Consider the following 129,701-nt stretch of genomic DNA (forward strand, 5'->3'; position numbering starts at 1 on the left):
GTCAGATCATTCTGAGGAATGGGGTCTCGTCTGAGAGCCCAATCACCTTCGAGTGGTAACAAAATGAGCCAATGGTACGCTAAGTACATTGGTCTGCGGAATTTGCATCGCAATCTCCGCCCCGCTCTGTGTGTATATAAGGAGCAGCGCAAGCATACTAGCATTCAAGTCTTCGCTGAGGAGCCGAGCCATGTGACCCGGCCATTCAGTGGTACAGCGATCCATCCCCTCCTTCAGGGAACGAGGGTTACATAGGCCCTTTCAGTCAGTCACGTTCGATGTTACATCAGATCATTCTGCAAAATACCACAATGGCTGTCTTCCAGCGTTCTGTGCAAGCAATAGCACCCTGTCGTGAGGCTTAGTATGAGTGAAGGGCTAGACTTAGCACAGAGGCACTGGGTAGCATATTCCAGTTGGAAGTATGCCAACAGGCTTCCTGCTCGTAGGAGGTCTTACACACAAGTGTTCTGAACTGTGGAACTCACCTGATGAGAATAGCGCACGCATCCAGTCTGTGGAGTTAAATGGCGCAGCAAGCGAACTGACACCGAGCAGGTCCTGCCTACTGGTCTGAAGGGGCGAGTACACGGGAGGACATGAACTCTACACGGAGATTATAGAATCTCGCAATTGTGTTCCAAGTTCCCTTCCAGAACCAACACATGCAGGTTCCACAGATCGGGATGCTGGTGCCAGAGGGTGCCCCCTCTCTGAGAAAGAAGGTCCTTCCTCCAAAGAATTGGCCAGGGAGGTGCTGTTGCAAGGAGTACAAGTTCGGAGAACCAGGTCCGGCTGGGCCAATAAAGCACAACCATAAGGACCTGCTCCTCGTCCTCCCTGATCTTGCACAATGTCTGTGAGAGAAGGCTTACTGGGGGAAACACATACTTGCGTAGGTCCTGCGGTCAGTTGTGTGCCAGAGCGTCCGTGCCAATGGGTGCCCTCGGTCAGGGAGTAAAACAACTGGCAGTGGGAAGTGTCTGGAGAGGCGAACAGGTCTACCTGAGTGTCTCCGAAGCATTCCCAAATCAGCTGGACCGTCTGGGGATGGAGTCTCCATTCACCGGGGTGAGACTGCTGTCGTGAGAGCTAGTCGGCTGCACGACTGATCTTGCCCGGGATGTGAACAGCACGAAGCGACATCAGATGCTTCTGACTCCATAAGTGGAGATGGCGAGCGAGTTGCAACATGCAACGGGAGCGTAGACCACCTTGACGGTTGATGTACGGTACAGTCGCAGTGTTGTCCATGCGGACTAGACCGTGCTTGTCCTTCAGCAGGGCCTTGAAGTAGTGCAGAGCAAGCCGTACTGCTAGCAACTCGAGGCAATTGACATGCCACTGGAGTCAGGGTCCTAACTAGGAGCATGACGGAGCATGCCCGTTGCACATGACCAAGTGGTATGACAGCCACTGCGGATGCCATATGTCCCAGGAGCCTCTGAAATAGTTTCAGTGGGACCGTTCTCTTGCCCTCAAATTGACTCAGTCGATTCAGCAGTGACTGAGCCTGTGCTCGCACAACTGTTCTCGAGAGTGAGAATCAGCCAGTCGTCAAGGTAGTTACGGACACTTTGTTCCCTGAGAGGAGCCAGAGCTCAGGCGAGACCCCATTCGTCAGAATTATCGGACGTAATGTCGAACATGACCGTCTGAAAGGGAAGGGTGGTTACTAACAAGTGGCTAAATGGGACTACAGAGATTGTCAGTGACATTTAACATCACAGCAAACAAGAAAACTCATCTATTCATTAGTTTGCTTTTACAACCTCATTGTTAATAATCACACTCTTGCAAACTATTCAAACTTTCATGGAAAATGTTTTTAAATAAAGAATATAAGAGTTGTCGAAAGCTTAGTGGTGGTGATGTTGAAGTCATGCGACTGTGGTGGTTCGTTTTATCCTTCCGATTGTATTTAGGCTTCAAAATTTATAAAAGTTGTTCATTTGTGAAGATTATCATGATGAAAAAAACATGTATGAATCATAAACTTGTTGGTCACAGAGTTTATTTTCTGCAGTACTTCGTAAGCCAGTAGAAAAATCCTATTGGGTTTTTGTCGAGGGAACCAGGGTGATGCTAACTTTCGGGTTGGCCTACAAAAATACTTAATCATTGCAGCACTCTACAGCATTTATAGCCCTTGTCTGTCTATACAATTTAACTGAATCTATTTTAGAATTAGATTTTTATATTGATGAACTCATCTAAGATTTAAGTGAAGTAACATGTAGCCAAGTATGGTGTCCAGTACTCGGAATTTGTGCTCTGCATTTCACCCATCCAAGTGCACACACACAGCATTGAGTATTGAAAACGCACAGCCATTTTTGCTGCGGCGCCCGGGGAGTGATTGGGGGTTAGGTGCCTTGCTCAAATTCCAGTTGTGGGTAATGAGAGTGGAAGAGAGCGCTGTTCATTCACATCCCCATCTACATTTCCTGCTGGTACTGAGACTCAAATGCCCGCGACCTTTGGGTTACAAGTCCAACTCTCCAACCATTAGGTCACAACTGCTCCACAATTCACAGTTCCTGTTAGTTGTTCCTTTGTTCTTGGCTAATGTCCATTTATTTCTAGTTTATATATGTTTGTTTTTCATTCCCTCCCTTTCTATTGCACCTTGCATGCTTGCCATTCCCTCCTGTAGGTCAGGGATTTTCACTGGGGCCTCGGGTGACAGCTGGGTCCTCTCTGTTTCCTGCCTGTGAGGCCCCCTGTCCTCCGTCCTACACCAGCACCTGAAACGTGACACCACTAAACCTGCATTGGTATAATCCATCATCATACTATGGCAGCTGCCTTTTTTCCTATTTAATTTAATCAGTCTATTGGGCTATATCCAAAATCTCCCCTATACCTACTTTCAGTATTCCCTACTCCACTAATCTAGTCCACTGAATGAGTGAATAAAAGTCAGTGAGCAAATTTGTGTGCAGTGGACACCATCTTCTTGCTGAATGAATTATTCAGCGCAATGCTCACCCAGAGTCTACCCAAGCTAACGGGGAACATTCTCAGAACATTCTGGCAAGGTTCTCTCAACATTATGGACAAACTTTATTCCATAATGTTATTAGAACATGCATTCAAAGTTGTCTGGTCTTTAACTCTTTCCCCGCCATTGACTTAATTTATGACACTACGCCTCCCTGCTATTGACGATTTTTTCCAAAAACAAGCAAAGAATAGGATCTGTGTAAACCAGAATGAAGTGGACAGAAGTTATTTACGCACAAGTAAGCTAATGTGATCGTCAAACATTCAACAGCATATAAATCAAAACTGCCTAACAAGAAAAATGTCAAACCTACAAAGAGGTATATGACTGTACAAGCTTTGGAGGGGTTGACAGGCTTAGTCTATACTCGATCTATGTTTTGATCATCATTCTGAATCCAGTCTGGACAAAGTCTTGATGATGACACAACTCCACTCATTCCAGCCAGATGATCCAGTGGTAGCTGCTCGCATCTCAGCCTGCCTGACAGACATTTCTGTTTGGATGAAGGACCACCTTCAACTCAACCTTGCAAAGACAGAGCTGCTTGTGGTCTCAGCCAACCCAACACTTCATCACAACTTCTCCATTCAGCAAGGTTCGTCAACCATAACTCCTTCCAAGTCAGCCAGGAACCTTGCAGTTGTGATTGATGATTTAAACTTCACAGACCACATTACTAGAACTGCAGATTTGCCTCATACAACATTAGAAAAGATCTGGCCCTTCCTGTTGGAGCATGCTACACAATTCCTTGTCCAAGCTCTTGTTCTATCCAGATTGGACTGTTGTAATGCTCTCTTGGCAGGCCTTCCAGCATGTACTGTCAAACCTCTGCAAATGATCCAGAATTTAGCTAAACTCACTACTTCAGACCTATGTGCCCTCCAGAAGCTTGCGTTCTACAAGTGTACGGCATCTTGTGGAGCCATCCCAAAGAGGCACAAAATCACTTTCACAGACCTAGGAAGTTATAACTTCCTATAACACCAGATGTACTCGTTACATCAGAAGAAGAATGGCATCTACGCTAATATTAGTCTCTCTGTTTATCCCGAAGTTTACCGTAGTTAGCCGGATCCGGGCCGTATCCAGGTGAGATCGAGGACCTGCGCCTTGACACGACCACAACGCAGCCCTGAAGTGTCAGCAGAGATTAAGTCAACTAGATCATCCACTGTGAAGGCCTCATCGACACGACAGCCAATGGCACAGTTCCTCAACAAACCGTCCATACCAGCGTGATGAATACGATCCTCAACTGGATGGAACTGGAATAAATACTTTGAATGTTGCGATCCCATCTGACTTATGATAGCTGCCTGAATTATAATAAAGCACTGTTCGCTGTTGGCCAGAGGAGAACTGGCCCCCCGACTAAGCCTGGTTTCTCCCAAGGTTTTTTTTCTCCATTTTAACATTTTAACTTTGGCTTGCTTAGTTGGGGACGCTTGGCATTTGATATTCAACAGTGTTTTGATCTGCCTGCATTGACACCACTGTATGCGAACTGAACTGAGCTGGATAATGACATCACTGTTTACTCCAGTGCTGATATATAAAGTAACTAAATTAATAACTATTGATTCTTACATCGGAATGAATCAATACTGAATCTACTTAAGATGACTTAATGACACCATTTTCTTTAAGAGCTGCTGTGCAGCCAAAATGATATACCAGTTATCACTGTAAAGCTGCTTTGACACAATCTGCATTGTAAAAAGCGCTATATAAATAAAGGTGACTTGACTTGACCTTTACCTTGACTGTTCCCTGCTGGTAGAATGACCTGCCTAACTCAACTCGAGCAGGTGAGACACCTCTTTTTCGTCAACACTTGACCCATTAATACTAGCACTATTCTATTTCTAGTCTATCTGTTTATTTATTTAAAAAAAAACTTGCTACATGACCTGTGCTAGACTAACTGGGACTTGTCACAGTAAGTCGCATTGGATAAACCATTTGCTAAATGATTACAAATGTTTGCAAAAAGGTCTCAAATTGATTCATTTTGATTCATATGGACAGTTCACTCATGTGCTGAATCATCTCCAGCAATTTCTCACATGGAAATAGTAACAGGACACTTTATAAGACAGAAAACAAAAAGAGGTGAATATTTACTTACAATCCATTATAGCAAATGTCTTCTACCATTTGTCAGTGATGAAGCAGTTCATTGCGCATGCAGCTTGACTGGTAAACACACAGCTTAGGATATCAACAGAAGACATTTTAAATTCCAGACTATAGGATTATCAGAAAGTTTCCACTCTGCCGCAATGGAAAGTCTGGGGGAGCTATAGCTAAATAAGACCCCATTTGAGCCCCCACAAATGCAATGGGGTCTCACCTCACACCCTGTTCCACATGGCCTCCTCTTCAAAGTCTCATGCTGGCACGTTCCCAACAAAGTTCGAAATCAGATTGTGTTATGCAATGCATATGTAAGATATTGCCTAGCTCATCTGCAGGCAAATTACTGTAATGAGATTAGTGGGTAAAGATATGGCTCTATAATATGGTTACTGAACGACAACCATCTTCAAAAATCTCTGTGCCAAGCTCGGGGTTCCTGCCAACCTTTAAAAACACAAACACACACACATAATTAAAAAATTCCAGTCCAAATCCACAGCACAAGACTTTTACAGGCTCCATGGTCTGTTCTCCAGGCAGCACAAAGGGTTTCTTTTCTGAAAAACTGTCGACAGCTCCCCTTTTATCTTTCTATGTCACCTTCTGTCTTCTCAGTGATCAATACACTGTCAATCATTGTCAGGCCAAACGCCCACATATACAGTCTGTGAGCAGCAAGAACCAGAGACTCAGCACAGAAATGCTGATCTAACTGCGGCTGGCTGTGATCTAGCACAAAGCTTAGTCAGCTACAACTCATCAAATATACAGCAATGAGAGCAGTACAACATTCTCTGAAGGCATGGCTACATAAAAGTTTTAAAGACATCAACCTTCATATGACATGAACTAAAAAATGAACCAAAACAAGAGCAAGAAACACTGTGTTTGTGCAGAGTGACAGGGTTTTTCAGTGATCCTTTCAGCAGGTTACAATTTTACAGCAGTAGGTTCATCTTTATGAGTAAATCAATTAGCTTCGTTTGGAACCATTTTCTTTGGCGGAGCAAAGATAGCAACTGTAATAGTAACTGGCATTATTGTGTCTAAAATGTAAAGGGCGGGATACAGTACAAGACTTTTGTCCCAGTTTACAGTCTTGACGAGTCCATACTAAAAGTCAGAGCAAAGTTGACAAATTTCACAGAAAATCCAACAAAATCTCATGGCAATGCATAATTTTTTTACGTTTTGGCAAACTGTTTGCTAATTCGCACGAATTTGTACAATCTCATGCATACATTTTTGTACAATCTTCTTATGCCCCAGTGACGGGTATGTTTATGGGTACATTTTTGTATGATTCACATCATACAAATTCATACAAAACCACCTCCTCGTAACAGTTACGTTTCCTGTGAGATCAGGTTGGAAAATCATGTAGTGTGTGATAAGCACATAGATTTTTTAGCTTCAGAATATGAATCCATCCAGTCAAACATTTGATATTCTGATTTTAGAACACATTGTTTTTATTTGTCACATGACTCCTAGCAACGAGGCACAATTTCCTGTGGGTTGTTTGGACCAACTTGAAAGACTGGTACTGTGTGATCCTCAGTTGTTTATGATGCCTAGTGTTACAAAATCTGTTGAGGGTTTTAAAAGTCATGCAGTGTATACCAGAATGGGACACTTTTTGCCATTGAGATGACTGGGAAAAGTGGCCCAATTAACCTGAATTCACCCAATATCTGTTCTAAAATCAGCTAAAAATATCAAACATATACTTGATGTCCTCTAGCTAGATGGAATCATAATTTGAAGTTAAGAAATCAAAGTCTGTGCTCATACTCTATGCGATTTTCTGTGAAATCTATCAACTCCAAGTCATTTCACTCGGCGGCCATCTTTGAAACGCCTCTCGGGCATTCAAGTGCAGCTCCTGTCTCTTTGAATGGGGAAACATCAAATTCTCCAAAACTGTTTGCCAAGCTTTCGATTCAATTTCATATTTGAAATCACCAATGAAATCTAACAACAACTGTCTCATATTTTTTGTTTCTAAACGCTCTAATCATGACAAAAAAAACTGTATTTTTCAGGATGGATCAAGCTAATGCGCATGCGCAATCCTAAATGCGTGTCTCTTGTGTCTCATTTCAGAGGCGAGCGTCTGACTGTTTCTATAGGAACTGAGCTTCTAAGGGCTGCTGCAGTGACACCATGACTTTACCAATCGGCGATTGGCTCTTATTTAGAAGGCGGGACTTATTCCGCCATATTGCGCGTTGCACTTTCTCCCATTCAAAACAATACGAGTGACGTGTCTTGTGTTATTCTATAGTCTTTGCTATAGTGTTGACTTGTCCATACTGAAAATGGCAAATGTCTGGGGAAATCTCATGTAGTGTATTACAAACAGCAAGTTGCAATTTGATGAAAGAATATGAAGTGTGTTTTTGATTCCATGTTCACATTTGTATTGACAATGAGCAATGGTCATTTTTCCTCTCAAAATTCATATTTAAAAGAAGAAAATGAATGGGTTCAATATAAAGGTCAGTGATACTGTGAAAGTTAGCTTTTCAAGCTTTATTTTAACATCATTACAGGACAGTATCAAACATGTTTTAATATTGAGAACATCTTTCAAATTACACTAGGACAAAACATTCAGTCTCTTTTGTATATTTGTTGTGCAATATTTGATAACATCTTTCCTCAGTTTGTACAAATACAGTATGAGGATAACAGTCAGTTACAAGCTAAATGCACTTTAACTTCAAAAACGCCTCCACGTTGTAGGCCATCAATGTATTGAAATGTGGCAATCTTGCTCTTTTTAACAAGAGTATACAATGAACATGCAGAATAACACATTCAAGACACTTATTTCCATATTATATCCATAATATTTTACATGAAATCTAAAGATAAGTCAGGAATATCACCCCAGAAATGTAAGCAAAGAGGTTCCTGTAGCAAATGCATCAAATAGCTTATGGAAAACTGGCTTACAGTTGATCAAAAAAAGTAATGTAACTCAAAGGTACTTAAGCAAAGTTTCACTGAATATAACAGTAAGTAAGTGCTGTATGCTACATCTCAGGTCCTGTAATCACAAAGGCTAAAGCAAACCGTATATGCTGAGGTATATTCAGACTGGACTTTGGCACTGGGTATAAATCAATTTAAAGTCGTTGGGACGACATAAACAGTCCAGCCTTAATCCAACAGTCTTTAGCCTGAATAGCAGCAAAATGCTACCCCTGCAATAGCAGACAGTACAAAATGTTCAATAACAGCTGTAGAGCCTTCACATACTGTATGGTTTTCCCAACATAATCTCATGGCAATTCATAACTATTTTACAATTTTGGCAAATTGGTAGCTAATTCGTATGAACTATGTACAATCCCATTTGTACATTTTCGTAGGATCCGTTTACGCTCCGTTAACGTTATGGGGGTTAGGAGTGAAGTTTCATGCTTACTTTTTAACAATGGTACGTTTTCGTACAAATCGCATCATATGAATTTCTCCAAAATCGCCACCTCATAAAATAGTAATGTTTTCTCATGAGATTGAGTATTTAAGATCTTCAGACCCATAACCCAAATAAATAAACCGTATTTGCTTTACTTCAAGACTGCAAGCTCTTGAAGCACAAGACAACAGTGTGGAACTAGGCTAAACTGTGGAATATTTGCGCCCTACTCCACACATGGAGGTGGAAAGGTTGTGGATATCTTTAAGTGGTTTCCTGAGATATGATGGAAATGTTAGACTAAGTGTGACCCAGCAAGACATACTGAGAGCTTGGAAAGGAGGGTCTTCTATCCTTAAACATCTGTAGCAAAGTATTCAATCAGTAGTATTATTGTGGTTACTTAAAGTACATCTATGTGACTTTTTTTTTTTTCTCCCTTTTCCTTATTATTTATTTATTTATTTATTTTTTACATTAAATTGTCTGTGAAAACACTTCTATGGTCAGGGTCCAAAAATAACACCTGCCATACACCAAACGGAAGTAAAATGTGATTTTGGTGAGAAAGCAAATGGATTTACTGGCCATTTGAGTCACTGCACCAATGGTTGAAACTGCAAAAAAAACCACTAAAATGAGTGTATAAATGGTTTATGAGAGGTAGTGTTTTGCATTAAGGGTGAGTAAATGGTCGCAAATGCTACAAAAACGTACCTTTTTTCAACAATAATTTAAAGTCTAGTTGATATGATTTAATATTTGATTTCGTCAGATATCATTTCGATCTCATAAGAGTGCAAGTCAGTGTTTCTTAAACAGTGTGATCTGTGATGTTCGATTCAAGAACAAATGAATAAATTCTGTAAAAATATACTGCTCAAAATTAGTTTATGTTAACTAACGCATTAACTAATGTTAACAAATGAGACCTTATTGTAAAGTTCCCACAGTGCCTTTCAAGGGCGCAAAAACACTGGGGGGTTGGGATTCGCCCCCAACAATGCCATATGGACCAGTTCTTTTTACTGAGTTCTTCAAAAGAATTTATGACACAGCCTTGAATTTGCTCAGGGACTAAGTCAGTGAATCATTGAGAGATGTTACAAGTGACTCCCTCACTGAACCGTGAATTGTTTTTTCGTGATGTTCGAACTCAATCGAACTGTGTACTGAAAGCCAAAGTAGGATGCATGCAAAGGACTGAATCCCTTCTGAACAACCATCTTTATCAAGCGATTCTGACACTAATCAATTAAAAAGTAATTTGGCTTATAGTCAAATATGTCTTTTTAAAAGGCATTTTCAGTTTTTTTTTTTTTTTTTTTGTCTTGAGCCTTAAATACCTTATTTTTTCCCCCCTTCAATTTACCCGCTATTGAGCTGTATGGCAAGTTAATTTTGGACCCAGTATGCAAAGCTGTACTGACCCTAATGTACATCAGTGTTAAGATTATTACAGTTAAATTATTACGTTTCTTCCAAGGCTAAGCACCAGTTTGGTCTAAGCCTGCATAATATTACATTTAAAGATATGAGCCACTTTAGCTTTTTCTCAGTTACATGCCTCGGTAATAATTTCTGCTGACGCGTCTACTGCAATCTCAGCCTCATGCAAAATACTATAGTAACAATGTCACATTGCATTCCACATACAGAGCACCCCGTGTGAGGGAAGGTGGTGTGGACCAGGAGAAAATGTCTTTCCTCTGAAACAGTACTACAGTACTTTGAGGTATTGAGGAGTCTTTTACCCATCTCCAAGAGACACCCAACTCGCCCGATTCTTCTTGCCAACCACACTGGCCAAATGTCGAGCCAGGGCTGAGCAGCAGGCAGCATGAACGGAGAATGACGTCTGAAGTCCTGTTAGAGTTCTTAAGAGCGCGAGCAGAACCGTGGCTTTGCCAAGCGCTCCTTTCCCGAGTGAGCTACATGGCTTCAGAGCATCATGTCAAGAAAGAGTTCAGCTAATGTGTTTGTGATAATTCCCTCAATGATTTCTACTCTTTTATCTGCTGAATCTACGGTGTTCAGTGTCGTTGTTTATACGGATCTCGCCAGCTGAAATGAGACGCTACTTTCTGGTGTCCTCATGTGAAATACTTGCAGTTTGTTGAGTCAATGAAACAGTCAGATGTGCATTTGAGATGTCCATAAGATCTGTGGACAGAAAGACAGGGACATTATTAATATTTGGACATTTTGTCAAATATTATAGTCTGCTTTTTCAAGGACCATGTAGTGGTCCTTTATACAGTATATGTATGGGTTTTTAATCAAAACAAAATTCTTTTAAAATATTACTTTAATATAACATTATGTGATTAAGTATAATATTAAGTAAAAAAATAATGTAATAATATTCAATAAATTGTCTTTAACTACTACGTACTTACCAGTATTGCGAGGCATTACAAGTAACGTGAGTTACATAATCAGATTACTTTTGCAAAGTAACAAGTAAAGTAACGCATCACTTTTTTAGATTTACAACAAAATATTGAAGTTACTTTTTCAATTTTCAACACGTTACTTTGTTTTCCCATTTATTGACTGACAGCTCTCCTGTGTTTAATCATTAAAAAAATGAAACACAAATGTGATGTTTATCTAGTTTTTATTGCTGAAGCAAGAGTGGAACTTTCTTGCATCCTATTCTTCTGCAATCCAGAATGGCAGCACAGCTGAGAGCTTTGTTTGAGCTGCGCCCTCTACTGTACACGTGTGAATTTGCATTACCTTCAGCCCGAGCCTTATTCATTTCATTTTTGGTTTGGTTTGTTATTAGAAAACAAACCACCAAGCCAACTGAAAAAAAGTAACGCAGAAGTAATGTGACGTATTTAATTTTTTTTAGGGAGTAACGTCATATTGTAACGCATTACTTTTCAAAGTAACTTTCCCCAACAGTGATACTAACTAGAGATGCACCGATGTATCGGCCAACAATCGGTATCGGCCAATAAAAGCTATTATTATCACTATTGTTTAAAAACTGCTGATGATCAGGGCCGATTATATCCTGTCAATCAAAAGGGTGCGGAAAAACGTGTCAGACTGCAACTCATACATACTGTGCGTGAAGAAAATCACTTGTGTTGAATTTTAACGCATTAACAGTTTAAAAATAGTGACGTTAAAGCAGGCTCTTTTTGACCCTATGAATCACCCGTAGTTTAAGCCAGGGTTGCCAGGTTTTTTTATTTGTAGCGTCTCCTGTCCAATAATTGCAAAAAGCTTTGTTACTTCTGATAATAATAAAAGTTTCAGTTTTCAAATTCTGTCATTTTTATCATGAAATTCAAACAATAAATGGCGTTTTGGCGCTCTTAAACGTGACGTGTCGGATCGCTGTAATGCCTCAGTTCAGGCGGCAGCTCGGAGCACAAGTCTTTTCTTCCTCTTCAATACAAATTACTTCTCGAAAAACATGCATGAACATCAAAGGTATGTTAAAAGATAAAGTGCAACTTAAACGGAATGTATCATGTCTCATGTAATCACTTTATTTGTGTTTCAACCGCGGAAAGACGTCAATAAAACAGCTTGTCATCATGTCACATTTAACTCAGGAATGTTTTCCAATGTTCACAGTTCCTTAGCTATCTATACTAATATATATATATATATATATATATTAATATATATATATATATATATATATATATATATATATAAAAAACACTAGAGAGGAGCTTATCTACTGTTAATTATATGTTTGTGTAAATTTGCCATGAAGACAACAAGTGCTTATGAAAACTACCTTATGTGATACTTTTATACAAACATTTACGTTTTTATTTGAGTGTAATTATTATATCTGAAAATAAACAGCAGCTGAATATAATACCTCTGTTGTTAATTGTAACCTCTAATATTGTAGTGTACCAAATGAGAGGGTTCCCTGTATACTTCCCTGTAACTTACATTTTAAAAATACCTACATGTAATTACACCTGAAATTAATTTCTGTAATTACATCTATAATTACACTGACAACCCTACCCATACCGCTTAACCCACTCTTAAACCTAACCACCACCTCAATAGCAGCAAAAATGTTTTTTAATACAATGATTTACAAACATCAACACAATAATTACACTGTACCAAACAATTACTTTTTTTCAATGTACTGTAAGTAGTTAAAGACACCTAATTTAAAGTGGGACCGATAAAATAAATTATTATTTTATATTTTTTGTTCGCCTAAACTCTTTGGGAGCAGAAAATATCTAATTTTAGCCTTGTTGAACTCTTTTTATATTGGCTTGAACAGTCTTACCCAGGCAAAAAGGATCTGCATGTGTGAAAGCCAAAATCTTTTCCATCACACTCCTCTGCCTCTTCATAGCGATATCCATCCCCACAATATGCAAGTTTGCACTCTGAGAAAGAGAAAAAGAAAGAAGGAGAAACATACACCGTAAAAAAAAAAAAAAAATCTGTGAAATGTACTGTAAAAAAAAAAAAAAAAAGTTCAGAATCAAAGTTCATCACAAGTAGCTTTTCCACAAGCTGAGGGAAATACTAGTATATAGAAGATGCACAGTGTCATACACACAAATACAAAACACCATCATTATACTAAAATAATGCAATAAACATTAATTTAACAACATGCAGTGTAACAGAAATCTCTAAATGTACACAAAAAAACTAAGAAACATATAAATGAAAAACACTGTAAATTGTAAGATTGTTTTTTACTTCCAAAACTGTATATTTAGCAGTATTTTACTGTAAAACTACATGAAAAATTCCATTAGATCTATTACAGTTTTTCACCATTAAGTTTTTTTTAAGTAATTTGTCTTTTAACTAAGTTAAAGACAAATTATGATAATTTTTTTCCAGTGAGAGATAATGTACAATCCACCGGTCATAAACGCAAAAACATACCAACTATACATTATCCAGTTTTTTACAAGGCACACAAAACAAATAAAATGAATGAAGTTAGATTGTTATTAAATGAGAACAGAGAGACCACAGAGCGATACAAGAGATGCAAAGCTAGCACAGCTGTGTATGAAATCGAATGTCTGGGACAACAGCCAGTTGTACAGTTTAGTGGTCAATGTACAAAAATATTTGACCGCAGAATGCAGTGATCGACCAATCAGAATGAAGTATTCCAGAGTGCTGTGTAATGAATTAGGAGAGCATATGTTTGGGTGACTCCTGAATGAAGGTGTTATTCTTGGCTTCACTTGCTATACCAGACCCGATTATTCTTGCATTCCCACTTTAGAACTCACTCTCACATTAAACCACATTACAGCATGTTGTTGGGAATAAGCTGTCAGCTGGAACGCTGCCGTTTCAACCTGATACTTACTGACACAGCCATCTGTGACCACCTTATTTCCGTCATCACACTCCTCTCCGTTCTCAGCTTGCACAATGCTGTCTCCGCAGAAACCCTCCTGGTCAGGATCACGCTCCATCGACTGGAAGGGTGTTAACTGGAATAAAAGAGTCTTTTACAGACCTTGGAGACTAAAATCACTATGTGTGTAAAACTATTAAAGTGCCTCTGTTATTCTATTCTAGGTCTCCTACAATAGGTATACATGTATCCAAGGTCAAAAAACACTTTAATTTTCTCATAACATACATTACAGCATCACCTGAAATGGTTTGATAAAGGATTTGGTCTCTCTAAACTCTTCCATTCCGAGAGCCTACTATGCTCTGATTGGTCAGATGGCCCAGTCTGTTGTGATTGGCCGACTGTTTACAGTGTGTGCCAGAAACGAAACGCCCATTACCATATCTAAATTTTAGCTCCGGAGGCTTCCTCTTAAATACGCAAAGATATGAACAGTAACAATGGTGCCAGTTTTACCGTATCAATTCCAGCTCGAGTCCTCATGCTTTTAAAATGCGTGCAACGTGGATTTGCAGCGCTGAAAACAGCGTCTACTCAACATATCGACAACACAAACCTCTCTTTTCCAGGCCTCAGCTATATCTACAGTGCTTGAGGGCGGGTCAAAGTAGACGATCTTCGCTGGCAGCAAGAGTCCTGAACACACGAGACACACGAGTCCTGAAAAGTGAAGCCAAAGTGTCTGGATCTCCCCCAGGTGGCCGGAAGCAGTATAGGTCATAAACCCCGCCATCTCCGTTCTAGGAGATAACGTTTTCTCTTTAAAAACGTTTAGTTTTAGTTATTTGATGCTATAAAAATGGGGGTGTGACATCATGATTGACAGCTGAGATTGACAGCTTCTCTGAGTGCAACAGTCAGTGAGGCACCAACAGACTTTTTTCTGGATCTTCGCAAGGAGATTGGGGCTTTAATTTCTACATTTCCAGAACTGTTTATTTCAAACTGACATAACAAGTTGTTCTGAGTGTGGGTGGGACCTTGATATCATGGCTCCACTTCGCGCTCACTACTGCGCAGACTTGGGCTCCAAGTTCACTATGCGCAGACTCGAGACTCAAGATGTCAGCGCCATATTGACACACTGGCTCAAGAGAGTGAAGCTGTATCGTCCATCTTTTTTTACAGTCTATGGCTGGCAGCCAATGAAGACCATAAACTGCCATTACGCAAATTTGATACATTAATACGTTGGTATGTAATAGGAAGTGAGAGTGGGTTTGCTGATGACTTGTTTCGACAGTTCAGAATCGATTCTTTCTTTTAGGAGACAACAACTTTATTTGTCGTGCACTTTGATCTTCAAAACTTTGCAGACCTTTTACATTCACAAACAGCTATATTACATACTGCATCAAAGGTAATATATACGAAAAAGAATAATAGGGGCACTTTAAGAAAAAAAGATGCGTTTCAAAAACAATTCAGACTGTAAGTTGATAGTTGACATTAAATTCTTTTGGGAAGCTGACATGCTACAATCCATGTTTTAACTGGATTTTGCTAATGGATATATAATTACTATGCATACAGTTTTACAACCCAAATTCCAGAAAAGTTGGGATGTTTTTTAAATTTGAATAAAATGACTAAACGACTTTCGTTGAACTAAAAGACTTTCAAATCACATGAGCCAATATTTTATTCACAATAGAACATAGATAACAAATGTTTAAATGGAGAATTTTTACACTTTTATCCACTAAATGAGCACATTTCAAATTTGATGCCTGCTACGGGTCTCAAAAAAGTTGGCACGGGGGCAACAAATGGCTGAAAAAGCAAGACATTTTGAAAAGATTCAGCTGGGAGCAGCAACAAATTAAGTTAATTGATATCAGGACTGTAACATGATTAGCTATAAAAGGGATGTCTTAGAGAGGCGGAGTCTCTCAGAAGTAAAGATGGGCAGAGGCTCTCCAATCTGTGAAAGAGTACGTAAAAAGATTGTGGAAAACAATGTTCCTCAACGTCAAATTGCAAAGGCTTTGCAAATCTCATCATCTACAGTGCATAACATCATCAAAAGATTCAGAGAAACTGGAGAAATCTCTGTGCGTAAGGGATAAGGTCGAAGAACTTTATTGGATGCCTGTGGTCTTCGGGCCCTCTGATGACACTGCATCACTCATCGGCATGATTGTGTCAATGACATTACTAAATGGGCCCAGGAATACTTTCAGAAACCACTGTCGGTAAACACAATCCGCCGTGCCATCTGCAGATGCCAACTAAAGCTCTATCATGCAAAAAGGAAGCGATATGTGAACATGGTCCAGAAGCGCTGTCGTGTCCTGTGGGCCAAGGCTCATTTAAAATGGACTGTTTCAAAGTGGAAAAGTGTTCTATGGTCAGACGAGTCCAAATTTGACAGTCTTGTTGGAAATCACAGACGCAGTGTCCTCCAGGCTAAAGAGGAGCCAGCATCTCTGATGGTATGGGGGTGCATAAGTGCATACGGTATGGGCAGCTTGCATGTTTTGGAAGGCACTATGAATGCTGAAAGGTATATAAAGGTTTTAGAGCAACATATGCTCCCCTCCAGACGACGTCTATTTCAGGGAAGGCCTTGTGTATTTCAGCAGGACAATGCAAAACCACATACGCAGCTATTACAACAGCATGGCTTCGTCATAGAAGAGTCCAGGTGCTGAATTGGCCTGCCTACAGTCCAGATCTTTCACCTATAGAGAACATTTGGCGCATCATTAAACGAAAAATAGGTCAAAGATGACCACAAACTCTTCAGCAGCTGGAAACCTATATCAGGCAAGAATGGAACCAAATTACAACACCAAAACTCTAGAAACTCATAACCTCGATGCCCAGACGTCTTCAAACTTTTTTTAAAAGAAGAAGAGATGCTACACCATGGTAAACATGCCCCCGTCCCAACTAGTTTGAGACCTGTAGCAGGCATCAAATTTGAAATGAGCTCATTTTGTGCATAAAATGCTAAATTTTCTCAGTTTAAACATTTGTTATGTTATCTATGTTCTATTTTGAATAAAATATTGGCTCCGTGATTTGAAAGTCTTTTAGTTTTCATTTTATTCAAATTAAAAAAACCTCCCAACTTTTCCAGAATTCGGGTTCAATTGAGAGACTACTTGGAATATTTGTAATTTTAAAAATTCATTTGTCACATCACAGGGCTACTTAAAATATTAAATTAAAATATATTAAATCGATCATATAAATCAAATTAAAAAGTAATTAAAAAAATATATTAAATAAATAATTTAAAGTGAATTAAATATAAAAAATATATATATATATATATATATATATATATATATATATATATATATATAACCAGTGAAACAAAATAGGTAAAAAAAAATTAAAATAACAAGTGACCTTTTTAGAGCACCTAAAACATGCGTTCTAGACACAATAGGCCAACTAACTATTTATGACTTGGATTTTGTTTATTGATGTGTACCTGTATTGGCATCCAGCCATTAATGTCTTTGAAGTAAAGCGCCCTCTGATCTTTACGGAACGCCAAAGCGTTATCGGTCTGAAGGCGGTTCAACTCCTGTTCATTATTCACCACAAATATCTGCAACAGACATTAAATATCATCAGATGGCTAAATGTTGGACTGGGAAAATAATTATGGTCCTAAAATTGAATATAATGCAAAAACAATTGAGCCATTGAGGTGCACAGATATCCGGTAATATTCAGGCTTAGTCTGTAAACCGTGCTGCCATTGGTGGCTTACCGCTGGCACTCTGGGATAGATGCCCCGGTGCAAGTGCTGGTCAAAGGAGGGGTTGACACTCGAGGGGGCATTGCACCCGCAGCGGCCTGGGATGCCAGGCTGTCCCTTGTCTCCTTTCTGTCCTACCATGTACAGTCCTGGAGGAGAGGTAAACAACATTAATGTCCCTCCATGTGATGCAAGAGTAATGGAGTGATTTTAAGAGCTACTAAACCTGGCCCTCATCTATCATGAAGTGTAAGCAATTGAGTTAATAAGCACAGAAACCAAAACAAGACAGCAGCTGTCCTGTGAATAAAGTGATGACATAATGTTTGTGATTGTGCGAGAAGCTTGGCCGCTCCGGCCATCAGTTGAGGACATGATGTCATGGCTTCAGTCACCTTTGGGGCTTCTGTTTCAGCCGGAGATCAGGTTGCTTCTGAAGCTAAATAGACCAGTGGTGGGATTTCCTGCGGTGATTTAAGATCCATGTGCTTCACCGTCTGCACATGGCAATAGCTAATGCTGCAATATCATCATGTGATCCTTATACTAACAAATCCAACTCAGAAGAAGTATCAAAGTACCCTTAATCATACAATACACCACAACAAAAACATTTGGAGTCAGTAAGTTGTTGTTTTTTATTTTTTTTTATTTTTTTTTAAGAAATTAATACTTTTATTCAGCAAGGATATATTTAATTTATCAAAATTGACAGTAAAGACAGTAAATATATAAAATTGCTGTTGTTTTGAACTTTCTATTTATCAAAGAATCCTGAAAAAAAAAAAAAAAAATGTATCACGGTTTCCATAAAAACATTATTCAGAACAACTATTTTAAAAATGTAGCTTTTACAGGAATAAATAACAATATGATGAAATATAATATAATATAATATATATACAGTATCTCACAGAAGTGAGTATACCCCTCACATTTTTGTAAATATTTTATTATATCTTTTCATGTGACAACACTGAAGAAATGACACTTTGCTACAATGTAAAGTAGTGAGTGTACAGCTTGTATAACGTACACTCAAAAGTGAGTACACCCCCAAGTAAAAATGTCCAAATTGGACCCAATTAGCCATTTTCTCTCCCCGGTGTCATGTGACTCGTTAGTGTTACAAGGTCTCAGGTGTGAATGGGAAGCAGGTGTGTTAAATTTGGTGTTATCGCTCTCACTCTCTCATACTGGTCACTGGAAGTTCAACATGGCACCTCATGGCAAAGAACTCTCTGAGGATCTGAAAAAAAGAATTGTTGCTCTACATAAAGATAGCGTAAGCTATAAAAAGATCGCCAAGACCCTGAAACTGAGCTGCAGCACGGTGGCCAAGACCATACAGCGGTTTAACAGGACAGGTTCCACTCAGAACAGGCCTCGCCATGGTCGACCAAAGAAGTTGATTGCACGTGCTCAGCGTCATATCCAGAGGTTGTGTTTGGGAAATAGATGTATGAGTGCTGCCAGCATTGCTGCAGAGGTTGAAGGGGTGGGGGGTCAGCCCGTCAGTGCTCAGACCATGCTGCCGGCACTGGGGAGCTACAGTTCATTAAGGGAACCATGAATGCCAACATGTACTGTAACATACTGAAGCAGAGCATGATCCCCTCCCTTCGGAGACTGGGCCGCAGGGCAGTATTCCAACATGATAACGACCCCAAACACACCTCCAAGACGACCACTGCCTTGCTAAAGAATGTCTCCAGACCTAAACCCTATTGAGCATCTGTGGGGCATCCTCAAAGGAAAGGTGGAGGAGCGCAAGGTTTCTAACATCCACCAGCTCCGTGATGTCGTCATGGAGGAGTGGAAGAGGACTCCAGTGGCAACCTGTGAAGCTCTGGTGAACTCCATGCCCAAGAGGGTTAAGGCAGTGCTGGAAAATAATGGTGGCCACAAAAAACATTGACAGTTTGGGCCCAATTTGGACATTTTCACTTAGGGGTGTACTCACTTTTGTGGCCAGCGGTTTAGACATTAATGGCTGTGTGTTGAGTTATTTTGAGGGGACAGCAAATTTACACTGTTATACAAGCTGTACACTCACTACTTTACATTGTAGCAAAGTGTCATTTCTTCAGTGTTGTCACATGAAAAGAAATAATAAAATATTTACAAAAATGTGAGGGGCGTACATGTGTGTATATGTATGTATATATATATATATATATTTATATTTATATTGATCAAATAAATGCAGCCTTCAAAAAAAAAAAAAAAAAAAAAAAAGCCTTCTCAACCCCAAACTTTTGAACAGTACTGTAACTGTTTTCCCTAGGAAACTATGCTTCCTCAGAGACCAGAAGAGATTTGAAATCTGATACTTGTAAGTAAATATAATACCTGAGGCGGGCAAACCAGGAGGACCAGGGTGACCAGGGGCCCCCTGAGGGCCTGCAGGTCCTATGGGTCCAATTGCACCACTGTCACCTTTTGAGCCCTGCATCGGAAATCAATCGTAACGGTCATTTATTTTCAATGCTTCTTCATTATCATCATGTTGCTATTATGCGTTTAAGGATGGATCACCTGCTTTCCTCTTTTTCCTGGGCGGCCAGTGGGTCCCCTGTTCCCTGAGCTTCCAGGTTCTCCTTTTGGGCCCATTTCACCCTGAGAAAGAATTTTAAAATTACATATAATACTTGTTTTACTATATTAAAGGGTTAGTTCACCCTAAAAATTCACCCTCATGTCGTTCCTAACCCGTAAGTCTTTTGTTCATCTTCAAAATGACAAATGAAGTGATTTTAATGAAATCTGAGAGATTTCTGTCCCTCCATTGACAGTCTACGCAACTACCACTTTGACACTTCAAAAAGTGCATAGAGATCGTAAAACTAATCCGTATGAATTGCACGGTTTAGTCCAAATTTTCTGAAAACATGATCACTTTATATGCTGAACAGATTGAATTTAGGCTTTTATTTTACATATAAACATTCATCAACTCACAGATCAGTTGTGGTAAACGGAAGTTTAAGAATGTTTGCTTGACGCCTGTGAGAACCAATGAGGTTCATTCTCATGTGTTACACAGCACGATTAAGCTTCCGGAAGAGGGTTGTTCTTGCGCATCAAGCAGTTTTGGTTGAGCTTCTGTTTATGTTCGCTGATCAATGTTTATATGTGAATAAAATCCTAAATTTAATCTGTTCATCATATAAAGCGTTCGAGTCTCTTCAGAAAATTTCGACTAAACCTCTCAATTCATATGGATTAGTTTTACAATCTCTTTATGAACTTTTTGAAGCATCAAAGTGGTAGTTGCGTAGACTGTCAATGGAAGGACAGAAATCTCTCAGACTTCATTTAAAAGATCTTCATTTGTGTTCCGAAGATGAATGAAAGTCTTACAGGTTTGGAACGACATGAGAGTGAGTAATTATTGACAATTGTTTTCATTTTTGGGTGAACTAATGCTAATGCTAACAAATAAAAAGCAAACACCTTACAATAGAACCACTGTTCATTTGTTAACTTTAGTTAACCACATTAGTTAACATTAACTTACAATGATAAGTACTTGTAAAACATTTATTAATTTTAGTTAATGTTAATTTCAGCATTTACTAATACATTATTAAATCAAAAGTAATATCTGTTAATTAGGGATGCACCGATATTAACATTTTGGCCAATACTGATAACCGATAATTCTTTATATTTGAAAGCCAATAACCGATATATTGGCCGATAAATTTAAATCGGAATTTTTATATAATTTTTGAGAGCCTGATTCCAAATCAAAAAGCCATGTCTCAAGCACACGATAACATTACAAATGGAATGATGGTGGCCGATATATCGTGCATCCCTACTGTTAATATTATTTAATGGACCTGAGCTAACATAAACTAACAATGAACAGTTGTATTTTATTAATAAACAATAAAGATAAATAAATACTGTAACAATTGTATTGCTCATTGTTAATGTTAATTAATACATTAACTAATGTTAACTAATGGGACCTTATTGTAAAGTGTTACCAATAAAAATAGACCACTGCATTATTAGTACTAATTGTAACATAACTTATAAAAAATATTATGTAATACAGTATACACAGTTAACCAGCATAAACTCCTATAGCACAATGCTGTAATATAATGAAAGGCTAAACATGTAGTAATATTTTCAGCACCTTTTGGCCAAGCATTCCAGGAAGACCAATTGATCCCTGAAACAGAGAAAGATGCAGTCTTTGTAAAAAATTAATTACGGTACGTTTTAGACCAATTAAAATGAATTGTAACAGGTATTCTGGTAACTTACCTTGTCACCTTTTAAGCCAATTTCTCCTCTGAAACCTTGTGACCCCTAGTAGGAAAACATCAAAACAACAGTGATAATAAATCATTTAGAAGATAAAAAGGATAATAACGATTAAAATGAAAGAATTTGAATGATGAATTATAGTAGGTTCAGAGAGGTAACTCACTTTTTCTCCCTTATGTCCAGGAAAGCCCTGCATGAAAGAAATGAACATTCAGCACACAGAGCACATTATTCTGTGCCCATATGACAAGGGCTTTATGACTATAGCAGTCCTAATTCAGGAAGTTAAGACTGTCCAGACCTTGGGTCCAGTTGGTCCTCTTGCCCCTGGCATGCCCATCAGCCCATGGTCACCTTTCTCCCCCTGTTAAAACACATACAGTAGGAGTTACTGTACTCTAAAGCACACACTGCGATGGTGTTACAATGATTCGGTCACAATGGCAAAACTCAGAGACGACGAAGAGTAGGATCTAAATGCGATTAATTTAGTTAAACAATAATCCAAGCACAAGGAACAGAACCCAGGAATCACAGAAACAGAAACCAGGAATCACAGGAGCAGAACTGAGGGTGAGGGAACAGAGGATGACGACACATTCAACAAAGGACAACAACTGACAAACAGCATAGGAACCACTGGGGTTTAAATACACAGACAGGCGAACTGGATAACAAGACACAGGTGCAAATGATAAGGGAGAAACTAGGGGGACCAAAAGAACTACAAAACTAGAGAAAGGAACCAAAGGCATAAAACAATACAAAATAAAAGTCCGGAAACAAAACATTTTTTTATGGAAAAAGACAAATATTGCAGATTTTGGAAGGTGAAAAATACATTTTAGTCTACTAAACATTAAGAGATGTTTTAGATTCTAAAATATCTTGATACACAGAATATTTGCTTTTTCATCTGGGCAAATGTGAATCTACTTCATGTATGGTCCTGTTTGCCGTAAAGAGATTCAGATTCTGTTGTACAGAGCAGGAATTTTGTTCACATGAAGATGGAATGAATTACTCACTTTAGGCCCAGTTGGTCCTTGCCATCCACTTGGTCCCTGTCGCCCTGGAAGACCAGGAGGGCCAGTGCGTCCCTGTAACACATTCAAGCTATGAATCTAGCTACCATTTTACAGCAAGAACTTGCACACAAAGATATAAATTTTAAGGTGCTATATAGGCTGACACATCTTTAGTGCAGAGATTTTGGATGGGAGGCTGTCTAATTCAGTGGCTCAGCACAGTTACTGTACCACATAACACTGATTAAGACAAGTTTTCACTAAAACTTAATTTTATTAAGCAAATTCATTAGCATCCTTCTGCTTGATAATATAGCCTTGATATAACAGAACTTTCCATATTGTGGATTTTAGCACAGATGGAATGCTGTATTGACCAATCAAGAAGCTGTTTGATTTGTAAAGTCACCATGAAATCAAGACTGACAGCTCTTGTTTTTATATAGAATATTTCATATTGGAATATTTATTATAAATGATTTATCCATGCACATCATTATTTAATTTTTTTAAATTCCTGTGCTCTTGTAATCTTTAATCAAAATAACTTTCCCTCCCTTTTGCAACAACATCTTGTTTCTCTCAATGCGAGGGCAGGACAACCTGTCACTCACATGACATCACAGCAACAGCAAACCACAACCATCCAATCAATTCCCGATGGACAAAATCAAGTCCCGCCCAACATTTCTTGTTTGTGAAGCCGCTTCACTCAGATATATACATCAGAATAGGGAAGAAAAGACTATCGCAACTTCCATTTCATGCCGATTTTAAGGTATATCAACAAGAATACTTTTTGTAAGCAAAAATAACGACTTTATTCAACAAATTCTTCTCTACCCTGTCTTTCTCCTACACTGTTCTTCTTGTAAACACAGTGCAGCACTTCCGTGTTCTGTGTCAAAATGGCAGCTCGGCATTGGCCGACACTGTACATGTGAGCAGCACGATGCATGAGTGTGATGCTGACGCAGGAGCCAGCCAATAATGAGCCGGCGTTCTGACATAGAACACTTTCTATACAACATAAACAGCATAGGACAATGACAGGGAAGAGAAGAAATTGTTGAAGAAAGTTGTTATTTTTGTTTGTTTTTGCATACAAAAAGTATTCTCGTCGCTTCGTAACATTAAGGCTGAACCATAGGGGTGTAACGGTACATGTATTCGTCCCGAACCATCATGGTACGGATGTCACGGTTCGGTTCATGCAGTTAGACGAGGAATACAGTCAGTCACAGGCAATCCACACTCCAATCCAGAAGGGGGCGCGCGCACGGGGTAATGCTTTTTAGCCTAACCACTTTAAACCAGCATTAACCACCAATCATCGCAATAAGCTCTGTGTTTTGTTACTTTCGATAAGAAACAAAGTACCTTCTTTCAAATTATGTCCATTTTATCACGAAATTCAAATAATAAATGCCGTTTTGACGCTTTTTGATGTGGCGTGACAGATCACTGTATACTACAGGCACCTTAGTTCAAAAGGCAGCGCGAGTGAACGCGATCATCCCTTCCTCTTCACTACCACTACAGAATTAACATGAAGGTATGTTGAAAGATACAGTACAACTTACTGAAACATATATCTCATGAAATCGTGGAAAGATGTCAGTAAAACAGTTTGTAAACAATATGTCACGTAGTATTACATTTAACGTTCGCTAGAGAAATGAACTGTTTTGCTAAATATATGCACTATATTAGCCTATATATTAATTATATTTTACTTAACCTGTTAGTTAATGTAAGGCCTAAATAAATCCGTCATGAAAACAAGTTATGACAGCCACTGAGTCTGTGTAAATGATTATGTTTCAACAACGAATTGGAGAAACAGAAGTTGATGCAAAAACTGCCTTATGTGCAATTTACATGTTTACAATACATACATTTTTATTATTTGAGTGTTGATGATTATATCTAAAAAATAAATAGCAACTGAATTGAATAATTTGGGCTCTGTTGTTATTTGTAACCTTTATTATAGTAATGTGCAAGTATAAGGGCTCCCTAATAGTTTACAGCATCAGCAGAGATAGATTTTGATTATAATTGAATACTTTTAAAGACAGAGACACAGTTTGTTCAGTAAAACGTTGTTTAATAAAAAAAGAGAAAAAAATGTTTTGTTTTCTCACCCTGCTGTATCGAACCCGTACCAAACCGTGACTTCAAAACCGAGGTACGTACCGAACCGTGAGTTTTGTGTACCGTTACACCCCTATTGAACCACTGCAGTCACGTGGACTATTTTAATGATGTCTTTACTACCTTTCTATGGAGGGGTCAGAGAGCGCTCGGATTTCATCAAAACTATCTTAATTTGTGTTCTGAAGGTGAACAAAGGTCTTACGGGTTTGGAACAACATGAGCGTGAGTAATTAATGACAGAATTTTCATTTTGGGTGAACTAACCCTTCAACGCTAACAACACTGATACAGTAGATCAGAAATGTAATTGAGGCAGGCATGTGGCCAAATGTAAAGAACACAAATGTACTTACCCAAATGTAATAGAATATTTACAATTCTGTTAAGTTATCAAGGTGTTATGACCTCCGTTTGTTTTCCAGAATCTAATCTGTGTAACACTTAAAGACGATTGGCTGCTCAAACACAGCAATAAGAACAAGGTGAGGGCAACGTGTCTTCTGAGTGCTCTGAGGGACAAAACAGCCATCAGGAGAGAGAGAGAGAGAACAAACTAAACCAAACCCCATCAGTCTCCTGGCTTTAATTAAATTATGTGCTAAGGGCAGGAGCCGGGGATTGTGGGAGAGCGAATGATTTATTGGGCTGCCCCAGCACTAAGCTAAATTACTATGCAATGCTGCAAAGCTTCCTACACCAGAAGCACTCTACTCTCAGTGCCTGTCCGGAGTAAAACAATGCACCAGCACACCCAGAATCCTGCGCAGTGGTTTAGTGGCTTCTCGGTTTACCCGCAGCCCAGCTGTAGGTATTACTGACACTGGTCCCAAATGCCTTCCAGGAAACCACACAAGACCACAATGTGATTGTGGGACAGGAGCCATGGGGATGTTCCATTGTGGATTGAACATAATGAGGATGACCACAAGTGTCCCCTGATGTTTAAACATTCTGTGCTTATACATACAGAAGATCATGTGGAATCATGTGACCTGTGTATTATATCTGTCAAGGTTGCGCTTGCTTTGAATTCCCTCCAGCTCACATTATGTATGTGCTGTATCTTTCATTCCTTGTTCTTTAAGCAAATCCACTTATTGGTAAGTAGAGGACAGTAAGTCTCACCTTTTGTCCAGGTCTTCCAATTTCACCCTGGCAACACAGAGGAGGGGAGGAGGGAATAAGAACAGAGTCAGTCCATCAGTGTGTTACACAATATATACAGTCTTGTTTTGATAGTGTCACTTACTTTTGCCCATACAATGCAAGTCATTGGGGTCCAAAACAACATTGTACTACATTAACTTTCATTGTACAGAAAACAGAGACATTTTTAAAATATCTTCTTATGTGTTCCACAGAAGAAAGAAGGTAATACATGTTTGGAGTGACATGAGAATGAACTATCCTTTTAAATACATGACAGGGATTGCCATGTGAATTAAAGGAACCCACAAGGTTGCAACTGACAGCATCTGTGGCATGATGATAATTACCACAGAAAATTATTCTGTTACACTTTATTTTAAGGTGTCTGTGTTACAGTGTAACTATACATTTAAGTATTGAGTTGGAATAATTAACTACATGTACTTACTATAGGGTTAGGATTAGGATGTGGTTTAGGTAAACTGCATGTAATCATTCACAATTTATAGTAATTACTATAGTAACTACATGTAACGTGTAACAAGGACACTGTAAAATAAAGTGTTACCAATTATTCTAACTCATCCCTCAGTTTGGAAAACAAGCAAACAATTTGTTTACAGTAATGTACTTACTTAATAGAAGTCTATGGGGTAAGGTGTAAATGGTAATGGTATAAAAAAAAACATAGCCACAAAACTTAAATATTATAGGTGTTAAAACAAAAATACTGTGACAGAATGTGCTCGCCAGCATTGTCTGTGCAAAGTTTAAACTCCTGTCATGACCATGTTAAGTCTGTAGTCCGAGATATGCAATTTTTGTTTGTTTTTACAAACTGAGAAAAATAATTGTTTATAGAAACTGACAGAATGTCACAGAGTCTGTTGTTAAAACTTGTTCCAAACCCAGAACATTTTTATGACAAGCTAATGCAGGGCATTTAAAGTGTTCTTGGAACATATAAATAATAAATATATAATAATAATAATAATATAGAAGAAGAAGAAGAAGAATGGTTCCATTTATTTTGCAGTTCAATCATGACAACTCTCGGAGTGGATTAAATTCAACCAGCATTTATTAGCATGGGGCATGAAGTATACATGGCTTGATTTTGGCGTACGAGATCTGCTACATAGCAGTAGCAGTAGCAACAGCAGGCTACTGCTACTGCTGCTGGGCAAATACAAATTTGTTCAGCTTAGTCTAAGAAAACAACAAGGAAAAGGCTGCTGCAAGAATGGTAGAACCCCCGTAGCAGATCTCTACAGGTGGCGCTGGGGAGGAGGAGGGATAACAGCGCTTCACATTGTGCAGCTTACACTGTAAAAAGTAATACGCTATATTTACTCAATAAAATTGTGGCAAGAGATTACACGCAATATTATTAATTAAATTCAACATATAAGAATTGAGTTAAAATTAATCAAATTAGTTCCTTAAAAGTCAACCATTTAAAATGTGTAAAATTAGCAAACACCATTACAAAAACCACAAACTGACATAAAAAGCAAAGAGTGAAACTGGCCAACTAAATGATACACTGATCACCATAATGGTGACCAAACATTTTCATTTTTTTTCAAGTCAACATCAACATCTAAACCTCTGTTAATTCTTGTGTTTCTCTTTCCTTCAGTGATTCTGCTTGTTTTCATCAGGTGTCTTCAATGTTGGCAATAAAAAATAAGTTATTATAATTCTTAATTCAACTTTGACGTCTGTCTGTTATTCAGATATTTTTGTTTAAATTTCACTTAAATTTTACTTGTTTTAAATGGTTGACATTTAAGGAATTAATTTGATTAATTCTAACTTAATTCTATTTGTTGAATTTAATTAATAATATTGCTTGTAATCTGTTGCCAAAATTTTATGGAGTAGATTTATCGTATTACTTTTTACAGTGTACACTGTAAAAAATTATTTTCATGATTTGTTATAACATTTTTTCTTTTGTCAAATCAACTTAGATAATTAATGTAGTTCAGATGACATAATATTTTGAGTCTCTGTTAATTAAAACAATTTTAACTCAGTATTAAGCCAGTATTAACTCAAATTTTTAATTTCAATGAACTCAAAATTTTAAGGCAACCAGGTAACTTACTTTTTTAAGTCAACAACAATTCTTTACAGTGCATGCTAAATAGGACTATATAAAGTGCGGTAACACCTTCTTTTACAGTGTCATTGTTAAATATGTTACATGTAGTTAGTAATAACTATAGTAATAACTATACTATATAGTAATAACTATAAATTCTGCATAATTACATTCAACTAACCCTAAAACAAACCAAACCCTAATCCTAACCGTATAGTAAGTACATGTAATTACTTAATATTAATCAGTACTTAAATGTATAATTACAGTAACAAAGACACCTTAAAATAAAGTGTAACCTAAAGTGCTACCATCATAATAATAATAATAATAATAATAATAATACAATCTTATTTTGCTCCTGAACTCGTTGGATCACTTAGATATGTATACATAAGAATGTATACATAAGAGTGTCATACCTTATCTCCCTTTGGTCCCTTTGGTCCCGGCAGTCCAGCAGGACCCTGATCATAACACAAACATCGAAAACCTTATCAAAAACCTCTTGCAATTTCAGTTAATATCATTGTTTAAAGCCAAAGTATCTATAACATTTATTTTGACCAACTTATTGTCGTGAGTGAGTCATTTCAGAATTTCCAGACTGTTTCCAAACAGGTTTCCCAAACACTCCAACTGCATTCAATTGTTTGACACAAAACACCCCAAACTCATGTCATTGGTTGTTGTCAATGTTGCTGTGTCAGCTCGTGCAATCAAAACAAAAATCAAAGCGCCACAGAGTCACACTTTTGGGGAAATGTGCTCATGAATGTCTTCCACATAGTGCACTACACTTAAAAAAAAAAAATCATGGCTGTTGCAAATTACAGTATTACGACAGGATGCATTTATAATGTTCTTGGTCGACAATAATATTCACCACATAATTAATGACCTATGACAGGAATCAAACTGTATTCAGAGTGAACTTGCAGGGCAGGGGTGAACTCTCTCTTGGGGCTTCGAGTGTCTCTCTTGGGGTTGTTTCTAAGAATGGCACGATGGAGCAGAGGCTGGCAATGGAAAAAGGTCTATTTCCATCTGCCCTAAATGTGGAGCGTTAATGGCCTGCTGTGTCGTGGGGGGCCAAACCGGTCACATCCGTGTCACTACAGAAAGACGTCTGGGGAACTCACACGGGTCTCACATGCTGAGAGGGTTATGGAGGCTAATTACAGAGCTGGAACTGACCATTGTGACAACCCAAAACTCTGCTTCCTTGAGGCACCTTCACCAACTACGCAATCCTCAACAAATTTGCATGTGACTGTTGTTATTATTTCTGAATAAATACTTAACATTTGAGTTTTAACATCTGTTAAACATAGCTTATGGGTCAATGACATGACGCTTATATTTTTTTTAAAATTCAGATCTATGCATTTATTCAGAAACACATAAAAATGACATTAATACATAGACTCAAATACATCTTTTCTATGATGAGCATGTTTTTAATTTCGGAATTAAAATTCATAAAAGCAAAAAAATAAAAAAATAAAAATGTCACGGTGATAGAACTTGTCCTGATATCTGTAAGGATTATATTTAGTTTAATTGTGTTTTAGTTTGGTTTTCCCTGTTCCTATTTGCCTGAGTTCTCATTCATTATTTGTTTTCATGGCTACTGATTGCTTTGTGCACCTGTTTCTTGTTCAGTTTGTTTCTCCTGTGTATTTAAAGGATTAGTTCATTTTCAAATAAAGATTATCCCAAGCTTTACTCACCCTCAAGCCATCCTAGGTGTATATGACTTTCTTCTTTCTGATAAACACAATCGGAGAAATATTAATAAATATCCTGACGCATCCGAGCTTTATAATGGCAGTAAGCGTTACCAAACGAGTCACAAGTACCATCCATCACAAACGCTACTCCACACGGCCCGGGGGGGTTAATAAAGGCCTTCTGAAGTGAAGCGATGCGTGTGTAAAAAAAAAAGAAAATCCATATTTAACAAGTTACGAAGTAAAATATCTAGTTTCCGCCAGACCGCCTTCCGTATTCAACTTACGAAGAAAGTGTAAATCTCTCGCAGTTCAAAAAGCTTACGCTACGTCCTACGCCTTCCCTATTCAATTTATGGAAAAAGCTTAACTGACGTGACGCCAGTTCCGTTTTTTCCATAATTTGAATATGGAAGGCGGTCTGGCAGAAGCTAGATATTTTACTTCATAGCTTGTTAAATATAGATTTTTTTTTTTTTTTTTTTTAATACAAACGCATTGCTTTCCTTCAGAAGGCCTTTATTAACCCCCCGGAGCCGTGTGGAGTACATTTATAATGGGTTGAGACACTTTCTTCAGCTCATACTCATTGACCCCGCTCACTGCCATTATAAAGCTTGGATGCATCAGGATATTTATTAATATATCTCTGATTCATCAGAAGAAAGAAGAAGAAAGAAGAAAGCCATATACACCTAGGATGGCTTGAGGGTGTGTAAAGCTTGGGGTAATTTTCATTTGAAAGTGAACTAATCTTTTAAGCCCTCAGTTTAGTTCTACTCATTGTCCAATACTATTTGCTTTGATAAAGCTGTTGTGTTGGTTTTCTCCTGTGGACTGTTTTCATGTTGGACTGCCTTCTTTGTTTTTGTTAATAAAGTTAAAACGCTGTTATTTATTATCACCTCACCTCTTCATTGCCTTTGCCTTGCCTGCATGTGACAGTATCATAATGCAGCATTATTGAAAATGAAATTCTTGAAAATAAATATTCTATTTCTTTAAAATATATATTTTATTTGCTTTACTACTTATTTATATTTATAAAACTTTTGCAGACCCTGATTACTGTGGGTCAAGGTCAATAAGTCTAAGAATCTGATAATTTGATCTTTTTTTTTTTATTTTATTAAATTGCAAAGTTAGTTCAGGTATGTAAAATGTTATGTGCAACTCCCCAAAAGCATAAAGATTAATTATTAATTAATAATTTTCTTAGACAGTTTTTTTAAAGGGGTCCTTGATTATGATTTCACTGTTGCTGTTTAAGCATAAACAACATCTGCAAAGTTACATTGCTCAAAGTTCAATGCAAAGGGACATATTTTCTTTTACAGAAATCACTACAACGAGCTTCTTTCAGGGTTGGTGACATCACAATCCCTAAAATTTACATAAATCCTGCCCCTGAAAAAATGCAACAAAAGGGGGCGAGGCCATGTTGGGCTGCTTTAGAGAAGAGGAAGAGTTGTTGTAGTAGAGTGTTGTTACTATGCCGTCATTTTACACCAGACTGCTTCACAAACGAGGGTCAATTCAACGCTGGATTTGCACAAAAGATTAACATGACGGCTAGTCGATGAGTTGAATCAACTCCACAGCAGCTACATAAATTTATCCACTAACCATTCAGAAACATCCAGATGCATTCTATAAGTTGTAACTTCTTCCTGAGCCTCTCCATCAGTGTCCGACTCCAGTTTGAACAATGTAAGGCTGAACAAGTACTGACAATCGTGATTTTGGCTGTGTGAGATTCTCCAGCTTTGTTGTTGTTGAGCAACCGAAGCGCGAGCTGTTAAAGCTCCGCCCTCTTCTGGAAAGCTGGCAAGGAGCATCAGCTCATTTGGATTTAAAGAGATTTTTCTTGAAAATGGTATAAAAGTTTTTCAAAACCAAAAAGTAAGTTTTTTTTCCTTTTGTCTATCATATATTCCTCCACCTCTTGTACACAGTGTTTGCCATTCAAACAGTGTAAAAATCTACCTAGCCTTCAAACAACTACAGATTATTGCTGTATGATGTTTAACTCATTGTGAAGGAGTTGATTACAAATATATTGTTTTTAAATTATTTTAAAATCTTGCAAGTTTTTGTGCCAAAAATGTATGTGAATGCATCTTAAAGTCATCTGTTTCATAGTTGGAGATTTCTGTGTAGTTTAGGCCTATGGTTTCGTCCTCAATATTATATAACATTTGAAGCACATACCTGAGGGCCAGGAGGTCCTGCTGGTCCAGGAGGCCCTGGGGAACATGTGTGGGTTGTGGGATTGTGCTTCTCTTCTGAGTTCCCCACATTTGGTGTAACACCAGTCTCAGTCTATAAGACAAGTCATGTAAAATTACATCTGAGAAATATGATGAAAATGAGAAAATGTTAAATAGTTACAGTCTTTGCAGCTTTCAGTGGTAATCACAAACCTCTTTTTACTTTTATTTACATTTATTTATCACAGTGATGTAGCCATAGCTGCTGTGGTCATGGGGACAAACTTAATATACTTCTTCACACCCTGAACCCTTGATGTACATGAAACCTACATCAAATCCAGGTGCTGGATCAGAGGTCATGTGTCAGGACTCACCAGAGACTCCTGCCGCCACAGTGAAGGGGGAGGGAAGAGAGGCGGCGGCGGTGGACTCAGTAAACAGCAGGGGTTGAATTTCTTTCTGGTTTCCAGCAACTGGAAAGCTAGATGTGTGGAAATGAGGTACAAGAGGAACATGTCAATAGACACGTGGGCCAGCGGAACAGTGTTTCACTCCAATGTTTTGGAAAAGAGAGACTGAAACACATGACAACTATAATAGTTATCATGTGGATAAGATTGTAATGAAAGGCCATTCATCACTGAAACTACTAGATATTTAAAGATTTATCTGCAAACACATGATGCTGGAGCTTTTATTAGAAATAAGATATTTATAATGACTTCATCAATTGGTGTCAAAGTGATTTTTGGTGATTCTATGAAGTCAGTTCACCTCAAATTCACAGTTCATTGCATTTACTATGAACAGGATCCACTAACATCTGAAAGCCACTTTTTCTTGTCATATTGAACAGTATATGTATCATTTTATCATTTGAAACCTAAATTCTTTTGAATTGTTGTGCGGTAAAAGTAAAATGTAAAATCTCTCTTTATTTAAAATAAATGGCACTTGCTTTGATATTTTGTATCTAATGCAATGATATTCATACATTATTAAGTGTTTGACTTTAGCGTCCAAATACCTTTTCCTATTTTTTTACAGTTTGTGTATTAGTGCTGTCAAATCCATTAATCATGATTAATCGCATCTAACACAAAAGTTTGTTTACATAATATATGTGTGTGTGTATATATATATATATATATATATATATACACACATATATATATATGTGTGTAAAAAAATAATTGTTGGTTTAACTAAAAAAGTAAGTTATCTGGTTGACTTAAAACTGCGTTCATTGAAATTAAAAATTTGAGTTAATACAATGAAGGCGATTGGTTTAATCAACAGAAACTCAAAATATGTTATCTGAACCACATTAATTATCTGCGTTGATTTGACAAATGAAAACATTTTGTGATAAATAAAAATAATTTTTTACAGTGTATATACATATACAGTATATATAATATAATATAATATATATACAAAAACTTATGTTAGGTGTGATTAATCGTGATTAATCGATTTGATATTTATATTTGACATGTATAATCAATCATATATATATATATATATATATATATATATATATATATACACACACACACACACACACACTATCTATAAACAATTATTGTTGTGAAGAAGCAATAAAGTGACCATATATTCTATTTAAAAAAAAAAAAAAAAAAAAAAAAAAAAAAAAATCACAGTACATTAAAATCTAAAATAGTAAAAAAAATATGTTAACTTGGCAAAAAACAAGCACTTGCCTAATTAAACTTTTCACTGCAGTGTTGGCTGACAAAACTGAAACACAGCCATTTTGCCATTAGAGATAATAACCAGAGATAATTCAATGATGCCAGTGGGGAAATTTATTGCAAAATAAGGGCAACATTTTTACTTGTTCTCATTACAAGCAGTAATCCTCAGTGCAACCCAATGCATGTTATGATATATTCTGCAACTGCATTTAATTTGCATGATTCATGAAATTACCAACAGTTAATCAAACATGCTTTTGTTGCTGCAAATAGTCTGATGTGCATATTGTGCAAACAAACTTCCCCCTGCAAGAGAAAACCCCTTATATCAGCACCTACCAAACATGGGCAAAAGAGAGTGATATCTTACCAGTTGGAAGAGGGAATATGTTATCCACGTAAGAGAATGACGACACATAGCAGAAGAGTTGAAAATATAGTCCAAGCGAGAACAGAATCATGCTGCCGGCTGCCGTCTACCTCCAATAGCACCGAGGAGTGATCTGAGGCAGTCCCGCACTACTCCTCTCTCTCCCTGCCACTCTCTCTCTCTCACACACACACACTAGATCCACGCCTTTAGGAGAAGTGAATGCCAGCCAATGTCTGTTACACCTCTCCCATGTATTGGCCCTGAGCTAAATATACAGGAGGCAGCCGGTCAGCTGCCCTCTGTAGCCAATATTAGCCTGTTACTACTGCCAGCACTGCCTTTGTTTCCCTGCCTCAAATGGACAGAGAAAACAAAACAGTATGGATAGAAATGACATTGAAGTGACAAGATGTCATGCAAGTGGTGATGTTGAACTACCATCATTCATTTATAGATGATTTCAGTTTGTATAGATTGATAGAAAGTCAAAGCCCCTGCTGGATTTGGTTTGAGCATCTATAATGTTCGGACTTAAATCTGAGACGGGCTGCCACTGGCATGTGATGTACACACATGCATAAAATGACAGAATTAGCCTGCATGCTCTGTAGTGGAGTATCTCAGATGTTTTCCAGACCGCCTTGTCTATCTCGCCCCCCCCTCTCGGTGTCCTTTTTTCAGGACTTATCGACCACCACTGCTCACAATTTATTGGCGCCTTTACTTTCCCTCAGAATAAATGACAGAGCAATTATGAAGAGGGCCAGTTAAAAGCCTGATGGGAGATGCAGTCTGTAAACACCTCCAATTAGACAAAGTGCAGAACAAAGGAGACAGCAGACAGGCAGGGAGATGGAGAGAAAGACAGAGGCAGAGATGGCTTCTTATGAATTGCATTTTAATTTTCCAACAAAATCTTACAAAGAAAATCTAATTACATTCATTGTTTTTTATCAAGTTGTTATTAGAAAAATATTTTTAAATCACTATATTTTTTTATACAATAACAATGTACATGAGGCCATTTTTGTTTGTGCACAATAATTAACAAAATTACAAGGCTTTTATAATGTGCCACAAATACCGTCATTCTCACCTTTACACATTTGGCTGTGAAAATTGTTCTTCTAATAAGTCTTTTATATGCTGTAAAACTGTTGGGAACATTTCCACACCTGGAAATGTGAAAATGGTGTGATCTGCCAAGGTCAAGGCGGAGAAGCTCTCTCACTCTGTGATAAAGCACCACTGTAATGATACCTTATGAAAGAGCAGAGGATGAGGCCAGGAAGACCTCAATTATCCAGAGACTGACATGAGCTTAAACAGAAGCCCTCTGGAGCAGTGCGCACAACACTGACCTGAGATCAGAGGTTAAAATACTCTAAACATACAGTGGAAATTAAAAAAGTAAAATAAAATAATCAAACATAGATAGTATTAACCAGAGAAATGTCCCTTGTTACAACTTGTTATTTGACATTGTTAGCATTTTCTCTTTAAAAGGAAATGTTCACCCAAAAATTCTGTCATCATTTACTCACTGTCATTGCAAACTTGTATGACTTTCTTTCTTCTGTGGAACAAAAAATATATATTTTGAAGAATCTTCCCGTCGCTCTTTTCCACAGAATGACAGTTCATAGTGAACACGGCTGCAAAGCTATTAAAAGGAACAAAACAATGCGGGCTAGATGCAAGACGTGAATATTATCAGCGAATAATGATTTACATTTTAGCTTATTCCTCACATAAAGCTGTAGAAGACTTACACAAAACATATGAATCACTTTTTTTTTAGTTTGACTGAGATGGTCACTATAAAGTACTGAAGAGATGACATTTTTTGTAGGTTAACCAGGAAGTTAGCATCACCCTGGTTCCCTCAACAAGGATTTTTCCATTGGCTTTTGGATTATTGCATAAAATATGCTTTGTGAACAACAAAAGTTTATGATTCTTACATGTTTCGTTCATCAAAAATACAATCACCAGCAATAAAAGTTAAATTTAGGCTTTAAATGAACTACACCATGGCCACATGACTTCAACACCACCATCACCAAGCTTCCAACAACTCTTTCAATTTTTATTTAAAATCTACAAGCTGGAGTAAGAATATAGTTTGCAAGAGCACAAGTATAAACACAACAAGGCTGTAAAAAAGGACTATTCATAGAATAGTAGAAGATTTTTCCTGCTCAGTGTGATGACAGCATTTAAAGGGATAGTTCACCCAAAAATGAAAATTCTGTCATCATTTACTCACCCTCAAGTTGTTCCAAACCTGTATAAATTTCTTTCTTCTGTTGAACCCAAAGGAAGATATTTTGAAGAAAGTTTGTAACCAGGCTGCTTTGGGGCACCATTGACTTTCACAGTAGGAAAAATAAATACTATGGAAGTCAATGGTGCCCCAGAACTGTTCAGTTTCCCACATTCTTTAAAATATCTTATTTTGTGTTCAACAGAACAAAGAAACTCGTACAGGTTTGGAACAACTTGAGGGTGAGTAAATGACAGAATTTTCATTTTTGGGTGAACTATCCCTTTAATGTCTCCAATAACATCTGTAGTGCTATTTAGCCACTTGTTAGCAACATCTTGAGTTTATTTTAACCACAGACCTTATTTCAGACATTTAACCAAAAATCCATTAAAAAAACCCATTGACTTCAGAACGATGGAACTAATTTCTAGGGTTGTATAGAAAGAGCTGCTGGAAAATCTTCAAAAAAAAAAAAAAAAAGGGTCTTAGGGTTCCACAAGAAACAAAACCAAACAGATTTGGAATGACATGAGGTAAATGATAACAGAATTTCTCATTTTTGGGTGAACTTTTTCTTTTAAGTATTTACAGAAAGACCTGGAATCTAGGGAAATTCATTTCAGTCAGTAGAGACTGAGATCATATAAAATGTACAGTTTCTTAATTGTTGGTTCTTTTTATAGGAAATGGTGCCACCTACAGTAAACTGACCAAATGTAGTGTAAGATACAGTGTGATCCGACATCTGATACCTCTGTCAGCTTTTAAAGATTTGACCGTGTCAGCCAGGGAAACTCCTAGGAGATAAATACAGTTTCATTATGATATGAACATTAAAGACAACAAAAGTTTACACATGAATAAACTCCATTGAAGTCGATCCTGTTTACTTCTAAATGCTTTTGTAATACTAGAAAGTTTCCATTCATCGTTGGGGAAGCCCTTTGAGTGTCAGTGTGACATACACAGAGAGTTTCAGTGTTCCAGCTCGCTATGACACCCAATCCTTCAATACGTCTGCGTGTGGTTGCCAGGATACAACCAGCACAACAAAGAGGGTCACAACTTTCAATAATGGGGCCTCATAACTTTCAAGAATAGAAAGGTCAGATGTGTTTAAGGTGTGTGTATGAGAGAGGCGGAGAGGAGTTAAAAAAAAGAAAAAAAAAAAAGAGTTATGTTAGAGTTGTGTTGGCGTTGAAATTTAAGGTTACACAGGCCTTGTGATGTTATGAACACTTGAAGGGTTAGTTCACCCAAAAATTAAAATTATCCCATAATTTACTCACCCTCAAGCCATCCTAGGTGTATATTACGTTCTTCTTTCAGTCAAACAAAATCAGAGTTATACTAAAAAAAATTCCCAGCTTTATAATGGGAGTGAATAGTAACTGAGATTTTGAAGCCCAAAAAAGTGCATCCATCCATCCATCATAAAAGTAATCCATACAACTCAAGGGGCTTAACTTTTTTGGGCTTCAAAATCTCTCAGTTACTATTCACTCCCATTATAAAGCTCGGAAGAGCCAGGATATTTTTTAATATAGCTCTGTGTTTGGCTGAAAGAAGAAAGTCATATACACCTAGGATGGCTTGAGTGTGAGTAAATCATGGGATAATTTTAATTTTTGGGCGAACTAACTGTTTAACAGTCACGCTGTACATGTCAAAGGTCCAACACCACACTAGCCTACTGCCAATAACTTAAATTCAGTGTTTTTCCTGTGTAGTTACGTATTTAATATAAGAATTTACAAATGAGTTGTGTTTTATATAAATTGTTAATGATATTCCAACTGATTTAACTAAAATGTAAGACTGCGCGTGTGTGCAGTACCTGTTGTTTGCGGTCTGAGGCCGGGTCTATAAGTACGTTGATGAGGCTGGGCATCTCTGTGTTTGTCAGACTCTCCTGTAGTGCACTGCGGAGTTCCTCTACCGCTCGAACCAGATACCCACGACCCCCAAACGCACTCATCACCTGCTCGTACCGTGCCTCTGGCAGCAGGGTCACTGGAGGAGCACTAAGACACAAACACACAGGTCAGTCTTATGAAAAGTGTTTGATACCCGCTGGGTTCAACAGATATTAAGCCTTTTGGCAGCGTTTCAACTAAATTAAATACATTTTTAACAATTAATGCCTTTTTTTCCTCAGAATTGCGAGATATAAACTTGAAAAATCGAGTTATAAAGTCTGAATTGGCAAGATATAAAGTCGCAAAACTTCCATCACCATCCATTGTCAAAAATGAGAAACGCATCCTGTCCTGTTTTATACAGTCTATGATCCTGTCTGACCACAAGGATGGGTGAAACATGAACGACCAAAAGGGGAATATCAAAAGCAAAGGCAGGGACTTGGGATTCACAATTTACCATTGGCTATCAGCTGATAGCCAATGGTAAATTGTATATATTGTGTATATATATATATATATATATATATATTACACACACACATACACACTCACACACACACAGTCTCTATATTTCAAATATATATATATGAAATATAGAGACTGTAAATTAATATTATATAATATAACATTTACGTTTGTTCCACAGCCCTCAATCAAGTGACCCTTCGTAGTCGTTCAGGCACCTCTGCTTTAGAACGAACCCAGAACTTTCCTTAGGCTCAATACTCACATGGTGGTCATGTCTCCCATCTGTTCCATCTCTTTCCATGTTTCTGGATCCACTCCACTGTAGATGCCATTGTTGTTGATTACTATGATGATGATGGGCAGTTTATACCTATTCAGAATAGTTATAGTGAGACAGAGCAAATATAACCATTATAAAAGTATGCACATCCCACAAACGTCCTATAGGTGGAGCTCCATGTCCTAGATAAACAATGACTAGAATGACACATCATGATGTATAATTCACCTGCACATGGTCTCCACCTCCATGCCAGAGAAACCGAAAGCGCTGTCTCCCTCTATACACACCACTCTCTGAGCGCTCTTCTGGGTCTGCTCCAAAACTGCTGCGGCAACGGCAAAGCCTGGACCCACCCCCATAGTGCCAAATGTGCCTGCATCTAACCTGTACAGGACATTCAGATTACTGCTCTGGACAACATTACAGTAGAACTCAACATTTAATAGAGCTACGTAGTCTATGGTACATTCTCTAAATTTCCTTTCCAGAAAAAGACCAAAGACTTACAGGAGTCAATATGTTATACAGCTAAAATAAAATAAAAAAATGTGTGATCTGTCTTGTTATTCCGATGATCTAAACATCTCATTCTCATGATCAAAACATAATAAAATATGTTTTTTGTGATCTAAACAACCTTTTTTCTCATGATCTAAATTTTTTTGGGTGATCAAAACAGTTTTCCTCATGATTTAAACAAGTTGTTTTTATGATCCAAACATAAAAGCAGTTTTTTATTTTTATCGAAACATAAAAGTAGCTTTCTTGTGATCTCGACTTTCTTGCAGCAGAAAAAAAAAAAAAAACCTGTCGCTCTCCATTTTTCTCATCAGAGCGGTCTTAAAATTTGCCATTGTCATGACAATCAGAGCACATCATTTTTTCTGTCCTCTGTTTATGTATGTTTACAAACATTTTAATTCATGAAGAATGATTCACTGTTCAAGTTGAAGCAATCCAAGGTCTGGATCTGGACAGCTAAACAGTGAATAGTGATCTAGGGATGAATTCAAACAAAGAGAGTATCATCTCTTGTCCAGCTGTGAACAATGGGGCAGGAAAATGCCTCTCACCTGTGTCGTGGGAGGTAATTGAGAAGCATGGTACGGCCGATGTCCATAGTGTTCGCTCCCTCACTCACTATGATGCAGTCTTTGGGCAAGAGCTCAGAAATATGGTGGAACGCTGTGTAGTAGTTCATGGGCAGAGTGGACTGGAGGGCAAGATTCTGTGGGACACAATAAAAATGGTTCATCTAATACCATAAATGCTAAATTCACAGTTGAAATATTTACAGAAAGCTGAATGATCAATTGAAAGCAATTTTATTACATCAAGTATGTTACTGGCACACAAGCTCACCTTTGATATCTGAGCATTGGCAGCCATTTTGTCCCTCAGTGTCACCCACCATTGTGAATCAGAAGGAAATCTCCAGGACTCTAATCTTACGGTCTCCAACAGCTTTAAACCAAGTAGAAAAAGAGATTCAAGAGGCCATTTCATTTCCATAACTTTTCCATCATTTATTGATATCAAACTGCAAAAATTATCACTAACATATGACCATCCACTTACACTTATCAACACTGATTCAGTATTCTCTAACAGACCTCATTTCACAGGCAAAGATGTTAGCCGTTAGCCAATAAAGACAGAGGTCATTGACATAGAGAAGTCTTAAAGATATAGACAAACTGCCATTTTATAGTAAGGGTCAGAGAAAATAAATTAAATGATACATATTTGCAAAAGACCTTTGTGTAACATTATAAGTCAAAGTAAAAGGAAATAAATGTTACAAAACATACTGGATTCCATTGGAACATTTGGAGTCTCTCACAGAGTCTATAGAACATATACATAAAAAAGCTGTCACTGGGATGGTACCCTTTAAAAAAGCTTTAATATGTACCATTTAGATACTAATATGTACACTTTTTGTACCAATATGTACCTTTGAGGCACTAATATGCACTAGTCTTTAGGTACAAAAATGTACCTTTTGAAAGGGTACTGCCTCAGTAACAGCTTTTGTACCTTTTTTTTTCTGAAAGTGTAGGATGTCATGATGCAGATAAGAGTGCAAGGGTGTAAGATAACTGAGGATACTGTAATTTACCTGGCTGACCACAGCCCGTATGTCTCCGAGCAGAGCAGATGCGGCTCTCACATTATTACTCAACTCCTCAGCACATAGATCCACCTGAACAAATTCACATTAAGATCATTTAGTAATCTTAAAGACCCCCTGTGGTGAAAATTAAGTTTTTAATGTTGTTTATATGTGGTTTTCTTTAATATGCTTTAAGACAAACCATGTGCAAATTCATCAGTCAACACCATTGCTGAGTATTTTCTCGTTAAAACTGCAGTGTACCAAAGACAGTTTCAAAAACGCTCAAAAACGTTCAAAGTGTTTCTAAGGATGCTGATTTTTAGAAGGCAGCTGTCTGGCTCTGAGATGGTGAACGGGAACATAGTTTGTGTAACATTAGCAACACATTATTAGCTGTTTGATAACATAGTCAAGCCAAAGGCTTATCATATCAGTTACCATTGTATGTGTCTGATATTGTAAAGAGCGATACATAAAACACATAACCATTCAGATAAATCGACTTGTAGACGACCCTGTATAATTCACTTTTCCACTTCTTCAGAATCAGTTTCTGGTTCAAACAATATATGGCTGAATTAAACCAGTATTTCCACTTGCCATTGTGTAGCGTTTACTACAGTAAAGTTGACCGAGTGTGATTGAGTGGAGATGGGGACTAATTTGCATATTCATGGTTCCGCATATACTAAATGAAGTAAGGGTGTAGAGTTACATTCAAGCTATTTAAAGGTATGAAGAAATTATTTCGTACGGAAAAAAAACATTTAAATATTAGGGCTAGGAAAATACTTCAATTCTTGATTCGCGATACAATGATTCTGGATCGATTCTAGGCCTGGGCGATAAAACGGTATCGATATTTATCGACGGTACGTCTTAATCGATAACGATAGAAAAGATGTTCGATATAACTCTCTATATAGTTTCACTTAAATGATGCGCTACGAGTGACAAGAAACAAGTTGCTGTGGAGTTCAGTAGCGCAATCGCCACGTGAAATCAGAACACACAAACACATGAAAATGAGTGCTGTACCTGCCGACGACGAGGTGATTGTTAATAAAAAAAATTAAAAAAAAAAGGACATATCAGCTCGTCAGTGTGGCAGTTTCATGGTTTCCTTACGTCTTACAGTTGATCTACTTCAAAGTTCGTCTTGAGAGAGCAGTTGTTGTCGGCATTAACAGCTGCACAAACAGTGCTTTCAATCACACAGTATGTGCTACAAATATTCAAGTTATCAAAGAAGTACTGAGATAAGAGTTTATAGTTCAGATAAAACATAATGTCTATGTTATCGATCAAAATAGCAAATCAGCTTTTGAAAGAAACTTGAACGCGCTGAAAATGACGCATTTATCGATTACATTGTTTCACCACCAGATGGCGACAAGTGACTGTTAAAAAATGTATTTGACGTTAAATCTTCATTTAACAGATTCTTTCAAATACACAGATTCATCCAGTAATGAAACGAGAGTATTTATGAGCGTGTCGTTTAAAATTTTATATATTTAAAATATATTTAAAATTTTAAAATAGACTGCAGCACTTAATATTTTGTCAGAACCTCTAAATTACATGTTATTTCGTTTAGTTGTCATTCAGAATTGTGATCTCGGTTTGAAACAAACAAAAAAAGTTTCTCAGTTTATCCAGAACTGTGCAGCTCTAAGTTTCTTTAACACTTATTTATTTAATCTCCATACAAAATATAAGAAAGATTTGTTTACATTTTATTTTGCTTTGTTTTAAATTGTTGTTTGCCTTAATTAAAAATGCATTGGTTAAATTCAAACATTTTTTTCTACTAAATTTTTCTCCATAATTATTGATACCGATCAGTATGAAACATTATATTGTGGTAATTTTTTTAGCTGTATCGCCCAGCCCTAATCGATTCTGATATTTTCTCTCTAATTGATTCTTAGTCTCACATAGTCAGACCTTCAGACTGACGGCAGAAGGTATGGACTATCGCAGCTTTCATTGGCTAAGGACCGCCCAAGAGGACGTTTGACTGACATGTAAAGCAACCAACCAGAGTTAGTTTTGTTCGTCATGTTTAGGGGCGTGAAAATAAAAGTCAATGTCCCTACAATAACAGACCGGCAATCTATAAATTATTCATTCAAGAATGTTGTGCAAGTTTACTGCAACAATGGAGCCGCAAATTTCACATACTTTTGAAAATCCAGTGTTTATTTTATCCTGATAAGCGCTCGTTGTCACAGCTGTAAACATGACAGCATTCTTCTACGAGGGGGTTTGGCTTCACGGCATTTGTTTCCACTGGTTAGGTTTAAGTGGTGTGTGAGGAATTAGAAGCAAGCAGAGTACGACTGTTTCTAAAGCATCTAGTGCGATCTGCTGTTAAAAACTAAGCTCAGAATCAATTTGAGAAAGAATCGCAATACATTCAGAAAATATCAGAATCGATCCAGATTCTTTGTATCGTGAACTGAAAATTGATCCCATTGTCCCAGCCCTATCAAATATGTAATTTTGATTATCAAAGAAGAGTTAAGTGATAAAATTATGGACTGCAGGAGGACTTTAAAGTCTTTACACCGATGTTGCAGCAACTTACTGAGTGTCCAGGTTGCAACTAACCTGAATGATTTTCACATGGGGACTGAATCTTGGTGGAAAACCAAAGTGCAGGATCCAGTTGAGTCTGGCACCCAGCAGCACTATAACATCAGCCTGCAATAGAGCTCTAGAACAGAGAGAGATGGGCATCACATCAGTCGGTTTCATTAAAAAGAGATTTTGTAAAGATCATTTAGACACATACCTGGATCTGGCTGCAGCAACACAGTTGGAGTGGTCATCCGGCAGTAGTCCTTTCCCCATAGGTGTGGGAAGGAAGGGGATTCCAGTCACCTCCACAAGCTCCCGGACCTCCTTCTCCGCCCTGGCATACGCCGCACCTGCACCAGATCACAGCTCAACACTGCATGCCCAACATTGCTTTCATTTCGCCTAGCCTTGACAATGCTCAAACACCTGGGTCATTCAGTTTTATTCTGTTCACCTTTGCCCACGATGATCAGAGGCCTCTGAGCTGCTTTGAGCAGCCTGACAGTCTGTGTGATCTCCCTGCTGTCAGCCTGACTCACAGGAGGAGCAGGACAACAGGAAACAAACCTAAAGAAAAATGAAGAACGTGTATAAAAGCAATGCAATTTTGCATATTTCAAGATGCAAAAGAAAATTCATCAATAAGTGATCACATCATAAACTACGGTAAGTAGGAAGCTCCCCGTTGCTATGATAAATCTTCAAGTCTACATGAAGCTCACCTGACACTGGTCCGGTCTATTTTGGCATTTACCATGTCTCCAGCTATGTCTATGTAACATGCTCCTGGACGGCCGTAAATGCTGCTCCTTACAGCCTAAAAAGAAAAAGAAAAAAAAACACACAAACATCTCATTAACTACAGAACATTGTATATTGTATATTTCACCTACATTAGGAGCATTTAATTTCAGGACCCCATTAAATGTTTGACAAAAAATCTGTGCTATTTTAGTATTATTAGGGGCCAAGCACCAAAGGTGCGTAGACACCTATTGTATCAGTCAGTGTTGTTCTTCTTTATCGCCCTGAAAGTCTACGCCAGCCCATAGAACCGTAAGGTAAAAAGTTGTGAAATTTGACACACATATAGAGGACAGTCTGACCATTAACCACAGCAATTTTGGAGTCTCTAACTCAATCCCTCTAGCGCCACCAACTGTCCAAAATGTCACTTACATTTATGCTATTAACAGTAAGGGCTAGAAACAAAAGTCCTCTGATTCCTTGGCTAAAGACGATTCGACTGCCCCCTATGACGTCACTTTCCGCCATTTTGAATTTTCAGAAAAACCTACTTTTTTTTAACTCATCCAAGATGGTTAATCCGATTTTAACCAAAATCTGCTCAGATCATTTTTATACCATGGCGACAAAAAAATAAATAAAAAAAAAAAAAAAAAAAAATCTAAATGATTCGTCAAACCGCTTTGTGCGAACAAATTTGACAAACACACCAAAATGGACGCAACGCCTTAGTGTATTCTAACCAAACTTGGTGTGTGTTATGACAACCATGACCTGAGTGTATCTACATAGATTCAGCACAGTGCCGCCTAGTGGTCAGGAAATATGAAAAATGGCTTTTTTTTTTCTTTTTTTTTCAAAAAGCACAAAATTGTTCTCTTTAGATTTGGTATAGCATGGCAAGTCAAACTATACCCATTTTGACTTTTGTCATAAAATGCTATATTTTACCAACACATTGGCATATTGTTACGAAACTTGGTAAGTGTCATCAGAACCATTCCCTGAAGGTACTCAAAAAGCTTCAGAGCTGCACCACCTTGTGGTCAAGAATTGTAATGAAAGTTCAAAAAATGCTAATAGCTTTTGATTAATTTTGCCTATTGTAATGAAACTGGGTCAATAATGAATTCAAGTCAATTCATCAAACCATTCTTGTTTAATGTGACAAATTCTACAACACGCCAATCTCTGCAACGCTGTCACCCAACACTGACCACACCAGATTTTAGTGTCAGTGCCACATATTGGTCAAAAGTAATAAGCAATTATGTCACATTACAAGTGATTGTATTTTTGGCTTTTAACCATTTTGCTTAAAACAGTCTCCAAATGTCTCCAAATTACTAATTTTTGCAGTTGGTCTGATGCTCACCGCTTGATTTATAGCTCCTGTGATGCTTGGCCCCTTTATTGCATCTTGCAGCTATATTTTATATACTATTATAGTATTTATTGATATTTTGAATTAGCTTTTATTTTTATATTTTCAGTTTCCATTTTTAGGTTTAGTAATTTAGTTATGTGCTTAGTCTCAAACTTATTTTATTTCAGCTAGTTGGCTAGGCAACATTTCTAATTTTCATTAAAGGTAAGTTTTTCATCTAATATTTACATACAAAAACTATGTTTTAGTTTTAGTTAACAATAGCAACACTGAAACAAAATTAGTTTGTTTGTTGGGATGAACATAACTGACATATTAAGGAGCTTGGCCTTTATTTTACATCACATCACAACATGGCTAAATGGCTAAATTTTAAAGAATGGAATCTCTTGAAGAATCTCTTTAAACAAGATGAGTCATCTATATTTTTTTCCTGTAAGAGACAGACTTAATTTTAATTTTGTAAAATGGCTAAAAATGTAAATTTAAAAAAAAAAAATTATATCTGCTAAAATATATATTTGCGACATTTTTGTTAATTATCATATAAATGGCCTCAAAGCTTACAGACATTGACTATAAGCCACAAAACCTGAATTTTTAATTTTATGGGGTCTTAAAACAGAGATTCATGATTTAAAACATGATTTACTTTTTCAACTACAGCTGGTATCATCTCAAGGCTGCTTGGTCGAGCAGAAAACTTGCTATACAGACGACAAGCTTCAACCTGATGAGAAACAAGAAAAAGATATCATAGGTTAAAGAGACACTAGAAAATAAATACAAATGACTGTTTGTGTTTCTTTCCTTTAGAAAGGAACTTAACACATTAAGCACAAATAAATATATGAGATTTAATAATTATTGACAGTGTTTATTTGTTGCTTAATATTTAAAATCAACATAAATACTGAGACACCAGAGGTTGTTTTGTACCAAAGGCAAACATTTCCTAGCGACCCTACCTGAGGGAACTCCTGAAATGCTCCTGTGGTTTCTTGGTTCCTATCAGATGAGCCGCCAATGACAATGACTGGCCTGTGATTTCAAAGAAGAGAAGAAAAGTACAAAAATGGCCCATTTGAGGTCTATTCACTTTCATTTTAAGTGAATTCAGCAGTGTGGGAGCTACCAGCAGTTCACGTTAGCATTGGCCATTCCTCCGAGAGCATGAATCAGTCCAGGTCCAGACACCACCAGACACACAGCTGGCCTAAGGAAAGGAAACTATACTTCAGCAAAACAGCATGAGAAAAAAAAACAAGTTAAAAAGAAATGAACTGACATATTCATACCATCCTGTCAAATACCCAATAGCAGATGCAGCATAGCAGGCCTGTTAGGAGAGAGAACATGCATGTATACATAAACCTAGACAGTCTTCATTGTAATGAAACCAGAACACATTTGAAATAAAAGTGGAAAGAGAGACTGTCTTACTGCTTGTTCATTGCGCATGCCCACGTACTTGATGCCAGCTGCTTGGGCGGCCATGGCCACCTCGATGATAGGCACGCCAACGATGCCAAACATGTACTCCACATTCTGCAGATGGAGTTATATATAAGAAAAGACATACCTAATAGACATAATAATATGTTGAATATTTATTTTAATATTAAAATTATTTCTGGTAATCCAAGCCACAATAAAAGAAACAGTACATTTAGACCAGGGGTTTTCAAACTGGGGTCAGGGACCCCCAAGGAGCCACAATTGATTTTATGAACAAACGAACAACTAACTTCGATTAAAATAAAAATAAAAAAGTATTAAAATAAATAAAATTTGATTTAAATAAATACATAATTGGCATATTAATTTGATTAAAATATATAAATAATTATAAATAAATTATAATTAAATAAATTGTTGAACTTCCAGTGACCAGTATGAGAGAGTGAGAGCGATAACACCAAATTTAACACACCTGCTCCCCATTCACACCTGAGACCTTGTAACACTATCGAGTCACATGACACCGGGGAGAGAAAATGGCTGATTGGGCCCAGTGTACTCACTTTTGTGGCCAGCGGTTTAGACATTAATGGGTGTGTGTTGAGTTATTTTGAGGGGACAGCAAATTTACACTGTTATACAAGCTGTACACTCACTACTTTACATTGTAGCAAAGCGTCATTTCTTCAGTGTTGTCACATGAAAAAATATAATAAAATATTTACAAAAATGTGAGGGGTGTACTCACTTCTGTGAGATAGCTACTGTATATATACAGTATATATAGTACATATAATAAGCATTGTTCTACCTATATATTAGGAAACTTATAATATACACATACTAAACACAATTGCACTTCACATAATTATATGTACATCCTATTTTCTGTTTTATGTGTTTTGTATTGATGGTATCGTCTGACTGTTTTGTCTTATGTCCTGCTTTAATAATAATAATAAAAATTATTTAATAAATCTGATTAAAATAAATTGATTTTAATAAATAAATCTGATCAAAATAAATAAATGATACATCTAACATGCATCATAATATAAATGTTTTTCGTTTATTTTTTAATCTTTTTTTTTTTTTTTAATTTTATGATTTTTTCACACTATTAATAGGGGTTTTATACATGAAAATACATAGCTGTCTTTTAATGTTTAGGATGGGGTTCCTCGCATGAGGGTGGGATAAAAGTTTGAAGTCCCTTGAGGCTACATATTTAGTCAAGTTGTTACAAATTTCTTTTTTATCTAATCATTTTTGAGCATACACTGATTATTACACATACAATTTGTTATATACATATTTACTCAATCTCCATGCCTGGTTTAGTGTTTTGGATCACACTTTTTTGACAGCTCTACTGCGTGTGCGCGGAACCTTTGACACACTGTCCAAGTTCAAGTACAATAGTACAGCAGCAGGCGATACGCTCATTCTTTGCAGGCATGTTACAAAGAATAACAACACTGTAAATAAAATACACGTTTATGACCAGGTGCTATTGACAAAGGTTTTAAATAGATACTTTGCAAGAATATTTCATATAAATATACACGAGAAACTTAAGAGAAAACACTTTTTGAAAAGCATACGACAACACATCACAGACCTGAGATTTGAGCGCCGCAGCGATCAGCTGAGCTCCAGTCACTTCATCCATAATCACCTTCACAACAGACTCATTTCACTCATATACAGATATCAAACTTCTCTTCTGCCCTGCTGCTCTTCTTCTGTGGTGTGTGTGTGTGTGTAGTTAAAATGAAATGAAAGCGCATGTCTCCACCTACTGGATATACTGGACGTGCTGTAGTGTGTGTCACTCTCACATTTAAAGACATTTGTGGCAAATGCTAGTCTACTGTCCCTTTTTTTGAATCCAGTAGAAGTACAATGAAGAGAAGTGTTACAACATACAGGGTATCTTCCGTTCATTCGTTTTTTGATTTAATATCGAAATCAGAAAAATGAGAAAACGGCACTTTTTTGTTTTTCATTTTTAAAAAGAAAACGAAAAAACAAAAAATTGGCTTGATTTTTCGTTTTTTCGTTCTGGGATTGGAAACGAATAATCAGCTTGAATATTCGATCTCTACATGTGGGCGGGAATGAAACGCCTCTTTCCGCTGATTGGTCAACCAGACATCAAACCATGTCGTCATCAGTTGTTCCGCTCAACAGAATAAAAGTCCCTCGCTCTACAGCTGTACGGATACTTAACACATTTATTCCAACTACATTTCATCTCTTTCTCATAAATATTAGTTTACTTTGCAGCTGCACATAAACTACCCCATAGCCTACAACGTTGGCACACTGCCTGTTTTATTTAACTGACCAACTATAAAAATATGTGTGGGAAAGCTGCTAGACGCACTGGGCAGCCGGAGCGAATGTACAATACATTGAAGTAAAGCGCAAATCAGTAGCCTATCGATTTAAGTGTAAATATGCAGCAGTCAAAACTTTTGTTTTAGATTAATTTGAAATATGACAGATATGAAAAGATATTACATGTTATTAGTTCCTCAAAGCGGTGCTATTAGTTCAGAGATGGACTTTACTGTAATGGGAATTGAACGTTTGAACTATCAAACATTTATAAAAAAAAAAAAAAAAAAAAAAAAAAAACTCAGCCGAATTCAATTTTAGAGGTAATGTTAAATAAATATAGTGTTAAATATAGCCATTATAGTGCTCTCTCAGATATCAAAACCCTGAAATAACACTGACAAGAGATGAATAGTATTTTTATAGCCTATTTATTGCCATCTGTTGGTGTCAGAAATTAACTTTACCATAAGGGCAATTGATTTTCAGGGGATTTTTTTTTACGTTTAGGATTTTTTCCATATCTTAATAAATTTGTAGGTATGCCATCTTTAATGTTAAGTTCTTAAATTTAGTCAGTTAAATTAAAATAATATGACGCTATAGGTTGTTAGCAATTAAATCAGTATCAAACAAAGGCTTGCAGAGGTGGCAAAGAAGCAGCATCTGAAGTTGCTTGTAGATCTATTTAATGAGATGTTAGATAACATTGCTCAGAGAGGGCAGTAAATGCGTAGCAATTACAATTGCATAATGTAATGAGATTAATGTTTTAAACAACATTTTGAATACAGAAATATTAAATTAATGACAAAATGAAACGATATTTGGATTATGAAATTAATGTCGCCAGTAGGTGGCGGCAAGTCATTGCGTTAATGAATGAGTCATTTATTCAACCGATTCGTTCAAAACACTGATTCATTCAGGAATAAATATCAAGTGGATCTCTATAAATTTATTGGGCCATTGAATCACTCAGTCAACTGATTCGTTCAAAGACTCCGATTCATACAGGAACGAAACACTGCTCTGTGCGCTAGGAGTCAGTCCCACAACGGTTCTGATTTGCATTGGAAGTTTAGTTGGCAGAGAAAATAAAACGTTTTGTGTGACATCCATTAATACTCAATATTAATGAAATAAACTCAGAATATTTCCTAAAGCAAAAGTTATGACTTTAAGGAATAGCATAGCCTATTATATACATTCTGTATATTTGACATATCATACAGTGATAACCTACATTTCCTACACTTCTCTATGAAAAAAAAACAAAAAACAAACAAAAAAAACCTCAAAATAGAATAGGCCTAATAGATATGCTGTGACTGTAAAACACACAAATAAATATCTTTTCATAGCCCATCTGTCATATAATTTCAAATTCATCCCATGTTGTCTTTGCTTTGCTAGCGATACTGGCACACTCCATCTTTATATTCTGTCTCTTTCCGCACTTTGTTTGTCACAGTGCTACTGCTTTGTGCTGTAGACGACGTGTATCAACTGTCAGATGGCTTTGGGGATTTAGGCGTTCGCGTACGGTGGCTCTGAATTGTCAAAACGTCTCTCAAAATGCGTGGCACGGATGCGAAAAACGCAGAAAATCTAACCTGATCCGAATTAACATTGAGTTAACGTGATTGACACAACGTGAGGTCGTATTTATTTTTTAACGTGCGAACATTTCGAACGCGAATTTCCGACTCAAGTGTGCAAAGGCCTTAAAACAAAAGTTGTGACTGCTGCATATTTACACTTACAGCTGCAAAGTAAATTAATATTTATGAGATAAACTAATATTGCACGTGTAGATGAATTTATGTCTACACAGAATTAAGCCCTGACTCTGCACCAGTACGATTTGTGTCAAGCCATTCACTAGAATGGTTATTTGATGAGAAATATATTAAATTTAGAATAAAGGCGCTAAGAATCAGCCTACAGCTGTAGAGCGAGGGACTTTTATTCTGTTGAGCGGAACCGATGAACAACTGATGACGACATGGTTTGATGTCTGGTTGACCAATCAGCGGAAAGAGGCGTTTCATTCCCGCCCACATGTAGAGATCGAATATTCAAGCTGATTATTCGTTTCCAATCCCAGAACGAAAAAACGAAAAATCAAGCCAATTTTTTTTTTCGTTTTCTTTTTAAAAATGAAAAACGAAAAAAAGTACCGTTTGATTTCAATATTAAATCAAAAAAACGAATGAACGGAAGACACCCTCAACCCTCCCCATGTGTTCGTTCATTCATTCATTCATTTTCTTTTTTAAACATTGTTACACCGTAGGTATTTTATTATTTTATATATATATATATATATATATATATATATATATATATATACAGCAAACAGTTGTTTAACCCTTTACAGGTTTATGAAACAACCACATTGTTAAATTTCTCCCAATGTTTTTCTTTATTGGTAACTCATTTAGCTTTCTTTCAAATTTGGCTCATCAATATGAAATTTCCTTTGTCCGTTTACTGATAACACTTGTCAAACAAGTGAAAATCATTCCTGAGAATATTAGAAACCTTCATTACACTTTATCAATACTTACTTCTTTCAAACAGAAATCCTCAATATTTAATAAAATAAATAAAACTTTGAAAGTAACCAAGTAGTTCACAGATTCTAAAACAATGGATGGTGAGAATCTGCACTCCTGAACAAAATCTCATTCCACTGTTGTTATTTTCATTCCACTGTTTCCATTCTCATATTAATTTAGTAAACAAATAAACTATAGAGGAATGATATTTTGAAGAGAACAACACATTACCTACTTACATAAGTCTTTATTATAAACACAATATCTATAACATGCTTTGCTTTTATCAACTAGTTTGTAACTTGCTAAAACATTTATAACAAAAATTATATGAATCATTTACTTATGAGAAATTAAATATATAGAGAAGAAAACATCATTACAGACAAAATGACTTGAACATTCCTTAAACTATTAGATGTAATGATTTACATGATAGATATTGAGAAACTAAAAATGAAATCTTCAGGCTAAACATCATAAATGTCATTGTGAAGATAGAGGTTGTACTTGTCGTAACCAGTATTTTCCATATTGCTATTTTTGTTCAGCTTCACGTCTGTTTTCCTGCCCATCGCTTGAGCTTCACTCTCTCTGCCTTCAAGATACGACTGTAGGATCCGGAAAAACTGCAGAAATATTACAAGAACATGAATTTACAATGCAGTAAATATTTTCAAAAGAATAAATGAAGCTAAAAAAAAAAAGTTATAAGAAGAAGAAACACTGACTGTAATAATACAAATACAAACATATTGTATACACATATATGTAAATAAAACATAAGTACACTCTTAGGTTCTGCATCTTTAAAGGGTTTTGTCGGGTGCTTCATATATAGAACCTTTGAGGGGTTCTATACTCTATGGATTTAGTTTTAATTCATTAATTTTGTTTTAATTAATTTTTAATTTTAGTTAATGTTTATGCAGCTCATAAACATACCTTATCTCTAGAAAAACATGAAATAAGTATTATTCAATCATTTAAGACATTTCTCCTTATATACCTTTTTGGCATTCAAGTGTTCTTTAAAACTAATTCAAAATTGATTTGAGTAAAAGTGAACCAGAGTGTAGCATGAATTCTGGTTGGAAAATGTCATTTATACCTTTATCCTTTTGTGCCAACTTTTATCAAAAGATGTTTCTGAGACTTCAACAACACTGAAAAATATTCCTAATATAAAACATAAATACTAATAAATTCAAATATAACTCCCAGATTTGCTTTTTTTTTTTTTTTTTTTTAAATCAGCAAGAGTCTTTGCGAGAAGAATGAAGAACAGAGCGGTTTGACTCACCAGGGTCCTGGTCTGTGGGTTGCTCAGAGACTTCCACTCTTCATTTGAGAGATCCGACTCAACAGAGACCATCAGTAGTGTCATCAGAGCCAATACTTTCATCCTGGACACAAAACACAGAGAGAGAGATAGAGAGACATTACAATCCCAGCATAAAACAGTCTTCCTCAGACAACCACATCTTCAACATCTAACCAAAAGAACTCACATGCTTGCAGTGCCTGTGATTGCCGGGTCAGTTTGCAGTTGGGTTTCCTCTGTTTCCCTAAAGCTCACTGACCTTGCTTTTATACACAGCCATAACAATTCGCGCCTTCTGGCAAATTGGCATTTCATTTTACTCAAAGAAAATCTGGATGGGCCTTGAGTGCCATAATTGACATAATTAACTTACCTTATAGCGTCATCATGGCTCCCTTAGAGACATACAACTCAGAATAGCCTCTTATAATGATGGTGGTATTTATGGGTTTAACCTTTAAAGGGGCATGACGAATGTAAAAGACTACCGGACGTATTAGTGAAATAAAGGAATTGAAATTATAGGAAATATTTTAATGAATATGGTTGAGGATGAATGTTGACAACCAATTATTATTTTATTCTAACAACCAGTGGTGTGAAGGCTCAGAGGGAGACTTCAGGTTTTGAAGCAATTTTTGAATTTTATATCCCACTGGGAATGATAATAAAATGGCTTGGGCAACTTCTAGTGGTTCTGAACTTCTAGTTCTAGGTCATTTTATACAATTTTTCAAATTCTGCTGGAGTTAAGAGCTGAATAAAAGATCTGTTCTGCTTGTCTATGGGTTTTTATATTTCCTGGATAAGTCGTCACTTGTAGTGGTGTAAGTTTGGTCTAAATATGTCTATTTAATTGACGTGTAGTTGCAAGTGGTTGCATTGACCTTTGTATTGACCTTTCAAGAACCATTTCAAATGATAGGTTGAGAGTTTGGCTACTTGTGGTGCTAAGTTGTTTGATCACATTTTTTTCTTCTTTTTCATCAAAATAAAATAAAATAAACATTTCAGTCCAGACCATGTAATAACATGGTTATTACTATGTCATTACAATAAGAGTTCATGAGTGCCTACAGCCTGAGATGAACTCTCGAACCCAAATGTAGCGTCATTGTTTCTGCATACATTCTTTATAACCTTAACTTGCTATTCACTTACTATAATTATGTTTAATAGTTTATAAAAATTGCTCAAATTTAATGAGTGCAAAAGTCTTTGACGCAATATTTTTGACCGAAAAAAATTGTTTTTATTTATAAATCATTATTCATACCAAAAACAGTTAATATTATTTTGCTTCAGTGTGCCAGTAGGAAATATCAATTTACAATTCCAAACATTCTTTTTGCCAGTAATTATAATAATCCAGTGAACACACAGACTGGCAACAAACAAATGTTTTTTACAATATACAGGTGCTGGTCATATAATTAGAATATCATCAAAAAGTTGATTTATTTCACTAATTCCATTCAAAAAGTGAAACTTGTATATTATATTCATTCATTACACACAGACTGATATATTTCAAATGTTTATTTCTTTTAATTTTGATGATTATAACTGACAACTAAGGAAAATCCCAAATTCAGTATCTCAGAAAATTAGAATATTGTGAAAAGGTTCAATATTGAAGATACCTGGTGCCACACTCTAATCAGCTAATTAACTCAAAACATCTGCAAAGGCCTTTAAATGGTCTCTCAGTCTAGTTCTGTAGGCTACACAATCATGGGGAAGACTGCTGACTTGACAGTTGTCCAAAAGACGACCATTGACACCTTGCACAAGGAGGGCAAGATACAAAAGGTCATTGCAAAAGAGGCTGGCTGTTCACAGAGCTCTGTGTCCAAGCACATTAATAGAGAGGCGAAGGGAAGGAAAAGATGTGGTAGAAAAAAGTGTATAAGCAGTAGGGATAACCGCACCCTGGAGAGGATTGTGAAACAATACCCATTCAAAAATGTGGGGGAGATTCACAAAGAGTGGACTGCAGCTGGAGTCAGTGCTTCAAGAACCACTACGCACAGACGTATGCAAGACATGGGTTTCAGCTGTCGCATTCCTTGTGTCAAGCCACTCTTGAACAACAGACAGCGTCAGAAGCGTCTCGCCTGGGCTAAAGACAAAAATTTTGCATTTCCTTTAGAAATCAGGGTCCCAGAGTCTGGAGGAAGAGAGGAGAGGCACACAATCCACGTTGCTTGAGGTCCAGTGTAAAGTTTCCACAGTCAGTGATGGTTTGGGGTGCCATGTCATCTGCTGGTGTTGGTCAACGCAGCCGTATACCAGGAAGTTTTAGAGCACTTCATGCTTCCTGCTGCTGACCAACTTTATGGAGATGCAGATTTCATTTTCCAACAGGACTTGGCACCTGCACACAGTGCCAAAGCTACCAGTACCTGGTTTAAGGACCATGGTATCCCTGTTCTTAATTGGCTAGCAAACTCGCCTGACCTTAACCCCATAGAAAATCTATGGGGTATTGTGAAGAGGAAGATGCAATATGCCAGACCCAACAATGCAGAAGAGCTGAAGGCCACTATCAGAGCAACCTGGGCTCTTATAACACCTGAGTAGTGCCACAGACTGATCGACTCCATGCTATGCCGCATTGCTGCAGTAATTCAGGCAAAAGGAGCCCCAACTAAGTATTGAGTGCTGTACATGCTCATACTTTTCATGTTCATAGTTTTTAGTTGGCCAAGATTTCTAAAAATCCTTTCTTTGTATTGGTCTTAAGTAATATTCTAATTTTCTGAGATACTGAATTTGGGATTTTCCTTAGTTGTCAGTTATAATCATAAAATTAAAAGAAATAAACATTTGAAATATATCAGTCTGTGTGTAATGAATGAATATAATATACAAGTTTTACTTTTTGAATTGAATTAGTGAAATAAATCAACTTTTTGATGATATTCTAATTATATGACCAGCACCTGTAAGTAAGGCTGTGCTGTATCGTGAATAAGTCACGGCTGAAGGGAATTGTTAGGCACGACGCGAAGCAATAAGGAACTCGTTAGCCACGACTCTCAGGAATCTTCTACATAATACAGTAAGCGTCAATGAACAATATCAATTAAGAATATACAGTTTGTGTTGCTAAGAGTGGTTGCTAAGGGTGTTGTGTAGTGATACACAGAACTGTTGGGTGAAGTGTGAATAAAACACAGCTATTGACCAATCAGAATCAAGGACAGGAACTAACCGTTTTATAAGTCTTAATAAGGCATGCACTCTATAAAGGTATGGAGTTTTTTGTTTATTGAGTTTTTTTGTTTTTGTTTTTTGTTTTTGATGATGATGATTTATCAGCTGAACAACTGGCATTTTGTTAAACTAAAGTAGAATCCATTGAACCCACTGTAATTCTTTCCTTTACAGCCTTGTTTTCATTTCTGACAAACATTAAATATTGTGCTACCCTTACTCTATTGTTTCCAACCTTGCTCATGATGCCCTTCATTGTATTTCATGGAACATCTGATGTTTTGTAAATACTTTTGTAACCTTCACCGGATTGGTGCCTCTTAACAATGTGCTCTTTGCTGGCCATAAGATGCGACCAGTAAGAAAATCCTACAGAAACAGGTTATTTAATCAGAATCACTTAAAGAACAGTAAGTATAATCCTCCAGTCATCATTTAAGAGTTTGAATGTGATTGGTTGATGTATAGAAATTGAAAGCTTGCCTAAAGTAGGCTACATATAAATTGAGATAAACTGTCTGAACTCTACTCGCATGTATTGAACCTTCATGAGCCCTTTGAATTTAAAAAAAAAAAAAAAAAACATTTCAATGTGCTCTTCAATTGTCCGTCATTTCAAACACATGCTGCCTTTGTGTTTCCCTACTGGAGAAGGTGCAGTAGAGTTCAGACAGTTTATCTCAATTTATATGTCAGCCAGAACATTATAACCACTGACAGGTGAAGCAAATAACATTGATTATATCGTTACAAAGGTACCTGTCAAGGGGTGGGATATATTTGGCAGCAAGTGAACAGTCAGTTCTTCAATTTCATGTGTTGGAAGCATGAAAAATGAAATGGCAAGCAAAAAGATCTGAGTAACTTTGACAAGGGCCAAATAGTGATGTCTAGACATGGCTAGCATTGCCAAAATGACAAGTCTTGTGGGGTGTTCCTGGTATGCAGTGGTTAGTATCTACTAAAAGTAAGGACAACAGGTGAACCGGCAACCAGTCATGGGCGCCAAAGGCTCATTGATGAGTGAAGGTTAGTCCGTCTGGACCAATTACACAGAAGAGCTACTGTAACTCAAATTGCTGAAAAACTTGATGCTGCTCATGATTGAAATGTGTCAGAACACACAACACATCGCAGTTTGCTGATGGATGGCCGGGTGTGCGTGTCGTTTACCTGGGGAAGGGATGGCAGCAGGATTCACTATGGGAAGAAGGCAGGCCACCGAAGGCTGTGTTGTGCTCTGTGCAATGGTCTGCTGGGAAACCTTGGGTCCTGACATTCATGTGGATGTTACTTTGACACATACTACCTGCCTAAAGACTGTTGTAGACCACGTACACTCCTTCATGACAATGGCAAATTCCCCAGATCTCAATCCAATTGATCATGTATGGGATGTGCTGAACCAACAAATTTGATCCATGGAGGCTCCATGCAACATGGTGATTACAAACAAGGTTTCAATCTTTGACCAATTAATACTCTAGTTATCTGTGGTTATTGTATAATGAGTAAAAAATAATTTATTCTATATAATCTACACTATATTGCCAAAAAGTTTTGGGACGTCTGCCTTTACGTGCAATTTTAATGACATCCCATTCTTAATTCTTAGGGTTTAATATGGAGTTGGCCCACCCTTTGCAGCTATAACAGCCTCAACTCTTCTTGGAAGGCTTTCCACAAGGTTTAGGAGTGTGTTTATGGGAATTTTAGATTATTCTTCTAGAAGTGCATTTGTGAGGTCAGGCAGTGATGTTGGATGAGAAGGCCTGGCTCGCAGTCTCCGCTCTAATTCATTCCAAAGGTGTTCAATCGGGTTGAGGTCAGGACTCTGTGCAGGACAGTCAAGTTCCTCCAAAGCAAACTCGCTCATCCATGTCTTTATGGACCTTGCTTTGTGCACTGGTGCGCAGTCATGTTGGAACAGGAAGGGGCCATCCCCAAACTGTTCCCACAAAGTTGGGAGCATGAAATTGTCCAAAATGTCTTGGTATGCTGAAACATTAAGAGTTCCTTTCACTGGAACTAAGGGGCCAAGCCCAACCCCTGAAAAACAACCCCACACCATAATCCCCCCTCCACCAAACATTACATATGGCATAATGCAGTCAGGCAAGTACTGTTCTCCTGGAAACCGCCAAACCCAGACTCATCCATCAGATTGCCAGACAGAGAAGCGTGATTCGTCACTCCAGAGAACACGTCTCCACTGCTCTAGAGTCCAGTGGCGGCGTGCTTTACACCACTGCATCCGATGCTTTGCATTGCACTTGGTGATGTCTCTATGCACTGTTCTTGAGCTAATCTGAAGGCCACATGAAGTTTGGAGATCTGTAGCTATTGACTCTGTAGAAGGTTGGTGACTTCTGCACACTGTACTCCTCAGCATGCGCTGACCCCGCTCAATGATTTTACGTGGCCTACCACTTCGTGGCTGAGTTGCTGTTGTTCCCAATTGCTTCCACTTTGTTAATACCACTAACAGTTGACTGTGGAATATTTAGTAGTGAGGAAATTTCACGAATGGACTTATAGCACAGGTGGCAACCTATCACAGTACCACGCTTGTATTCACTGAGCTCCTGAGAGCGACCCATTCTTTCACAAATGTTTGTAGAAGCAGTCTACATGCCTAGGTGCTTGATTTTATACACCTGTGGCCATGGAAGTGATTGGAACACCTGATTGGAATTCAATAATTTGGAGGGGTGTCCCAATACTTTTGGCAATATAGTGTACGTATATCTTAAAATGATTTGCATGAATATTGTGAATAGCCTTCGGTTCAATCCCAATCCATGGTGACTTGATGGATAAAAGAAAGATCGATCATGTGCAATTTGACCAAGTTCGGCCAGTGTCTTCTCCACTGTTAAGATTGTGTCAATCCATCAATGGTGTCCTTCTTCGGTGATTGTTCCCTCCTAATCCTATGACCAAAATAGGCAAGGCGTAATTTGATCATCCGTGATTGTAATGACATAGCTGGCTTGATTTGTTCCAACACGAACTTGTTTGTTATTATCGTCATCCATGGAATTCTAGTACCATAATTTTTGTGCAACAAATCAATTATCAATTACGAACACCTTCTTCCAACACCATAAGCAAAGGCTTTACACATGGACATCACCAGATGGCAAATATAAGATCCAAATCAACTACATCTGCAGTCGGCAAAGATAGAAATCATCAGTAATGGCAGTGAGGATGAAGAATTGTGGGACTGTCCTTGAACTTTTAAAGTGTAAGATTAAAGGGTTAGATTAAAGGGTTAGTTCACCCAAAAGTGAAATTTCTGTCATTAAGTACTCACCCTCATGTTGTCCCAAACCCATAAGACCTTCGTTTGTCTTAGGAACACAAATTAAGATATTTTTGATGAAATCCGAGGATATCTGATCCACACATAGGCAGCAACGACATTGCACCTTTTAAGGTCCGGAAAGTACTAAAGACATCGTTAAAACCGGCGACGTGACTACAGTGGTTCAATCTTAATATTATGAAGTGACAAGAATACATTTGTGCGCAAAAACAAAACAAAAATAACAACTTTATTCAACAAATTCACCTGTCATACTGCTACGCTATTTTCGTTGCAGAGCTTCAGTGTTTACGTCCGAATGCGCCATTCTGATGTAAACACTGAAGCTCTGCAACGAAAATAGTGTAGTATTCTCACCGCTTCATAATATTAAGGTTGAACCACTGTAGTCACGTCACCAGTTTTAACAATGTCTTTAGTACCTTTCTGGACCTCAAAAGGTGGTCGTTGCTGCCTATGTGTGGATCAGATACCCTCGGATTTCATCAAAAATATCTTAATGTGTGTTCCGAAGACAAACGAAGGTCTTACGGGTTTGGGATGACATGAGGGTGAGTACTTAACGACAGAAATTTTTATTTTGGGTGAACTAACCCTTTAAGGTCAAATTGTGGAAGACGACATCAATAAAGACATTGCCAAAGCTTGATTTAGACAACATTCCTCAGATATTTTGGAACAATCTACAAAATCATTTCTCTGTGTTAGATATGGATGAAAAAGAGCCAGAAGAACTATGGGCAGATATAAAGACCATGATTATTGAAGAAACAGAGAAAAGACTCATCAGGAAAAAGAAGAAACCGACAAAGCCATGGATGTCCGAAGCAACGTTGAAGGTTATTGAAGAAGAATAGCTATAGTCACTAGCAATAGGCAAGCGGCAAATGACATCAGCAAAGTCATAAAAAGAGCCATTCAAAGAAACAAAGAAACCTATTACCAGAACATGTGCGCTGAAATTGAAAATGAGTTCACCAAAGGCAAATATCGATTGGCCGACATGAAAATGAACGAGATCAAAAGGAAATTTTGGCCAAAAGTTGGCATGCTGAAAGATGCAAATGGAATTGTACTGAATGAACCAGAAAAAAAAAAGATGGAAGGAATACACAGAAACTTTACAAGAACAATGCAACAACAGATGAGGCAATAACAGCCATCAAAGCCCTAACCAGAAACAAGGCACCAGGAAATGATAACATACCAATATCAAGCCTTCTGAAGAAATTTGATAGCTTCTTTTTGATTATAAACACCACACCATTCCTTCATGTATTGTCATTTTCTGAGTCGTAGCGTTAATTTAACTGGAAATGTCCTGCCTGTGCCCACTTTAATTCACTGATTCCAAGCAGATCTATCTTTTCTCTGTCCATTTCAACCTTGACTATGTCCAGTTTACCTTGATTGACTCATTGTTCTGACATTCCATGTTTCAAATATGATTGAATCTCTGCAGCTTCTGATCTTCCCTTTCTGTCTAGCAACATCAATGTTGGGACAGCCTTGAAGCTTTATTCGGGTTGACTTTTGGCTCTTTCCCAGTATCTGCTTATCTGTTTTCCAATCTGGGAGGACATCTTACAACACTATATCAAACTTCTTTAGTTTTCATTTCCATAAAGTGTTCTTAGAATAATAAATTAGATTGTCAGGCCCTTCTTCCACGCAATCGTGTAACACCAATAAAAGTATTACACTGAGTCGACAACATCACCATTGTCAATAAGAAATTGATCATCCGCCTCCAATGCTTCAACGCCCTGCCACTGACGTTGTGCTGTATTCTTAGTCTGGCACCTCAATTGACACCTGTCCACCCTTCTGGCAGAATACAAAACCGACAGCGCAGCGCTTAATATCGTGTGCAAGCAAGCCTCGTCAGCACGACAAGCCCATACAGCATAAGGATACATGATTACACTAACAAATTTCTAACCTTTTAAAAGTGAGCTAAAACTCCAAAAAAGAAGAAGAAAAAAAAAAAAAAATTCACTATTGAAATTACTCATTTCAATTATTAATTTATTTAAAATTGGTCTGGAAGTCACAATTTTAACAATTTCCTAATATCTCCAGGTTGTCCAGGACTGTACATGGTTTACTTAAAGAGGCCATATTGTGCCCTTTTACAATTTTGTTTTTGGGGTCTACATGCATGAATGTTCAGCACCTGTCCTCCCAGTCTGTAACGGTTTTCCTGTCTCTATGAAGCCCCTCCTTCTGAAAAGTGCAATGTGCTCTGATTGGTCAGCTGTACCAGTGATTGGTCAACCACTTTGAGCATTTTTTTGGAAATATCACATCCCTTATCATAATCGCAAGTTTCACATTACACTACTAACACAAGTCTCAACCAGACCACACCTGCATATGCCTTGGGCAGGAATTATGATGATGAGGAATATTGTGATGTGTACGTTCCCAAAAGAAAACTTATGGAGGCGTCTCAGGGAGTTCAGAAACAGTGCCGAGTCTGACTGATATACAGCATATACAGCATCAAGCTATAGTAACATTACACACTAAAGACAGTTGAAAATGTGAAGAGAAAAAAAAGAAAAAAAAGAATAGGTCCTCTTTAAATGACTGACAAGAAAAAAAAAAAAAAGATTCAAATTACTGAACTCATTTATTTATTTAAACAACCATAAAATATACAGGAATCTCTTGATCTGAGTAGAGGGACAGCAGTGGCCATCAACTGCACCAATCACTCTCCTTTTTCCACAAAAAAAAAAAAAAAAAAAAAAAGGACAGGAAAGCAAACAGATACCTGCTGGCCCCCTCTCGGCCGGGAAGCTGTTTTGAACAGATTTCCAGTTTTAATTATTCCAAAAATCAAAGCTTGAAAAGAGACAAACACAGGTTTTCTGACAGGCCATCAAAAGAGGATCGAGTGGTTTCATTTGCTAAATCAAAGCGAGCATACCTGCCCAAAAACATCATGTTAATAAGAGCCAGAAAAAATATAATATATATTTATATTCATATATCAACATACAAAGAGATCAAATGCTGTTCTACCATTGGTTTACACAGTGTTCCTCATCCTGGAGCAAAGCATGCTGGGAGCAGTTTGCCTCTTCATTTTCAGTGCTTTTCACAGACGTAGTGTTGAACTTCTTGTGCATCGTAGATTTGTTCTCACAAGCTGCCCCTTCCCTCCATACAGTAATTTATGAAGGCACAAAATGATGATGAAATATGGAAAGTAAAAATAAATACCATAGATAAAAAGAATAATTTATCCTAAAACTGAAGATGGAGACAGTGAGCATTTAAACATCACTCATGCTTGTGGCCAGAAGCATTACAACGCTGATGTTCATGTCCTCAATTTTGCCCTTGCGGTTTTGAAACTACTGAAACACTGTGATTATTTATTTATTTTTTTTCCCTCAGAGGGACAGAGAAATTGACAGGTATTAAAATCGTATTTTAAAAAATAAATCATTTCTTTCCCCGTTTTAAATGATCGATTCAGAAGTGCACACTGACTTGAAACTGTTGAAAGCATCACAAATATTCCAGTCTTTTGTAAGGAACTGATTCAAATCCTCCCTCAAGATCTGAAGAGCTGAATCTCGAATCCCTACGACAGTGTCAAACTGCCCGTGCAAATGTTGGTCCCAGGCTGCTGATTCTTGTCTTGTTATTGCCATGTCGGGAGGTCCGCACACTTATCCGTTACTTTTGCGTAGGGCAAGATGTGCTGGCAGAGGTTGAGCTGATGGATAAAGGGGCTGGGAAGGCCAGCCTGCTGCGCCTCATATACATGTGTTTTTGTGTGTGGAGACTCTTAAGGCTCTGCGGAGTGGCCGGCCGCTGGGTAATTAAGACAAGATGTGAGCCTCTTCTTTCCTCCACCTCAGTAAGTCTCTGAGTCAGAGTCGTTTAGCTCGTCGTCCTTGTAGAAGCCGTCGTGGCGGCCGATGCTGTTGAAACTGCAATAGGAGCTGTGTTCGGAGCGGAGCATGGGCAGACTGTCGAACGTGACGCTTTTAGTGGGGCTGGTGTAGTGATTGATGGCACTGAACGTGAGACCAGGCACCGCACCTCCGCCGGGAGACACTGGCATCATGGTGGCCAGGATTAGCGCCAGGCAATCTGCCACGTCTTTGTTAGGAGCACAAGCCAGGGCCGGAGTGTAGCCTTTCAGAGAAATAAGAGAAGAGCCTTCAGAAGGGTTTTACACTATTATGGTAAACAAAACTGCCATGTGAGAATAAGAGATGCGACAATGGAGAAATTTGGAATAATCCTTACATTATAAATCCTAACGCTCAATTAATTGGTTTGAGTAGGACAAACTTAAACTAATCAGTTCAGTCAAATTAAGTTTTTAGCAGTTTTTCTTTCAAGTTCACAGAACTGATATTTTAAGTAAACTGAACTGTTTCATTGTTTTGAGTTTTATGAACTTATTTCTTTTAATTTAGACTAACTTAAGTTTAACTGAAACTAGGCTGGGATTTCTATTTCCCAGCATGCTTTGCCCATGGCACTCGAAGGGGAGAGTAAATGCTAAAATTAAATGTTATATAATGTTTTTTGTGCAAGATTAATGTTAAGTGGAAGATTTAGTAGTGATTAATGTTTTGTTATGCTAATTTAGAAGAGTTTGTTAATGTGGGTTTTTGGAGTTACATGCAGCTTGGTTTGAGAGCAAGTATGTTAAATGCTTTATATTGCTGCACTCATTCAGCAAGTACTATACCATGCTATTGTTAACATGCTAGCAAATTAGCATTTTCTGAATTAGTTTACTCTTTTAAAAAAAAAAAAAAATTCATGTAACCTCAATGTGAACATTAAGTTAAATGTATGAATTAGTGTACTCAAACATTTCAAGTTAAGAACAATTAAAATGTATGAGTACAAAATAAAAATCTGCCAGTTCTGCTTAAACTTTAAATTTCTTAACTTAAAATTTTAGTTGCGCCAACTTATTCGGGTTTACAGAGCATGAGAAAATAATTTTCCAATATAACCTATATAGTGGATTAAAAAAAATGATAAAAATATTATTATATAAAGATAATATTAGGAGATCAATGTTATTTTATTTATCTGTAAACAGTGCTACCAACATTCCATGATTTCATTTAAAAATTTCCATTATTTCCCAAATTCCATTGTTTACTACCAGCGAGAAAAAGCAAGTATATATACAAACATTATATAACATAAAAAACATAAACAAACATACATACACACAGTGCCACTCAAAGGTTTAGAGTCAGTAAGATTATTTTGTGTTTTTGAAAGAAGTTTCTGATGATCAACAAGGCTGATTTTATTTGATCAAAATGCAGTGAAAACATTCTGCAAAATTAGTTGACAATTACTACATTTTTTTATTTTAACATTTTAAAATGTAATTTATTCCTGTGATGTCAAAGCTGAATTTTAAGCATCATTACTCCAGTCTTCAGTGTCACATGATCCTTCACAAATCATTCTGATATGCTGATCAGGTGCACCAAACATTTCTTATTATCAATGTTGAAAACAGCTGTGCTGCTTCATATTTTTTTGTGGCAATCTGTACACATTTTTTCAGGATTCTTTGATGAATGGAAAGTTCAAAAGAACACTTTATTTGAAACAGTAAAGACATTTATAATGTCTCTTCTGATCAACTTAATGCACCTTTGCTGAATAAATGTATTTAAAAAAATAAAATAAAATCTTACTTATCCCAAACTTTTGAACGGTAATATGTGTATATAAAAAGATCCCTAATATATTGTGCATTTCTAAACAATATTTATTTTAAACACAATAACAACTCTAGTCATGATTTCTAAAAGGTTATAAATATTCAGCATTTACCATTTTCATCCACGGCTAGCACACTGGCACCCTTAGCTAGTAGTTCTTGGACAACCACAGTCAAGCCATTCCTGGCAGCAACATGCAGGGGCCTGGAAAATGAGAACTGAATATTAGCTTATACTTTAATATATTTTGGCACATCAGTGCAAGTGTATCATTTCTATGTGTTAACAGTACGTTTGTAAAGCTGCGTTGGTTGAGTTGATGAGGTTTCTGTCAGTGATCTTCTCCAAGATCAACAAGGCACTGGTTTCATGACCCTATAGAGAGTAAATGAATATCAGTAGTGCTAGTAATAGATAGGAGAACATCTATATGAGATGCAATGTCCCATCATGCTTTATTGCTTGAGCTCAATGCAGATCGCAAAAACAACTTCTATAGAAATATAACAGAACAGAGCATTTCCTACCTTACTGCAGGCCAGATGGAGAGCAGTGTTTTTGTTGGCATCCTGTAGCGTGAGATCTGCTTTTGCACTGCTCACCAACACCTCTGCCAAAAACAGACAGACATCAAAACCAAACAAACTCAGCTAACTGTAAATACAAAAAAAAAAAAACATTTGAGATTTGAGCGTCAAACTCCTACCGACGGCATTGGTCTGGCCATTCTCAGCAGCCATCATGAGTGGGGTTTTGCCTCCAGCATCCACACAGTTCACCTGTGCGTTATGACCCAGCAGGAGCTGCAGACACTCAACATGATCTGTGAATGCTGCAGCGTGAAGAGGAGTCCTGTTACAGAGAGAACAACAATTACAGCCTGGACTGTGTGACAAAGTGTGACATTAAATTTACATGTTTAGGAAAAGAAAGAAAAAAAATAAAAATTATATATATTATATTATATATATATAAGCTTATTTTTATTGTTTTTTCAATATTTCTATTTAGCTTTAATTGATTTTTCAGTTTTTGAATTTTAGTACTTCAACTGAAAACATTTTATTACAGTAAACTCTAATTTAAGTTGCTTTATCTAATATTTCTATTTAATTTTATTTCAGCTTTATTCCAATTAAAAACAATTTTTAATCGTTTTAGTTTTTAACAGTAACACTTGTTTTGCCCACACTTGACTTTATATTAAAAAAAAACAAATATATACAAACTTAAAAAAAAAAAAAAAGGAAATGAAGGAAACTATCATCACAGGCCATATGGATCTTGAATGAATAAAGAGAAATATGAATGGTACCTGTTTTTGGAATCAGTCGAATTGACGATAGCAGGACTAAGTGTGTCTATCAACATCTCAGCTGCTCCTTCATTGTCATTTATACTGAAGATCATAAAAAAATAAACAGAGCTTCAATACTCTTGCCCTTCTTATACACACACACACACACACACACAAAACAAACCCAAATCCACTTACACAGCGCAGTGAAGGGGGCTAAAAGTGTTCCCTTCAGTCTTATGAAATAACTCCTGCTCCAGCAACACTTCAACACAAGTGTCATGACCTGCAGAGAGAGAATCTGATGTAACAACAGTTTATCTAACAAGCTTCCCGACTCCTGATCAAAGAAATCCCTCAATGACAGAGTCTGGCTAGCGAACGTGTGATGTAGGGCTGGGACAACATATCGATATGTCGCGATTTGTGGATTGTTTCTGATATTTTCCAAATGCATCGCAAATCCATTCTGAGCGTAGTTTTTAACAGCAGATGGCACTCTAGGCTATTTTTTAACCGCACGTTCAAATGCTCATGAAGAAGAGCGCTCGTGCGTTCGGCTGAGTCTTAGAATGTATTTGCACCTCAGAATGCTTTTATGACGTTAAACAGCCCACTGCATACACCCTTGTAATTTGCTTCAACCTTTTTGAACTTTATGAATGATTATTTTAAGGTTATTTTAAGATTAAGGTTCAAGTGGTGTGTGTAAGGAATTAGAAGGAAGCAGAATACGGCTGTTTCTAAAGCACGCAGTGCCATCTGCTGTTGAAAACTAAGCTCAGAATCTATTAAAGAGAGAATCGAGATACATACGGAAAATATCAGAATCGAACCAGAATCATTTCTCGATTCGCAATGCATCCATCCATTATCCCAGCCCTAGTGTGATGGCGATCATATTTTGTGATTGTGCTTGTTTGACATTTTTAGGGTCTAGTCACAACAAATCAGATTAGTCTTCACTTCCTTCCCCATAGTGCCATTTACAGGGTTCCCACCCATTTAAAAAAAAAAAAAAGAATTTCCATGACCTGTCCAGTAGATTATAATTACTACATAATATAATTTATTATTATTATTATTATTATATAGAGATTGCTAAAGAGGATTTCATTCGTATGCCAGGTTGTTTTCCTTAAAATGAGATTTCAATAATTATGCTTATCTCTGTATGAAAGTCTCTAAAAAGGCAAACAGCCTGAAAGCTGAATGTAGCTCAAAAGATGATTCAGCTTCCTGAGCCTCCAAACAGATGATAAACAGAAACATTTAAAGCAGGTTAAAGGGTTAGTTCACCCAAAAATGAAAATGATGTCATTAATTACTTACCCTCATGTCACTGCAAACCAGTAAGACCAGCGTTCATCTTCGGAACATAAATTAGGGTATTTTTAATGAAATCCATGAGCTTTCTGGCCTCCGATAGACTGCAATGTTACTAACGCACTTTCAAGGCCCAGAAAGGTAGTAAAGACATTGTTAAAATAGTCCATGTGACTACAGTGGTTCAACCTTGTTATAAAGCGTCAAGAATACTTTGTGAGCAAAAAACAAACAAAAATAATTACTTTATTCAACAATATCTTCCCTTCCCTGTCATTCTTCTACGATGTTGACATTGTAAACACAGTGCAGTGCTTCCGGGTTCTACATCAGAAGAATGGCTCATTATTGGCCGACGCGGTTCACGTGAGCAGCACGACGCATGCGTGTACAACGTCAACAGCATAGGAGACTGAAATGGAAGAGAAGAAATTGTTTGTTTTTGTGCACAAAAAGTATTCTCGTCGCTTCATAACATTAAGGTGGAACCATTGTAGTCACATGGACTATTTTAAAGATGACTTTACTACCTTTCTGGGCCTTGAAAGTGGTAATAACGTTGCAGTCTATCGGATGCCAGATAGCACTTGGATTTCATCAAAAAGATCTTAATTTGTGTTCCGAAGATGAACGAAGGTCTTACAGGTTTGGAACGACAATTTTGGGTGAACTAACCCTTTAATTGACATTTACTATAGACTTTTCCAGGTCGGGAAATCCCAATTTTCAAATTCCCTGATATTTCCATGACAGTGGGAACCCTGCATTTAGTTTCATCAGACTTTGTGTAAGCAGGCCTTTAGACAGGTATGGTGTATCGAGCTGTGACTGGCAAGTGCGTTTATTCACCGTTGTAACAGGCCCAGTGAAGGGGCGTGTAGCCCTGGTGGTCAGTGATGACAGGAATGGTCTCTACTGACTGGGCAGCATGCAGAAGGCCCCCCAGAACCCCAACATGGCCACAGGCGGCCGCAAGGTGCACTGGAGAGCGCCCCCTACAGTCCCGTACCATGAAACTGGCACTGTGCTGCAGCAAAGCCTCCACGCACTCCTCATGGCCCGTCACCGCCTGGATGAAACAACACACACATCCATGAGCCACGACAGGAAGCATTAGCACAGGTGAGAGCCAGTGCCAGTAGTAATACTTCTAGTGCCATGCGAAATGAGTTTTGATTTACCCCTCTGTGCAGAGCAGTGCGGCCCCACTTGTCTTTGGCATCGACATTGGCTCCTTTATTAATAAGAGAGTAAACGCAGTCTGTATGTCCGCCCAGCACTGACAGCATCAGAGGAGTCCTGAGAATCACATATATGAATATATCTGTAATTTCCATTGACATGAAAGAACATGAAAATTAGGGGGTGGGGGTGGGTTTGTGTCATGTACTTACTGGCCAATCCCATCCTGGATGTCCACTGCACTCTGCAGGTCGGCATTTCCGATGAGCAAACGGAGACATTCAGAGTGACCATTTGTGGCTGCAAGGCAAAAGAACAGGCACAATTCATGCGTCATGAATGTTAAATCCCTCGGAGGTTAATGATAGATCAATATATATCACCCAGGATAATAAATCTGCCGACAGCATCAACCTTGTGTCTGCTTGGCTGATTAACAACAGAAGTGTTAACTCTGCTTTGTGTCAAGAATCTATAAATAGCTTTGTCAATGGATCTGCACATTTTCTGTTTTCAAATAATTTTAGTGAACTGATTAAATATATAAATGTATTTTTAAAAAAATGATAAAGATAACAGCAATAATAAAAAGTTTAATTACAGTATATATGCAATCATATTAATTTCTATCATTAAATGCCTTAAACCATTGAGTAAATACATAATTTAAAATAAATAATATATTTAAAAAAAAAATTGTAATATATTATTGATAAAATGATAAAAAGTAATAATACAAAAGTACAATTTCCAGCATATATGTATTCAAATTAACTGCGATCGTTCAATGTCTCAAACTTTAATAATTTTTTTTAGCTTATATTCATATCAACTGCTCAGTAAATGCACTATTGTTTGAGAAAAAAAAAACTTACATTTTAAAAATATTAATATTTTAAAAAAGTTTAATATTTAAAAATAAAAAAATACTTAAAAAGATAACAGGATTTATGTACATATATGCATTCATATTAATTGCCATCATCTTCATCCTTTGAGTAATTAATATATAAAAGATCAATTCATTTAAAAAAAAAAAAAAAAAAAAATCAAATAAAGGAGAAAAAAAAAAAAGTTTAATTTTAGCATATATTTAAATATACATATTTTTAAAAATAGTAAAATTTACTAAAATAAAAATAAATGACACTTGCTTTTCACTTTTTGTGTAGGGCATGGTGGTACTGAACAAAAGATATTTGTCAATGACACTCAGCATCTGCTGCACACCAAACCCTACACAATCGTCTTGTCAGTCATCTCTCTTTACTCTCGTCACGTGGTAAGTGAAATCTGACTGCTGTGACTCGTGCTGTATGGAGCAGAGCAGTCGCGTTGTTTATAACTGTAGCGTCCACTGTCCAATTCAACTAAATGGTTTTTATTTCTACTAAAAAAAAAAAAAAAAAAACGACAGTGGGGCCGGAAACGGGCTAGTAACGTAATCAGTGTACGGCCAAACACTGTGTAACACCGACTACCACAGCATACCTAGCAGATAACTGAACTTCATGTTATCTCATTAGTCTTTGTACAGCATACCAGCGGCATGGATGGGGGTGCGCTTGAGCGTGTAGTCTTTCACCAGGATGGAAGCTCCCTGGTTGATGAGCACATCCACACATTCAACATGGCCTTTGAAGGCAGCCAGGTCCAGCGGCGTGTGTCCTTGTGCTGTTCTTACATCCAGGTCCAGCAGAGACTGAACCAATACCTCAAGAGCCTGGTGATGTCCATGATATGCCTGAGGACAACCATTACACATAATCTGAGATGAACCCCAGCCAGGAGGCGTAATAGAATTAAAGGTAGTCAAAATGTTGTTTCCCAACATTTGTTGAACAAACAGATGGAGACTGTACTCACAGCCAGGTGAAGTGGGCTCACAGGAGCACGTACATCAGAGTCATTTAGGATGTCTGTCCCTGAGGTTTCCATTAACTTCAAGACAAGACACAACAGATCTAATTAGGTCTGATAACTCAAGGGCAGTGATAATCATAAAGGTGTTCATGTTGAGTGTCATAGCACTTACCACATCTAAAGGAGTTTCACTCGCAATCTGATGAAGAGAACAGAAATACAGTAAGCTGAAAATATTAAAATCATAGACCCTATCATGTGATTTTAAGTCGTCTCACCAGCTCCAGACACAGGCGGTGTCCATACGCAGAGGCGTAATGCACTGCATTGTAGCCCTGATTGTCTCGGATCCCTGGGTTGGCATCATTCCTCAGCAAATATTCCAGGCACCTAGGTAGGGAACGAGAGAGACTGGTAAATTAATTTGCTTCAAAATTACCCATCCAACTCAATCATAGTCCATAAGGTAACTCACTTTCCATCGGCGTCAGAAGCAGCGGCATAGTGGAGGGGGGTGCAGCCCCTCTTGTCCAGCTCATTGACATTGGCTCCTGAACCCACCAAAGCAAACAGGCACTGGTAGTTGCAGTTTGCAGCTGCGTAGTGCAAAGGTGTCCTAAAGAACAGAATATTTTCTCACAATCAAAAATGTCATAAATCCATTAGCATGATGGATGACTTTGGCACTGTACAGGTAAACACACCTTCCAAAACTGTCCTTCCTGTTGAAATCTGCCCCTGTGTTGAGGAGAAGATTCAAACACTCAAGGTTCCTGTGGTGGAAAACATGTTTCATTAGATACTGTAATACATGTTCAAACCGTGTGAATGAAACATTAAAGAGTTAGTTCACCCAAAAATCAAATTTATGTCATTAATTACTCACCCTCATGTCGTTCGAAACCCGTAAGATCTTCGGAACACAAATTAAGATATTTTTGATGAAATCCGAGGGTTTCTGAACCACACATAGGCAGCAAAGTCATTGCACCTTCTGAAGTCCAGAAAGGACATCATTAAAATAGTCAACGTAACTACAGTGGTTAATGTTATGAAGTGACAATACTTTTTGTGCGCAAAAACAAAAATAACTTTATTTAACAATTTGAACTGTTGTCATACACAGCTGACGTAGTGAACACAAAGCAGTGCTTCTGGGTTCATCGTCAGAACGCTGGCTCAGCCCTGCACTGCGTTCACTATGTCAACTGTGTATGACAAGTTTAAATTGTTAAAGTCGTTATTTGTGTTTTGCTTTTGCGCACAAAAAGTATTCTCGTCGCTTCATAACATTAAGGTTGAACCACTGCAGTCACATGGACTATTTTAATGATGTCTTTAATATCTTTCTAGACCTCAAAATGTGCAATGACGTTGCTGCCTATGTGTGGTTCAGAAACCCTTGGATTTCATCAAAAATATTTTAATTTGTGTTCCAAAGATGAAAAAAGGTCTTACAGGTTTGGGACGACATGAGGGTGAGTAATTAATGACAGATTTTTGGGTGAACTAACCCTTTAAATGGGTTGCACTAGGTTGGTTAACAACAACAACCACCACAAAAAAAGAGAAATTTTAGTCTAGTTTAAAATGTGTGAAGAAATGTATACATTGAGATTTACAAATCTCATTGGTTGACACTGGTTTCACATGGTTTTGAAAAACTTTTATATAATTTTCAAAAGTTTCAATTTAATGCAAATGATTTAATGTTTTAAATTTAATTGCGTGGTATAGCCATCATTAAAATTAATTTTATTTATATTTTAATATTTTCCTTGCATCCTGTATGTGTACAAATTTTAATTATTTTCAAAAAAAAATTCTATTTATTAATACACTTCAAATGTATTTTATACAAATATCACAAATAAATAATTCATAAATACCATAACGTTTTTGGAGAGTCACACCACCTGGCATTTTACAAACTGAATTGACCTTGCCTGACCATAAAAAGGTAAAATTATCTTGTATGTTAAGAGATGTACTGATTTTGCCACCAAGTTATTTTCATAAACGAAAACTGAAACTAAGACTAAAACTATTGGTCAAAAAACATTTTCATAAACTGAAATAAAAGAAATTTCAAAATAAATGAAAAAAAAAAAAACTAAATGAAACTAACAGTTACTGAAAAACTAACTGAAATAAAATTCTTATTAGCAAAAATAAATAATCGTGTTCGTAATTAATAAGCTCTCATCCTGTGCTGGAAAATCTGACCTGTGGCTGTTTAGGGAAATACCTGTAGCTGGCACTTCATTCATGTGAGCTCAGGCAGTAGGGCTGGGCGATTACGTCCTAAGCGTTTTTGCATTTAAAAAACAAGACATGGGCAATGGAATGGGAAGTAATGCAAGGTTATGAGACGCAAGTTAAACTCCTTATAACTTGAGTGCTGCGTTTTTAGAATGCGGTTTCATGCGAAAGATTTCATCTTTAATATGAATGAGTATGAATGAATAATTTTTACTTTTATTTTTTAAGTTGCATTTGTTTGGTTCTTTTTCAATCTCAAACAATTATCTTATTTTTATTATTAAGAGGTTTGCACAAGAGTTAACTGTGCAAACATTAAACTTTGCTGAAATTAAATGTCTTTCTTTGGTCTACACTGGAAGTGTTCTGTTAAAGGGTTAGTTCACCCAAAAATGAAAATTCTGTCATTTATTACTCACACTCATGCCGTTCCAGACCCGTAAGACCTTCGTTAATCTTCGGAACGCAAATTGAGATATTTTTGTTTAAAACCGATGGCTCCGTGAGGCCTACATAGGGAGAAATGACATTTCCTCTCTCAAGATCCATAAAGGTACTAAAAACATATTTAAATCAGTTCATGTGAGTACAGTGGTTCAATATTAATATTATAAAGCGACGAGAATATTTTTGGTACGACAAAAAAAACAAAATAACGAATTTAGTGTTGGCCAATTTCAAAACACTGCTTCATGAAGCTTCGGAGCGTTATGAATCAGCGTGTCGAATCTGCAGTTCGGAGCGCCAAAGTCACGTGATTTCAGCAGTTTGGCGGTTTGACACGCGATCCGAATCATGATTCGAAACGCTGATTCATTACGCTCCGAATCTTCCTGAAGCAGTGTTTTGAAATCGGCCATCACTAAATAAGTTATTTAGTTTTTTTTGGCACACCAAAAATATTCTCGTCGCTTTATAATATTAATATTGAACCACTGTACTCACATGAACTGATTTAAATATGTTTTTAGTACATTAATGGATCTTGAGAGAGGAAATGTCATTGCTGGCTATGCAGGCCTCACTGAGCCATCGGATTTCAACAAAAATATCTTAATTTGTGTTCCGAAGATCAATGAAGGTCTTACGGGTGTGGAACGGCACGAGGGTGAGTAATTAATGACAATTTTCATTTTTGGGTGAACTAACCCTTTAACTCTGCTAAACTATAATTACTAAAACTGAAATTAAATATATAAAAACTAAATAGAAATGTGTTCACAAAATAAAAACTACAAAACCATTAATGAAACTAACTAAAACTAAACTGAAATTTATATGAAATTTGAAAACGATATAAATAATAATAAAATAAAATAATTTAAAAATGCAAAACTATAATAACCTTGCCTTGGCACACAGTCATGAGGGTCTGCAAGGGTCTTTATGATATAATTTTATGATTTAAGTTAGTTTTTCTCCATGTTAGTCACACCACATGACAAAGTTTTTAAAATATTACTTTGTGTTATAAATATTATTTGTTCAATTTTTTTTTTTTTTTTAAGTAACAATAAAAAATTATGCCAAACTAAATAGATTTGGGCCAAAAAAATTGCATCATGTTATTGAGTATAAAATCAAAAAGAAACTCACCCGCCAGCAGCAGCAGCATGTAAACAGGTCCTTCCAAAGTCATCAGGGGTGTCTATATCAAAGCCTGGAAGACAGAGACCCATTAAGTTTATCTTTATATGGAAAAAAGCAGACTAGCTGACTATTAAAAAAACAATTATTATGTAATCCATGCACCGTAAGTGCACTGACTATCTTACCAGATGACAGCAGCTTACGGCAGCAGTCCGAGAAGCCGCTGAGAGCAGCCAAATGCAGTGGAAACATGCCATGAACTCCCCTCCTAAATGAAAAAAAGCCAATGTTACAATTAGACAGACAGGAGCATCTCACTGTGTATGCATGTGGGATCAATTACAACATTCTTGGGTTTTCAAAGAAGGTATATAATGAATTCCTGCCTACATCTATGTCAACAGTTAGTGCACAAACGAAACAAAGCTGTTATGTTCAGTAATTAAAAAGCGCATGAGAATGTGAATTCGTACTTGGCTGTATCAGCTCCATTAGTGATCAGTGTGTTGATGAGAAGCTCGTGTCCGTATCGAGCTGCGATGTGCAGAGGAGTGTTCCCGTTCTTATCTTCACAGTCTATCTCAGCACCTACACGTACACGAAACAGACAAACAAGACGCAGTCAGATACTGCAGGTTTCCATAATGAACACTGAAAAATGAAGACTCACCATTTTGAATAATCGCCTGAGATCTTGAGAACCTCCCGTGGATTGCGGTCATATGTAGAGGGGTCTTACCGTCCTTACTCTGTACAGGGAGAAAACAATGATGAATAACCAATCAAACCTGTTTTGATTTTTTTCTGCACCTCTATTAATCTGATCAAATTCAATGGTGATTTTTGTTTCATACATGTGAAGCTCTAATAGAGGCCCTACCTTGATATTGACATCAGCTCCATTGCCCACGAGCAGCTCAAGGCAGAGCGCTCCATGCCGTGAGGCGGCGGTGAAGTGCAGGGGTGCGAAGCCCTTCTCATTAACCTGGTTCACGTTCGCGCCACACTCAATCAGCTCGTTCACCACCACATCCTGACCGTTGTAGCATGCCACATGGAGCGGAGTGTTCCCATACGCGTTTGGCTCATTCATCTGTAAGCAGGTTCACAGTTCAAATTTTCAGGTACACAACATTTACACTAGGGCTGTAACAAAAGATTATTTTGATAATCGATTAATCTATTGATTGTTTTTCTGGTTAATATATTAATTATTAATCTGATTACTCGATTATTCCTTTAGTTAACATACCAATAATAACTTTAACTTTTGCTATTAAATTTTCAATGTTTTACTCAAAAATTCTCATAAAAATAAGGCATCAATCAGTAATGCAAATGTCCATGATGGCTGCGTTCAGTCACTGTTTGAGATTGTCAACAGTATTTGCTTACAGTTGTGAGTCTTGAAACATTTTGTTCATTCAGCAGATTAAGGTAGCTGCTTGAATTTGGGTTGTGCCGATAGACGGACATATCACCGATGGCTGATGCCTCTGAAGATATCAAGACGGTAATTGGCTTGTTTTCCCATTAAATGTATTCAATTATGATTAATATAAGGCTATTATATTATTATTATTATTATTATTATTATTATTATTATCACTACAATTATATAAATTAGCTAACAGTCTTTTTTTTTAATCTCCCATAGAAAGCAACGAAATTACCACATTCAAGGTCCAGCTAAGTAGTAAAGACATCGTTAAAATAGTCCATGTGACTACAGTGGTTCAACCTTAATGCTATTAAGTGATGAGAATACCTTTTCAGGACCTTGAATGTGGTAATTTCATTGCTTTCTATGAGAGATAAAAAAATTAATTCATCAAAAATAAATGTGTGTTCTAAAGATGAACGAATGTCTTACGGGTTTGGAACCACATGATGGTGAGTAATTAATGACAGAAATTTCATTTTTGGGTGAACTAACCCTTTAACCTGACTATGCTTAAGCCGACAATGCATGTGGTCACGTTGACCGGTTTTCCTTTTTCGGAGTAGTCATAAAAGCCTTAAGCATAAACCGATCGACACATTGCCTTAAGCATAACCCATTTCTACTGGCATGTAAACACTTTAACTTTCGTTCTTTGGGCTCATTGAAGTATGCATATGTGATACGCTTTCCTGTTAGATATTGCCTCCTTACTGTGGATTTAAGTGCATCCAGACAGAGCGAGCTTTTCGCGGTAACTAGGAAGGAGGAAATATATCGCAAATATATCGACTGTTTCTTGACCCAAGAAATTATAAAAATGTGTTCTCATCTCATGCAGAAATACAGTCAAAATGCTGCATCTGTAACAGCATGAAAGGATAATATATGTGTCTGTAAATTTCCCGCTTACAAGTTGGAATACTCTTCAGTTTTAATGCTTTATTATTTACATCACAACAGACATAATAAATGGAATACTCAGACACAAATGATTAGGCTATGCTTTTACCTCACTACCAGGAAATAACCTGAATTATTAATAAACACCATCTTTGCTTACAAAATGATAGATAAACATTCTCAATTTCCATGATTATAATACGAAGTAAATAATTAAATGAGTAAAGAAAAGTAAAGACCCCCCTGACGCAATAATATTGTGTATCACCGATCGCAGAGGCTGATGTTAAGACGATATGAAAATTAAGCACATCGCCCAACACTAGCTTGATTACATATCTATATGGACGAACAGCTGAAGTCAAAACCGCATTCCAACTCAGGTAACCATAGCAACAGTATCAAAGATGCCAATGTCCATAACACCAATTAAGTCATGAGTTCATCCATCAGATATTTTAAATGTTTTGTAATCAAGTGTAGAGAGTATGCTTGAGCCGTATCCGAAGATCCACAGGAGCTGCAGTGCGTGCAAATCATTTCTCTGTCTCTGTGAGTAAAGGAGTCTTGTTTTGTGTGAACATACAGTGAGACGCGTTGGCGCAAATCAACGTCACCCATTACGCCAACGCATCATAATAGCCCTTCACACTGCACAGGCTTCAGAAGAGTTTAATTGCAAACCTGCCTAATAGAATATGCGACTGAATGAGATTGAACATAGGTGTGCAACCAATTTAAGCATTGTGGTGTGACCCAATTAGCTATACAAGGTTTTTTAAATGCACAGCAGTCTACCTTCTTAGTGCCTTTAAAGTGGTTCTCTGCATGAAAAGGTTAGCATGATGCTTAGACCAAACCACCCTTAAGAGTACAAATGCATGTGTAAAAGCAAACCACATTGTGCATTTTATTATGGTCTTGTCAATCCAACCGCCACTTTTGACTAGACAAATGAAAATCAAGAATAAAATAAAATAGCACACTGCCAAAATAATTTATAAAACTGTAAAATAAATGATTCACAGAAATTAATTTAAAGGGGTAGTTTAAAGGGGTCAATGACTGAACGCCAGTGGGCAGAGCCTATGGTGCGATGATGTATAACTACTGTTTTATATCTTGCTCTGGAGGCAGGCATATGCAAATTTATTTGCCTGTGTGATGTCACAGATACCGCTAAATGAGCCGTTGTTGGCGCTTGATTACATTTGTCTCTAATATGCACAAGTAACAAAACAAGGAATGACAGTGAAACTAGTGACATGACACACTGTTTCTGAAAATGCACGTCCTTTACGGCTTTACTATGTTTTAGTGGTCGGCTAATGCATTTGTAATAGAAAGTCAAACGCTTTAATACTTTAACAGTGTCATCATTTAGCCAATATGCATTTATATCATAGTTACTGTGTACTGTATGTAAAATTAGCGTTACCTAGTCTTTGAGGAAAATATGATTCCCAGTCCACAGACTTTCCAGACTGAGTACAGTTCGATACAGTATTTACTTCCTTATTAGTCTTTTTAACAATTTATTTATTTGTGAAAATACTAGGATCACAAAGCCAAGAAGTTGCTATCTAAAGTATAAATCCTTTTATTTTCACAGGTGTATTTTTCAAATTATTTTTATCATATTAAATGTTTTAAAGTTATTTTTAATTGAGTAAATATGTAAAATTGTGCTGTCAATCGATTGAATTTAAATAATTAATTGCACATTTGTCTGTAATTAATTGCGATTAATCGCACCTGGCATTAAAGTTTTTTAATATATATATTTTTAAATTGTAATAATTTCACAGTTAATCTCCAGATTAATGTTGAAATAAAGACAGTACATTTGAAATATTTGATCTAACAAAAATATACAGAAATGTAATAAAGTTATCAAACACTTCACAATCTCACTGCATAAATTAAATATTAAATATAGATTAATCATTATTAAGGCTACAAAAGTTATTCAGTCAAGAGCAGTGTGTTTTTCTTGGTCTTTTGTTCTTTGATTAACATTAATGACAGACATCAAAGCAGCAGGTTTATTAGGCTGCTGTCACTTTAAGATCTGATTGACAAGATGCAAATCTGACACACATCCAATGTCCTCACTCTTTACGGTCATTTAAGACTCATTTAAGACTGTGCTTACGAGGATACTCGGCAAAGTGGGCATTTTGGTATACTTTAGGCATGTGCCGGTATCAAATTTTCATGTTGCAATATATTGCTGAAGCTTTTATCACAGTATACGGTATTATCACGATATTAATACGTTTTAAAAAAAAGTGTTGTCACACTATAACAAGTTTAAGAACTCTTTCTTATAACAAAAAGAACTCTGAATGTTTAAATACAATAACACAATACACAAAAAAATTATAAAGTAAAATTTTTCAAACAGATTGAAGTGCAATAGAATTATAAAGAACAACAAGTAACACTTTACAATAAGGTCTCATTATTTAACGTTAGTTAATGCATTAACTTAAATTAAAAATGAGCAATAGCTACATTTGTTACAGAAGGTATTATTTTTTATTTTGTTTTGTTAATGTTAGTTAAAAATATACAACTGATCAGATACAACTGAATATACAAATAATCAGAACATTTGCAATCATTATAGGGCAAGTTGTAGTCCAGGTTAAAATATAAAAATGTTTAAGTCTGAAAATAAATAGCCTATTAAGTCTTTAAGTATTAAGTATTTTGGTGCTGTGATGAACAACATTGCGAATACAAAAAACTGTAGGTGCTTTGTTTAAGGGGTTTCTGGGGTAACCGCAGCATTTCTGGTTCCATCGGCACCCTCTGCTGTCAGAGAGTGAACGTGCACTTTCATTCAGCGCGTCTCCTTCACTCGTTGAGCCATGTGCTTCTCATGCATGATGGGCTTGTTTACATCTGAGTGCGCCTGTCCCTTTGATGCAGCATACAGCATTTTATACGGTTGATGGAGAGAGTATTCTTAAAATGCATTATAAAAATTTTAATAATCCATAAATATTTATTCACGGTATTTTGAAGTGCCCATGATAACAATATTGTGCATATTCATTATTGTGATATATCGTTTTACCAAATATCGGCACATGTCTAGTATACTTTTGTGTGTTTTTGTCCATTCAAGAGTGAAAAAAAACTGAATGCGGCGCGAATTGAAGCGGCTTTCTGATATAAATTTAAATTTGAAAATATTATATTTAATTGCAGCATTTTTCTATAAATAAATCTAAATAGTGTTATAAATATCCGCCATCGGCCACCCTGCCTCAACCACTACTGTGTTCCTTGTTTTTAATATTGGCAGCAAAATCGCAGATACATTGTACATATTCAATATTATCCAGTCCTAGTAAACATTTATTTTAAGACAATATGATTTTTGTGAAAGGTTAACACTCACATCCACTCCCAAATCCAGCAGATATTTCACTACACTGATCATCCCGCTGGACGCTGCAGCGTGGAGGGGTGTGTAAGCTTTCTTATCCTTACACGTCACCTCAGCGCCGTGAGACACCAACAGTTTTACCACTTCCATGTGACCTGAGATAGAAAAAAAATGTTGAGGATTTAAATGGGTTTTGAACTTATAGATCCCACATATGGTTGTGTAAGAGACTAGAAAACAAACATTGCTCTGTCTCACCCATGTATGCCGCCCAGTGGATTGCCCTTCTGTCCTTCTTATCAAACGCATTTATATTAGCTCCCCTGGATAGCAGTAACCGCACCATCTGACAAAAGAAAAACATGCATACTTTACACAGGGAGAACATTAATTGAACAATACATCTGCAGCGTGTACCTCGAAGCACTTTATGAATTCTGAACCATAATTTCATCAAACCCACACATATGCAAATGTTTCTTCACTGACCTCCAGGTGGCCACTGAAGGCAGCGTGGTGCAGAGCTGTTCGTCCAGCCCGATCTGATACATTAACGTTGCTAAGCAGTGGCACCAAGGCCTCAGCGCAGCGAACCGCCTTGTTAGCAGCAGCCACATGTAGAGGGGTCTGCCAGTTCTTATCTCGAGCATTTACATCAGCAGAGTGCTTCAACAAAACCTGCACCGCCTCCTGCAAAACACAAGGTCACACAAAGTGGCAGATCAATAATCTGAAACATTACTCTTTTTTTTTTTTTTTGGCCTTAATTTGTGAATCTGTAAATTACTTTTACAATTCCAACTGAGAGACTGATTCTTCAAACTGCTTCTAACGAATCGTTTACGAACTGAGGTGAAATTAACTGTATATTATGAGAAAACTAAAGTGTTTTTTGACCTTGCATGCATGTAAACCTGTTTCAGGAGACTCCCAAAACAATATTAGGAACCTTAAAAAAGGAAAATAGGGCACTTTAAATTTAATTTCGAACAATTTTTTTTTTTTTTTTTAGTTTTAGTTTAGGTTAACTGTAATAACGCTGGTGTTCACTACTGAAATTTTAGCATTGTGACAATCCTACTCTTCAGAAAGTAGAGTTTAGGCAAAACCTACAGGATCCAAGTGCGTCTATGTGTAAAGGTTGTCGTATGGCTCTGTGATTGTAGTACCTCACTGCAGGATGCCACTGCGCGGTGAAGAGGAGTCAGCCATTTGTTGTCTTTGGCATTCACCCTCGCTCCTACATCACAATCACATCATCAAGAGATTCATGAATAACAGTATAACAATACATCAAAGCCACAACTGAAGACACCTGGAATCAAAGGGAGAAGATACTAGAAGCTTCAGAAAATTTATTTCATCATGATGAATATTTCAGGTGCATTTACCCGATAAAATTAAGAGCTCTATAATTTCAGCATCTCCTAGGTAAGCAGCTGCGTGCAGTGGTGTCCTTTTCTCATTGTCCTCAAAGAAACAAAGACAATTCTTAATCACAACTGAGTCAATTGGAAAAATGTGGTGGTTCAATTAAAATAAAATCTGACCATGACAATTTTTAAACAGGTTAAAATCTTACTTGTACATTCACATCCTCTTTCTTGAAAATGATAGAGCGTACTTCATCCGGATCAACATTGAAAATAGCTTTTAGCAGGGCAGGCTGAAAGACAGAGACACATCAAGTCACACAACTGAAAGCGAGAGAAACATGGCCAAGTCTGAATTGTGACATTTTATCTGTGTCCTGAGGGGTGAACACAAATGCAGAGTCTGATATTGTGTTTGCAATAACTGAGTAAGCATGGTTGCATCTCTTCCCCAAAGAATTCCGACAGCAAACCGAAGCAACAACACCTTGAGGTAGTGTTGTCATGAGACAGCATGTGTATTGCTTATGTAAGTGCATCTTCAACGGCCAGAGTGATTCTATATAAAAGCAGCCTCTGCATCTTCGCCTCGTCTTTTTGAGCTGCAGTGCAAATTAACACTAATGGGTGTCAATTTTCTTTCCCCTTACGATGATTTTAAAGAAAACAGGCTTTTATTCTAGTTGACAAACATTCAAGCTTTAAGGATAGATTATAATAGCATCAAACATTGTCTCTCTAATTAATCTTTCCTCATAGAATTTCACGATTTGGAGCTTGTCCCTATGCAGACTTAACTTTCACAATTTTAATAAATATCTAAAGAAAAAGAAAAAATATTGAGCAATATTTGATTAAGTATGATTTTAAGTTCATTGGAAAGAAGATTTTCCTCTTTAATTTAATTATAACAAAGAATTGCTGTTCCCAAAAATGTTGTCTTCGCTATAGCGTGCCTCAATGCCTCCTAATCTAGTTGGCTAATAAACCTGGCATTGTATATTACGATTATTGTTAAGTCGCTTTTGTTCTTCTTTTGTAAGTTGCTTTGACAAAAATCAGTAATATAAAGAACACATCTCTGCCAGAACCACAGAATGACACATTGAAAACCAGAAATTTAATTAATTTTACTACTTTTTAATCATGACTCGAGAGTAGCTCTGCTCTATTAGGTGTCAATAACAAACAGTCGGCATCTAAAAGTTACATTAATAACTTCAAAAAACTGTAATGAAAAACTGGGAATTGCCATCACACACACAATATATTTAAAATCCACACCTTAGTTTACACATTGAACCAAAATCAACTTGAAGGTTAATCAAAACCACGATCAGATCCTTATTCCAAGAAATGTGGTACAATTTAACATGGATGAAACAGTTTGAAGAAACTTAATTTTTTAAGATCAAGCAGTCAAGCATCCACCATATTGGGGAAAAACACCCTAATATTAGTTAAATGTGATTAAACACCAGCAGGGAATCCCAACCAGTGTAGAACCTCAAAAAGATACATTAAAAAAAAGAAACTGTTCATTCATTAATTGAAATCGTTCGCATATGCGTACAAATTTCGAGAGGCAACTAAAAAATGTCATTAAGTAGCCAATGGCTAGTAAATTGTACAGTTGCCTGTAATTGATTTAGAAGCAAAAAATATGTTTAGCACAGATATAATTTCATTGCCTGCTGAGCTTTACGCACCGTCGCTTGGCTGAGAGCGCCCGCTCTCTCTTTCTCACATGTGCGCACTCACAGTGAGAGAAAGAGAGAGCACATGCAGGGCTCGTTGACAGAACTGTCACTGTCCCAATCAGACCAGTGCTGCGTCGTCATGAAAGTTTATCATTTGCATGTGATTTTAAGCCTTGACAGTTTAAACATTCAAGCGCAGGAAGACGCAGATGATAACTTGTGCGCACTGTGTGAGAAGTTTTGTGTGCGTCCACATTTGAAGCGTATGACGGAACGCGAATACTGAATTGCGCTCTCTTTCACGTCTTGTGCTTGAACGGACAATTTCACACCAAATTATGTCAAAATGGCCGTCTTGGCAAGTATCCTAATAAGCATAGCTGGTTATGTCTGAAGTGAATGTAAACAGTTAATGTGAATGTAAAAGTAAATGTGTGTAAAAGTATATTGGATTCGTGCATTAGTCTTAAAGTGACAGCAGCCTAATATTCCTGCAGCTGTCTGTTTTTAATGTTAATCAAACAACAGACTCGCTGCAAAAAAAAAAAAAAAAAAAAAAAAAAAAAAAAAAAACACGAAATGCTCTTGACTGAACAACTTTTGTAACTTTAATAAGGATTAATCTATATTTAATTTATACAGTGAAGACTATGCAGTGCTATTTTGCATTTGATTACTTTATTCAATTTCTGTACCTAATCTATATACTGTTCGATCTACCTGAAAAGCTCTGTTTATTTAATTGGCATCTTTTCTATTGTGTTTATTTGTGCTATTGCTTGTAGTTTGATTATTTGACCGTATTTTATTACAGACCGTTTACTTGACTTTAGTGTTTGAAATTTATATTTGTTCTTGCAATCCATGTAAAAAGTCTGGCAAATAAAATAAATTTACTAGCCAATAGTGACTCAAGCTTCAGTTTGTCCATAGAGGGTTGAGCGTGAAGAGAGCAGATGGTGCAGACAAGGCAAATCTGCTCCAAACCAGCAAGACTGTTGATGCTGGACACAACTGTTCCTCCTAGAAGCGAAGCTTGCATTACTGGTTTATAAAAGGACACTGATGTCTAATTTTGTGTTTATCAATAAATATTTATCCAGCTTTAACAAACAAACAAAAAAAAAATGTCAGTGCTAACAGGTGACAGAGGAGGCAAATACGCTGTGAAAGGGATGACACACAATGAGCCCTTCCCCCATCCTCTGCAAAGACTCATCTCCTCCACATATTCATCTCCATCTCTGCCACACAGTCACGTACACTGTAAAGTTTCTGGACTGATAACAGCATTTAAATGAGGGAGTGAGTCCCTCTAAATTATCGTTCCATGCGTGTATGGAACACGACTCACTCAACAGCGATGAGTGACATTGTGGTAACCATAGCAACGTTCTAGCGTCTCACGTTTAGTATCCGTAATTCTGACCAAAGTAATATTACAGCCACAAAAGACTCATTATGTTCAACAATTTTAACTAAAGCACAGTCGACGGAGGCGTGGTTTTTTTATGCTTAAAAGGCTGCTTCACAGAGCGCGCTCTTGCAGGGTGTTGCCATGTCTACTACTTAAGCGTTTTTGGACTTATTTAAGGTCGGCTCATAAAACTAAAAGGGTTTATGGAGTTATTAAAGTGAGCAGGTGTGGGTCACGATATTTTGGTATTATTTTCAGCATAAAGCATTTCGATTTCTTTCCTTTTTTATGGGCTTGTTCTTGTTTGCTGTTTTTCTAGCAAGATCTGGCAACACAAGTCAAGGCTCGTACCGCTTTCCCTGTGATTTCTTGCACTGTACATACAGAAGAGAAACATTTTTGATGCATGTTAAAATACGTCCTCAACAACTAGTTGTTCAGTTCAGTTCACACTGTAGAGTTTTTGTAAATACGGTTGTCACTGCTTGCATTTTCCAGGAGTTAATTCGGTTGTAGAATGCAGTTGTCATTCCCGTAAATTACTGAACTGTGTGTGTACAGAATGGGACCAAGCACTAAAAGAAGAACTGACAACCAAATTTAGCTGCAGTGTGTATGTGGCCATAAGTATTCCATACTCTTTTATCATCACTTTCCAAAAAAAAAAAAAAAAAAAAGGAGTTCAGAACAATGCACGTGTCTTCCGCATCTCTCGCAGTGCAGGCTTGCTGTGACTCATGGGAAGTATGTGCACTATGCCTGAGTTACAGGAAATGTTCAGCAACACATTCTTGAGAGTTGTGAAATGGGACACAGAAAATTCTGATAACAGCAAAGTGTTAATTTGCCTCGGGTTTCACACCATGCACAAGTTTTGAGAATAACAGCATCGGCAAGGTGTTTAATTTAACGTTAACGTGTTCTTTATATAAGCAATATACAGGTTGAGCATCTCATTAATCAATCCCACCAACCAAACAAAAAAATCAACACAATATGTAGAGTTCATTTTCCCCTTATCTTCACTGACTCATCTAAATCCAGTTAGTCTCAGTTCAGGTTGTCACTGGAAGGACAGGCTCACACTGAGAGTCGTGAGAACATAACAAGCAAGCACTTGTGCTTGAAGAAAGCTTCGTTTGAAAAGCCTCTTTTAGTGGCTCTAAGCTGAGACAAGGCTCTATTTGTCACATGTGGCCTGCGCTCTACTGCATGCATACGGGGTTTTAAACTTCTATTCAAGCGCTGCGATCGTGTTCTGTCTCCTTTAACGAGCTCCTTTAGTTAATGCCATCACCATGGAGATGAGCTCTTCCGTATCTCCACATCCTCTCTAACTGGAGAAACACATGTACAAACACTAACAAATCAATACTGAAATCTCCTTTCGTTCCTGGAGGTCAACTGGGACTAGTAATGCCAAGGTCATTGGTTTGCCTCCCAGAGAACACCTGGAATTCACTGTAAGTGCATAAGAAGGGATCAACAATAAGAACTGCCTGATGGCCAGCTGACGGAACTGTCATGAAAATGTATTATTTGCACACGCTAAGTCTCGCCAATTTAAACATTCAAGCAATTTCAAGCCATTCAGGTGCCAAAGAGAAAACCCATTTTGTGTAACGATTTGTTTTCTTTATAGTCTTATGCTTGAACAGAGAAATACACACAAAATTATTAAAATGCAAGTCTTGGCGAGCAGTGTTGTGGGTAACGGATAACAAGTAACTTGAGTTACGTAATCAGATTACTTTTAAGTAACTTGTCAAGTAACGCATTACTTTTAAATTTACAACAAAATATCTGAGTTACTTTTTCAAATAAGTAACACAAGTTACTTTGTTTTCCCATTTATTGACTGATATTGGCTCTCCTGTCTCCATATTGAGAGAAATCGTAAGTAAATGTGTGCGCGGTGTAAACATGATGGTTATTGTAGTTCTAGACTAAATGTCAGCATTTACTCATCTCACTTGCACAAAAACAGATTCAGTATTTCTCAAAATAAATAAAAACAACTAAACGCAATCTCAGAATATTGCACAAGCCTGCAATAATTACATTAAATTAAACAAATATACTTTATGTATTTAATCTCACTTTATTAACCAATGTCTTTGCTGCTGACCTTCGATGATCCAATTCAACCATACTAATAAGCAAAAATGACTTTAGATTAACATCACATTTGTGATCAGCCTGAAGCTGATTCATTTCACTTTTGATGTGAAAGGGCCTTTACATTTGCCAAAATTAGAACTTTTCATTGTTATTAAAAAACAAACAAGTAAGTCCATCCTAGGTGAGAAAAACTAATGCAAAAGTAATGTAACATTACTTTCTATAAAAATAACTAAGTAACACAATTAGTTACTTTTTTAGGGAGTAACGCAATATTGTAATGTATTACTTTTAAAAGTAACTTTCCCCAACACTGTTGGCGAGTATCTCTGTAAACGGTTGGTTACGTCTTAAATGAACGTAAACAGTGGAGAAAGAAATCAGATTTGCTGTACACACCTAATGATTGAATTTTATAACATTACGTAAGGCTAGTGGTTTTTGCTGTGGTATCAAAATTGGAATAGAGAATTGTGAAATTTCACTGGTATCTAAAATGTTGGTGTTGAAACAACCTTATTTATTAGAATGTAAGGTTTTACAAGGTTTATTTTTTTATTTATTCAATTTTGCGGCAGGTCAAATAAAAATCTAAACCACTGGGCCAGTAGCAAAAATTCTTAGTGTGGAGCACTGCTACACATTCATTGAGTACATAAAATGTAGAAATAGATAAATATCCTGCAGGAGAAAGTAATGTGAAAGGGGAAATTCATGACGTCAGTAATTAAATAAAGCCTCTTTGGCAGTGCCATCGCTACAAAGGTCAAATCAAATGTGCAAAATATTTGACATCTCGGTCTACATTTGAATGTGCTCTAAACTAGATACCTCTCACATTTAAAACGAATGAAGATCAAGTAACATACCAAGTATAAAATATCAACTGCAAAACACAAATCACCCAATTTGAATGATTATTTTTATAGCTGCGGTGCATGACTGGATTTGTACATCCCTGATAGGCGACCATACACCTGTCGTGCACCCTGCAAAGTTGTCAACCAACACTGAATGACGTTAAAGTTATCGATCTTTATATGACCTTAAACGTATTATCAAATTATAAATAAACCTATATAATAAAACCACAATATAATCTCTGACATCTGTGCATTTTCACAGCCAGCAGTACGAGATGTCAACCATCTAACCTCAGGAGACCAACTGTTGACTTAGCTTTAAGATAACTATTAAACCGAAAAGCGATTTAAGAATTACATATAGTAGATTACTGAAGACATAAAATGTCCACTTCATCAGTCAAGATCCGTTATACTAATATCGTGGCTCGCGCACGTTTAGCTTAGCAACTATTAGCTACATCCCTACTGCACGAGATGACTGACAAATACCTAAAAAATTACGTTTCGCGCTTATAGCTCAGTGTATCACTTCTTTATTCTCTTAAACGGTTTTAGTTAAATGACTTTGTACAGTCTAATCGTCTGTGATGTTTCTATGTAGTTCACTAGCATGTTAGCACTTATTAGCCTAACTCGGCTAGCTGTTTCAGACATCACTCACCTGGTCTCTAATTTTGAGAACCACCATGTTTCGATGCTCTCTTTGGCTCTCATGCAGGACTAAACGGATATTATTTACCACCACCACTTGAACGCTGATGTTATATTGTCGGTAAATTTAGCGCTTCCAGTAGGCCTGGGGTTTCCTATGTGCCACTGATGAGCAGGGGAGAAAACTCCATAACATTACCGCCACTGCTACCTCACAAAGAACGGAGACGATGATTGGCTAGACAGCGGTTTGAGCGACAGTAAAAAGAACGATGATTGGATAAAAGCAAGATGGAAGCTGTGTGTGTGTGTGTGTGTGTGTGTGTGTGTGTGTGTGTGTGTGTGTGTGTGTGTGTGTGTGTGTGTGTGCGCGTGCGCGCGTGCGTGCGTGCGTGCGTGCTACAGATTATTTCAGAGAAGTGAAGGAAGAAGTGCGTGTTTCTCTATCGCAAAGTGACTTCCGCTTCACTATTTAACAAAATACATTACAATGAATACAAAAAAGTCTTATATTATGGAGACTTACATAACAAATATAACAAAGACTTATATTATGGTTACGCATATCCTATACATTTATAACGGTTTCTTTTTTTATATATAAGTCCTTTAAGGAAATACTTAAGGAAAATACCTAAGGAAACACGTGTACTTGAACAGGTTTAAAAGTGTTACATTTCAGTATGAAAAAAAAATTACTCAAGTGAGGATTAATATTCGATTATATATAACTAAATGTAATATGTATTTATGATAAAATTATAGCAAAATGGAAAGTCCTGTTTCACCCATTTTCTTTAATGGGTCTTCAATTTGTTACAGGAAATACATGTTTTCATAGGTCTGTGCAGAAAACAATGAAACCGGTTCCTTGTATTGTTCCCTAAAAGGAGCTCATCAGATGATAGTTGGTAGAGTAAAGGAAAGTTGTGTTAGATAATATACATATAGCCTAGTCAGATTATAACATAAATCACACTGACAGCTTGTCTCAATAATAATATAAAAACTTGACAACTTCAGAATAAAGAGAGAATACATTCATTTAAATAAACGCAGCACAAACAGTCTATTTTAATATTGTGCACCAGATGACGCTAAAGGTGTATTTATAAGACTTTACAAATAACCTACATCTCAGTGGCTGTTGTAATACACCGCAACCAGGGACAGAAACTGACATAATTTACCATTTTATGCCCTTACGCAATAGGCCTACCCACTACTATATAAACATGTATGAGTTAAAACAATTTAAATACATTTAAATTTACAAATCTTTTACAAATTTACAAAACAAATCTTGTTTAAAATTTTCGCTGCGTGCTCTCTTTAAAATAGCAGCCATAATATGCATAAAAGACGATCGAGGCGGAATTCGCTAGCTGGGTTCAGCCTCGTATTGGTTGCACGCTCACACGTGAGGTAAGATGGGAGAAGATACTTAATTTACTTAATTTTAATTCAGCCAAAGTGTTATTAAGTATAAAACATTTGCTAATTTAATTGTCATAGCACAAGATGTAAAAATTAGCATATTCGAAGAGGCCAGTTTCATATCAATAACACATTAATATAGTAATATTTAGTTAGGCTTGGTTGAGGCACATCATCAAATCATTTAGAATGCATAATATGTAAAAAAAAAAATGTTATATAATAATAACTTGCATATTGCAATAACATTTTCAGCACTTTTTACATCATAACAAATAATATTGGGCCCTTATACTCAAATACTTCCATTAGCATTAGGTATTCACATTGAAGATTCACTGAATTTAATACCCTATATGACAACCCTAATGAAAGCTCCATTCCTTGGAATTCTCTGTCTTCTTCACGGTTAACATGGTGAAGAATGTAAAAAAAATATGGCTGAGCTGTAGGCTAATTAGTGCATTTTAACAAGACACTGTTATTAAAGCAACATGAAAGGATGCGCAAATATTTGGTGCAGTGACATTTGAACATTTGTACAAATATACAGTCATCAGAGGAAACATTTTAGTCCCCAGTCTATGATGTTACTAAAAAAAAACATTAGCAGCGGAGGCCCGCATTTCACCCTGATTTTGGTTTCTCCGGTAAAATTATGTCTAATATTAAATCTGTAGGCCTATCTGTAAAGCCAACAGCAGTCATTGAGTTTTGTACATATCAAATAAGATAACCAAGATATCTTTTCTGCATATTGTGCACGTTCTATATTAATTACTTTTCTCTCTTGACAATGACAAATGAATATATAAAACTGACTTTGATTTTAACAGAAACAGACAGAAAAGTGATTTAGAGGTTTGTGATGTGATGATGTGTCTCCAGTCCCCCTTATTTTTGACCCATTTGTTTTAAGTCCCTAAATCAGCATGTCCAACCATGCTCCTGGAGACCATCCTGCAGACTTCAGTTCCAACCCTGCTCCAACACACCTGTCTGTAATTATCAAGCAACCCTGAACACCTTGATTAGCTGGTTCAGTCTGATTGGGGTTGGAGCTGAAATCTTCAGGAGCGGGGTTGGACACCCCTGCCCTAAATCCTATTATAAACTTAATAGGATTTATTAATTGAAGAGCCCTTAACAGAAATTAAATAACATTTCTACAGGCAAGAGAAAAGAGAAGATATTAGAAAAAAAAAAAGAAAGAATTAAGCAGGTTTTCATTGAGAATAATAATCCAGACAAAATGTGATATTTGTAAACATTTATTGTTTAAATATGAAATCATGCTACAGAAGTATACATTATGTTACATCTTTGTTGCCATCCATGTAATTAGTCATAATTTCTATCATATTCTAGTCAATTATGTTTTAAAAATATTAGTTTCAGCTCAACAAAAGTGCAAAACTCATGGCTGCATGCTGTAACATTGTATGTTGAACAGTTTTGATTTTGCTTAAACATTTTGTTTTTGTTACCCTACTATACTAAAACTGTGGTAACTTAGACACTACTGTCATAAAAAAGTAAAAAAAAAAAAAAATGAAAAAATTCTGAGCTTTTAACATGGTTTAAATATATCAATTTATTATGGTTTTACAGTTTTCATACAGTATTGGATTTACATTTATTATGGTTTAACATTAACTATGATAATTTGCTCCTTATAATGGTAAGTTTTGTGGGATTTGGGGTACTTGGAAAAGTGCTGGTTCACTACATGACTGAAAAGGAATTGCAGGAAGTGGTTAGCAGGTGGGTGAGGGAGTGGCTCTGATCAGACTGTCAAAACCAAACATTGGTCTGTCACTGCACTGAGACTGAGTTACAGCAGCGATGTCAAAACTACTATAAGTTAGCCAGCCCAGGACTTTATGGATGTTAATATTAGTATATGATAGCCGAATACAAACATTTCTAGAGAGAAAAAATGTTCGTTTGGTTGAGCGGTAGTTGAGCTTTAGAAAGTTAACTTAGACAAAACTTAGCTAATGTTAGATTGACAGACAGCTTGTAATTGTAGCTTAGCAATGACAGGGATATGTTTATTCCGCTCTGTCAACCACTGGGCTTTAACTGTGGACTAAAACAGGTGAATGCTTCAGTTTTAAAGAGCACTGCCGGGTAACTATTAGTTTCTAAGTTTGTTTATTTGGGCAGAACGCTAACCTCTAACCCAAGGCAGCTTAAGGTTAGCCTGCTAGCACCGAGTAAAACCACCCAACTAACCACGAATCTGTTTCTGTGGGAATTATGAGCACCAGTAATCGTTATGCAAGTCGCAAACGGAAGAAACCTGTCCCGAAAAGGTAATAAATCATTGTTTGTTTTTTTTGTTTTTTTTTTTTTAAATAAGGCTGCTTAGTTAAACCTATATAATGTTACTCAGTTTATACTGTCAGCCTGTTTAATATCCGCACCTAACAATATAAAGCAGACAACTGACATCATTGCATAGTTAATATTTCTATATATATATTTTTTTGTTATATAGTATCTCTTTATATAGTTATCTGAATATTTATTCAGTTTGACTCAAATTTGTCAGTGGAATGATGTTATCGCTGCACTCTCTCTAAAATATAGTCAGGCTGTGTTTACAAAACTTTGGACGTCATTTCGACCATGTTTTGTGCGTGAACGTTTTCATACTGTGGCTGCATCCTAAATCGCATACTTCCCTACTATATAGTAGGCGAAAAACAGTATGTGACAAAAGAAGTATGTACGAAATTCACAGTACTCATAAAAGAGTAGGCAAAAAGTACCCGGATGACCTACTACTTTCGGCGAGATTCTGGCTGCATCCGAAAACTAAAAAATGCTGCCTTCGGAGTGCGCATTCCAAGGTAGGATGGCATCAAGAAGGCAAGTCCGAATCAAATGTTTTTTGAAGGCAGCATAGATATATCCTTCGCTGCCTTTGATATCCCACAATCCGTTGCGTTCCATTCGGTGACAGTTGCGCTAGGAAAAGAAAGATGGCGTATGAAAGTTGTGGAGAAATTACTACTGTAGTAATTAAATATTTGTTTAGTTCGCACCAAAGCTCGCTCTACACTGCCTCAGAAGTCTGTTCGAAATCAGTTTCGTAAGGTACCTTCGTGCATAAACGCTGCCTGCAGAGCCATTGCCTAGCAAGTCAGCTGCCTAAGGTTTCAGATGCAGCCTCTGAAGTATGCATACGATAGACACTTTACTATCCCATGAGGCCACGGGAGAGGATTTGTGAATAGCAGTGAAATGACGTAACTGACGCTGGTTGGTCACATGATAATGACAGCATGGCGGATGTAGTACGTCCGAATAACATTCATACTACACATACTAACTATATAGAATGTACTTTTTTTTTAGCGGTCGTGAAGTAATTACTTATTCAAGATAAGTATCTACTCAAGAGAGTATGCGATTTTGGATGCAGCCAGTGGGTCGTTCATGAACGTATCGTTCATTGCGTCTGTCACGTGACAAATAAACGACTCAGGATCAGGAGGTGAACTAATCATTTATGCTTTCCATAATTTATATTTGGCTGCATTATATAATAATTTCCCAAATCGGAATATTAGAAAATTTTATCAACAAAATTGTGTATGTGAATGTGTTCGGTGATTTTGGCTATTGAAAATATAACATTTTATCTCCACTCAAATGAATGACTCCAAAAAAGATTTGTTTATTGTGCTAAACAAAAAGTTCAAGTCAGTAAAATAGGGCACTATATATAGCCCATGGTACAAATACCATTCAAAAGAGAACTTAGGAATGCTAAGGGGATACATTATATAGCCTATATATATATATATATATATATATAAATTTTTTATTATTATTTATTTATTTATTTTTTTCCAACAAATGGCCATTGAATATAGGTGTAGAGATATGCTTTTATATTTATATTTTAGTTTTTTTTTCAGTCTTGTTACCAAAATGTGGGAAATGTTTAAATATGGGATAAAACCCTGATTTTGTGATTAATTACATCTAATAAACAACCTATTCCAGGTTGTTTATAAAAAATAAGCATTAACAACAAACATTCTTTTCAGCAAATGGTCATTGAATATAGGTGTTTAACTTTATTTTCTGTTCATATTTTACCAGGTTTCTGCATTTCTCTTAACAAAATGTAGGCCTAAATACATTCTAAACTCTTGATTTTGTGATTGGCTATCCTGCCATATACTAATCTGAAAGTTAGAGTAAGTCCAAATGCTTTTTCTTTTTTTTTTGAGAAGCAGTCTGTCACATCGAACCCATCTAAACGACATCGGGACCGGCTGAATGGAGAGTTAGACAGGTTGGCCAGCCAGCTCCCCTTCCCTCAAGAGGTCATATCCAAGCTGGACAAACTCACCATACTGAGGCTAAGTGTGAGCTACCTGCGGGCCAAAAGTCACTTCAATGGTAATACATGATGAAGGGAAGCTTCAGTTGTATCATGTGTAAACTGTTGTACAATTTCTGACTGTATTTAAATTTATGGATGCATTAGTCCTGGGGGGTCCAATCCTGGTCCTAGAGGACCAATGTCCTGCAGAGTTTAGCTCCAACTTCTCCCAAAATACCTGCCTGGAAGATTCTAGTAATCTTGAAGAGCTTGATTACCTCGGTTCAGGTGTGTTTAATTGGAGTTTGATCAAATTCTGCAGGACAGTGGCCCTCCAGGAGTAGGACTGGACACCCCTACAATAGTCCCATCCAATTTATGCAAATTTAAAAAAGATAATTGTTTATTCTTTTGATGTATTTTCTATAAAATTCTGTCATAGTTTAGTATCTTGTGAACTGCATCCAAAAGCAACACTTTTTCTCCCTTGTGAATGATTAAAATGAATAAGGGTGCTTTCACAATGGCAGTTTAGTTTGAAACAGGGCACAGTTCGCATAAAAAACTGGTAATGTGAAAGCTTCATGCGGACCCGGGGTACAGAACCTGAGACTACGTGTAGGAGGTGATCTGAGTTTGGTTGTACTGGAACTGTGGCTCGATTTACGTGAATGTGAAAGCAACTCGGACTTGGTTGCGCACTTGTTTCAGGAAGTAAAGTAACCTGCATATGCGTTTTATCCAGTGACAACGTCATCAACAAAACACATTTAGGGGATGACAGTTTTATGATTTACTCTGGACACGAGCAAGAGTGAGTGCAATCAGAGCGGCAAATGAAAGACTTGCAATCAGCTTTCTCCTTAAAAGAGTCCGTTTGCAAGCCTTCATGCGAAACACACACAGTAAAGACAACTTCATTCACTTTGCTGTGCATAATAGCACCAAATTAATTAAAAACCCTAAACCACAATATATTCACCTGCGTTCTGTTTTCTGTCATGCGCTGTGCACCTTTGTGATGAACGCAAATGCACCAGGATTTGATGGAATCAAGTGAGTGTGAAACCAGACCAACGCTGCGGGGGGCAGTAACGCTGGGGAACGCATTACAAGTAACTTGAGTTATGTAATCAGATTACATTTAAGTAACTAGAGTAAATAAAGTAACGCATTACTTTTTCAATTTACAATAAAATAATTTAAAAAAAATTCAAATAAGTAATGCAAGTTACTTTTTCACGTTTATTGACTGACAGCTCTCCTGTCCCCATTTTGATAGAAATAAAGTGCAGAGGTGTAGTGCGCGCAGTGTAAACACGATTGTTATTGTAGTTCTAGTTTAAATATGAGCATGCATTTACTCATCTCACTTGCACGAAAACATTCAGTATTCCTCAAAATCACAAACTCAAGATTGCAGTGAAATGCAATCTCAGAATTTTACGCAAACCTGTAAGAATTAACTATATTAAATGACACAAATATACTTTATGTATTTAATCTCACTTTATTAACCAATGTCTTTGCTTCTGACCTTCAATGATCCTATTCAACCATATTAATAAGCAAAATTACTTTATATTAGATTTAGAAATAAGAGTGTTGAACTTCCTTCTCCTGCATTCTATTCTTCTTCAATCCAGAATGGCAGCACAGCTGAGAAGTTTGTTTGAGCTGCACCCTCTACTGTACAGGCGTAAATATGCATTTCCTTCAGCCTGAGGCTTATTCATTTCACTTTTGGGGCCCAATTTTAACGATCTAAGCGCATGGTCTAAAGCGCACTGTGAAAAATGGTCGGCGTGCCCGGTGCATGGTCTAAAAGGGTTGTCCCTATTCTCTTAATGAGTAATGGGTGTGTTTTGGGCGTAACGTGCAATAAACCAATCAGAGTCTCCTATTCCCTTCAAAGCCAGTTGCGCTTGCACCATGGCAGATTCGCTATTTACATGGCGGAATTTGCAAGCAGAAAAATGTAATGATTCTCAAGCGAGGAAATGGATCTACTCGTGCGCGAGGTTAAAGCATGCAACCATCTACGAGACAAGCCGGATTCCACCAAAGCATTTTTATCTTTATGCACACAATAATAATCTTTTACATTGTAATCCTTTTATTTTTAATATTTGGCATGTTTATGTGCTGCTGCGCATACATAGTGTATGCGCACCTATAGGCACATATTATTAGTGCGCTCTTTAAATAAAAAAAAAAAAAAAAAATACTATTGACTTTAGACCAGGTTTCAGTTGGTCAATGGCGCAGTCTATTTCAGTTGCCTCAAAATAGCAATACGCCAACAATGCGCCTGAACACACCGTGTTTTCGGACTAGCAAGCCCATGGGCGCACAAATGAGCGCAAATGCATTTGCTATTTAAACAACGTGGTGTAGGAAGTGAAAATGATACTAGCAAAAGACACTTTCAAACCCTTGGTGTGAAAGGGCCTTAACATTTGCCAAAAATATAACTTTTTTTTTGTTATTATTAAAAAACAAACAAGCAAGCCCAGCCCAGATGAGAAAAAGTAAAGCAAAAGTAATGTAACGCATTCCTTTTCATAAAAAGTAACATAATTAGTTACCTTTTTAGGGAGTAACGCAATATTGTAATGCTTTATTTTTAAAGTAACTTTTCCCCAACACTAGCCGGGGGCATCGGAAACAATCACACTCGGACTAGGACTGCAGCAAACAATGCACAGTGTGAAAGCCCCCTAGATCACAGATTACTTTAAGTGGTTAGAAACCAGCCCCAAACTCTAATGTACCTCAATACTTATATGCTTGTTTCCTCATATGCGGTTCTGCCACATCTTTAGGCTAATTGCAGTATAACCCCCTCAGAGAGAAAGTAGGGGGAGCTCTTTCAAATAACAGGATGCCACTGGGGTGTGTGAGATCCTGCGGAAAGTAAAATATAAATTTGTAATCATATGCATACTCTTGCAGCGGAAGTCTGGTGAGAACTGCAACAATAGCATTTTCTTTCAAAAAGCAGAAAATGCAGCTGTTTTGATAAGTAAATTCTCTTAAAGATCACCCGAAGCTGGTTGTTTCTGTAATACCAGAATATGTTGTTGAAAACATTGACATAAGAAGTTTACCTGGCATTAGGCAAGAGGATTTTGCCCTCAGCATTAAGATATGGAAGTTGGACAGAGCAGCGCATGGAATTCCTTCGTTTGTTTGTGATAGATTGAGTGCTTATCACAGGACATCCCGGTCTCTCAGCAGTTTTATCTCAGGATGACCCATATTTGGATAACACAAGGAATATGCAAAAGAAATATGCTTTGTAATGTTATAATAATGGTCTGGAAGTTATTTCTTCTGTTGGGACAGATACATTTTTCTTGCAGTTGCCCAAAAGTTTTCATGTGTATATGAATCACAACAGACAAGGCACAGATTGTGCAATGTTTGTACTTGAAAATAGATTATATAGCGACATAGAGTTACAGTAAATAATGCCTGCAGGCCTCAACTGTAAGAATGAACCAGTGTCCCGGGCGGGAACAGCCCTGAACATTGTTGTTGAATTCTGATGATTTAATCTAGCTGTTTGGTTTTGAAAAGCTTCAAACACATCAGTGTTTTGCATCATATGTCATTGTGTGAATGAAGTGCATTTATAAATTCAAAGTAGGGCTGCACGATACTGGGAAAATATGCGATATGCGATATTTTTGTTGAGTATTGCGATAACGATATTTCTTGCGATATAAGAATTCCCTATAGAAATGCACAGGTAATAGATAATCTTCGGATCTAATTAAATCTAATTCAGACAAAAAACAACAACAAAAAAACTAGGCTATGTCAAGGTGCAAAGTATAGTTATATCAACCTTAACATCAAAAACATGAAACTAACACCTGAAACTAGGGGTGGACGATTAGTTATTTTTGTTATTTTAATTTATTTATCTTTGTTATTAAAAAATAATAATTACAGACAATAGGACAAATACAATAGGACAAATTCTTACTTGAAATAGCATTCAGGTAAGAAACAATACAGAAACTGAATGATCAAATGTAAATCTAAAACACTGCATAGTCTTCACATGAATTAAATATACATTGATTAATAATAAAGCTACAAAAGCTATTCAGTCAAGAGCAGTGAGTGAATTTCTCTTTATTTTTTGTTGTTTAACAGATAGCAGCAGGTTTACTGTAATAGGCTACTGTTCCTTTAAGACCTGATGCACGGCCACGGATCTGAAACGCATCCGATTTCTTTCCCAACTGATAACGTTCACTTAAGACATAACCGACTGTTTACATGAATACTCACCAAGACAGACATTTTGACATAACAGTGTGTGTTTTTTAACGTTTGAGTGCAATAAGGCGCCAAAGAGAACTGAAGGGATTGCACGCTGTCAGAGAGGCGGCTTGTGCGCGTGCTTCGGGTGTGTGTGTCAGACAGTAGACAGCGCGAGACGGCAAGGAGTTGTTTTCCGCAACTTATTGCGGTTAATATCTCTTTTTAACGGCACGTAAGTAACAATCGCGTGCCCAGTCTATTCACTGCTATATGCGTTGACCTAAAACTTTGACTTTTCGCAATGTTTTGTAGTAGCCTATTAAAATCATTCATATATCGCATGCCATTGCGATATGCATATCGCCATATGTACATTTGCGATATTTCGATAATTTCGATATATCGTGCAGCCCTAATTCAAAGCTTTTAGTTACATTATATTTGTACAATTTCCAGCTATTATTGCAAATTAAAATCTAATAATAATGTCTAATACTATAGTATTATTAATAATAGTTTGTTTTTACAAAGTAAATGTTAAATTAATATAGATTAATTTCAAAAGTTTGGGGTCGCTAAGATAAAGTTTTAATGTTTTTGAAAGAAGTCTTTTTTGCTCACTCTTTTGCTCAATATTTGATAAATACAGTAGAAACAGTAATATTGTGAAATATTTTTCCAATTTAAAATAAACATTTCCTTTTACATTTAAATGTAGGCTATGTTAAAATGTAATTTATTTTTTATTTTTCTGAAAACCATGATGTATTTTTTCAGGATACTTTGATGAATTTCAAAAAAAATATTTTTATTTAAAATAGAAATCTTTTGTAATAATATCATTATAACATGATAAATAGTGTCATATCATATATTGTCACTTTTGATAAATATAAAGCACCCTTGCTGAAGAAAAAAATATTAATTTCATTAAAAAAAAAAATAAAAAGCTTACCGACCCCAAAATTTTAAACAGTAGTGTATATATATTTAAATATTATTTGATTAATATAAAACATTTAGCGGTGAAAATGTAAAATGTTGGCAGGGCAAGTACAAATCTGAACTATTGCCCTGATCAAACATATATTTCAAATGTTAATAATTAGCTCGTTTAACAACAGTCTGAGAATAGACTTTTAAAGAGTTTAATATCACAGTTTATGTATTGTATGCATGTGTTTCAAATGAGCCTTACACAATTATGCTCTCACGAGTGCAGTTGTACATCAGAAATCATCATTTCTTGAGATTTATAAAGGCAACAATCCAAGCTTTGTTAAGCAAGAAGCTGTCATGTGAAAAAATACCCAGAGCCATTTTCCAGGGAAGTTACTCAACCATTATTTATTTAAAAAAGTGTAAAAGGAATAGTGGCTGAATGAATCGACATTTACACCAGATTTCCCCTAGCTTATGTTCATCCCATTATCCTGACCAGTTTAGAGGTGTGGTCAGCATTGAAGGGATTCCATAAGAAACAGGCTAAACAGGAGCACTGATTGTTGTGCGTGTTTTTGTGTGTAATTTCTCCAACTGTCTGGAGGCTATTGCAGGGGAGGGTCTGGGTTTGCATGAGTAATTGAAACAGACTCGTTGACCTTTTGACTTTAGTGAAAAGAGTTACAAAACTTTTGATAGTCATTGGCTCCAGCAGCAAACTTTGACCTAAGTTGCTGTGTAGCATTAAAGACCCTGCCAAGGTTTGATGTGAACCAGTGTGTGGGGATCTTTAGGGCCAGACATTGACAGACATTGCTTGAGAAGAGTGCAGGAACACCAGTTGAGATATGATCTCAGTGTTTTGCTGGCACACTCTTCCAAATCCAGGGGTTTGTTGATACAGTGACTAATACTCACCTTTATCCAGTGAAGGCTGTGGAAAGATCATTGTTCTCAACAGAAATAAGTTTGCCTGGCAGAGTCAAGAGTACATTTTTTGTCTTCTTGCCAGTGTTTTATTGTGGAGTTATGAACAGTATATAAGCTTGAAGAATTGATGTTCCCAACTGATACATTTTTAAAACAGTTAATTAGTTCATTACATAGTTGGGTCAGTGACAATTTTAATTTATTCATTATTAAAATGCAATTTATTCATACAGTGGCTTCAATACAGCTCTTCTATGATGAGCATGTTTTCAATACACACAAGCACATATAAATCATATGAAACCAATATAAATTCAAAGAGAACATTTTAAGAACTTGGCACATGCTTTTTAAACTAGATTTTTATCTTCTTTTCTTTAACATGGGCAGTCTTATTTGTTATTGACCCAGACCCAGTGTCTGTTTATAAAGTTACCTCTCATTGCCCTTGCATGTCATAAACCACTCGGTGAGCAAACATTTCATGTGATGTGTGCCAACTCAAGCACAAGTATTTTTCAACCATGTCTCTGTATTGTTAAACCTCTGTGCATTATAATTTGCTTTCACTTTTTGGTTGATCAGATGCCAACAGCTCCATGATTTAAAGGGATAGTTCACCCAAAAATGAAAACGATCCCATGATTTACTCACCCTCAAGCCATCCTAGGTGTATATGACTATCTTCTCTCAGACAAACACATTCAGAGTTATATTAAAAAATATCCTGGCTCTTCCAAGCTTTATAAAGGTAGTGAATGGCGCTCACGATTTTGAAGCCCAAAAAAATGCATCCATCCATCATAAAAATAATCCACACGGCTCCAGGGGGTTAATAAAGACCTTTTGAAGTGAAGCAATGGTTTTTGTAAGAACAATATCCATATTTACAACTTTATAAACTATAATAACTAGCTTCCGGCAAACATCGGTACGCAAGTCGACTTACGGCGGAAACGTAACCTCTGACACAACGCATGACGTATTGACAAATGCGGAAGCGCAGAGGACAGAGCAAAACAAAACACCGGTCACAAATTAGAAGTCTAAAACGAGAATTTTAAAATAGAAATGTTGGAGGATTTCGATATAATAGAAAAGGAGCTTGAGTTTGTTGCCCAGCCCTATTTGTTTGAACCACGAGAGGTGTGTACTCTCACCTACTCCTACAATCCTAAGTCATGCCTCTCATCAGAGGTCACTCTTTCACCGTAACTCAATGGCCCTCATTTATCAAACGATCGCACGCCAGAAAACTGTGCGTATGCTCGTTTCCACGCAAAATTTGGCATTTATCAATATAAGCGTGAGCGGTAGCTAAAATCAAATCTCACGTCAGGTCTCAGCTCGTGTACGCACGTTTTTGAGTCAGCGGGAACTTGCGTGCAGCATATAGTGGAGAACTGTTATGAGAACATTTAGATTATTTTCCTGACCGACAATTACTCACTAACCGATCATTAACCATTAAACGACACGATTAAAATGTCAAATTAAATAAATTAATAAAATAATTAACAGATTAACAAAACAAAAGAGAAAAACGTGCAGCAAGTAGGGCTAGTCCGGGCTACGCTTGTGTTGTAGCTATTCGTTTTCTTTATTTTATTAAAATATTTATCTTTATTTTATTAAATCCAACTGATCGCGCAGGCGCCTCATCACACACGCAGACGCAACATATCAGTTCTAGCGTTGCTAACTTTACATTTCAGCCATTTATCAGCAAACTAAAATGCAGACAAAGTTAACACCGCACAGTTTAATGGTCTGAGTACATCTAGGAGTACATCTGTACCAGTCGGCGCGCGCAACGCCCATCCAAACACATTTTTGTGCATGTGAAGGATGATGTTTTACGTGAATATTGAAACAAGAGGGAAATAGAAAGCCTTAGTTTACATAATGAACAGTAGTTCAGCAAGCAATAAATGTTAAATCACGAATATGGAAACGTTTGGATTCTTCCCGAATGAGAGAGGTAGGCTATGTGTGCCCAATTCAATTTTGCTTTAAATAAATTAATTTCTGCTTTATAATGAATGCCACTATAGCCTAATTTTTGTTTCAATATATAGCTACTTATTTTTCATTCTTCTTCTGTTATGAATAAAATAAATTTAAAGGATTTTCTGTGGAGTGAGGTACTAAAATAACCAAGTTTATATATATATATTAATAATGTTTGTAATTATTTAGTTTTGCCGGGTTACGTTTCTCCGTGTCGTAAACTATAGGGCGAGGCTTCTAAAATTTGGGGCGTGATATTTAAATGACGACTGTTTTCAGCCTCCACATTTATCAACACCCGTTCATTCGTGCGACGGAATTGGCCTCATAGGAAAGTTTAATGAATCACATGTGACCGTTGTCGTAAGCTGATTTTTCCGTTCGAATGTACGCTGGTTTCTACGTTCATTTGATAAATGAGGGCCAATGTGTACGGCCGTTTGCAGAAGCTAGTTATTATAGTTTATAAAATTTCAAATATGGATATTTTTCTTACAAAAAACCCATCGCTTTGCATCAGAAGGCCTTTATTAACCCACTGGAGCTGTGTGGATTACTTTTATGATGGATGGATGCACCTTTTTGGGCTTCAAAATCGTGAGCGCCATTCACTACCTTTATACACCATACACAAGGATGTCTTGAGGGTGAGTAAATCATGGGATAATTTTCATTTTGGGTGAACTATTCCTTTAAGTTGCCATTGTTATACATTATTTCATGTTTCTCTCTCACTATTATTATTAATGCAGGAAATTCTTTCTAATGCAGGAAGTTCAAGTAAAGTTTATAATTTTCTCATCATGTCTTTGTTGAAGAATGGGTATTATCTGTTTTATCTATTGTGCAGATCTTCTTGCTTAAATGCTTGTTTGCTGTTGCAGTGACCCTGAACTCAAAGAACTCCAGCCAACTAGCAAATAACACTAAACCACACAAACAGGAGCTTCCAGAGGGAGACTTTTTGCTACAGGTGAGCTCAAATGTGTGATGTGAAATAATAATTATTTCAATTTAACCACATAGATCTAGACAAAAACAAAATCAAATTGATTTAGAATGCTATTTATTAGCAGAATAACTTAATCTACCTACGTTTTATTTTTTCTTATAGGTTATAAATGGCTTTGTGTTGGTGGTCACCTCCAATGGCACAATCTTCTATGCTTCCTCCACCATTGAGGACTACTTGGGGTTCCATCAGGTTCGTACTGGTTTGCATATGTATTGTGGGGATGGAAGAAACCACAGCCCAAACGGTTTATTCGTAGAGGCTAAATTGGACCGAAATGATCTGGATTGGTATTCTAGCACCTTCTGTTCAAAAAAAGAATCGGGCTGTGTTAAAAATATCAGTTTCTTGATTTTAATCGATTCTGATCAACTAATATTGATCCTTAAATCCCAGAAATCAGTCTTTTAGTCTATGCTATCTTCAGTTGATGCCTGAACAAAACTTCACTAAACATTATTTGTAGCATGCCTCCCATCCAATAAATCACAACAAGCTTTGTGCTTTACTTTCGATATTAAACAAAGTCTCAGCTTTCAAATTCTGTCAATTTTATAATAAAATTCAAACAATAAATACCATTTTGATGCTTTTTAATGTGACGTGACAGATCGCTGTAGTTCAAGCAGCACGTAAACCGATCATCTCTTCCTCTTTACAGCTAGTTATAGCATAAACATGAAATAAACACAAAATAACATCAGGTGTTAAAAGAAACAGTACAACTACTGAAATGCATCATGTCTCATGTAATCGCTCACTCAGTTTTTCAAGTGCAGAGACGTCAATAAAAGCTTGTAAACAATATGTCATGAAACAATTTACCTCAGAAAATGCCTCACTTAAATTCAGTAACCATTGCTTGATAGTTAGGTAGAAAAATGAACACTATACAGGAGCATTTTGCTAAATATATGCACTATATTACATATTTGTTATATTTTTACTTAACCTGTTCTTCAATATTGTTTGAATAAATCTGAATAAAACTGCCACCGTTTAAATGTTTATATTTAAAAAACAAAAAAACAAAACAGAATTGGAGTAAAAAACATAATTATGTAATTAAAAAGATATTAAAACATTGTTATTATTATAAAAACTGCCTTATGTGCAATTTAAATGTTTGTATACAAATCATTTAATTTTAACAAGTGTATGTTTTTCCTTGAGATAAATTGACATGTACTGTACTTGATATATATCCAAATAAATCGATATTGAATCGCATTGAATAAAAATTTAATTGAATCGCAAGCTTGTGAATTGACATTGAACTGAATTGTGAAATTTGTGTCATTGCCCAGCCCTAAAAAAGAACAAACAAAAATATTGGCAGTTTGTTTTTCAATCCAGTCTATCCAAATTTCTCCAATCCAGGTTTTGTTTGATCCAGTGCACACATGCCTTCCATTTAGTGAATCTACTCACTCAAAAACCTTTCAAGGTTCATTACATTAAGCATTATTTTATCCAAATGTAACCCAGCTATTAAGTTGTTGCTGTGAAATGCTACTGGAAAGAAATTTTATTTTATGTCACCAGTTTATTTTTTAAATGCTTCATTGCAGTTTTTTAATTTATTGTGTATGAAATTCCTGCTTCTTCCTACATACGTGATTCTCGACTTCCTCACCACAATCGGAAATCAAGCTGTAAACAAATGCCAACTTTAATTGTATTCTTTTGCCAGACAAAGCAGGCTGTGAACAAATTTAGATAAAAACACGTTCATTGCTAAGACATTTACATGTTTTTTTCAGCATTTAGATTCAGATTTCTTCATTAAATTTGGTACCAGCTGTGATGAGCAGCTGTGAAACTACTTGCAGTAAAAAAGATGTGTTTTGTTTGCAGTCGGATCTCATCCATCAGAGTGTTTACGAGCTCATTCACACTGAAGACCGGGCTGAGTTTCAGAAGCAGCTCCACTGGGCGCTCAACCCCAGCTGCACTCTAGACACCGGACAGCTAGTGCAAGGTAGAAAATAACTAAACATCTCTCCAGACAGACCATGAGCAGACCTAGGCAGTGTGCCTGGACAACTGAAACATTCTGTCCCCATTCCATCAACACAAAGAGTCAATGAAGATGGATTGCATTTGTCTGCAAACAAAGTTTGACAAAGTTCCATTATGAGAGACAAAACATCCTAGTTTACAATCTTCAAGAAATAAATCCATGAAGAACATGATTTTAAAACAATAAAAACAATAAATTTCTATTAACTTCTTCACAATGGGTCTAAAACATTGCCATTGTTCAGATGGCTAACAATTTGTTAAGCTATCCAAATGTTTTCTTCTTAGAATAACAAAGACGTTTGTAATGGACCATGTTTTTAACCAACAGCTCACTTGATTGCAGACAATCTGGATATTTCCCAAGATGCTTTTCAGTTATATATGCTCTGAGGATTCAGGTTCATTGTGTAACTGCCTCTTATAGCTGGTGTTCAAAGGCTGTACCAGTTTGCTCTGGTTTCAGATTGGGCTCAGATTGGGATCCGTTTTCATTTGATCTAACACTTGGCAATTTGGAAGGCCTGTCATTGTTTGAGCTATATACACATGACACCTGTGCCACACACACAAATACACACACACACACACACACACACACACACACACACACACACACACACACACACACACACACACACACACACACAGCCCATCCAGCCGTCAGCACGTCAGCAAGGACACTACCTACAATGAGTTATATAAACGCTTACAGTGCAGGGGCCAAAATTCTGCCACCAATGCATTATTGTCCTGTTTTATGTTATATAATCTTAGAGAGTTTGTATTTAATTATGCTTTTCTCTAAATACAAGTTTAAATGCATTTGTTTTGTGTTTGTCAAGCTTCCCATGATTCACCACTGCCTCAGACGTACTACATTCCAGAGCAGTTGCCACCAGAGAACTCCACCTTTCTGGAGCGAAATTTTGTTTGCCGGTTAAGATGTCTCATGGACAACTCATCTGGCTTTCTTGTGAGTTGAAATGATCATAAATACAAAATCAAAAAAAGCTTTTTGGTCACACTTTATATTAGGTGTCTTTAACTACTATGGATTTACATTAAAAAATGTTAGGTACAATGTACTTATTGTGTGTTCATGTTGTATTACTAAACACTTGCTGCAATTGAGGTGGGATATGGGTAAGGTTTAGGACAGTTTTAGTAGTATGGGTAGGTTTAAGAGGGGGTTAAGGTGTAAGGGAATGTGATGGGAGATTTTAAAATTGAAAAGAAAAAAAAAGGCTGACATTGGGAGCCTAAGGAGAGTCAGAGCTCTTCTGGCTGAAGGCTAAAAACGGTCCACAAACAAAGTCCATTCACTGAGCAGAAAATGTGTAAAAAAAAAAAAAAAAAAAAGAATAAAATGAAATGTGAGGAATTTAAAAATAGTGCTTACCTAGAAAACCCTGTAATTAAAAGTATTTCCGTTGTTAATAACCCTGTATTGTATATTGCTGTTTTGAGCAGTGCCAATGACAGTGTAATAATCCAGACTGAGGGGTGAAAATATTGACATCTTGTGCCTCTACTTACAGAGTATACCAAACGTAACAAAAGATGCTTTGGTTAGCATTGTTTGAACTAATATTAAGATGCTCTATGGTGGTAAGACTATAATGACGCATCTGTTATAATGTTAAGATCATATTTAGGTCATCTGAGTTCATTTTTGGTCCATGACTTCCACACAGATTGGAGTTATGACTCAGCCTATTGAGAAGTTTCTCAGTTAATTGTCTCTGCTGGATCATTTGTAAGCTTATTAACTGAAAGCCACTGTTGTCAGGCTTTTTAAATAGCATTAAAGTCAGCATGAAATGAAAATTCACTTTACATATTTTCTAAATGCATGTTATTGCATGTTATTGCAGATCTTATTGTGAAAAATTCACCCGTGCACTTGTTTATACATATATATTTTCAACTTTCTGTGACGTATACAGGGCTTCTCCAGTCATTTATTCCGATTAAACCCTGGCCCTGCAAACTTTTTCTTTTTCAATAGTCCGGATGTACAGTACATCAGATGTACGTCACAATATGGAAGAAAAGATGTGTCACTACTTCCATTCAGTCACGACATTAAGCACTAGTTAGCGCTTTAAAGAGTAGCACTTTAATCAATCATGTTGTATAATTAGCTTTTGAATGTAAAATTATTGTATTTTCTTGAAGCTCAAATGACAATTCTCAAAAAAATGCATCATCTCTCCATATTGGTGTCAAAGAGAGGTTGGGGAAAATTAGCTGAGGCTGTGGAATGTATTTACGTATGGTCAAATGTGTTAAATAGATGGTTTGTACTTTTATAGGCCATGAATTTTCAGGGGCGTTTGAAGTTCCTGTATGGGCAGAATGAGAGGAGAGCAGATGGCAAACCCATCCCTCCTCAGCTGGCCCTGTTTGCCCTGGTCAGCCCTCTGCAGCCGCCTTCCATAGTGGAAATCCGCACCAAGAGCTTCATATTTAAAACCAAGCATAAGCTGGACTTCACTCCCACCGCATGTGATGCAAAGTAAGACATATAAACTCCTATCATGTGTGAAAAAGCATGTGGATTTGTTCTCCCTTCACTTTAGTTTGTTTCAGTTGACTTGAAGTGGCAACTTCATCTATTTAGATCCTTTTTTCTTTTTTTTTGTAAACAATAATTGGCTCTTAATTTGGTTTAGTATTCTTCTGCTCTTTAAAGCCATGTGTTTTTTTGCTCCTCCACAGAGGGAAGATTGTTCTCGGCTACACAGAGGCAGAACTGTGTTACCGCGGCTCAGGCTATCAGTTCATCCATGCAGCTGACATGCTGTACTGCGCTGAGAGCCACATGCGGAGTAAGACTCCCTGTTATCACAAAAAACACACTCACCTCACTCGCTCCTGCTGCTGGTTTTTAACATTGATTCATAGGGTGGAGATCTAACTGTTGTATTGCTCATAAAGTGATAGTTCATCCAAAAATAAAAATAATAAATCATTTATTCACCCTCATGTCATTCCAAACCCGTATTTAAAACACAAATTAAGATATTTTTAGAATTCTCACATCATTTTTGTCTATGCATTGAAAGTCAACGCAACCAAAATTTTCATACTTCAAAAAGAACAAAAAGACATCGTAAACATAAACCATATGGATCAAGCGGTTTAATCCTGTCTTCTAAAGAGACACAATCACTTAATATGATTTACAGATTTAATTTAGGCTTTTATTCACATATAAGCATTGATCAACGCACATACATTGAGCACATCAAATATGGCAAACGAAAGCTCAAATGTGTTTGCTGGACGCGCAAGAACCGATGACAAATCTAATCAAATTTCAAAGTATAATAACTGGCTGTAGCAATGGTTTTCAGAGAAATAATAAATATAATAAATATGTTTAATAAATATCTGCAAACATATTATGATATTTTTATGCTTTAGTACAGTCAGAAACTTACATAGAGCACCTTTAAATGGGGACTGCTTTTTTAAAAACATATACTTTTTATTATTAATGGTTGCTGACTATTTAAATTAATTTAATAATTTCTCTCCCCTGCAGTGATGAGGACGGGTGAAAGTGGGTTGACTGTTTTCAGACTGTTGACTAAACAGAACCTCTGGATTTGGATACAGTCCAATGCCAGACTTGTCTACAAAAATGGGCAACCAGATTGCATCATTGCCTCTCAGAGAGTTATCACGTATGTCTTTACTGGTGTCTTTTTCATATTGAACATCCTGTATATGTTTTCTTGTTTACCTTGTTGCCAGCATTAATTCTTTCAGATCTAGTATTGATATTGTTATTTAGTAGTAGCATTTAATATTATATCTGTAGTCTTGCTTGAGAATGAGTAATTTCTGTCTTCTGTAGGGACGAGGAGGGTGAGGAGAACCTGAGAAAGCGTGCTATGATGCTTCCCTTCAGTTTTACTACAGGAGAGGCTGTTCTCTATGACACGAACCTTCCCAGATCTCTGGGTAACACTACAGCTTCTGATCCTACTGCTCCAGACAACAATACCCAACTCAGAACCACTGGAACTGTAGACCCCGACTCCCTGCTGGGCTCCATGCTGAAGCAGGACGAGTCAATATATGTGTGTTCTGCAGATGAGCGCTCAGTGTCGGTACAGGGCTTAGGGAATGAGGATCTCAGTGGGATCTTCTCAAGTAACTGGCAAGGAAGTGTTCTTTCACCCTCTGAAAGCTCTCCGTTCAAACAAGAACCAATCATTGGCTCTGGAGGAGACGACAACTGTGAAATACTGAACTTTATGGGGAGTTTAGGCATCAGCCCAGAAGACCTGAAGTTCCTACAACAAGACGAACTTTTCCTCAGGATTGACCTTGATGGTCGGAATGACGTGGCAGACCTTACAGATGGCATCTTGTCCTATGTGCAACAGTCTCTCAGGGCGAAGACGGACTGTATAGGTGATGTCCAGGACAATGTGAAGGAGAAGTGTCTTGTTGGGAAGCCTATGCAGATCTTTACCCCTCCACAGCAAGCTCCTATGTTAATCCCACAGGAATCATGTGATCCTCTCTCATTAGTACCTCAGGAACAACAGATGACTTTTACAATAGAAAATCCACAACACTTCACACGAATACAACCTCACACTGAACTGCAGGCTACTGCAGATCTCCAAAACATTCCTCAAGGACAGCAACACACAATGTCTCAACCAAATAAAGAGACAGGAATCACACAATTCAAACTTTCACACATTACAATCCAAAAACACCAGGTTCAGACGACGAGCCAACAATCACAGTGCTCATACCTTCCACCTCTCCATCAGCAGGTATGTAAAACACTCAGAAATGCTCAGGTTTGTGGGAACCTCACTGAAGCTCTAGCCAGTGACATGCAGCAGGTTCTTCCCCTCTTCCAGCCAGAGCTCCAACAGCCTGGATGCTTTTACCTGGAGACGCCACCTCTGGATCTAAAGCACCCTTTCAGAAATCATCTAAGCACTGTGTCCATCAGCTCCCAGCAGCTCTCTTCACCTTATATCACTGCAAGTAACACAGGTTTGAGAGAGTTCACTGCTCAGGAACTCGAGGAGCTGCTCAAGGGCCTGGATGGTGATATGGAGAGAAAGAGACACTCAGGACAGGACAAAAGAGTAGGTGTTGGACCAAGCTTGGATCAACAAGCTTACATAGGCCAGGTAAGAACCAAACTGTTCATGTCTGGTTTACTTACCGTCACTCTTAAAAATGAAGGTCCTAATTGGCATCTGTGGTTCCATGAGGAACCTTTTACATTCATGGATCCTTTCAATTGCTCAAAAGGTTCTTTATATTGGAAAAAGGGTTCTTTAGATGATTAATTTTCTCGTAATACATTGCAGCATCACCTCTTTTCTCACATTGTCTGAAATGGTTTGATGTAGGATTCAGTCTCTTTAAACCGCTCCTTTCCGAGAGCCTACTCTGCTCTGATTGGTCAGATGGGTCAGCCTAGTCTGTTGTGATTGGTCTACCACTCACAGCGTGTATCAGAAACAAAACGCCCATTACCATATCTGAATTTCACTGTACTGTACTGTTTAAGTAAAATATTCCATCACTGTAAATAATAACAACTGATGATTCAGTGACTAATCTGACAGATTTAGTGAGGGATTTATCAGACTGATTGAGTCTTTTTGAATGGTTTATTATAAAGACCGGCTCAAAAGTATCATTTGCTCATTATTTGGACTACACTGTATGTTTTTGATTCACTAAAAAGAACATAAGAGGCATTTGTTCATAAATTAGAGTACATTGGTCACACTGTATGTTATAGTTTGCAGCCCATTCAATTCAAACTGTAACGTCTTTTGCTGTGGGCCTGTAAAATCAGTACTGGAATAGATTTATCTTGGGATTTTAGAATTGACATTTAAGATAAGAAATCATACTAAAATCATCTCTCTAATCAGTTTCAGAATGGAGGCCACACAAACTATGCAATGGAGGCACATCTGGCACAACATCCTGACCAGCGCCAGAACAAGAACAGACCCCATCCAAACCTGTCTTTAGGAGGATACTTTTGACCACACAGCTGACGATCATGAGAAAGTAAAGCAAAAAAAAAAAAAAAAAAAAAGGTGGAGCTTTGTTCCTATCAATCAGAGGTCACCATGCTCTGAGCTGTGATGATCATTGGCTGTCTAGAGTTGGCAGCTGTGGTCATATGAACCCATAATGCCTGGGCCAGAAAAGAGCACCAGTAGAATGCAGGATGAGGAGTAAGAAGCAGAAATTGGGGTGAAGGAAAGGCTGAAAAGGCTGTCTTGTGGCTCAGCATGACATCTAAGATGAATGAAGAATCAGCCCGTTTGGATCAGCTAGATATAAGAATCGTTCATCTGTGACTCCCCTGTTATATGAACAGTGCTGTCACTGTGCTTTGATAAATGTCTCTTTAAATGTCTCTCTTGAGATGTTGCAAATCTATTGGCCTGTCAAAAATGTGTCCCAAAGCAATATATACAGTGTGCACTAACTGTAAATAGCCTCCAGCAAATGCCAAACAAGCCTTGGTTTTCCAAATATGTAATAACGTTTATAAAGTAGGACAACATAGCTATATAATGTGCAGTTCTTCACATGCTAGCTACTTGTTTCCTGTTTAGTCAAAAGACAAATATTGTACAGTATATGACTTATTCGGATGATTTACTCAACATTGACTTCTTGTCAAGAGTATTTTCAATTAAGCTGAGAATTTTCAACATTTTTGTTGGTATTTTTCTTCTCTTCACTCTTTTGAATAATTGAATTTATTAAATGGAAGATATTTCATTAGGTTTTTTTTTTTTTTTGAGAGAGATTTGAAGTGTTTTGTAATGTTCTGGAGTATTGATGGGTAATCAGGGTACCTTCATGGGTCTCTCTGGACTGTCATTTGTATAGTAATGTATCTTTTTTTGGGGGGGGGGGAGCTGTTAGAGGAAATCAACAATCAGGCACATGTTGCACTTACGAATAGATTAATTCAGATATAGACTTATCATAAAGCACTATTGATAAACGAGCAGGCAAGATAATGTGACAGATGACCAAACCAATGCTGCTTGATGTTTTTTTTTTTTTCTTTTTCTTTTCTTTTTTTTTTTTTTTTAAGAGGATTTTTATGCTCACCAAGGCTGTGTTTAATTGATCAAAAATACAGTAAAACAGTTATATTGTGAAATGTTATTACAATTTAAAAGAATTGTTTTCTTTTTTAAATATATTTTAAAATCTAACATATTCCTGTGATGGAAAAGCAGTGTCATTATTCCAGTCTTCAGTGTCACATGATCCTGATATGATATGCATCATTCTAATATGCTGATTTGGTGCTCAAGAAACATTTCTTATTATCAATATGAGACTAGTTGTGCTGTTTAAAAATGTTTGTGGAAACCGTGATACATTTGTATAAGATTCTTTGATTAATTGAAAGCACAAAACAGCATTGATCTGATACAGAAATCTGTCACATAAATGTCACTTTTGAATAAATGCATCCTTGCTGAATAAAATTGAAATTGTCCAAGCTTTTGGACAGCAGTGTACTTTCATAAATTGCATATTTAAATATCTGTGGATCTGTTTTTTTCTAAAGTTGTTGAGTCCTGCAATCCTGTTCAACTTGCATATACATAGATGAGCCAAAACATTATGACCACCTGCCTAATACACTATTGGTCTTCCTCGTGCTGCCAAAACAGCGGCGACTCGCCGAGGCATGGACTCTGCAGGAGTCCTGAAGGTGTCCTGTGGTATCTGACTCCAAGACATTAGCAGCAGATCCTTCAAGTCCTGTAAGTTCCGAAGTTTAGCTACTGTGGATAGAACTTGTTGGTCCAGCATATCCCACAGATGCTCAACTGGATTGAGATCTGGGGAATTTGGAGGCCAGGGCAACCCCTTGAACTCTTCATCATGTTCCTCAAACCATTCCTGAACAATGTGTGCAATGTTGCAGGGTGCATCATTCTGCCGAGAGAGGCAACTTCCACCAGGGAACACCATTGTCATGAAGGGGTGTACCTGGTCTGCAACATTTAGGTAGGTGGCACATGTCAAATTTACATCCACATGAATGGCCAGACCAAGGGTTTCCCAGCAGAACATTGCCCAAAGCACTCCCTGGCTTGTTGTCGTCCCACAGTGCATCCTGGTGCAATCAATTCCCCAGGTACATGTACATGGCGGCCCACGTGATGTAGAAGAAAATGGGACTCATCGGACCAGACCTTCTTCCACTGCTCCAAGGTCCAGTTCTGACTCTTTCTTGCCCATGAGGTGCTTTAGACGCTGAACAGGGGTCATTATAGGCACTCTGATTGGTCTGCAGCTATGCAGCCCCATACGCAGCATAGTGCGATGATTGGTCCCACAGTGTCTGTTGTGACACATTCTTCCCAAAACCATCATTAAAATTTTGTACTTGTGCCACAGTAGACTTCCTGTTGGCTCAGACCAGACGGGATAGCCTTTGTTGACCACGTGCATCAATGAGCCTTGGGCACCCAACACCCTGCAACCCACAAGCCTTGCCGTTTCGGAGATACTCTGACCCAATCGCCTTGCCATAACAATTTGGCCCTTGTTAAAGTCGCTCAGATCTTTATTTCTGCCCATTTCTCCTGCATCCAACACGTTTCGAGAATTATAAGAACTGATTGTTTGCTTACCATCTAATCTACTCAGACCTTAATATGTGGCCTTGTTAAGAGAAGATCAACAATATTTCCCTTATCTGTGACTGGTCACATTTGGTTTTCACTTGAATCTTGTTTTTCTTGACCACATTCGACTGAAATAACAGCTTGAACTCAGAACTTGTAAATGAATGGATTCCACTCATTTAGAGCAACACGGGTAAACACAGCACTCCCCAGGTGAAAAAAAAAAAGTACACTTCTATAATGTACTTAAAGTGCTCTATTTTCGCACACTAATTTTTGTACTTAATATACTAAAAAATCTTCTTTACTACTTCTTAAGATAATCTTAAGAACATCTAAGTGTATCAACTGTGCTATTTTGAGACACCATGAAATATGAACTAAAATGTGCTTTTAACATACTATCTCTGTATTTAAAAAATATATTTAGTCACTTGTACTACACTATGGGTTCAAATGTACTATAAATGGTATCTAAATAAAAAAATTTTAAATACAGAGATAGTATAGGCCTATTAAAAGCACATTTTAGTTCGTATTCATGGTGTCTCAAAATAGCACAGTTGAGTACACTTAGATGTTCTTAAGATTATCTTAAGTACTAAAGAAGAATTTTTAGTATATTAAGTACAAAAATTAGTGCACGAAAATAGAGCACTTTAAGTACATTATAGAAATGTACTTTTTTTCACCTGGGTCGTTCTGAACTTCTCTAATGAACAGTTCAATAAAGCTTTTACAAAGCATGTGTGTAGCTGATTGAATCACAGCTTTTCTGACCAACTAGAATGAGTATGAATGTGGCCTCCAGGTGGGATTTTGAGATACATGAATTATGATTATTTGGTCAAAAGATTTAATTACTGAGTCTGTTTGGGACATTTCCTACTTGAGTACTTTTCCCCGTCGTTTTTCTCTTCTCTGATTGTGCAATACCGCCCTCTGTTGTTTGAGACAGTATTGGCAACGTTGGTGAATTTGTCGGCGATTCATGAAAATTTAAATTATAATAAAAATGTTTTTATTATATTTTTTTCTATAAAACTAATTATATTAATATTGACATATAATAGAATATATATCCCATAGAAATACTTATTATACATAAAAATGCTTATTTTAATGTCTTTCTTTTACATTAGATATTTATAGTAATTGAAAATATAAAGTATAATTGTAAAGTGTAAAAATAGTATATTATGTAATAACATAATGTGAATAAAAAGTGTAGTATATTATGTAATAACATAATGTATTCATGTATATGTTCCATAGAAAATATATATATATATATATATATCTTAGTTCTGAAGGCAAAAGGGGGTCCACTACTAACAAGGTGTACCTAATAAAATGGCCGATGATTGTGTATGTTTAGTTTTACAGCTAATAGTGTCATAGCTGTTGGGACCAACCCACTCAGAGCAGGATAATCCCTATGGATTGGGCTCCATAAGCCCCATAATACCCCACTAACACCAGATGGAATTTGGCTGAAGGTTCCCACAAATTGAATTAGTAGACAGTCAGCAAAGGGAGGGTGAAGGGAGGTCGGAGGGCACAGGGCAGGTCAAGCCCACTCTACCCCTGATCTGCCACTGTATTCTAGTCCTGTTTGAGACCTGCTGACCTTTGAACTTTACACTTCCCGTGAGGTTTGGTTCATTGTGGCGATGAACATGTGTGATCATCATTACCATCTTTGTCTAAAACAAAAGGGTCTCACTTAGACTACAGAACAGGCAGGTCTTTTGTATCCTTTTATATGGCTGTGACAATACTAATCTATCAAAGGGTGAAGAACCTAAAAAAATTGGGCACTACATAATTCCCATGCTTACATAATTCTAATACTTACATTTGTGTTATTTTTGTTTTTAGAACTTTACCATCACTTTAAAATGTGGAAAATAATAATAATAAAGAAAGAATAGGTGCGAGAACTGAACAATGTCGTTTTTACAGAAAGAAAGAAAAAACTATACTAAATAATACTGTAAAAATACAGTAACAAATGTAAACATATTTACAGAACAACCTGTAACATACACACAAAATATAACACACATAACAAAATAATGCAATAAACATTCATTTAACAACAAGTTGTACCATAAAACCCTAATGCACAGATAATGAAACATGAAAAACCATCAAATGTGAAGTTCTGGGAATTCTGGGAATGTCCATTTACATTTTCTCACAGTAAATTTGTTCTTTTTTTACTTGCAAAAAAAAAAAAAAAAAAAAAAAATGGTATTTAACAATATTTTACTTTAGGCTAGTAAGGGAACAGTTAAAGGGTTAGTTCACCCAAAAATGAAAATTCTGTCATTAATTACTCACCCTCATGTCATTCCAAACCCGTAAGACTTTCGTTCATCTTCAGAACACAAATTAAGATATTTTTGATGAAATTCAATGGCTCAGTGAGGCCTCTATTGCCAGCAAGATAATTAACACTTTCAATGCCCATAAAGCTACTAAAGCTATATTTAAAACAGACTACTGGTTCAATCTTAATGTTATAAAGCCATGAGAATACTTTTTGTGCGTCAAAAAAACAAAAAACAAAAAAACTATATCTTTTCAACAATATCTAGTGAAGGCCGATTTCAAAACACAGTTCCATGAAGCTTTACGAATCTTTTGTTTCGAATCAGTGGTTCGGATCGCGTATCAAACTGCCAAAGTCACGCCCCCCAGTGGTGAACCACTGAAATTTCGAAACACTTATGACGTACCGAAGCCTCGTTTACTGAAATCACGTGACTTTGGCGCTCCGAAACACTGATTCGAAACAAAAGATAAGTGTAGCTATTGTGAATAAATTAATATTGTCTCATTAGTGCAGCTCAAGGCAGATCTTTGAAAGGATGGGGACACTGGGTCAAGGGAGACTCCCAGGCAGTCAGGATGAGGAATAGCAAACAGCTGGTAAGAGAAGACACACACACACACACACACACACACACACACGTTTTATGGGGACTTTCTGTAGACATATTGATTTTTATGCAGTACAAACTGTATATTCTATCTCCCTAACCTACCGATCACCGAAAACTTTATGCATTTTTATTTTTTCAAAAAAACCTTTCTGTATGATTTATAAGCTGTTTTCCTCAAGGGGACCAAAACTTTTTCCCACAAAGACAGGATTTCGGATATTTGTCTTTGGTTGCTCTATCGTTGTGGGGACTCTAACGTAGGGTACTCCTGTACCAAACACACACACACACACACACTCTCTCTCTCTCTCTCTCACACATCCAACTGCTTGACGTGGAAGAAAGGAGAAGGTGAGAGGAGAAGAAAGGAAATGAAAACTAGAAGAGGAGGGATAGTCCTCTTCTGAGAGATGAAAAAGAACCCATGGGTTCAGACAACACCTTGTACGGAGGACTGCTGGCCTTCCAATTTGCTCCTAACAAGCATTCAGGCAGCATGACGTGAAACGTGACATCTCGGTGGAGAAGTGCAGGAGAAGGGTGACCCTCTTCTGCAGCCGTCAGTATATGGACAGAGGCTGTAAAGCAGGCGGAGACAGACAGGAATGCGTTTGAAGTGACATGTAAAAATGTGAATCCCCCGGCAGCTGTGGATTTATGACGATGACAAATCTGTACATAATCGGTGCTAATCGCATCCTCCACCCGTCCTCAGGAGGGATGAAAGGGTCCCTGTCCTACTGCGTTCCCAACAGTCATCAGTGACAGACGGTAGGAGTGGGAAAGACCTTCGTGTTATGAGGCATAACTGATCATTCATGTCTTTAAAGTCATACTGGCTGCAGACTCTGAAATCACACAGAAGTTTTTTTACAGGTTAATGTTCAGTTATTTGTCATTTGAACAGTAGGTGGCAGTCTTCCTCTTCCTCAAATCGTAGAGAAAGAAATGCAGCAGGTGCATAGCCTAAATACTTCTGTGCAGAATGAACTATCTCAGACATAATAAACATGCAATTCAGCCAAAATGCGCTGGATCCAATATTATTTGAACTCCTAAGCCACACGTAAAAATGTTGTAATGTAAAAGTGTCACTGCATTAAATAAGAAATTATCAAGCCATGGCATTAATTTTAAAGAAACATAGCACTTTTTTTGTGATTTAATATAATGGGGGACACAGTACTTCATGTAGGTGAATATTTATTTAGTTATTTAATTTTGTTTTCTCAGTGAAAAGAATTAAGCTTAGATTCTTGCCCCCTTCGAAACTGGAACGGAACGTCTCTAGTTGCTCTTGTTATTTAATTACATGTATTGCATACATTTCAAACACCTCCATTATTCATTATAACCCATAGGCCAATTGAGCAGAATTAATGTGAATTGAGTCTATTGCTATTATGATATCACTTCAGTTAAAAGTATTGTGTATAATTCATAGAATTTCACTAATTCAAATGTATCTTGTTGAGTGGGATTCTGATATTTTATTGGACTGTCATCATTTAATTATTCAAATGTATTATTTGACAACATATATTTACACAAAATTTCATTTAGCATTTTACATTAATGACACCTTTTTAAAAAAATTATTAAAAAATCATATCAGATGTATTTTAGATAATCTGTAACACTGCCATCAAGTTATGAAAACATTATTTCTGATTGTTTTCTGAATGTTTAAAACGTCCAGTTTAAAGAAAAAAAAGAAAAAAAAAAGAAAAAAAAAACCTTGGTTATGCGAACTTTTGAGAAAACATTAATGGAATGTTCCATTTGTTCTCCAAAACATTGGAAACTAGAAAGTAGTAATATTTTTTCTAAAAAGTTAGACGAACATCCAACTAAAATGATTCAGAAGAATGCTCTATGAGCAATCCTGTAGCTCAAACAGAAGAACATGGTGCTAACAACCCCAATGTCATAGGTTTGATTGGCAGGGAATGCATGATTTGAAAAAAAAGAAGAAAAACTTTTCATGAACGATGCATAAGTAATGTTTTTGTGCTATAACGTTTTGAGAACGTTATTAAAGACCAGACAACTTCGAACGAACTCACTGTTAACGTTACTGGAACAATGTTTGTTTATAACTTTGTTCATAAGTTCTGAGAACATTCCCTGTTAGCTGAGATGATACATCATTATCTTGTACAACTCATAGACTCTAAAATATGTTATATTTTATTAGTAAATGCACACTGTTTGGCTATACAGTACATCAGAATCAAATGACAGACTCTTAAAAATAAAGGTTCCAAAAGGGGGTTTTCGCAGAGATGCCATAGAAGAACCATTCTGGGTTCCCTAAAGAACCTTTCAGTGAACATTCATTTTTTTTCTTAGTATAAAGAACATTTTTAATAATCTAAAGAACCTTTTTCCAAATAAAGTGTCTTTTGTGCAATGGAAGGGTTCCATGGATGTTAAAGGTTCTTTATGGACCCATCAATGGCAATAAAGAACTTTATTTTTAAGACTGTAGGCAACACTTCACCTTCATCATAGGAAAACAATCTCAGCTCAAAAAGACAAGCATAGTTTTGTTTACCTGAGCTCATATATCAAACATTTTTAAAAGCAAAGTTCCTTAAAAAAATCCTTCTCAAGAAACACTCTAAAAGAGGACCAGCTAAGCTTCTCTCTTCTTGGACTCCTCCTTTGCCTCATGTTCTAGAGTGTTTTTGAGGCCGCAGGGGACATTTAACCTCCGTCAGAGCCCCCGTTTCCAGACACAATACAGAGCCAGGATAAACACTACTGTGGCAGCCGTACACCTGCACAAACCAGCTCTTTCTCCCTCATACCGCAAACACTCGTCTACAGCACAATAAACTACGTCATCCATCATAGAGAAACTCCCCACTGCATCTCTTCATCATCAGACAAAAGTAGGGGGAGAATATGGAATTGGGAATATGTGTAGATGGATCCTGGGGGATTTAGGATTTTTGTTGATGTGCAAGGCTTGCAAACAAACGTGATGATGGATTTACTGAGGTAGCAGGGGGAAAAACCTCTCAGCTTGAGAAAATGTAGTGTCATGTTGACATGCGAATCAGCGCAGTGTTCCTGGCTGGAGACCAACACTTGAGGTTACACACCAGAATAAATCTAACGCAGGTATTAATTTGACACCTGTGCTAGATACACTAGGCCAGAAATTCAGTCAAACAAGGCCATAAGAACAAAAAACTTGTTTTTGAAAGAAGAACAGAGAACAGTGCAAATGGAGAAGCAAGCTCAAAAAAAAAAAAAAAAAAAGCACTGCTCTATAATTTTACAAGATGCTCCTGTACGAAAATAACTCAACCATAAGCTGTTATTTTGAGGTCTTTGCATTAACCTGCTTATCATCAGTGTTGGAGAGTAACTACAAAGAGTGACTTCTAATTTAAAGGAATAGTTCACCTAAAAATGAAAATTCTGTAATAATTTTTCACCCTCAGGTTGTTCCAAACCTGTATGAATTTCTTTCTTCTGCTGAACATGATATTTTGAAGAATATGGGTAACCAAACAGTCGATGGGCCCAATTGACTACCATAGTATGGAGAAAAAAATACTATGTAAGTCAATAGGGGCCAGGTTTGGAACAACTTGAGGATGAGTAAATGATGACAGAATCAGTCGCTGCCCAAGTACTGTTCGAATTCAAAGTTCACATCTAGCCAGATGTGTTCTTGCTCCACCTCTTTTATCGAGGATGTATCGAGAGGTGACTTGTGCAGACTTGAGACGGCCAGGGCCATATAACTCAGGCCCTGTTAACACCTGGGGGGTATTCCAGAAAGCAGGTTATGTGACATACCTGGGTATGTTTAAGAGTAAGTAAGCGGGTAACTTTCAGGGTATGTAAGTAGCCATAGCAACTTACTCTCTGAACATAACCTGCTCTGGAATTCATTAATTAAATGAATAGATTGAAAAAATGATTGCACAACCACCAAATGTGGTGGTGATATGCACTACGTAGGTTATGTTAATCGGCATTAAACAAAAGAAGAAGAAAGTAGAATGGCACGCTTTTTCTTAGCGTCTGTTTCCATTGATTCGTCGCTCTGTTGAGAATGTCTTGTGTGTTAACTGGGAACATACTCTGGGTTGGCTGAACTTACTCCCGGACGTGTTTTTGGAACCAGCATACCTCGAGTAAGCAAGATTTGGGTTAATCAACTGAGAGTTCAGGGTATATGTGACGGTAAGTTAAACTTGCTTTCTGGAATACCCCCCTGGTATTAAGATGTGTTTTGGTCGATTGTTGTGGACAATGCTAAATACAGGTGTAAACAGCGTCTAAAACATTTGAGCTTGTCAACTTTTGACCATTTCCAGAGGTAGTTGAAAATGCATATGACCGTCACATCATGATAGGAAACTCGGGGATGGCCTCTGTGATCATGTCAGGACAGACATGAAATTCTGGGACAACCTCCATGGTCGCATCAAGGCAGACAGGAAGTTCACAGGCTGGAACCGACACATGGCTGAGCTCTGGGACAGGAGTGGGCTCTGGAGTGGACTCATGGGCTGTAGAGCAGTGTGTGGCCCAAACACACAAAATGGCCAATGCCGTAACAAGGAGTGCAATCGATAGTGGGACCACCTCTGAGACCCCCAGACTTGATACCACCGCAGAGATGCCAGCTGCTCGCACCGATGTCAGTGGTGTGTCCTCCAATCAGGAAGCCAGTCTCCAATGCCTAGGGACTGCCTTGGTAGCTTCAGATGCAATGTTCATGATAGCCAGAAACACTGACATGGCGTCCATGACAGCTAAAGACTCTGGCGTGGCGTCCATGATGGCTGAAGACTCTGGAGTGGTGTCCATGACGACTGGAGGCTCTGGCGTGGCGTCCATAAAGACTGGAGGCTCTGGCATGGCATCCATGACAGCTGGAGGCTCTGGCGTGGCTTCCATAAAGGCTGGAGGCTCTGGCGTGGCATCCATGACAGCTGGAGGCTCTGACGTGCCATTCATGTTATGAACAGGCTCTGATGTAGCAGCCATGTTGTGAACAGGCTCTGGTGTCAGGACCATTGGACTGGAAGGCGCTGAAAGCACAAGACCAGCGACGATTAGAAAAGATTGACCATCACTCTCTTCCATTGTAGTAACTAAAGCCGCCAATGTGCCAATATGGCGCTGACGTCTTGAGTCTAGAGTCTGCGCGTAGTGAACTTGGAGTAGTGAGTGCGAAGTGGAGCCGTGATATCAATGTCCCGCCCAAATTCAGAACAACTCAATATGTCAGTGTGAAATAAGCAGTTATGGAAATGTAGAAATTAAAGTTAAAGCTCCAATCACCTTGCGAAGATCCAGAAAAAAATCCGTTGGCACCTCAGTGACTACTTCGCTCAGAGAAGCTGTCAATCTCAATCTCGGCGGGGTTTATGACCTATACTGCTTCCAGCCACCTGGGGGCGATCGAGACGCTTTGGCTTCACTTTTCAGGACTCGTGTGGCAAGCTTGGGGAAAAAGCGATGAAACTAAACTAGCCAATCAGATTTCTTTTCACCCATATCCCCCACGCCCACCCATGCACACACACATTTGACTTAACAGCACACAAACGCACACCTTTATTTATTTTCATTCTCTCTTGCTTTCTTAATATGTCATGAGTGTACGCAGATAGATTTTAATAATCAATTTTAAAATTATGTAAAAAATAAAAACGGCATTAATTAGCGCCCGCCCTCTCTCTCATTATGTAGCGCTGGAATTTTTTATCATCGTAAATCGGTTTGTTCTAAATGGTTCTCTCTTATGTCTAGCATTGGAAAATCTAATTCATTATTGTGAATTGGTTTGTCTACTCTAAATGGTTTCCTCTCTCATACAGCTAAACCAGGGCTCCTGCAGGGCCAACGTCCTGCAGAGTTTAGCTCCATCCAGCTCCAACACACTTGCCTGGAAGTTTCTAGGGAGTCTGAAGACCTTGATTAGCTGGTTCAGGTGTGTTTTGGAGCTGAACTCTGCAGAACAGCGGCCCTCCAGGACCAGGTTTGGACACCCCTGTCCTAAACAGTCCTTTCTCATGTTTAGTGTTGGAAAGTCTGATTCATCCGTGAATTGGCTCATGTAAATGAACAGATTAAAAATATGATTCACAAATCGAATTCATATGTTTTTGACTTGGATATATGTAAACAAAGTTTGTAGTTGTTCTACTTACTATGAATTTACCTGTTCAAGTTTGAAAGATATGGAAGCTTGTTTCTGCCACTGAAAAAAAAGTAATTACGACTTTTTATCTCACAATTATGACTTTTCCCCTCGCAATTAATATCTCACAATTACGAGAAATAAAGACAGAATTGTGAGTTGCAATTCTGACTTTATTTCTTGTAACTGTGAGAAAAAAGTTAAAATTATGAGTTTATATTTTGCATTTCTGACTTTATAACAAGCAATTGCAAGCTTATATCTCACAAAAAAATAAAGTCAGAATTGTGAGTTTATGTCTCACAACTGCTAGTTGCAATTCTGACTTTATTTTTTGTAACTGTTAGAAATAAACTTGCAATCCTGACTTTATTTCTTGTAACTGTGAGATATAAACTCTCAGTTCTGAATTTATTTCTCACAGTTGTGAGTTTATAACTCACAATTCTGACTTTTTTGTTTTTGTGAGATTTAAACTCGCAATTGAAAAAAAGAGTCAGAATTGTGATATAAAAAGTCGCAATTACATTATTTATTACTTTTTTTTTATCCCATGGCAGAAAGAAGCTTACATAGAAAGGCCAACTGTCAGTTTGTTCATTTATTCAAAACCCTTCATTGTTTTTTTTTTTTTTTTGAAAAAAAATGAAAATAGCTGCTGCTCTGATTAAATTATTAATTTGCTTTTAAGCCTTAAATACTCCAATATACAGTCAAACCAAAAATTATTCAGACATTAGAAATAATTTTTTATATTTTTTTACTAGTGGGTGCAGGACACTATAGTTCATTTATGTAAGTGAGGATAGCAAAATAAATTAAACTGTGACATATTATACCCAAATATTCTTCATACAGTGGACTACCAGTAAAATTGATAAAAATTTGGGACCAAAAATTATTCAGACACTTTGACCTGATCATGTTTTGCTTAAGTGTTATCTGACATAATTAAGATTAATTTTTTTCTGACACAGTTTAACCCTGAGATCATGGCATATTTTATTACCATTTTTTTTTTAAACTATAGTGAATAAACTGTAATAATGAATGAAATGTTCAAGGTGTCTGAATAAATTTTGGTTTGACTGTAGTTAGCTACTTTTTGGTTGAAGCTTGTCCTGTAATTAACTATGTTATAAATGCATATGCAGCAGTTCACATCTATGAATAAAGTCTAATTAGAAGATAACTATTTAAGTTGGATCTGCGAACATTACATTAAAAACCTCAGTAAATGCATATATTTAAATGAAAAGCATTACAGCTCATCAAATTTGTTAAGAGATGAGTAAGTAGTACATTTTTTTGTAAAAAAAAAAAAAAAAAAAAAAAAATCTCACACTTTCGGTCCCCAGATCGACATAGTCACACTCATAGTGTCTGGATGATAATTAATCATGTTTCAGCAGTTCTGACAGAACGTGTGATGAAAGTCAAGAAATTACTGGTAACTAAAAAATATCACAGGGACAGCTCAGTGGGACAGATGACTAAAACAGGTGAGACATATGGCGAAAAATTTCCCCGGGTAGTGTATTTTAATACCGCTAATGCATACATAGTCAGAAGGTCTGTGGTTCTGTTGACTCTCATTAAACATAACATTTTCTGTACAATGTGTAGCATGCCCGGCATAGAGCAGCTTTTGCCTGATGAAGCCCAGCAGGTGTACGATTCTCCAGTCAGATGGCTTGAGGGGGCAGTGTCATCGCCATACTGCCAACTAAAGTCCTCGTGAACCCAGGATCATTCTCACCACAGATTTGTGTGAGTTGGAAATGTAAGAACAACATATTCCAGCAAGTCTAGAATTTTCTTTGGATATACAATGGCAATTCAAATGACTCATTCTTACAATTGTGTGTCAGAATGTCAAAACATAAGTGCTATTTATAACAGCACTTAATATGGTAAATGTGGCCAGGGAACCATTGTTCTATGTCAAAGAGCTGCAATGAGATTTTTTAAAAAATATTTAGTGTTCTACAGAATAAAAAAAAGGATTTGGAAATGACACGGGGGAGTATGTTGATTCATTTTCATTCTTGGGTATTCCTTATTATTACTTGAAGGTATTTCTCTGTGAAAAAGCGAGAACTGAAAGCTTTCAGGGTAGTAACAATGTACTTTTCCATTTCATGATAATGCTGAGATGCTGGTTCAAACTGTGCATCACATGTAGCTTACAGCTTACAAAATCTTCCGTCACTGACTTCTAAGCAGCAGTGTCATTTCGTTCCTGAATAAATCAGTGTTTTGAATGAATTGCTTGAGTAAATGATTCAATGCCTCAATCATAAAGATGGTCATTTGCCAGCACCTACTGTCTGAACAATTTAACTTGCAGAAATAGTTTGAAAAGTGTTTGCAACAGTTGGGTTCTGGAAGTAAAAATCACACAGTTTTCTCCATTGGGGAATTGATTTTTAATAATAACTTATAAACCTTTATAAACAGACGTTTTGTGAGCTACAAGGCTGTTAAAGGTGCAATGTGTAAAATTTGGGAGGATCTATTGACATAAATGCAATATAATATACATAACTATGTTTTCAGTGGTGTTTAAAGACCTTACATAATGAACCATTTTGTTTTTACTACCTTAGAATGAGCCATTTCTATCTCATACACCGCGGGTCCCCCCTCCATGTCAAGTCGTCATTTTGTGCCGGCATGTTTCTACAGTAACCCTGAACGGACAAACTGCTCTACAAAGCGTGTTTCATCACTATGTTGTTGTTCTTCTAAATCGTTAGTGTTTTTAGAGGCAGCTTGCATCGTCACTACGTTGAATATGCACGAAGAAGAAGTAGTAGTAGTAGTTGTCTGGTTTATTAGAAGCAGAGACCGTTGTTTGTTAGAAGTAAGAAGAAACTTCACTGCTTGACTGGCTAACGTGCTCTCTGCTGTCTCAGACAACGACATCTTTGACTTGCGGCCACTGTAGCTTCTCTGTTTTGCTTCGAAAGGGAGGGGTGGGCTGCCGTTGGTTGCAGCTCGCAACCTCACCGCTAGATGCCGTTAAAATTTACACACTGCTTGTTATATGCCTCTGTTGAAGCCATCAGTCCACTTTATTTAAGGTTATAATTTTTTTAATAATCATGCTCAGCAGTAGAATTCTTGCTGAAAAATCTCTGCTGAGAAATCTCCACCAATCAGAGAATCGAAACAAATTGTGCCAAAAGATACAAAACACTTTAGTATGTGTGTACATATATATACATACAGAGCTGGGTAGATTACTTATGAATTGTAATCAGTTACTGATTACAAAGTACATGACAAAATTTGTAATCAGTAATATAATCTCTTAGATTACACATTTTTGGTAATGTAATCTGACTACTTTTGGATTACATTTAGATTACTTTTGTGCTAACTCTTATTTGATGTCACATATATTGTAGGATAATCTTGTACTATTTTGACAGATACAAAGAAAAAATATATTCCAGAAAATATATTCTATTCACCAACAAGAGCCTCAACAGATTCTTTTTAAAGTGCAATGTACGGACAGTTAATACTTCAAAATACTAACATTAATGTACCTGTTAGTGTTTGCTGATAGTAACATTGAATAAAACAATATCACATCTTATGATTTTATAATATATTTACTTAAAATTAAGTAAATTTAGAAAACAGCAACATTACAAAAACAAATATTGAAAAACATGAAATTCACAGCAATATCACTGCTACATCAAATATTTCATCTATATTTCATATATTATTATTATTATTATATACATATATTTCACATATATTCATCTATATTTCATATATATTTCCCCCTCACCGCCGGAAAAACTTGAAGAATCACGAACGTATATAAGCAGCAGGTTTATTATGAAAAAATCCATAATAAACCTATATATATTTTTAAACGTTTATATTTTTTTATAAAAAAAATATCAACGTTAAAAAAATAAAAAATTAGGAGAATCAATGAATTGTGAACAACTTACCGCCATTGTGTAAATAATATGTAATCATGTAATCCATAAAAAAGTAACTGTAGTCTGATTACGAGTATTTTAAAAAGTAGTTTACTCTAATTACAAGTACTTGATTTTTGGAATCTGATTACATAATCCAGATTACATGTAATCCGTTACTACCCAGCTCTGTATACCCAGGTGAAAAAAAAGAACATTTCTATAATGTACTTAAAGTGCTCTATTTTCGTGCACAAATTTTGTACTCAATATACTAAAAAGTCTTCTTTAGTACTTCTTAAGATAATCTTAAAAACATCTAAGTGTACTCAACTGTGCTATTTTGAGACACCATGAAATATGAACTAAAATGTGCTTTTAATATATTATCTCTGTGTTTAAAAAATGTATGTAAAAAGAATTTTTAGTATATTAAGTACAAAATTAGTGCATGAAAATAGAGCACTTTAAGTACATTATAGAAGTGTACTTTTTTTTCACCTGGGTATATATATATATATATATATATATATATATATATATATATATATATATACACACAGGTGCTGGTCATATAATTAGAATATCATCAAAAAGTTTATTTATTTCACTAATTCCATTCAAAAAGTGAAACTTGTATATTATATTCATTCATTACACACAGACTGATATATTTCAAATGTTTATTTCTTTTAATTTTGATGATTATAACTGACAACTAAGGAAAATCCCAAATTCAGTATCTCAGAAAATTAGAATATTACTTAAGACCAATACAAAGAAAGGATTTTTAGAAATCTTGGCCAACTGAAAAGTATGAACATGAAAAGTATGAGCATGTACAGCACTCAATACTTAGTTGGGGCTCCTTTTGCCTGAATTACTGCAGCAATGCGGCGTGGCATGGAGTCGATCAGTCTGTGGCACTGCTCAGGTGTTATAAGAGCCCAGGTTGCTCTGATAGTGGCCTTCAGCTCTTCTGCATTGTTGGGTCTGGCATATCGCATCTTCCTCTTCACAATACCCCATAGATTTTCTATGGGGTTAAGGTCAGGCGAGTTTGCTGGCCAATTAAGAACAGGGATACCATGGTCCTTAATCCAGGTACTGGTAACTTTGGCACTGTGTGCAGGTGCCAAGTCCTGTTGGAAAATGAAATCTGCATCTCCATAAAGTTGGTCAGCAGCAGGAAGCATGAAGTGCTCTAAAACTTCCTCGTATACGGCTGCGTTGACCTTGGACCTCAGAAAACACAGTGGACCAACACCAGCAGATGACCTGGCACCCCAAACTCTCCAGGGTGTGGTTATCCCTATTGCTTGTACACTTTTTTCTACCACATCTTTTCCTTCCCTTCGCCT

General features: G+C 36.9%; 5 protein-coding genes across 8 annotated transcripts; 1 reads left to right on the top strand and 4 right to left on the bottom strand.

Annotated features, from left to right (window-relative positions):
• Positions 1-7,672: 7,672 nt before the first annotated feature.
• Positions 7,673-35,213, bottom strand: colq (collagen-like tail subunit (single strand of homotrimer) of asymmetric acetylcholinesterase). The gene is made up of 17 exons (XM_051864785.1): positions 34,467-35,213; positions 32,753-32,859; positions 32,377-32,487; positions 28,855-28,899; positions 26,299-26,325; positions 23,014-23,085; positions 22,287-22,349; positions 22,149-22,175; positions 21,983-22,027; positions 21,852-21,887; positions 20,237-20,317; positions 20,051-20,147; positions 17,711-17,847; positions 17,426-17,545; positions 13,927-14,053; positions 12,871-12,973; positions 7,673-10,745 (listed from the first exon to the last, which is right to left on the bottom strand). Exons 1-17 carry the CDS (start codon positions 34,555-34,557, stop codon positions 10,676-10,678), a joined length of 1,359 nt encoding a protein of 452 aa, XP_051720745.1. The 5' UTR covers positions 34,558-35,213; the 3' UTR covers positions 7,673-10,675.
• Positions 35,214-35,346: 133 nt separating this feature from the next.
• hacl1 (2-hydroxyacyl-CoA lyase 1) lies at positions 35,347-49,493 on the bottom strand. The gene is made up of 17 exons (XM_051864783.1): positions 49,333-49,493; positions 47,694-47,798; positions 47,549-47,589; positions 47,386-47,466; positions 47,219-47,291; positions 46,903-46,980; positions 44,839-44,933; positions 44,571-44,683; positions 44,331-44,466; positions 44,147-44,252; positions 41,534-41,617; positions 40,774-40,875; positions 40,485-40,639; positions 39,637-39,795; positions 39,391-39,498; positions 38,576-38,762; positions 35,347-37,535 (listed from the first exon to the last, which is right to left on the bottom strand). Exons 1-17 carry the CDS (start codon positions 49,381-49,383, stop codon positions 37,503-37,505), a joined length of 1,707 nt encoding a protein of 568 aa, XP_051720743.1. The 5' UTR covers positions 49,384-49,493; the 3' UTR covers positions 35,347-37,502.
• A 2,984-nt stretch (positions 49,494-52,477) lies between these two features.
• Positions 52,478-56,058, bottom strand: LOC127496890 (uncharacterized). Of its 2 annotated transcripts, XM_051864786.1 has the most exons (3): positions 54,130-56,058; positions 53,922-54,024; positions 52,478-53,247 (listed from the first exon to the last, which is right to left on the bottom strand). In XM_051864786.1, exons 1-3 carry the CDS (start codon positions 54,255-54,257, stop codon positions 53,089-53,091), a joined length of 390 nt encoding a protein of 129 aa, XP_051720746.1. In that variant the 5' UTR covers positions 54,258-56,058; the 3' UTR covers positions 52,478-53,088. The 2 variants fall into 2 exon arrangements, with proteins under 2 accessions (XP_051720746.1, XP_051720747.1); XM_051864787.1 differs by lacking the exon at positions 54,130-56,058 and having other exon boundaries at positions 53,922-54,123.
• Positions 56,059-63,108: 7,050 nt separating this feature from the next.
• On the bottom strand, positions 63,109-89,901 carry ankrd28b (ankyrin repeat domain 28b). Its single transcript, XM_051865301.1, has 28 exons — positions 89,624-89,901; positions 83,068-83,151; positions 82,877-82,955; positions 82,655-82,725; positions 81,975-82,175; positions 81,744-81,831; positions 81,498-81,640; positions 76,622-76,834; positions 76,412-76,490; positions 76,215-76,329; positions 75,927-76,009; positions 75,748-75,811; positions 72,594-72,662; positions 72,365-72,505; positions 72,168-72,279; positions 72,062-72,088; positions 71,893-71,967; positions 71,569-71,770; positions 70,239-70,326; positions 70,026-70,143; positions 69,694-69,913; positions 67,717-67,804; positions 67,537-67,620; positions 66,928-67,073; positions 66,749-66,831; positions 66,514-66,596; positions 66,334-66,425; positions 63,109-64,650 (listed from the first exon to the last, which is right to left on the bottom strand). The coding sequence occupies exons 1-28, from the start codon at positions 89,648-89,650 to the stop codon at positions 64,367-64,369; spliced, it is 3,159 nt and encodes a 1,052-aa protein (XP_051721261.1). The 5' UTR covers positions 89,651-89,901; the 3' UTR covers positions 63,109-64,366.
• A 2,942-nt stretch (positions 89,902-92,843) lies between these two features.
• Positions 92,844-114,129, top strand: ahr1a (aryl hydrocarbon receptor 1a). 3 transcript variants are annotated; one of them, XM_051865905.1, is made up of 12 exons: positions 92,844-93,368; positions 95,297-95,472; positions 104,440-104,528; positions 104,670-104,759; positions 106,425-106,548; positions 107,435-107,565; positions 108,908-109,110; positions 109,314-109,423; positions 110,143-110,284; positions 110,458-111,394; positions 111,467-111,763; positions 112,523-114,129. In XM_051865905.1, exons 1-12 carry the CDS (start codon positions 93,313-93,315, stop codon positions 112,637-112,639), a joined length of 2,472 nt encoding a protein of 823 aa, XP_051721865.1. In that variant the 5' UTR covers positions 92,844-93,312; the 3' UTR covers positions 112,640-114,129. The 3 variants fall into 3 exon arrangements, with proteins under 3 accessions (XP_051721865.1, XP_051721866.1, XP_051721864.1); XM_051865906.1 differs by having other exon boundaries at positions 111,485-111,763; XM_051865904.1 differs by having other exon boundaries at positions 110,458-111,763.
• The last annotated feature ends 15,572 nt before the right edge of the window (positions 114,130-129,701 follow it).

Source organism: Ctenopharyngodon idella, chromosome 16 (assembly GCF_019924925.1).
Source record: "Ctenopharyngodon idella isolate HZGC_01 chromosome 16, HZGC01, whole genome shotgun sequence".
Taxonomy (NCBI): domain Eukaryota; kingdom Metazoa; phylum Chordata; class Actinopteri; order Cypriniformes; family Xenocyprididae; genus Ctenopharyngodon; species Ctenopharyngodon idella.

Bases quoted from the DNA above. Each gene is read 5' to 3' on its own strand.
- colq (XM_051864785.1), bottom strand. From the start codon at position 34,557: ATGATTCTGTTCTCGCTTGGACTATATTTTCAACTCTTCTGCTATGTG. The intron at 17,848-20,050 runs GTATTATATTTA...CCTCTCCTCCAG, and splicing joins TCCTGGTTTGCCCGCCTCAG to GACTGTACATGGTAGGACAG. The intron at 12,974-13,926 runs GTAAGTATCAGG...TCTCTTTCTCAG, and splicing joins GGTCACAGATGGCTGTGTCA to AGTGCAAACTTGCATATTGT.
- hacl1 (XM_051864783.1), bottom strand. From the start codon at position 49,383: ATGGATGAAGTGACTGGAGCTCAGCTGATCGCTGCGGCGCTCAAATCT. The intron at 40,876-41,533 runs GTAAATTACAGT...CTTGGTTTAAAG, and splicing joins TACGGGCTGTGGTCAGCCAG to CTGTTGGAGACCGTAAGATT. The intron at 39,499-39,636 runs GTGAATTATACA...TATTCTGAATAG, and splicing joins GAGGTGGAGACCATGTGCAG to GTATAAACTGCCCATCATCA.
- LOC127496890 (XM_051864786.1), bottom strand. From the start codon at position 54,257: ATGAAATGCCAATTTGCCAGAAGGCGCGAATTGTTATGGCTGTGTATA. The intron at 54,025-54,129 runs GTGAGTTCTTTT...TTTTGTGTCCAG, and splicing joins ATCACAGGCACTGCAAGCAT to GATGAAAGTATTGGCTCTGA. The intron at 53,248-53,921 runs GTGAGTCAAACC...ATATTTCTGCAG, and splicing joins ACCCACAGACCAGGACCCTG to TTTTTCCGGATCCTACAGTC.
- ankrd28b (XM_051865301.1), bottom strand. From the start codon at position 89,650: ATGGTGGTTCTCAAAATTAGAGACCAG. The intron at 81,641-81,743 runs GTGAGACAGAGC...TTTCTATCTCAG, and splicing joins CCACTGGGCGGCATACATGG to GTCACATGGAAGTGGTAAAA. The intron at 75,812-75,926 runs GTAAGATAGTCA...TCTGTCTTCCAG, and splicing joins CCGTAAGCTGCTGTCATCTG to GCTTTGATATAGACACCCCT.
- ahr1a (XM_051865904.1), top strand. From the start codon at position 93,313: ATGAGCACCAGTAATCGTTATGCAAGTCGCAAACGGAAGAAACCTGTC. The intron at 109,424-110,142 runs GTAAGACTCCCT...TCTCCCCTGCAG, and splicing joins CGCTGAGAGCCACATGCGGA to TGATGAGGACGGGTGAAAGT. The intron at 110,285-110,457 runs GTATGTCTTTAC...TGTCTTCTGTAG, and splicing joins GCCTCTCAGAGAGTTATCAC to GGACGAGGAGGGTGAGGAGA.